The sequence below is a fragment of the Patiria miniata genome, unplaced genomic scaffold (assembly GCF_015706575.1).
Source record: "Patiria miniata isolate m_02_andy unplaced genomic scaffold, ASM1570657v1 HiC_scaffold_16, whole genome shotgun sequence".
NCBI lineage: Eukaryota > Metazoa > Echinodermata > Asteroidea > Valvatida > Asterinidae > Patiria > Patiria miniata.
Window position 1 is genome coordinate 1,800,600 of NW_024037054.1, and position 120,382 is coordinate 1,920,981.

At 40.5% G+C, this 120,382-nt stretch overlaps 2 protein-coding genes across 8 annotated transcripts; one reads left to right on the forward strand and one right to left on the reverse strand.

The window, feature by feature from the left end:
- The first annotated feature begins 6,041 nt into the window (after positions 1-6,041).
- LOC119722635 (paramyosin, long form-like) lies at positions 6,042-40,877 on the forward strand. 4 transcript variants are annotated; one of them, XM_038192849.1, is made up of 15 exons: positions 6,042-6,383; positions 12,649-12,745; positions 15,118-15,209; positions 16,865-17,054; positions 19,882-20,009; positions 20,167-20,187; positions 26,062-26,274; positions 26,896-26,989; positions 27,615-27,774; positions 28,252-28,404; positions 29,651-29,754; positions 29,916-30,077; positions 31,837-31,946; positions 37,036-37,135; positions 39,612-40,877. In XM_038192849.1, exons 2-15 carry the CDS (start codon positions 12,659-12,661, stop codon positions 39,930-39,932), a joined length of 1,935 nt encoding a protein of 644 aa, XP_038048777.1. In that variant the 5' UTR covers positions 6,042-6,383; positions 12,649-12,658; the 3' UTR covers positions 39,933-40,877. The 4 variants fall into 4 exon arrangements, with proteins under 4 accessions (XP_038048777.1, XP_038048778.1, XP_038048780.1 ...); XM_038192850.1 differs by having other exon boundaries at positions 6,042-6,371; XM_038192851.1 differs by lacking the exon at positions 6,042-6,383 and adding an exon at positions 6,605-6,625.
- A 3,102-nt stretch (positions 40,878-43,979) lies between these two features.
- Positions 43,980-116,728, reverse strand: LOC119722636 (von Willebrand factor D and EGF domain-containing protein-like). Of its 4 annotated transcripts, XM_038192853.1 has the most exons (31): positions 114,239-116,724; positions 91,845-92,008; positions 87,845-88,079; positions 84,798-84,857; positions 80,881-81,014; positions 80,303-80,401; positions 79,738-79,827; positions 79,204-79,339; positions 77,735-77,946; positions 76,927-77,000; positions 76,474-76,537; positions 75,895-76,104; positions 75,234-75,448; positions 73,737-74,656; positions 72,258-72,394; positions 70,383-70,514; positions 69,199-69,297; positions 68,074-68,188; positions 67,413-67,666; positions 65,648-65,891; positions 63,908-64,048; positions 63,538-63,645; positions 62,859-62,954; positions 58,762-58,857; positions 57,649-57,744; positions 51,638-51,733; positions 50,167-50,262; positions 49,132-49,227; positions 48,616-48,711; positions 46,809-46,920; positions 43,980-45,627 (listed from the first exon to the last, which is right to left on the reverse strand). In XM_038192853.1, the coding sequence occupies exons 1-31, from the start codon at positions 114,330-114,332 to the stop codon at positions 45,618-45,620; spliced, it is 4,731 nt and encodes a 1,576-aa protein (XP_038048781.1). In that variant the 5' UTR covers positions 114,333-116,724; the 3' UTR covers positions 43,980-45,617. The 4 variants fall into 4 exon arrangements, with proteins under 4 accessions (XP_038048781.1, XP_038048782.1, XP_038048783.1 ...); XM_038192854.1 differs by lacking the exon at positions 84,798-84,857 and having other exon boundaries at positions 114,239-116,725; XM_038192855.1 differs by lacking the exon at positions 58,762-58,857 and having other exon boundaries at positions 114,239-116,723.
- Positions 116,729-120,382: the final 3,654 nt, after the last annotated feature.

The window sequence follows — 120,382 nt, forward strand, 5'->3', positions numbered from 1 at the left end:
ACCGCTTCTGATGATGTTTGGCGGTCTCAAATGACCACTTTTCGGCTGCCAGTTTGCCATTCTGGTGCAGGGATGCTAATGGGTTTTTGCTCCAGGGCCTGAAAAATTTGACTTCGAAGAAGGCCCTGCATGCACAAAATGATCGCAATACAGCATAAACGCATTGCAATACCTCTAAACACATTGCAATATGACTACTTTCAACTTTTGTTTATGTCTACTTTTCAACTTTTCAAATTATTAATAAATTCACGTATCAAGCTAGCATGACAATTACCATGGAGCATCGCATGCACATTTTTTTCTACGAGCCATGGGTGTCGGGGGGGGGGGGGGGGGGGCACGGGGGGCGCTCCCCCCACCCCTGCCCCCCAAAAAAGGGAAAAGAGGTGTTAAGTCATATTTGCTATTAATTGAGTACACATTTAACAAAATGGGCGTCTGCAGGGGTGTCAATGGGGGTGGGGTGGGCAAATGTCCCGCCACCCACCCTAAAAAATATGATCAATTGACAGAGAATATGCTGGAGAAAGGATAAGGATTGGGGGGGGGGTGGCTTTGCCCCCCCCCCCTACAAACAAATCCTGGCGACGCCCATGCTCTGTGCATGCTACATAAGGAATAGGATTTATTTTTCAGGCCGCGATGGAAGGCCTGAGTATGTTTTTCCAAAACATGAAAAACCTGAATATAGGCTATAGCCTGATCACTGACATCCCTGCTGGTGGCTAAAATCCCGAAGAGTAGAAAACAGTTGCACGGTCAAAGCTTTTCTGCTTCTCTGAAAAGAAAACAGCAGATGGGCACTTTTCGGACGCGCTGTTCAGCATTTTATTATCTCATAAACATTAGACCGTTTAATAGGAAGTTTTTAACACGTGCTAGTACTGAAACACAATACATGTGTGCTCCCAAGAAAGTCTTTCCAAGATACTCTGTATTCTCCGCGCTCTCATTTGCGTGGTTAAGGTTATCTTGTATTTTCAAAAGCCGTGCTTCCAAAGATACTTCACTGGATAGAATTAGAATGGATTCATGATATTTATTTTGTATGATTATGCTGTCAAGTGGTTTGATATTATATTTGCTTTAATAAGTCTTTGAAAAACCTTGTTGTTTACCGACATATAATAGACATTTGTACAATTTGTTTATTATACGGCAGCCGTGCCTGCCTAGTCTGAGTATCAGCCGTTGTCCAACGGAGTCCTCTCTACTAATAAGCATGCGCATCATGCGACACCGCGCGTCAGCCTATCGGAGTAAACTTTTGAAGCTGTGGTGTCATTTCGATCAGAAATAATGGACTTAGCTGTTGATTGGTCAATTTGGCTGCCAAGTTTTTGTAATACAACAACGGGTCACGGAAGACCCGATAGAAGGTGCCCGCTGAATGGTCAAGGTCAATACGCGGTGGTCACCTGACCAATCACAGGGCACTTTAATTTGTCAGGTGACCAATTAAAGTGCCCTGTGATTGGTCTGTCTGATGCTTGCAGGAAACAGTTTAGCCAAAGTCATGCACAAGTCTACTTTTCCTGAATTCAAAATTGCAGCCTCAAACAAGGATGTTTCCCGAATTGAAGATGAAATGTCTCTTCTCTTCCCAAAGGTATGTAACCTAAACCTAAACCATTTGTAAATTCACTTCCCACTGAAGCCTACATGGGTCGCATAAGGCAGTTTAAAGACCGTTTTGGGGGTGAAATCTGACGATTTTGATTGGGGGTACGTGTGAAAAATGGTCAAATTTATTAGTAACCGCAATAGGGCCATCGATCTCGGACTCTACTATCGCCGACCATGTCCAAATGTTAAAAAAGCGATCGGTAGAGTCCTAGTTACTCGGACTAGTCTTCAGCGGGTTCAAAATGCATGTGCCAGGCTTGTGTGCACTGTGCAACATGTACAAGTACTGTCACAGGCTATTTTTAGTGATCTTTACTGGCTTCCAGTTAAGTCTATAATTGTTATTAAAACTTGTTGCTCGTTTTTAAAATTGTACATGGTGAGTGTCCTGAATAGTTGACTCGGCTTATTACCGTTCGAACTCTGTATATGGTCTTCGCAGTTTTAATCAGAACAACTGCATTCTTCATAAACATCCAACCACTCGTAGCAGACTTCCTTATAATTAGGTGACCAGGCCTTTCAATATGATGCCCCTTCTCTGTAGTTCATGTGAGAAATGCCACCAGCCTAAACCGTTTTAAGACGCTGCTGAAAACTCATCTTTTCAAAATGCTTTTGATTTGTACTGAGGATGTTATTGTAGGTATTTTAATGAATTTAACTCGTATGTAACACTAATTTTTAATGATGTCTTTTGATGTATTCCCTGATCCTGATTTGTTATTTTAATGTATCTGGTGATTTTAATGCATTTTTAAATCGACACTAGTTTAGGCCTATATGCCCAGTTTTATTTTTGTACAGCGCATTTAAATATGTTTACATAAAATGTGCGCTTAATAAATTCCTTTATTCCTACAAATGTACTAGTATTAGGGAGACACGTTAGCGTAGAAATATCGGTATCGGGACAACTCGTACCCGGGACAACTCGTACCCGGGACGACTCGTACCCCAAATTTGTGACCCGGGACAACTCGTACCCAGGACGACTCGTACCTTGTACTTTTCTTACCATTTACTTTTCTGTTCCTTTTTAGTTAAATGTAATTGACAAATCCGAAGATGTGGAAAACCAAAAGCCGTTGAGTTTTGGGGAATTGCCAGTGGTGACAAGCAAGAGATTGTTCTGGAGAGATTCTGGCAGCTGGCCGATGATCGCGGAGTCCGCCGAATTCGCGGAAGGAGCTATAGCAATCATGAGCTTCGTAACTTATTTGATCTTCATTTATTGCGAAAACTTATTTCTAAAATAAGTGGACCGATTCATTAAAATTATAAAAATGTTACATATGTCACCTTCTACACTTTTTATGACATTAATTTTGATAACCATCAACAATCCCAGTAGCGTGTCAGTCTTTTGCATAATTATGTGAAATAATTCAAAAGTCAAACCACCGGAGGAGGACCCACTTCCTGAGCCAACCATCCCAGACGACCTGCAGGGCATTGGAGATGAGGAGGAGGTCCATTTCAAGGTTCTTGATGGGGCATCGCAGAGAGGGAAGCTACTTCTTGTGGACAGCAAAGGGTACACGTACAACCGAAAGTGGAAGCCAGCCAGTTCCGACAAGTGCGCGGGTTGTGTGGCTTTGCAGTGTTCGGGACAGGCATCAGAGATGCCCTGTTTCAGTAGTCCAGAGCGGCGAGGAATTCTCATACGGACTGCATGACACACTTCTCATTCCGCTCGTCCAGGTGGAGATGTTGGTGTGGAAATCGCCGTCAGCGTGCGAGAAACCGCCAAGGCTGATGTCGTCCGCTCAGCCGGTGTCATCGTGGAGCACATCATGAGTGAGAATCCAACGGCACCGACCTTCACCTGTCCCAACCCGGTCAACCTAAAGCGTACCGCCAACAGAACCCGACAAAGCCAGCGACCTCCAGAGCCCGCCGACCTGGACTTCGAGGTCGCAACCCATTTCCTGCCCGCCGACTTCTTTCAGAAGGACGTCCGTGTGGGATCCGCTCGCCATCTCATCTTCTACACCCCCGATCAACCGGAGCTGCTGGACAGGGCCAAGACGTGGTACTTGGATGGTACCTTCAAGCTAGTCAAGCAGCCGTTCTGCCTGCTATTTTCTGTCCACGCTTTCATCAAGGGCAACGCTGGCGAATTGAAGCAAGTCCCCCTAGCTTTCGCCATGATGTCCAGGCGCACCAAGAAAGACTACAAGAAGGTTAGCTTGATGTATTTCTTTCAAATTTAATTTAATATTTTACTGACATCGAATTATCGTTTTTCATTGGAGTCTTGGCTCCCCTGGCATTGCATTTTCCTTTCTTGTTACTCTCGGACCGACTCTCAATTGCATTATCATTTATCAAACTTTATTTCAACGCCCAATCTCCCAACATTATCACTATCATTTAGCAAAACTTTATTGCGATGCTGCATTACATTAATATTTCAACGCCCACTCTCCCGACTCTCACTTGCATTATCATTTATCAAACTTTATTTCCACGCCCAATCTCCCAACATTATCACTATCGTTTAGCAAACTTTATTGCAATGATGCATGTAAATCTGATATTGCATTATCATAATTTAATAATTATAATTTTTTGTCTTCTTTTCTTTCTCCAACTGCAGGTACTGAAGGCTTTGAAGAAGAAACTGCCGTCTCGGGCTACCAACGTCCGTGAGATGGTGGTTGACTTCGAGTCGGGCCTTTGGTCAGCGATCCGTGCCGTCTTCGATGTGGACATCAAGGGGTGTCTATACCATTGGACCCAAGCCGTGTGGAGGAAGTGCCAGGAACTGGGCCTTCAGGTCCCTTACACAACGGACATCGCGGTCAACAGCTACATCCGTCGGCTGATGGCACTACCATTTCTTCCAAGCGAGCACATCCAGCCCGCCTTCGACAGAATGGCGGAGACAGCAGCCAACGCTACTCTCATCAACCTCTGCAACTACATCAGGGCGACATGGCTGGAACTTCTGGGGGCCTGACAACTGGTCCGTATTCATGCGGAGCATCCGTACTAACAACGATGTGGAGGGGTGGCATCGCAGAATCAACGGGAGGGCGGGGCGACACAACGTGCAACTCTACTGTGTCATCAAGCTGCTCCATCAAGAAGCATCGCTGGTGAAGGTCCAAATGAAGCTGGTCAAGAAAGCCAAGATCCAGCGTAACCAGCGACGACAAGTCCGGACGGTCCAGGGGCGCCTCTTCCAGCTGTGGGACCGGTACCAGGTTGGGGAGATCAAAATCAAAAACATCAAACCAAACGGCTCTTTTCAGAGCCACACCAACATCAAACCAAACGGCTCTTTTCAGAGCCACCACATATTCTGAAAAGAGATTGCGTCAATGTTTCTGAAACAGAACGAAAATAAAACAGTATTAAAAAAATAATAATAATTGCAATAATATATGAAAATGCTTTTCCCTTTTCAGGTACGCTATTCTTCTCCATCGCTGCAGAAGCCTGCAAAGTCTTCATCGGTTTATTCCAGTCTCTATCCACATAATTCCTAGGTGTCTCCCTATTGGCGCAGCCCCCCTTTAGAGGCAAATTTTGCTGTCGAAATTAGGTTATATTTGGTGCTCGTGGTCTAATTAGTAAAACTACCGAAATTCGTGGAAAAAGGACAAGAGAATATTGGGTTAGGGCACATTTAATTCGGAAAATTTGTGTGCACAAGTCTATGGGAAAGTCTCCCTATTACCCCATTGCCGGTAATTAATTATTATTATTATTATTAATATTATTATTAAATCAGCTTTTCAGCTAGCAGAAAAGCAGAATATACAAACGTCCAAAACGTTGGATCGATTTTTCTGCTCATCGAGCGAGAGAAAAACACTTTTTGTCCACTTTTCGTCCGCAAGCAATGGAGGAAAAGTAAAATCTACTTAGGAAGCAGAAAAGCAGAAAACTAATTCTGCTTTCCGAGCCAGAATAAGGTAGAAAAACAACCTGCAACCTTCGAAAACGTTTAAATCTGCTTTTCTGCTATTCTGACAGCTGTTGAATCTTCAGTCAGCAACCAACAAAATCAGTCATTACCAAACATTCATCTAAGTCGTCAAACAAAACAGATTTTCCGGTCCGGGCTCATTCCTCGGATATTGTGTCCCCCTGGTACCCCTGGGTAGCACTAGCTTGGGTCGAAAAATCCGGCCACACCCACCGACATATAAAATAAATCTAGGTCATATTACATACCCACAGACATAAATAACCAAGGTTATTTGCGTCCGGGGGTGATGTAAATCAATATTAGGTTTTGCCCTTCACCAGGGGTTATTGTCTGTGTGGTTTATGCCTAAACAAGATCCGAACGCGCCCTCTCTTGGCCGACCACAACGCAAACCAATCAATTAAATGAGACTGGTACCTGCACTCCTCGACTATTTACATGTACCAAAAAATGTATTCATTCAGGAACGTACCTGCGTGATGTTTGTTCGTTACCCAGCTACTAGTGGCGCAGGTTTTGACACAATGCAGAATTATTGATTGACGGATGTTTATCAAAGTTATTGATCTTTTTATAAACACATAATTCACTATTTAGGAGGTCATTTTTGGCAATGAAGTAGTTGAATTGATAACTCCGTGTATGCAGTAGAAATAGTTTAATTTGACGAACTCCCCGGTACGATTTAACAGAGAAAATGTAGCAAATTGCTCCGTCATCAATTGGATTGCCCGTCGTCGTGGTCTGCTCTGGTCATACCGGTCATGCTGTTTTGCTGGTGCCTTTCAGTTTCATGCAGGTTGGTCAATCAGTAAGTCGTACTCCATGCTGAGGAAAGATTCCCATATCTGGCCATCACTTTTCACCCTGTGCACAAACCCTGTGGGACTGGTCTGAAATAAGCCTGTTGCGGGTACCCGCCCGCGGAGGCCAAGAACCGGTTCCATTTTATCGGGTCGGGTACCCGTAACCGAATTTATAAATTTCGACGCAACGTCCGAGACAAAAAAAACACAAGTACATGGTACTAACAGAAGATTAACAAAGTTCAGAGTGAGTTTACCGACGATTCCAAAACTCCATTTTGCGGTTTATATTTTGTTTTCAGTTTTATTTAGACTATCTTTGATGCTAGCTCTACTGAGTGGAGCGTTGAATTACGGGTACCCTTCCATACCAACGCTCCACTGATTCGCCATACTTTGGTAGCACCATCACAGTAGCATGCATAGTCACAAACCCACGCGAGGACAAAAAGACCCCCAAAAACCGGTAAAGAGATTACAAATGAGAGAGACAGTTATCCTGGATTGATCTATAAGATACATTCTTGACATTCCATGAGACCTCTTATATTGTTCCCAAACAGCGAACATTTTGGAAAAAAACAGCAAAATAGTCTGAAAACTTACAGTTCAATGTGTTTGCATGGAAGCTCAGTTCTTGAATTAGCTTGTCAATGAGGGCGTCTGACGTGACGTCACCGTCGTTGCTCGATCGCGAAGAAAAACAAGTCGCGCTTTATCAACGACTGTTTCGTGTAATAATACGTGCTCCTTGGGTGTGTTCAAAGCCCATACTGTCGTACGGCGCGGCGCGGATCGGAGCACGTATTATTACACGAAACAGTCGTTGATAAAGCGCGACTTGTTTTTCTTCGCGATCGAGCAACGACGGTGACATCACGTCAGACGCCCTCATTGACAAGCTAATTCAAGAACTGAGCCTCCATGCAAACACATTGAACTGTAAGTTTTCAGACTATTTTGCTGTTTTTTTCCAAAATGTTCGCTGTTTGGGAACAATATAAGGGGTCTCATGGAATGTCAAGAATGTATAGATCAATCCAGGATAACTGTCTCTCTCATTTGTAATCTCTTTACCGTTTTTTGGGGGTCTTTTTGTCCTCGCGTGGGTTTGTGACTATGCTACTGTGATGGTGCTACCAAAGTATGGCGAATCGGTGGAGCGTTGGTATGGAGGGGTACCCGTAATTCAACGCTCCACTCAGTAGAGCTACTTTGATGCGTCTCCAGAAGCCCGAAAGTGGCGAAACACGATAGTATCAACCTATTGTTTGTGTTTGTAATAAAGCTTCTTGTAGTCGCTTTGTCATCGGTGTCTTTAAACTCTTTATTAATCACCTTGCGTTTCTTTTATTTCATAAACTCAGGTGCTGTATATAATAGACATTGAATTTGCAATTCCTATTTTTTACTGACAAATCGACCATTTGCAAATCGGTATACCTGCACAGAAAGCATTATAGAACACAATGGGGTGTTTAGAAACGAAAGCACTTTAATACTTCCGGGTTGGCGTTATAATAAATGAAAACACTTCCGGTTTTTTTTTTTTTTGGGGGGGGGGGCTTTTACGGGTACCCGGGTACCCGACCTTGACCGGTAAAGGGTACCCGGTTCCAGTCAAAACCTAGCTTGAGTAACTCCAGCTGACATGCTCCATATTCATTCTCATGTTACATGTGAATGAATATGGAGCATGTTACATGTGAATGAATATGGAGCATGTTACATGTGAATGAATATGGAGCATGTCAGCTGGAGTTACTCAAGCTAGTCAAAACCGTAAACAGACAGGCCTAGTCTGAAATGTTTTAAGTGTTTTCTCAGTAAAAATTCAAAATTTGTCACTGCTATTTGCTAATTATTTAGGATATCGTCCGGTGCCCCAATATTCGCACAACCAACTTTCTCGGCTCGTATCTTTTTTTCACACAACACGGACCGACGTCAAATCACCATCGATGATCCATCCTCTTATCGCCTTTCTTCTCAATGCAGTTATGCGGAAATCAAAAGCTTTTCCAAGAAGTAATTTGAAAGAAATCAAAGAGAGTGTAAATGATTGCCGTACCGACTAGATACAAAACATAACATTATTGAATGTCCAAGAAAACTAACAAAAACATCGCTACGAATCTCAAATCAGTGTCTCCGTCCAACCCCGAAACGTGAAAGACAACTTTAGTCGACTTTCACTAAACAACAGAGGGCGTAATCAGAATTAAGAAGCACGAAAAATGATGTGCGCTTTATATACAGAGTTGTAACGAGTCACTGATTTTTGTGACTCGAGTCGAGTCGAGTCATTAGGTCAAGAAGGTCGAGTCGAGTCGAGTCAAATATTTAGCTCGAGTCAATTCGAGTCACGAATATTTTAACACTATTTACCAAAATGTATGAAAGGAGGGCATAAATTTAGCCGGCGTTCGAATCCAAGAGGCTTTATAAGAAATCGCCCAAAGCTAATGATGAAACAACGAATTGGAAAATGTGTTTAAAATCCGGTTCCTGAATAGTATTTTGTGCGTTCAAGAACCATAAGGTGGGAGTCTGTGACACGTTGTATGTTTGTAAATGAGCATAAAATTCGCACCGTAGGTCATTGCAAATACTTTTCGCAAAATTGTGCTTTTATTTTTGGGACTCGAGTCTTATTTGCATTCGCTCGAGTCGAGTCTTTTGATGAGGGACTCGAGTCGAGTCGAGTCATTTGCTTGCAGTGACTCGAGTCGAGTCACTTAACCATAGGGACTCGAGTCGAGTTGAGTCACCAAAATAATAAGATCCATAATAAGATCATTACAGATCAAATACGTCTAAGCTGTTGCCGAATGGCAGCATTCAGAAATCGAATTCGTCGTATATAAATCAATTAAACGAATTTAATTTCTGATTAACAAGGTTTGGCGTAGACTAGATAATTGGCGTAGACTAGACGAAATCAATACCCCGGTACGAAAATGTATACTTCTTCTTGAATGTGCTTGAACTGAATTTTGAATTGTCACACAAAAGACGAAATTAAACGTTGGAAGTGCACTAAATCGATGCTGATGGACGAATATGAATATTAGAAACGGTGAATTTGAATGATAAACGTTATAAAATAGCCAGGAAAACCTATATGATCTAAATTAATTCATTTTTTTGGGGAGGGGGGGGGGGGGGTTTAAACCTGCACAGTTGTTACCCACACAAGAAGAATGGTTTTTAGATTACATAAGTTTGTTCAATCTGTACCGAATGAGCATAACTCGTTTATTTTCAACTAACCAAACGAGCTAAATGAGCACATGTATACATTACAGGCCAATTAGATAATTGTTGTATAACATCAAAAGTCTCATCAAATTGTTTGCAAACTTTTTAAGAAGAGAAAATAAATTTATATTCCTGTATTATTTGGAAGCTGTGAGTGGCAGCATTACAACTGCAATCTGTTTCAGCCGAAACCGTTTTACCGTTTTGATTATTCTGAATATAGTTAAGAACCGATTCATTATTTTGTTGTTGCTCCGTCCATTCCGTGAAACCACAAATAACCCAACGGCCCACCCTTTTTTGAGGCTGCATCAAATTTGTATTACTTTTTTTAATTTCAGGCATAACATTTTTAAAAGATGTTTCAGAAGTTCAGATGCTCCACCAGATGCCACGCACTTATGATTATTATTTTTGAAAACATGTTACCCTGAGATAAGAGTTCTGATCTGTGGTTTAACCATCAAATCGATGTTTAGCTAAATACATAACAATGTTAACATTCGATCTTAAATTTATAACGTGATCATTTCATGTTGGACAAAATTGTAACGGTGATATTTTTGCATTCAGATGAGAAATAACAAAAATCTAGAATACAATATGAACGAAGTGTCATCTAGACTATATATAGGAAGAAGAACTCATTGGCCGAGTTTGGGTGGGTCTTTATTGTTCTTGAACACGGCACCGGGGATATCGTTCTTGCAAACAACGTCGGAAAGGTGCATGGTGTGAGATCCTGTTCCGAGTGTAGTGTTCGTGGGTCGTGTTCCCGCCGTTCGAGTGCGAGAACAATAATAATTACTCATGTCAAACCGCCCGAACTCCGAGTCGGATGGCCATTGCGTGAGAAAAGGTTTTTGACTGTGTCAATAGGGGGCGCTATTTCTTAATTTTTTTCCCATGTAGAATTTTTGGCGTTTTTATCCCAGATTTTCTCATTCCCAAACAAACTGTGGATCGGGGAACAAAGTTTTTTCGATATGGTACACTATAATCTACATGGCTGTGAAGTTTTATAAAATTCGGCGAACCAGACCTCGTGGCGAGCGAAAAAAAGGCCTCGTCCCACGGACTAGGTATGGTTGGCCTTGTGCAGGCGCACGCGCCTGTAATATAATTGATTGATTGATGGCAGGTGTATTAGAATGAGCAATAAATGCCGGAGAACATTGTAACAGAAGGGTGGTTTTGTTATGTTTTTGATGGAGGGGTCATTTCAAATATATTTGTCCATGTACTTAAAAATATAGCCATGGCAAAGTGAAGTTATATTGCAAATATTTCTATTTTTGGAGAATCGGTACAAATTTGTAAAATGTTATGTAGTTGGCACATGGTTGATTTTCAGCAACACAAAACAAGTCAGAACTCTTTTTCCATGCATAGGATTTTACTAAGCTTCTTAGACTTTCGACAAAAATATATTATAAGATTTGTGGATTTAATTTATTTACCTCAAATTTTCAATTATGATATGATTTTAAATATTTTGCACGCAGTTGTTTTTACCAAAATCGCAAGAAATTCATTTATTTAATATTTAAACAAAAGTGTATTAAGTAACAATGTCGGATGGCAAAAAAAAAGTTAGTTTATCAAACTAGAGGCCAAAGTTGTGCACATAAACTTATCCTGTATTCAACAAACATCGATCCACATTGTTTTCAGAAGTAGGACACAATGGAGACTCCGTAGAATGACGTTTTCCGTTCGTGCGCAAATTATTGGCACGAAACTTTCGTGGCTGCCAATTTGACTCATCTGCAGACGACGACGTTCTTGGTTCTTCCTTGGCGTTCGATATTGTTCAAATTATTTTTCCATGTAGTTTATTAGTCATTCTTACAATATTAAAGTCCATAACTGTGTAGGGTTTAGTTTATGCAAGAAAAAAATCTGTCAAAGTACTAAGTGCGCGAAAAATGGTCACACGAGGATATATTATCACTTTCTGATGGCTGGTACTGAGTGATACTGATAGGGGTACAACTATACTAGAATACAGGGCCACTCCATTCTATATCCGCGCATCCATGGCTGCGTGGATGCGCAGTCGGTTTTCTATAGCGCCCTCTATTGATTAAAACTTACCGGTACTTCATGCCCACTCCGCATCCACGCATCCAGGCATCCAATAAAGCGCCCTTTATTGATTATAATTTACTTCATGCCCACCCCGCATCCACGCATCCAAGAAAGCGCCCTCTATTGATTAAAATTTAGGCCTACTTCATGCCCACTCTGCATCCGCGCATCCACGCATCCAAGACGGAATGAGTGTGTAGGTTGGGGTTGGTTTTAGATAGGGAAATAAAGTAGTGGGTCCTGCCTAGGGTAAATAAAGTAGAGGGTCCAGGGGTAAATAAAGCGCCCTCTATTGATGACTTTATGCCCATCCACCCGCATCCAAGGCATCCTAAGCTGTCTCACTCAGTATACATTCTAAGTACTATAATTCAACGTCAATAATTCGATGCTATTTGCAAGAAATTTGTGTTAAATGAAATATTGCAATTACTCGTTTTTGGAAACTTCAGTCAATCGTAGTAATTAGCATAGAACATGTGGAGATGACTAGTCTCATTTCAAGGCTTGGTCATATTATGGACTTATCACTCATTTAGAACTCGTACTCGAGTACGCCAACAGCCAGTGAATCATGGAACTTTGTTCGTACATAAATTGAATGTTCATTAACATGACTGTACATGGACAAACGAATGCTAAACATTTTTTAAAAATGTAACATGCGGAAAAGCTGTAGGCTTATGTTCTGTTCACCGAACAGACATAGACCTTTAGTTTTTTTGTTTGTTTCAGTGTTTTGTGTGTGTGTTTTGTGTGTGTGGTTTTTTTTCATGATAAAAAGGTCTGGACATGTCCTTGTGTGAATTAGTCTTATAGTAAATTTTCTTTCTAGTGCCTTAATGATGACTCTGTGACTTTCATCCAATCTTTCAATGTTTTAAACATGTGGTTTATATATTTTGTGTTTGTTACCAGGCAGTAAAACATGAGTAACTTCAATATTACAGCACCTAATGCCGGCAATTCTGCCATTTCACTTGGTGGAGAATGGAGGAACCATGACCGGATGGAGGTAGGTACAAATGACAAAATGTAATGCCTCTTATTGGCTCTAGTTACCTATCAGAATTTGTTTCATTGGGACTTGCTCTTTCCAAAAGCAGGTGCTTCTGGACAAAGATTGAAATTGAGGTTTTTTGGCAAATTTGTGATCCTAAATACTGTTAAAGTTCCACACCATAATTTGCCTTTAGAGGTCACTTTATTCATGATTCGTAGAGGTTATCAGTGCCAGAAATGCAAGACATCATCGCATATATTAGAAACCTCCTCTTCTCGTAGATTCAGGTTTTTTTTTACAAATCTTTTGTTAATAATGAATATCAATCAGTTTATTGTCATAGTTGCTTTCCTATGCTGCATTCTTCAGAAAATTGGGAGTTGTGAATACCTGGCTTGTGATTTGGTTTCACGTTAAGGGCATTTTTCTAAAATTTAGTTAAAAATGACGGGAAGTTTTTTGGCCTGGAAAAACAGCACAAGTGCCCTGACTTGACAGAACAAGTGCTTATTCCCCAGTCAAGGGCCACAGTGTGCATGGAGCCTGTGAAAGGAAGTTTGATGAAAGGACAGACTCTTACAATGGATGTTTCAAAAATCAATGAAGAACATTACAATACAATGAGTTGACAAAACCACAACACACTGGTAATTAATGGTCCTTTAACTCGAGGCTTACCCTCATCAAGCCTCATTCTGTCTTTCCAGCTTTTCTTTTTTTATAGAAAGCGTCTATTAAGCCAGGCTTTCAGGTATAACATGAATGACCCTATAGTGGAAAAGGAATTACACTACATGTAGGTCTTACTGAAGCTGTCAGTCAAGATACAGTAGATAAACAGCTTATGGCTGGAACTCTATTTAGACTTAATTAAATAGCATATTGTGTGCAAGTTGGCTGAGCTGCTCCTGAGCTTGTATTGTGAAGACATTGAGATGACCTTTCACACTCGAACAGTCCTAATCAGAATTACTTGTTCATTACATAAAAGTTACAGATTTGTACACAATTAACAGTAATGGAATAAGTACGAGATGTTTATATTGGAAAACCGTGTAGGAGTTGATTTGGGTACTACAGAATATTTTGGACTGATATGAAAATCTTTTATCACTCTACATACGTGTTCATGTATGTAGGTTCTTTTAGTGTCCAGACATTTTTGGGATGCATTTGTATTATCTTTTCAGTATTTTTACACAGTTTACTTTTGAGTTTACAACAATAAGTAGAGAGGGTAACACATAGCCAATACATTGCTGGAGTGCTGGGTGGTTGCAATGTTTTGAACTGTAAATGGTTCTTCATCACGTTGAAACAAAAACAAACAAACGGTCTTAATTGTCTTTTTAGGTCTCATAAAAAGAAACATGTATCGTGATTAGATACTTGTGTGAAAAGTGTGAATTAAACTTGATGCAGGGGGAGATGGAAGTATTGGTGTCCATAGTGTTAAGGGATTGAGAGCATCAGAGCGGTCAATGCTGCATGCTTCAATGAGAATGCTTCACTGAAAAGGGAACGGGAGGGTATACATGTACACTTCAAAAGTTGAAGGTTTGGGGTTTTGAGACATGGTTCAAAATCATTATTTTCGTCAATCAAAGTCCTTTTTGAGTACAGATACATTGCAGAGATGTAGAGTAGTCAAGTCTACCCTCATCAATCATGCACATGTGAGGTTATATTTCTTGAATCAACATCTGATGTGAGCAATGAATTGTCAGATTGTGGGACAGAATTTGGATTAGCAACCCCATGTGCTGCTGTAAGCGTGCTGTCTATCAGACTAGGACTGTGGGATGTGTTTATTTATCCCCCCAAAATGCACTGTTCATGAGAGTTTGCAAATGCATTTCATGAATGAAATGTCCATTTGGCTTATTATTCATCATACATGTACACATTCTTCTTTCATATCATATGATTGTTTCTTTCATTGATCAATGTTCTGACTCGCCAGGGAAATGTAATTTTGAGTATTTGTTGTGTTATAGTGTTTCAGTGATTTATCCAGACTTTGATGATTTTTCCTCGTATCCCCCGATAAGAAACACCCCTTTCAAGACTGTGACATTATTTGCAAAAAACACACAACCTTCCAACCTGATGTCCAAAGTGATGTAAACAACTCCTTGTGTTTCTGTCTGCAGGGGGCTGATTAGTTACACGTACATGTATGTGTAATTAAACAAATTACTGAAACCCTTCAATCTTACGTATTCCTCATTGTTTCAGATCCAGTTGTACTATGTAGAATCATGGAGGAAGAAAATGGTAGAATCCTCCTGTTTGTATTTGATCTGTGGTAATGGGGTTAATGAAGTGCATCTTAAACTTTGGTTAACTGAGACGTGTAATATATTGTATTTGTTTTTCCACAGGCCAATAAATATAAAATGAGTGGATTGGCTAGCAGGTCTAAGAAGAAACAAAAGAGTAAGAGCAGTGGAAAGGGAGACCAAGCACGACCTCAGTAAGGACCAAAGCTGTTTTTGTTACACAATTCTTCAGCCCTTAACTGTTGAATCATGTCAGCTTTCGTGACTGTCATCATAGTCAGTTGCCACTGTTTAGGTTGAGGGCTGTTACACCCCAACTATGGTAATGGTCCCAACAATACTTGGGCCGGTCCCTACTGGGACAGAATAGTTGGGAAATCCCAACTACAGTTGGGACAAACCCAGCAGGAGGTCTTGTGTTGAATTTACTGATGCATGCCTGAAGAGCTATTGACTATGGTGTGTCCAACGTTTCAAAATTCAATGTTTCACAAATTTGCGTGCGATGTTCAAAATGTGCATGTGCGTGATGTTTTACAACTATATGTGTGATGTTCAAATATGTGAATTGACCGATTTGATTATGGGCTGTTTTGAGAGATGAATTATTTCTGCTTAATATTTCAGAGCTCAATTTCCCTCACTGTTTACAATGCTATAGTTTGGGACTGGCCCAACTATAGATGGCACCATTGCCATAGTTCAGGCGTAAAAGGGCAATCAACCTTTTCCTGTAAACTTTCTGACGATGTTTTGGAATCAATTGGAATTGCATTAGTAGTAGCAGGGTGGGGCATATGATAGATATATTAAAAGGACTAACTGCATATGTACCTACATGTAGGTATCAGCTCAAAAAGCTGTGTTGGTGTATACATTAGATCGCTAGATTAATTGGGAGATCATCCAATGATTGCTTTCAGATTTAAGTTTTTCACACTTTGGCTTTAGCCGAAGTGATTGAAAACATACTACCCAGCCTGACCCAACTCAACGTAACTATGATGACAAATCCAAACTGAGCCAAATCCAAGTCAGTTTTTGGTTGAGTAGGTCTGTGGTTGGGGACAGGTTTATCTTGCTGACCTAGTGGATGCTGTCCTAGTGCAAGGGCGGATCCAGGGGGGGGGGGCCAAAGGGGGCCATGGCCCCCCCCCCCCAAACAAACCCAATTTTTGTTTTGTTTAAGTGACGTCGCAATAGAGGCAGGCGATGAGTACACCACCATCTTTTCCTCAAAAAACAATGGTTAAAGTGGTTAGAAATTGCCTCAGATTGCACCACAGAGCATCTAGAACCCAATTTTTTTTTTGGGTCCCACTTAAGGGCCCCGAACCCCACGCCATAAATATTTGTGGCCCACTTTTTGGGGAACCAAATTTTTTTGGCCCCACCCCAAAAATTGTGTTCTGGATCCGCCCTTGTCCTAGTGGATGGTGTTACTCTCGCTGCATAGTATGTACATGCTGGAGCATTGTGCTGTGATTCATTGAAACAGGAAAGCCATTCTGAACTTGCTGAGAATGTCTCATGCTATAGGCCTATCATCTTGGTTAGTTCACCTTGTCTTCGAGAAGAGAGCTGTTATTGGCAGATGTTTGTGTGTTATATTAAAAGAAATTGTGATTTTTACTGACCGTGGCTACCAGTGTATTTTCATATCCATAAACGAATTACTGCATGGCTATGCCAGAATTTAGCAGATGGATGTTAGCAATGTCTAATACTGTAGAGATTATTAAAGAATATAATGTGTGAAATTGTCCTTGTCATTTGAGGCATGGTAATAAAACAAATCACTACATGTCTATGACATCAACTTGTCTGGTTTCTGAACTTGATCCATTAGATCAGAGCCAAGCTCCCAGCAAAGAAGGAATTCCTCCCCAACAAGTCAAACCCCATCTAGCAGTGCCCCGCCTGGTGTAAAGCCCCGATGTGATAGGGTGTACGACGTTGAGCAAGAGCCTACAGCCAGGAAACAGCTGGAGAACCATCTGCCACTCAAGAAGACCAAGGCTGTCTCACGAGATGAACAGGTGGGTAAACATTGACTTATTGAGGCCATTTCAAGCCAAAGGTTTTAACAACATAATTGATTTAAAGTGTGTACATGTATACCAATTGGTAAATGTAAACGTGCTTGTTTCATGCACGCCAAAGCATTTGTGGTTTGAAAACATTGGAAGAAAAAACTTAAATGTGCAGCATTTGTGTGGATAACAAAATGTCTCTTGACAATGATGAAAAGTGCTTAATATGTGAGGTAATATTTGTAATTAAAATGTTTTATTTGAATTTTCACTATTTGCTTATCGTAACATGTACTGTACTTTATTTGCAATTTGACAATAGCACTATTACTCTGAGATCCTCTCTCTTGTGCTAGTTAAGGCCTTTTCACATTGTCCAAAATCTCCGGTTTGGAATCGGTTCCAATACCGAGATTTGTTCAACCCTTTTCCCATCCTTCTAAAATGTCAACCCGGTTCCGACCTGGGTAGCATGCTCTAACCGGAGGGTTGAAAATAGGATCGAAATTGCATTTTGAAATTCACGATGGTGTGTAAGTTTGTTTCTGCATTCAATAGGGACGTTGAACAATAGAGGACAATAGGGTTCCCAATTCCTGAGAGTTCCCCAATTTGGATTTGTGTACAAAAACATGTGGGAGGTCCTCCTAAAAAGTTTAAGTACAAACAAAAGAGGGACAATAGGGGGCCCTGATTGCAGGCAAATACACATGTGATCTGTTACACGGTACCCTCTGGAGACATGTGCACAATAGGGAACAAAAGATTGTATGTGTCTCCACAGAGCAATTTCTATAGGTGAATACGTCTCCACAAGGTTATCATGAAATAAATATATAGATGTATGGATACAAAAGACAATCCTCTAGTCTTCCAAGAAGCAGGAAAGATCAAAGACTGGCTCTAACAAAAGTAGGAAAAGATCAAAGGTTTACTGGAACACAAGTCACCAGTAGAACAAATGAAACATCATAAAAGATTAGAAAAAGGGAAGATAATGCAAATGCAAAACATAGTCATAAAATAAAAATGATACTATAGCCCAAGACTTCTTTTTGGGTCGTGGTTACATCCACCCCTTTCTTAACTTGCTTCCTCCGGGAGCAATGGAAAAGAAAATGAGGCAATATATCTAATAGTTAAAACTCTTCTTCTAATACTCGGCAAACATCCGAGGCGTTTGGAATTGCCGGCTAAACACAGGTTTTCCTCTCTCCTCAAACTTCATCCGCACGGGTGGTTTTGACACTCGAGTGGAGCGTCTGACAAAGCTTGACTCGGAATCAGAAGTTTCTGTCACAATGGCCATTAATAGGTTGGGTTGGCACTGGGTCATTTGCAGGCTCGTTTGATGGAGAATCCTCAGTGGATGGACATTGCGTCTTATCTCTAATGATGAGTTGATCCTGAGGAATTGATGGGGAAGTCACAAATACTGGTGAAATGAGAGGACTGTCCACTGTAGGTGGTTCACTCAAATCTGCGTCTGGCAGCGAAGATGGTGTTTGGGTTTTGGACAACTTTTCAATGCCGTCATGTATCAGTCTCACAAGGAGACTGAGGCTGTTCTGTGGACAACTTCTCAGCATCAACACGTACATGTACGTCACGAGAAGGTGGAGGCTGTTCCGCGATTGAGTTTGGTTCCTCCCCCGAACAGGTATCTACCGACAGGGTGGTGTCTGGTTGATGCCGAGGGACGAACTCTGGGGCCTCTGAGGATTTTGAAGGATTCAGGGCGGTTAGAGTTAATTTCCTAAGTAATGTGAGCGTGAAATTGAATAATTGGCTTTTCCGCAAAGTGCGGAAAAGCCTTTGTTTTTGTGCTGGTTTTTTTTTCTTTCTTTCTTCTTCTATTTGTTCCATTTCAAAGTCCAGTGACTTTGTGCACGTGTTTTCTGGCCTCCACTTTTGGCATTAATCTTTGTCATACATTATTCAAAGTCAGCATAGGCATAGTCCCTAAAGCAAAGATGTGTCCCGAAGATTGACGTCATGATGACGTCATCATGGGTCACGTGACGTCATCATTCGTGTGCAAAGTCCTATATCTACAGAACTGTCGGTCCGATTGGGTTGAAACTTGGTATGTAGGTAGACCGGGATGTGTTATAGATGAAAATTGAGGTGACATCATGATGACGTTATCATGGGTCACGTGACCTTATCCTAAAAGTGCATATTGTAAAGTCCTATATCTAGAGAACTGTAAGTCCGATTGGGTTGAAACTTGGTATGTGAGTAGACCGGGATGTGTTATAGGCAAAAATTTAGGTGACGTCATCATGACGTCATTGTGTGAGTTTATATGAATTTTTGGATTTTTGGACCTTTAAGCCATATCTCAGGAACGCAACATGCAAAATTCAAAATTCTTTTATGTATTATGTTTGTTAGGTAACAGGTATATGCACAAAATTCTGAAAAATGTGTGACGTCATCATGACGTCATCAAAAATGCGATTTTTGAAAACACATATAAGGGAACGTCCGATCGTCATGAAACTTGGTGGATAGCTAGATAATGGTACCAGTATGCAAATTCCGAAAAGACGTCACCATGACGTCATCAATTGATTTTTTATAATTTTTTTCATATTTACAATTTCATTGCGCTTCCAAAATTTAACACTTCCTTTCATTGGATTGATTTCAACCTTAGTACAAACCAAGACCACAATGCAAAAATGTGCATTGACAAGTGACATCATGATTATGTCATCATGTCATACAAAATAAAATTAGCGGAAAAGCCCTATGTTCTGTTTTCAAACAGACATAGATCTCTCGTTGTAATTTCACTTCTTCTGGGCTGGCTTGTGTGATGTTACAGAGTGCCAGGCAGTACCAGTTAGGCCGTGGCATGGTCCTGACCAAAGGAAGGAGTAAGGTGGCAGTAACCATCAACACAGGTGAAGACGAGGAGATTCCTAGGAGCATACCCAGAGTGGCACACCAAGGGTGAGCAGTCAATCCTTGCCTATTCAAATGTCAAATAAGAATCAACACACAAAACAGTTGAAAACAATGACATTTTTTTTTTCAGACATAATTACGTCATCCTGTATAAAAACAAGCAATTTAATATAAACGTTCGTTTTCATTTTTCTTTTAACAGGCCAACAGTTGATCCAGAAAGGTAGGATGATATATTCAATCCTTCTTAGAAACAATCTGAAGTCCAATCTTTTGTTTTTAGACCATTTATCATTTATTATTTAGACCAAATCGTTTGTAGCTATAGAGTAACGAAGTGGGACGTCATTTAAAACCGAAAAAGTGTAGTGCAAACGAATGGAGTAAGCGTGCGTGTTGGTTCACCGGCTGAATCACGCGCTAATGTCTTTCACACACATTTTGTGCGTGTGACGTATTCACTTCAGTACTAATTATGTCAAGTGGACTAGAGCTTAGTGGTGACAAGTTAATTTACAAATGGTAGGGGTCGTAGGCAGAAAATGTCTGATGATCATAAGGCTTTTAAATAATAGGCCTAACATTCGTTATTTGAATATTGGCATCAAAATGCAATTGTTGAAGCTCTGTGTGCCATGATATGTGGAGTTTCTCCAAAGTGTGGCACCAGATGGATGATATAAGATTTGAGGCTTTGCATGGTGGGGTATCGGTATCGTTTCGGTTTTGCGGTAACACCATGTGGTAATAACTACTGCTTAGAAGATATTAGTTCTGAGAAGAACTTGTCCTGCTTATTATCAACTTGCTAAGTAGTTTTTGTAAGTTCTAAAAGAACTTGTCTTTGGTCTCAACGTTTCGACTAGCCTGCTCTAGTCATCGTCAGGAGACTGAAGATAGTTGGAGATGCTACTCCTTAAGTAGGGTTTGTTAGGATTAGGAGTGCTTGCTGGGCATGCCCTGCTCGCTCGACTGTGTCAGTTGGCTGTGAGCCTTGGGCATTGAGTTGAGGGATGCCCGCTGAGCGTCCTGCTCGCTCAGGTGTGTCAGTTGGCTGTGAGCCACGGGTGTTGCAACTTGGAATAACTGAATGCCATATGTGGCTTATGAAGTAGCCGATATCTTGTGGGACAGTGTCATGTTTGTGGATCTCAATAGCCTCGCACAACACTTAACAAAGCTCCTACACCCACTCGTGGGAAAAACGCCTCACCATGTACCCAATTCAGCAGGGTTCATCAACACCATAAAGGGAATTAAATTACAATCCGCAGACATGCTAGTGAGTTTTGATGTCAAATCTTTATTCACTAATGTTCCGACTGAAGAAGCATGCCTCGTAACCAAGTCGATACTCGAACAAGATGGCACACTCACGGAAAGAACCAGCTTAACGCCAGATCAAATCTATGATCTTCTCCTGACTTGCGTAAAGTCTACGTACTTCCAATGGAGAGACAATTACTATCAACAGGCTTCAGGCACTCCTATGGGGTCTCCAATTTCCCCAGTCCTGGCTAACATCTTCATGGAAGATTTCGAGCAAAAAACTTTGGCAACAGCTCAATTCCAACCTAAGTTATGGCTTCGATACGTAGATGATACATTCATCATATGGCCACATGGCCCGGACAAGCTTGATGGTTTCCTCCGCCATCTCAACCAACAACACCCGAGTATACAATTCACCATGGAAACTGAGACATCCGATTCATTGCCTTTCCTTGATGTACTCATTTCCAAACGGGCCGATGGTTCACTTGGACACTCTGTGTACAGGAAACCTACACATACAGACCGATACCTCAATGCTCGTTCATTCCACCCACCATCAGTGAAAACCTCGGTGAACCGCACCCTACTTCGAAGGGCACATATCATCAGTGATGATGAACACCTACAATCTGAACTGAAGCACCTCAATAAAGTGCTAAGAGACAATGGGTACAAACCTAAGAATCACAGCCTCGCACCGGATTCGAGCATGTCTCAGACCCTGAACACACCCGATATGCCGGTTGCAGTCCTTCTGTATATTGGCCATGCATCACACAAGATCCAGCGAATCCTCCGTGAAGCCAATATTAAGGTCTACTACCGAACTCGCAATAAACTCGAAACGAAATTGTACACCCACAAAGACAAGCACAACCCGAGAAGTCAAGCAGGAGTTTACCGAATTCCTTGCTCATGTGGCAAAGTGTACATTGGCGAGACTGGCAGAGACCTCACTACCAGGCTTAAAGAACACATAGCTCACGGCCGCAGAGGGGAACTTGACAAATCGGCAATTGTCAAACACTCTGCTGATCTGGATCATGTTGTTGATTGGGAACAAGCGGAAATCATAGCCCCAGAGAAACACTGGTACACCCGTCGTATCAGAGAAGCTATTGAGATCCACAAACATGACACTGTCCCACAAGATATCGGCTACTTCATAAGCCACATATGGCATTCAGTTATTCCAAGTTGCAACACCCGTGGCTCACAGCCAACTGACACACCTGAGCGAGCAGGACGCTCAGCGGGCATCCCTCAACACAATGCCCAAGGCTCACAGCCAACTGACACAGTCGAGCGAGCAGGACGCTCAGCGGGCATCCCTCAACACAATGCCCATGGCTCACAACAAACTGACACACCCGAGCGAGCAGGGCATGCCCAGCAAGCACTCCTAATCCTAACAAACCCTACTTAAGGAGTAGCATCTCCAACTATCTTCAGTCTCCTGACGATGACTAGAGCAGGCTAGTCGAAACGTTGAGACCAAAGACAAGTTCTTTTAGAACTTACAGCAGGACTGTTCTAAACAGAACAAAAACTACTTAGCAAGTTGATAATAAGCAGGACAAGTTCTTCTCAGAACTAATATCTTCTAAGCAGTAGTTATTACCACATGGTGTTACCGCAAAACCGAAACGATACAGATGGATGATGTTTTGTAAACAGTTACAAGAATTGCCATTTTTTTTCATCTGTGTTTACACATTATACAGCATCACATCCACACCACGCCATTGCACATCATTATGTTTTGTGTCAAACCACAGTGTATATCACTTTACACATGATTACATCTACATGTATGTATGTCGCATCGTATTAGCATGCCATCTTTTGAAGTCCTATTACTGAACACCACAATGGCGACAATGGTTTTGCTTATTTGTTCTATTTTCTTATTGTGTTTATGTTTTTCTGTTTCTCTTCTTTTCACTCTTGTGCTAAGATCATGACAACAATCGCGCACTATTTATACATTTGTAAAATAGCTTGTAAAAAACACAAATATATATGTTTTGTAGCTTGAATTCTTATATTGCAAGGAAGGATTTATTCAACACAATTCACACTTAGTGTTTAAAATTTTAAAACCAGAAAAAAAGTTGTTGTTTTTTTCAAGAAATGTAAGCAAAATTGGTTTAAAGAGAAGTTGATCCTTGTAAAGAGTGTGTTAAGAAGATTTAGGATGAGCAGGTGCATGACAGCGTTTTGGTGAAATAGTTGGAAGCCCTGGGAAATTTTGAACATGAAGGTAAAATAGCAATTCAGAGTCCGTTCTAACACGCATGGTCTTTTCCCTAGAATTAATCTAGCAATTCTGCCAAAGTAAAATGGACTCTAAAAAAGTGCCAACCAAAAATTTTGTGAACATTTCCTGCTCACTTTCAATCTGTTTGCACATTTCTCAATTTCAACATACCGTATCACAAGTCTGTGGTAATTTATTAAATTGTCATTCAATTTGTCCATCTTGTGCCTGTTGAGCTCTCTTTCTGGCCCACAATGTAGCAAAAAACGAAATGGAGACAGTTCCCTTGTTGAATTGTAATATTTGAGTTTGTGCTGGTCACTAAAAAACCTCTACATGCAAATGTACGGCTTGGAGCAGTAAGTGGTTAATGGAATGCTGTTTTACCTTCAGTCAAAAATAAGAGCATCTAACCTTACCATTGATTATACCATCATCTTGTATCGTCATTTCACTTTTTTTCACATAATTTTTTTTTCTTCATTGGTTTGGTAATGAATCTTTGAAAATTCACTCTTCTGTTAAAGGGCACCAAAGTTTTATCAGTGACAGTTTGAGAAATGATTTGTTCCTTCAATTGAATTTCTCTTGATTCCATCATCTCAAACTGTCAGTATGACTTCAAATACATGAATCAATTGGTAGATTTAAGAGTCCATTTTATAACTGGAAGTGTCTGGAACTCACATTATTCTGCATTTCTCCACTATTAATCGAGCATTTCTTCACTATTAATTAACTTTTTAATGGGCAATTCTTGCCAAATCATGTTAACTGACATTTAAACTAATGAATACCCTGCACTCCTTATCCTAATTAGGGGTGTGCATTTACAGGTAGTACAGGAATCGGATACCGGATTGAAAAAAAAAATGGGTACTCGGGTACCTGTTAAAGAAAGGCAACCCCAAAATTTCCATCTCAGAAGTAGCTGTTCATAAAGGTCCGCACGATGCAAGTGTGTACAGTCTGGAACTCACATTTATTCTGCATTTCTCCAATACGAATTAAGCATTTCAATACGTGTAGCTTTACAGTATACATGTAATTGCATTTTCGCAAGCGTCATGAACATGACTCTGTTCATGACATCAGCTGTCGGGTACTCAGGTACCCGGTTTTCATGCACAGCCCTAATCCTCATTACAGTGTGCCTTTTTAATAGACAGTTGATCAAGATTCCATTTTTCATTTGTTGTAATAGATGTTATGATACCAGACCAAATTTCTTTCGCAGTCAGGAAATAATTTTTTTCCTTATAATTCAAACCCCCAAAATATTCAGTCTAGAATCATGGCTTGTGCACAGTAGATTTTCCCCTAGGTTTCACTTGTTTCATAAAGCATGAATCCAGTCTTTTTCTTTGTCATTGCTCATGCTTGCAAAGCATTACCAGCAAATATCTTCCATTATTCCCTTGGAATGCAGTGCCATCCAACATGTACATGTATCCAACACTGTCATGTATCAGTATTTTGGATGGGATCTACAATGCTGAAAGGCAAACAGTAGGAATCATTGGCCAGTGCTGATTGGTGGATTCAGGGTAGTTAAAGTGATATTCAACATTTGTTATGGCTAGATACTGGGGACAAGACATACATGTACATGTGTATGTATACTATACACATTTTCCCTTGGTATTAACATACATGTACATCTACTCAGCTATTTTCAATACAGCTAATGAATGACAAGGGCTGGGTGGTTAGTTTATAAAATTACAATTATTGCTATACCTTTGTACTTTTTAGATGAGAATCACTTGGGTGATTTTTACTGTTGTTTTTCTTTCGCTGTGTTCTGGCAAAACCAGAGTCTTCTGCGTAGAGCTTGAAATAGAGAGTCAACAAAAAAATGATGTTGGTGATTTTCAGTTTGGTTTTTGTTTATTGTTGGTTTGTTTTTGCTGGTTTTTTTTTTGGGGGGGGGGCTTACTATTTCTAAAATATATATACCATAAAATTGTTACACCATATTTCTGCCTCTAAATGCGATTTGTTATGATGTATACCACTCTCTCTGCTATGTTGATGAGAATTTTGCTAATGACTTAATTTACCAGCATCAATTTGCCAAGGAAAGTCTGTTCTCAGCAATTAAACACCATTGTAAACAGGAAGGTCCATTTTTTTTTAACCATATTTAAAAATAAAGCTATTTTTACTAGCTGCCCAGGAGAGCCAGTTTTGACAGAGCACATCACATTTTATACCTTATTACATACATGTACATACTTTCTTAGGTATTATGCATAACTTTTCAGTACTTACTTGTTACTAATCACGATGTATTTGTTGGTTACTTACAATTTTTTTCTTTTTTGTCTCTTGTGCATTGTGCTGTGTTTCTCCTTGGTGTTGGGACTACTGTACTGCAATTCTACTAATCCTGCAAACTATCGACATGGCAACGATGCATTCTTTTTTTGGGAACATTTGCCCAAACCCATTTCTTTCAATTGGCTGTTGATGTCCCATCCTTGGTTATTGTTCATCATATTTTTGGTTTGGGGGGGGGGGGTAATCTGTGCATATCAAATTTTGTATTTCGTACTGAAGTGCAAATTTCCATTCCTTGTTCCGGCAACAAAATCAAGAAAATCCTGGTGCTCAATCAAAACTTCAAAGGCTTCTCCATCAGAGTTTAATGTCTGGTGGTGTAGACCTATTCAATCTTTTCCCTGATGATGGCAATGAGGGTAATGTCCCAGGTTATAGGGCAAGAACCTCTAGACCAAACACAAGGGCATCGTCTGCTGCAGTCAGCTTACAGTAAGTCTGTATGTTTGTTGGTCACATTAACTCGTCTGCAAATATTCTGCTTTATCCAGATTTTCTCTGATTTTATCTTTTTGTGTGTGAGACTAATTGTGTATTGAACTAATAATTATTTCAGGGCAAGAAGGAAGGATATCCTTTTAGCACAAATTATATAGCCACCTGCTTAAACTTATTTTTGCATTTTTTTTTTAAATTATAGCTATATTTGGAGTAAATTCAGTGAAGACTTTTTAATATTCACAAAAATGATTAAACATGTTCAGTTATGTTTGTTTTTTTGACTTAATGCTTAAAAAACCCCAAATATTCACAAAATTGAAAAGTACACCCGGAGTCATGTTGAAGATTGGCATTTTTAACAATATTGACCTTAGACAACAATAACAACCCCCCCCTTGATCATCTTTAAGCCCAGACATGATGATCTCAGAAGTTGCTTTCTGTTCCTTGTCATCCGGTAGTTATATCATGAAAGCTTCAGATGTGATTTGACTATCTTTTGTTAAAACTTACTTCACTCAGACACTCCATTCTATCCCCTTGGACAGAAACCCACATTATGGGTTATCAGACTGAGTAATCATTGTCTTGGCATGATTTGTATGTTTACAGAGAGGCTTTGATAGTACAGTTACAGCAGCAGGTTTCAGACTTAACACTTTTTCTGGAGGAAGAGAGACTCAACCACAGGGCAACTAAAGATAAGGTAAAGGGGTTAGCATATTTGTCTTACAAGCCTTCTCAGTACCATATACAATATAGTGTCACTCTCACAACATGATGGTGTCCATAAAAATTTTTTTTTTTGGAATAGGTGTTATAGCAATTTTCGGCCACCGGGGTTGACCTTTAAGTTTCAAAGATGGCATCTGTATGTATAGTTTCCCTTCAAATAGAGAGAAAATAATGCCAGCTTGTCAGTCCTCAAAGCTCATGATGGGCTTTCATTAATTTTCATAAATGACTGAAATTAGAGGAAAATTCAATCCATGAACATGGATAGGCATGTTGAGAAATGTTGCGGTGGGTATTGAGTATTGCATTATGGAATATTGCATCCACAGTTTTCGGTAACAGCATTACCAACATCTGTCCTTTCGTGGTTCATTAATTTATAATTTGAGCAGGATGGCAAAGGTAACTAGTGTGCCACTAAGCTAGCATTAGTATGGTACTCTTTACCATGTTTACAGCAGGAATTTGTACAATCTCAAACAGGCGCACCTACAGGTACTGAAAACTTGCACCATTGTTCCTAGTGTATCATAATTGCATGAATGGATTGGGGCCCCCTAGATAAAGATCTTGTCATTTTGTCCATTTCAATTCAGCTGGCAGGGACATTGAAGGAGAAACTTCAAGACATTGAGAGGAAACACATGGAAGAATTGAGAGTCTTACAACAGGACCAAGATGAGCAGCTAGACATGATGAAACAGCTACACAGCAAGGAATTGGAACATCATAAGTCAGCCAGTAATGCTGTACTAGGTAGGCTCTCTTTCAAAACAAGTTTTATTCAAAACAGGTTTAGCCAAACAAAAAGGTGTTATTATAAATGAAATGACTATTTCAGGAATTCACTAGAGTGTTCACGCTGCAAGTTTTTTTTTTTTTGCAAAAAAGAAAATGCCTTTGAACAATAAAAAAAAAACGCCTCAAAACTTGAAATACAAGTTGGTCTAGTAGGAAAGACTGGCTGCTCCTCATTGGAGGTGTTCTATTATGCGATGAGTGTCCTTAGATCCTTTATTGCTGCCATCTTTGAGTTGCATGCTATTGTTTCATAGAGTTGCACATACTGGGTAAGTAGACCTCTTGTGCATTCATTGTTACTTAACAAAAAACAACAACAAAAACATGAAGCTCCAACATGAATCTCTGAATGAAGTTTTCAGACTGGAACCACATTGTTCATTGTGTTGAGACACACCCTAAACATTACATTTGTTGCCCTAATTTTGCTAGCACGGATGAAAGGTGAGCTAGAGTTTCTTCAGGGTGCCTTTGAGGCTTACAAAGGCACATTGGTCCAGGACATGGAGGAGAAATGGGCCAAGAAGGAAAGTGACATGAAGATACGATTCCAAGAAGATATGGAGAAGGCTTTATATGAGCAAAGTGAGTACTTGTTAGACTTCGTTGATACATCTGCAATTGTTGCCATTATGGGGATCTCAATCTCTGCAAATCAAAGTGGAGATGCAGGGCTAGGAATTAGCAGGACTAAGTGACCTTAATCTGTTAATATTCCTAATACCAATCCAGAAAAATCAACAAATCGTGTTCCATTTGTGTACCAATAAAAATGATAAAAACACACATGACAACAGGAACTCCTAGGTTGTTAATTTGAGAAAAGCTGGTTATGGTTTGAATGTCTAGACAGTATTTAGTCCTTGGCCCATGCAAGAAACAAATCAGAGATAAAGATTATGGAATTGGAGCCAGGATAAGAACCTTTCACAGTCTGGTCTGTGCCTCAGGGCACAGTGCCAGACCTGATGCAAACTATAGTGTTTTTAGAGAGCTACCTTATATGGGGTACTTGCACACAGTGAACAGTGGAAGTACCCCATAAACCCCATCCGTACAATGTGTGTACACATTTGTGTGTGGTGTACATGGAGGACAATTCTTTGTTCTTCTGGCAATTTCTTTTGTTTGAAGATTTTTTCAACTGCTTCCATTGGTTTTTGTCACAATGCCAGCCCCCAATTACCCTAATTAAACTCCACCTGTGTGTCCTCAATGCACATGCACAGCTAGACATGGCTCCACACACATGTACATGTAGATACACATTCTACATGTACATGTGGATACACATTCTACATGTACATGTAGATACACATTCTACATGTACATGTAGATACACATTCTACATGTACATGTAGATACACATTCTACATGTACATGTAGATACACATTCGAGCATGACAGTTTGTTTCCAGTCTCATTATTGAATCATATCAATGGAAAGGTAACAACACGTATGGCCCTTTTCTGTAGTAGAAGAAAGATATGTGTATTGCAGCGCGGCCCAGATTTCGGACACGTAGTCTGTTGGGCCTTTTTCCCAATTTGTTCTCCCCATGCCAGCTTCAGGTCTGGATTTCATACTAATGGGAATCAACTGTATTGTGTTTTATTTTAGAGCTTCAAAATTATTTCTAACAACTTGCCTCTGTAGACAAAATACAAGTACTGCAGGGAACAGGAATTAATCTTGTGGAATGAAGCACAATTTTGAGCCCTGAAATGTTGTCTGCTTCAAGAGTTTAATGTTTCGTCTGTGTCATAGCTTATTACAGAAAAAAAATCCTGTGAATGTGACAGAAATGATAACCAAATTTTACTTTCTCAGGAACTGAACTGTTAGAAGATGCAACTAGAGAGAAGAAAGCCATCAATCGTGAATTCCAACGACAAATCCAGATTCTTAACAAAGACCACAAAAAGGAAATAGAGGTAAGCAGATTATCAGACTCATTGGTAATAACAAAATATTTTTGTAAGTGCTGGATTCAGGCCAGGGTCCAGAGTATGAAGTAAGTTTACATTTCTATTAGTATTGTTCTGCTTTTTTTGTTGAGAACGTTGTTAATTTAATATCTTTTTCATCTGCTTAGGGGATGATGAACCGTTTCTCTAGTACATCAACGGATGTGGCCAACTTGAAGCGTGCTCTTGAACAACTGAAGAGAGTTCAAACACAGCTCGATGAGAAGACAGATCAGTTGGCTGTAGCACAGGATAGCCTGAAATCTAGCAAGCACGAGGTGCAACAACTGGTAAGGGTCTTGAATCATGACTGACTGTGTCATCAAATCATATGCATACTCAAGTACGTTTTTCAGTGCACATACTTCATGTTTGTAATGACTCGGACCTGCTTTAAATTCAAAGTGTGCATTAACATTTTGGACAATCCAAAATCATATAAGTATTTAATTTGGTGGAACAAAGTAAAATCACATTTAGTGGAAACAGTTTGCAATCATTGTGCTAGCTATTAGAGCGTGTAACTCTCGCCAGTCCACGTTAACTGCTATGTGAACGTCTTGGTACCAAACACTAACTAGTCTAGTCACAGACTCCCGTGTTCAAATTTACCAAATTGTTATCCGTGTGATCGATTGAACAGAAGTTGAGGTCAACAGCTTTAATTTTTACACAGTCATCTATTCGCAATACATAAAATCACGATAACTCAAATTCGGATTACTCAAAATTCCATTTATCTCGAAGTAATAGTGTATGTACATGAATACCCTGTAACTCCAAATGCCCGCACCGGTACCTCCGTTTATCTCAAACTTTTCTTCGGCCAGACCATAAGAGCCACTGCCAAAACAGTCACAAAGAAGTGTACAGAGCGTAAAACGTTTTTCATGAGTCATTACTGCCCAACGCACTTTGTCTTTTCACGTAGGGACATGGGGGATGCAGCGTGCACGCTGCCTTGTGATCGGACTCCAGCCCATAACCGCAACAAATCCTGGCTTTAGAGTTTAAATAGCCTGATTGCTACCGCTGGTCCAATTGTAGACCTCCGCACACTGGCAGTCCAATTGCTGGCTGTTTGAGGTGGCCATGTGACTGGTGGCGCGTTTATCCTGTGAGGATAAACGTGCCTGGCTTTCGAGTTTATTAAATAGCCTGATTAATACTGCTGGCCCAGTTGCAGCTGGTGCGCCCTCTGTTGATTGAATAGGACCTGTCATGTGAGCACACATCGAAAAAACCTTAGCATGGTGCGTCGTTGAACAAACGACGTGAATTAAAGATTTGCCACAGACATTATACAATTTGAGTGGTTTATTGTTATGTTTGTCTATTGAGCAAAACCGTTCAGATAAGAACGATATAAAATCTGAGTAAAATGATGATTTATGACTTTAAAAAGTACACCATTAGAATGGGAAAAATATTAAAGTGTGCCAAGTAACGTTCCATTTCATAGCTGGGTAAAGTGAGTTACTGTGAAGCCATTCATGTACGTACATGTAGATAACATGACTGTAGAAAACTCTGAAACCTTGCTGAACTCAAACTCCGGATACCTAAAATATTTTATCCATTCCCTTGAGATTTGACTTAACGAGTGTTGACTGTATTTTCAGTGTGTTGTAAATTGTAATGTTTTCTTTTCTTTCAAAACATCCTTTCATTGCCCTTGTGTGGATGGACCCAGTCACGACACAAACTAAATGCAAAAAATAGGATGTTACACACGTTGTAGTCTGTGTGATGTGAATGAGTAGATACATTGTAAATTCATTGCCAGAGAATTGAAATAACATAACTTACCTAAGAAGTAACCACCTGTGCAAGGGAGTCAAAACAGGGCAGGATTTCATCGTTCTGAAAAAAAGTATTTTTACTGACCTTTCGTAAATAGAGTATCTCTCTCAGTTCTTCAGTTTTTCTTGAATACAAAAGCAATTTGAACAAACTTTCCTCTGTTAGATTGCAGCTCCATTGTATTTTGTATGAATACTTTGTCCAGCCTGCAATATCATGATTGTCACTTCATGTTGCATTTGACAGAGAGCACACCTCGCTACCTATAAGGAATCCTTCCAGGACAAAGTGGATGAAGTTGATGATAAGTACAAAGAGCGAATACATCTGCTTATGACAGAGAATGGAGAACTGAGGTAGGTCATCACTACACAAGTTCAGATGGGTTGTCAGATGACAAGTTCAGATGAGTGTTCTATATGGCCCAATCACAAGGGCCATGCATGGGACCAACTGAACAGGTTTGCAATATGAGCAGTTCACATTACAGTGTGCTACTAAGAAGATTTCGATGTTTAAATCAAACGAGGTGTTTATTTGTAAAAGAATTGCACAGCAACATTATCATAAATAGGAAACAAAATGTTAATAATAGCCAGTTTTGGATGTTCCGATGGAAATAAACTGCACCGTGGGGGGTCGTATGGCGGCCAGCTTGAATTCCGGCTTTGCTATAATGGTTTAAACCAATGTTTACCATATCTTTCAACTAACAACCATAATGAGATATATAACCCACTTTTCCATATAATTTTGACACGAGGACATATTTGAAGCACCAGTTTTAAGATTTAAGCATGCCATCTGATCGAAAATATTTAAAAATTGAAAAAACTACACAAAAATAGACAATTTCCTGTATCTCTGGCAAGGAAGTTCTACTTTTTGACCCTTGTCTAATGATCATCGTAGTCATTGATATCGACGCTCAGCATTTTTGTCTTATCTCCTTCACACATGGGAGAATCAAGATGGTCCATGATGAACTATTTGTCCGAGTGACCATAGCGGCTTGAGGATGTCATCGGTCTTCATCCAGCCATGTCCATCCTCTCTTGCTTTGGGAGGACGTAAATCGGGATGTGGTACTACTTCCATTAGCACATCCAGTAATTTACTAGGTTGATGTGAGGGATGAGAGAGTCTTTGCAGGTTAGTAGATGGGAGAGCTGAACTTGTTGGACTTGCTGCTTAGCTTATCTCCTACCCGAACATCTTCTTGAGCAATGCTAATCAGCTTTCTGCATCATGTTGAGGTGTCTAAGATCCACAGCCTCATGCTTTCTGCATCATGTTGAGGTGTCTAAGATCCACAGCCTCATGTCCAAAGAGGAGGAGACAGATACTAGTGTCGTCCTTTTTACCTGATCAGAACTATGCAGTTGAGGTGTCTGAGATCCAAGTAGCAGGAGACGGATACTAGTGTTATCCTTTTTACCTGATCAGAACTACGCAGTTGAGGTGTCTGAGATCCAAGTAGCAGGAGACGGATACTAGTGTCATCCTTTACCTGATCAGAACTACGCAGTTGAGGTGTCTGAGATCCAAGTAGCAGGAGATGTATACTAGTGTCATCCTTTTTACCTAATCAGAACTACGCAGTTGAGGTGTCTGAGATCCAAGTAGGAGGAGAAGGATACTAGTGTCATCCTTTTTACCTGATCAGAACTACGCAGTTGAGGTGTCTGAGATCCAAGTAGCAGGAGACGGATACTAGTGTCATCCTTTTTACCTGATCAGAACTACGCAGTTGAGGTGTCTGAGATCCAAGTAGCAGGAGACGGATAATAGTGTCGTCCTTTTTACCTGATCAGAACTACGCAGTTGAGGTGTCTGAGATCCAAGTAGGAGGAGACGGATAAAAGTGTCATCCTTTTTACCTGATCAGAACTTTGCAGTGGAGGTGTCTGAGATCCAGGTAGCAGGAGACGGATACTAGTGTCATCCTTTTTACCTGATCAGAACTATGCAGTTGAGGTGTCTGAGATCCAAGTAGGAGGAGACGGATACTAGTGTCATCCTTTTTACCTGATCAGAACTACGCAGTTGAGGTGTCTGAGATCCAAGTAGCAGGAGACGGATACAAGGGTCATCCTTTTTACCTAATCAGAACTACGCAGTTGAGGTGTCTGAGATCCAAGTAGGAGGAGACGGATACTAGTGTCATCCTTTACCTGATCAGAACTTTGCAGTGGAGGTGTCTGAGATCCAGGTAGCAGGAGACGGATACGAGTGTCATCCTTTTTACCTAATCAGAACTACGCAGTTGAGGTGTCTGAGATCCAAGTAGGAGGAGACGGATACTAGTGTCATCCTTTACCTGATCAGAACTACGCAGTTGAGGTGTCTGAGATCCAAGTAGCAGGAGACGGATAATAGTGTCGTCCTTTTTACCTGATCAGAACTACGCAGTTGAGGTGTCTGAGATCCAAGTAGCAGGAGACGGATAAAAGTGTCGTCCTTTTTACCTGATCAGAACTTTGCAGTGGAGGTGTCTGAGATCCAGGTAGCAGGAGACGGATACTAGTGTCATCCTTTTTACCTGATCAGAACTATGCAGTTGAGGTGTCTGAGATCCAAGTAGGAGGAGACGGATACTAGTGTCATCCTTTACCTGATCAGAACTACGCAGTTGAGGTGTCTGAGATCCAGGTAGCAGGAGACGGATACTAGTGTCATCCTTTTTACCTGATCAGAACTATGCAGTTGAGGTGTCTGAGATCCAAGTAGGAGGAGATGGATACTTGTGTCATCCTTTACCTGAGCAGAACTATGCAGTTGAGGTGTCTGAGATCCAAGTAGGAGGAGATGGATACTAGTGTCATCCTTGACGTGATCAGAACTACGCAGTTGAGGTGTCTGAGATCCACAACCTCATGTCCAAGGCTAGATGCAAGGCTGATGTTGTTTGTACATTGGACACAGACATCTTCCTGCTGCACCATACTCGCGCTATCAGGCTAATTCATCTACATTGACACTGGGGATTTATACCATTCTGTTTACAGCTCAGTATGCAACACATCAACTCATACATGTAATATATCCAGAAAAATTCCCAGTTTGCTCTTAGAAACTGGTCCACTTGTACTATGTAAGCGTGCCATACAACAGCCGACCTCAGTCAAGCAGAGGAGGATGGTCGATTCCCTGGTGTAGCCTGATCCCTTAGCCAAGACTACTGTACTGCACTAATTGGCAGTTCTAATGTATCACCGGGAGGACTGCATCAGTGCCTTCAAAGGCATAAGTCGTCCAAGGTTGAACTCACCCGTCTGCAGAAAGCTGATGAGCCTTGCTCAAGAAGATGTTCGGGTAGGAGATCAGCTTGGCAGCAAGTCCAAGTTGAGCTCTCCCATCTACTAACCTGCAAAGACTCTCTCATCCCTCACATCAACCTAGTAAATTACTGGATGTGCCAATGGAAGTAGTACCACATCCAGATAAATTACGGCCTCACAAAGCCAGAGAGGGTGGACATGGCTGGGTGGAGACTGATGTTGCCCTTGAGCTGCTATGGTCACTCAGACAATACTTCTCCTTCACTCATAGACCTTCTGGATTCTCCAGAGTGTGAAGAAGATACGACAAAAATGATGAGCCGGTACTGTCTAACCCTAGCTATGATAATGTACTAGATGTGATAATGATTGAATTCCTGCATTTGACTAAATGAATAAGCTGCTCTCATGTAAAAGAGTGAAAAACCACTTAAAGTTCAACTCGTAAAAAGAGTGGAAGTTAATATACCATTTAGAGTGTTTTTTACTCAGACGCATAAGAATGAAAAAACGCACAAAAAGGTGCAAATCTCACTCTAATGGACTGAAGAAAAAAACAGTCAAAAAGAGTTGTCCTCATCATGGCTCTTTAAAAGAGTGGTTTTCACTCTTTTACATGTAGAGAGTGGCTTCATTATGCAAGGGTCAAAAGGTAGAAATTCCCTGCCGGAGATATAGGAAATTGGTCTATTTTTGCATATTTTCCCAATGTTTTAAATAATGTCACCTAGATGGCATACTCAAATCTATAAACTGGTGCTTCAAAACATGTCCTCATGTAAAATGTTTATGGAAAAGTAGGTTTATTTTGCTCTATACATGGTTTTTAGTTGAAAAGATATGGTAAACCTTGGTTTTAACCATTATAGCAAAGCCGAAATCCCAGATGGCCATCAGATGACCCCCTTAGTGCAGTTTATTTCCCTGGGAACACCCAAAATTGGTTATTAGTCACAAAAGGGTGTCGTTAAATTTGCAAGGGGTGCATGGGAGGCCTGTCTAGCTACTAGACTAAAAACAATTTTGTTTATAATGGCTGTCCCTAGAAGGAATCTGTTATATGCAATTACACCAAATTTCCAAACTCATGTCATCTAGCATACACTAGCCGATATATTTTCTAATTGCATTAACCCTAACTGCCTAGCGTCTTTTACTAGGAACTGGACCAAGTCCATCAAAATCCATCAATCACTGTGCGTCCAATACAAAACTGTACATGACATAATGGAATCCACCACTGACGCACTGGTTGACATTCATGGACTTGCTACACAGCTTTTATCACAATAGCAGTACAAGAAGCTAGGCAAAATCAATCGGATACCCCTAGCTCTGCTTCAGGCCATTAGGCCCAAGTCCATCATACTCCATCAATATTTGGTCAAGCTAGGCCTTCTGGACCAAGTCCCCCAAAATCCCCAAATCGGGGGAGGGATTTTGATGGAGTTGGGGTGGTTAGGGTTAAGACTAAAATTTTCAAAAGACATGTTAGGAATGGCCTGTAATGTTTTGACTTAATTACTTTGGGGAAACTGTTAAAAAATATTAAAATACTAACCAGATAAGGTAAAAATGGTGTGGCATCCATGTAACATTGTTAACCTGTTTTACTTTAAAATGTCATGCTGAAAAGCATCCCAATGCTCGGAGACTTTCTAAAATAATTAAGGGAGTCAAGAAAAAAATAAATTAATATTTTGGTTACTTTGAGCAACCCTTATACATCTGAAAGTCCAAAAAATGTTCCCAAACGTCATGGAAAAGACCCATATTTGACTTTGGGTCAGTGGCATTTTAAATGGAGCCTTTGACATAAAACAATAACTAATGAAAATATAGCAAAATACCATCAAGACACCTGTCTTGGTAAAAGAAGCACTAGATTAGCACTTTATGTGATGGATTCAGTCCAGCAGCTCAGTAGGCATTTCAAGGCATGTTTGAAAGTCATTTCAATACTTTCTATGACAAATTTTGTTACAATTTCATTCAAGAAAGATTCAGCTATGCCTTTCATAAATTTATTGCAAGAGCCATGTTGTCATAAGTAAAGTGAGTAAAAGTAGACATTGTAATGATGTCGTTAACCGTGTTAATTTGCACTTCCACTGATGTGCTTAACTGAAACATATTTGAAAACAAACTGGTTTTTTTCCTTCAGGAAACGCTACTTGCAGAAGTGTGATGAGCTGTTTACTGAAAAATCTGCAACTGAAGTTAAAAGAGTTGAGAAAGCGATGAATTCCAAGGAACTAATGCAGGTGTGTTAGCAAGAGGGTTGTATAAGCCATTGCTGAAAAGATGAATGGAACATTATGCAGAGATTGTGTGTGTATTCTCAGCTTTATATTTGTGGGAAACGAGATAAGTTTATCGGGGGGCATTATGGCTTTGTAAAGTTTCTGTTGTGGCTGTTCCTGAATTAATTTGCAAGTTAAAGAGGTTGTGCAATGCTCGAAGACATTTCCATCATTTTTCGGGTATATGTAGCCTAAGGTGTGATGAAATAAAAACGACTATTGTTTCTGTCATGAAATGAATACAAAAGGTACTTTTGAGAGCTGTTTTTCAGGTCCTGTTTCGACCCGAACGTGCAATTTGTGTAAAAGTCGTCATTGGGGGCAGCAAACAAATAGGGAGATATCTCCATTGACTTTTTTGTAGTTTCTATTGACTATTCAGTGCGATGATAGTTACACAGCATTTTATTTATAGATCGGGAATCATTCTTTTGTGTTTGCCCTAATGGCCAACCATAGTAAGAAACGTATGTTACATCAACATCGTTCGATCATTCACATCACACTCTATGTAAAGCTGGCTAATTCACGGGTGTACGCGAGCCACTGGCCCGGCCGCGGGGACCGTAGATTTTGACACCGGTAAACGGTGTTGGAATTTCAAAATAATCCGTTGTTATGTGTCCGGGTAGCGAACGCACTAGGCCAAGGCAAACCTATATGCCTATAATTGTGTCAGTCGCTGGCTGTAATCACACCACATTTTTTTGCAATAGATTTCCATTGATTTATAGGGAAGACTCTTTTTGAAAATAATGATACTGCTCGTTAAATTTCGGGACTAGTGAAAGGTTATCAACCGGGATCCCGAACATGTCGTAAGTACAGAGATTTCTGTTTTATGAACGGAGCGTGACTATGAATAATTGTAGCCACGTTTACGGGTCGAGGTGAAACGGTAGTCCCATAATGTGTTGTCTCCTGGCCTTGTTTACAGCTTTTTTTGGTAAACAATAAAGTTAACAATTTTGAAATTTGAGTAACTTCATAATTATCGATTCAGGATGTTAAAAAAAACCGGTTAAAATTCACAAGGAAAGAAAAGAGAAGAGGACCACTTTTTTTGTGGCGAACGTATACATAAAAAGCACCAGGCAACACGAGGGACTTGACCGGGGCCCGCGACGCTGCTAACCGTACAATGTTAGTTCTGGACACGGTCGACCACATCCACTGATGTGACGCATTATGCGTGCCGTACGCGTATAATTCGAAAACAACCTGACGATCTGTCGTCTCTTTCGACTGAATATTCACCAGAATAACCTGGGAATTGTCTGTAAATCACGAATAAAGTTGCGGTAGGACTTTTGATGCTCATCTAAAAATTGTACAATGAACATAATACTTTTAGTCCTTGTATAAAACACAGCTATTGTTTACGGAAACATTGCAGACCTACCACTCATCAGAGCCGCGTTGCCTGGTGTTTTCAGCTGGCCAGTTACAGTATCCGTGTTTTTGCTGGTCTCTTTTTCGGGCAGTCGGGGCTCAAATTTATACTGAAGAACAGCTTAGAGGTCACCATTTCCTTGTTCAATATACTCATCCAAAAAAAATCAGCGATGGAAAGGAATATTAATCTCTGCGAGTCTTTGAGAAATGTTGATTTTTCACTGCTTGACTGCAAGTCACATGTGCTGGCAGGGCTGGTTGGGCAGCAGTAAAGAGCCGTTGTATAAACGAGTCCTGTTTATTACGTCACGATTTTTCTGATTTTACGAAGAACCCGACGACTGTTGATTTCAATTATGTGCTCGCCGACCAACAAATTACTCGATGAATTTCAGTTTTATAAACATATAAACGCACATTACAAAAGAATGGGAGTTTGTCATTATGATATATATGGGTCCACTCTACAATAAAAAAATATAAAAAACAAAGCGACTTTCAGCATTCCACAACCTCTTTAAGCATGAGCTTTGGATTTAACAATAAAAGTTGTTGAAAAATATTCCTCTTTTAAAGCAATTTTAAAAAGGTCAAGTCTTAGGTGTGCACAGCTGTGTAGGTCGTGTGCAGTGGAAATTAATACTTCTGGGTTTGTTATGCTTTTAAAAGTAATAACGAGGCTTTGCCTTGCCTACTTTAAAGGGGAGGTGGCTTCGCGTTTAAGTTGCCTACTTTGCCACTGGGCCACCTGCTTCAAGGTCGATTCAACTCGCACCATTTTTTTTTAATGGGGTATGTGGGGTATTTGTATTCTCATGTTATCCCTCTTCTTTAGAATTTCCCTTGTAGGGCACGGTCAGACAGAGATTGACTTGTAGGGCACCATTGTTCCTCTTTGTGTCAGTACCCTCTTGAGAAAAAAAACCACCCACACACACTGTTTCCACTTTATAGTAAAGCGGTGATAATTGTGGTTCTAAAACTACCTGTAAATGCATACCCCTAACTTGTGAGAGTGAACATGAACATTTTATATTTCCAGATGCTGGTACATGTCAAGAATCGCTCTAACATCAATCTAGCATGTGCTGATCCAGCTACCGATGGAAAGCCTCGTATTCCCATCCTACGCCCTGTCAGTGCCCCCAGTACCAAGAGAGAGGCTATTAGGGCCTTTAGGAAGGCTGGCGAGACAAACCACCTGAAGACCGTCACTGACAATCATAGGACTGCTGTCAGGCGACCCCACACTACGGTTGGTGGCCAGAGACGCAGCTTGACACCAGACTCAAGCATCAATGGGGCTCAGGGATCGCTGTTTGTTCCTATAGTCAGGGAGTCTTTAGCAAATAGTTTGCTTTAACTGGAATGTCTGAAATAACTCAAAATAATGCATTTCCACTTGGGGGTTTAGGTACTAGACTAGTACCATTTCCCACAATCCACGACAGTATTCATCTGTAGTCTCATAAAGCCAGCACACCCCTGGATGCACCGAACACTAGGACACCGGCTGATATTCAGGCAGCTATCATTTATTGGCATTATTGGGGACAATGGCTGCAGTTGAGTGCCTTGCCCAGGACATAACATTTCACTTGGGCTTGTTTAGCCCGCAGATGGACTAATATATCGAGCCTATTCATCGACACCTCCAATGAGAGACGACTGTTGCCCATACATGTAGCTTATTTTTGTCTTGCCTGGACTTTGTTCAGAAAAGACTATGCAATCACTATGTCTATACGTACTTACGTATGTATGTACAGTAAACTCCGGTCAAGTCGACATCGTACAACTCGCCAAATCGCTCGAGTCGGCCGTCTGACTAAAGTCCCGATTGTCTGTAATGCATTTCTATTTAAATTTTTATTTCTAAGTCGGATTTTAGAAGTCACCATTTCGCTCAAGTTGTTGTGTTACTCTCGGTCCCCTTTCCATAAATAACACAACAAACTCCTTTGTGTATGTTGGCATTCAAAAAATCACGCATTGGCATCGACTTCCTGCACTGCAGTTAGCAAGAAGTGTCAAGTGAAAAGTCACACACTGCTTTAACTGACGTCTGTTTTTATTGGCACAGCCCGTGATCGCTGCATCAGTGTCTGTCGGTTACAGCCAAGCCAAGGGGTTTCGCCAATACTACATCGTGAGCATATCAATACCAGTACCCCCTCTAGTCCTGTACGCATGTGCTCTGTCCATTTTGTCCATCTTATTGAATGATGCGGTTAATACCACGCACGCATTTATTTCGTAACTGTACACGTACATGTATTACTATTATGCAGTGGCGTAGCCAGGAATTTTTCAGGGGGGGGGGGGGGGGCGCTGGGGGGGCTGGAACATTTCATGGGGGGGCGTCATGTAGATCAATGATAATTTTTTTAGAAACTCAAAATCTCGGGGGGGGGGGGGGCGACTGGGGGGGCGACAAGGTTTCATGGGGGGCTGTCGCCCCCCCCCACGCCCCCCCGGTGGCTACGCCACTGCTATTATGTACTGTGGTCTCCACTATCAATACCCCAGCCTGTGATAATAAAATTTGTGGATTAATTTGCTGGAATCAACTCAACCTTATGGAGATAAACCAGCGTAAATCGAAGCCAATTAGTGCAATGAACCATATGTACATATAGGCCATTCATGTAAGTCGGCAAAGTGACGACTTACAGCAGATGTCAGCATTCGCGTAAGTCGTCACAAATGTCCGGGTCCCGAGAGTGCCGATTTGGCCAGAGTTTACTGTATATGTAGTATCTTGTATTTATGCGTGTACTGGTATGTGGTATTTTGGTTAAAGTTTCAAGGTATTACTCTAATTTCTAAAGTTGAAGTCCAATTGGAACTAAACTTAAATCATAGATGCAACATGGGAACCTTCATGTGATTATGATGTCAAGGGTCACATACAAAGGTCAAAGGTCATCTAAGGTTAAGTTGTAAAATAGACTGAAAATGTATAATTGGTCTTATTTGAAAAGTTGAAGTCCAATTGGAACCAATCTTGGGTCATAGATGCAACATGGAAACCTTCACGTGATAATGATGTTAACGGTCACACACTGAGGTCAAAGGTCACTCTTTAAAGATAATTGTGAAAGGAGGCGAGACGCGTGGTTCGAAAACCACCTTGTTAAGTGAACATGTGCATCTCAGGAGGCCCTAGAAGCTACATTACACACCAAGCTTTTGCAGTTAACAATGAATTCAGCTAAATTGGATCAGCTACTTGTGTCTATCCAACATGCTGGAAATGTTAGTTGACCAGCCTTGGTCAAGATAAGAAACGAGTAAGGGCATTGTCCAGTGAAATGTTGGGGGTAATATGCACAGGAGTACATCATGGTACCTGTCCAGTAACATGTACTTCAGTGAGAAAGCATTTACATGTATTGTTTTGTACCTCAAAATTAGAAGAATGCATCACTTTTAGTTGGTCCAAACATTGGCTTGTTGAGGCCAAGTCTCATGTAAGACTGAAAAGAACTTTATAGAAATGTTTTATTCTTGAAAGTGTTTTACCTGTCAGTAATTGACTTTTGTACATTTATATATAATATTGCAAGTGTTATAAACACATGCAAAACATTATTTAGCATTAGACATACCCATTGCTAATCGTCAACCCTCAACTATGCAATGGCTTTTAAACCTTACATCATAAGCACTTACTTTATAAAAGCACAGTTTTCTCAAGATTTGTTTGATCTATGCATATATGTGTTTTTATGTGCAAATGTTGGAGTATGTGTGCTGTGGACAGTCTGAATATCATGGTGATTTGCATTATTCTGTGGAACACTGTTTTCAACATTGTTCTTAAATTTATACATTTTTGTTTATCCCTTTCCCAATTAAAGTCTTTTAAAAGACTTTACACTATCCCATTCTTTTAAAATGTTGACTGAATGTTCCCATGTAACAATGAAAGAATTATTTTGTCAAGTTGTATATAGTAATTGTAATGTAATTACTATCATGACAATCAGAATTTTAGAATAATTTCAATTTTTAGCTCTCACCATGTGAAATCAGGCTCAAGATTGCAACAATGAAATGTAATTAAACTGATATACATGCATGTCATCAAAAGTGGTATCTGTGTTTGTTTACTGTTACTTTTTCTTAAAAAAATTTGGAATTTGTTTACAAAGGTCTAAATTCTTTGAGATATTAAAACAACTTGCCTTGTGCTTAATTTAGATTCAATGGGTTGTTTTGCTGATCCACATCTTATCCATTTGGAGCCATTGTCTTACTTCAATCCAGCAACTGAAGATGAAGTTCTACGCGTCATGCGTAGTTCTTTTAATACTCATGTGGCCTCGATCCACTTCCAACCTGGCTCTTGAAGGAAAACATAGCACCCATTCTCCCAGTTCTGACCTCAATAGTATATGCATCTCTGACTGATGGCGTATTCCCAACAGGAGCTCGCTACGCCATAATCAAACCCCTCTTGAAAAAGCCAACCTTGGACAAAAACATCCTCAGTAACTACAGGCCAGTATCTAACCTGTCACTTCTTGGAAAGATCATCGAGAAAATGATTTGTTCAAGATTGACAGCTCACATGTCCACAAACAAACTGATGGACCCTCATCAATGTATGACTGATCTTGATTTAAATCGGGTTACCTTCCTGGTGCTTTTAGACCTTTCAGCAGCATTCGACACCATAGATAGAGATATCTAAATATCTCCTCTCTCATCCAGAGTTGGTGTTCGTGATGTTGCACTGGAGGGGTTTAAGTCATATCTTACAGACTGGTCAACAGAGTAGAACTTAGTGGTAAAAAGTCGCTTCCTACTCACGTCTGTGTGGGACTACCACAGGATTCTGTTTTTGGGCCACTTGGTTAATCCATCTACACACCTCCTGTTGGAAACATAGGAGTTGTGACATTAGGGAGACATTGAAATGTCTCCTTAATGTCTGGTGTCTCCCTAAGGTATAACTTACGACAACAAAATGTCTTAGTTAGTCTGTAAAGTGTTTTACCATTGCACAAAAGTTTAAGGGCAAATGGATGCATTTTGTTTTTGGTAAAGGTCGTAAATGGTTCTTGGAATTTTCTTCAGGCAGGAAATTCCAGTTTCAGTTGTTTACAATTGTTTACAAAGAGTGATTTTAAAGAGTGATTTTTTTAAAATCAATCTTTGTCAAATTTGGTTAAGTATTAAATTTCATCATCATCAATTTCAGTTTAAAAGGACCTATAAAGATATTAATTTTAGTCAACATTCCTTTGTTGTTTTGGAATTATCAAGACCAAATTCCAAATTGTTATGCATGTAGCCTTATGTGGCTAGATCCTTCCCTGTCTCCCATGTCGGAAGACCCAAGACTCAAACCACATCTCTGTCATGCATATGATGACTACAAACACACATGTGCGAACTCCAATTCAACTGTCACATTATGAAACAGATTTCAATGATGTTTTATTTTCATAAAAGCAAAACTGTGAAATACACATATTGAAAGACACTTATTTTTGTTAAAATAACATTACACAAACAGATAAAATAGAAGAATAAAAAAAATATATATTAATGTGTTAGCACCTCAAGAAAGAGCAGTAATCTTAACATAATCTATTGACTAAATATAATCTATATATATATACTGACCAATTGGACTACTTCAGTATAAAGTTGTGTATACTAATTGTAATTTAATTACACATTTAATACCATTTCAAATTTCAATGCACCAACTTAGTGTAATTGGCCATAGAGTGACAATGCTATGAGTATGCTATTCACACTAATACTCGCAAGTTAACTGTATATCCTTGTAGTACTTGTTCAGTTGTACCAAAGCTCAGTTTGTGTCATTCAAAGTACGTGTACATGTTACATGTACATGTGAAAAGCCGCTGTTGATGTTTTGTGTCTGCTGTTAATGTTGTGAACGTCCCATGTTTATATGTATGTTTACAAAACTGAACTTTTCAAAACTTACTTTGAACAGACTTTCAAGTTGAGAGTTGAATTACTATGGAAATGTCTGACTTTTGTGCTTTTACAAGATACATTTGTAATAGAGTTACTTTTTGGATGTCAAAATTATTACGATAAACCGAATTATCAGTCTTTAGTCATTTTCTTTTAATGTCTAACCACATAGCATTCACAGAATTAGCAAGGTTCTCTGGATATTTAAATCAGGCAAAATTTGATCCTCTTTGTCAGCTTCCCTTCTAACATCCAGGTTTCAGTACGCACACACAAACAACTTTAAAATGCACATGATTGCCTTACAGCTTGAACACAGAAATATCTAACATTTTGCAAATACTCCCCATAATTATATTAGTAGTAAAATATTAAACAAAGTAGCGTTAACATAATATATTTGCTGAATAATACAACCAAAATATTTCAATGTTTACACAATATGTACAAAGATTATGAGAGAATATGGACACCAGATAATACACTATCACCTACAAGAGAAATTTAGTAATTTTAAAGATTGAATGTCCAAGACAAAACCTTCCTTTGAGGTAAGAAGAGATTTTGAGTGAGCATTTTATAATCACTACACTGTACAAACACAAAAACAGTATTGTGAAATAGAGTCCTTGTCTGGCATAGGAAGCAATGTTTTTGTTTGTTTTGTTTTTTACATAATAGTTGGAACTGAAATTGTCATGCATTAATTTCAGCTCATACTTTGGTTAATAATGACTTCACCGTAACATGTAACACACTTGATGTACATGTAATTTTCTTAAACCTGTAAAAGTGTATACAGATTACTCAGCATGACTATTAAGTGATCTTTTTGCTGATATTGTTCAAGAAGACTATTAGTAGACTGTAACATTTACATGTGTTTTTAAAGCTACAAGTTTACCTTGCTGATCAGATATACATATAGCACACATAACACTAAACTGTACAGTGATATGGAATATTTACATACTTAATGATATAATAACACTCAAAAGTGTTTTATTACACTTTGGCGGGCTGCTAAAAAATTGCTCGGATCAGATAGAATTTCAATTCAAGATGCTGGCACCATAGCAATCCCTCATCCATATCTGTGGGGATACAAACCAATAAACAAATATAGTTATTAACTCAAATTAAACATAGAGATCAACTACATTAATACATTTAAGAAACTTTTCACTTCAGAATTTCTCTCACTAAAATCAGCTTAGCTTTTAACAAATTTTCCAGAGCTTTTGATCTCTTTGGAAAATATTTGAACCACATACACACGAAACTCAGAACTGCATCCGACAATACAAGTGAATACAATAAATGTGGAAGTTCTTCCTTTTTCCCCTATGTTATTCCAGTATTCTTTAGGATGTCTTGGATTTCTTGAAGACACCCGTTGAGCAAGAGAAAGTTGCTTTTCTCAACTGATCAGTGGATGACACAGTGAGACACACACACACACAGACGCGTGTGTACATGCCGGCAATCGTGGATGCCCCATTGTCCCTAATCCTCTTTCCTTTGTTTGTAACTTTTTAGCGACAGCTCTCATTGGTTTTGTACACGATTTGAGATCGTGGACGTTCGGTCAATCGTGGACGTATTGTTTGCGCCCACATTCTTTTGTCCTACGTCCACGATTGCCGGTGTTTACACATGCACCCACACACAGTCATGTTTTACTATATTCTTGAGGACAATACTTTGTGTTTCCCTTTGTCCCTGTAATATAATACTCTCCCTTGGTGGACCATGGGAGAGCACATAACCGTATGAGAGGACCGTTTTTAACAAAAGTAAAAAAAACTCCAACTCCCGAGGACTGAAAGGATCTGTTGTTCTCCCTTTGTGTGTCCTCGAGGGGTTATGTAGAACACGTACCCACATACGTGTAGCAGCGTAATTTGAACGGTCAACATACACAGAAACGCAGGCTATTTTACTAAATGTTTGAGGACACGGCATTGTCTTTCCCTTTGTCCCTATAATATAGCACTGTGTCATAAATTAAGCACGCAGAGTTATGTTTGAGAGAGCTTTATTGTCCCCTTCTTTGGTTCCTATTGTTTCGACTTCAGTTTCAGACTATTGTTTCTTGACATATGTCCCATAAGGTTTGCACACCTGAGGACTTAGACCCAGGTCCACATGCAGTTGTAAAGGGTAAGTTTTGTACACATATTAAAAAGCCACTTGATTACTATCAAGTGACTTTTTAATGTGTGTACTGAGCAGTGATATGGGTTCCACCTAAAGGCTTGGTTTTGGACATTACCTTGAATGGGATGTTGTCTCCTGGCAGTAAGTCCCAGTGTGGCCTGGCCTACACTGGCATAAATCTGCTCCTATACACCGACCACCATACATGCATGGTCTTCTACAAATGGCTAAAAAGTCAGGGAACACAAAAAAAATAAAATATCAACATTTTTCCTTTTTGCTTATGCTTTTGATCCAGCAATAACAAACAGTGGATTTGAATCATATACTTGGTGTCTTTAATTTTCAACATATATTACATGTTTCTATTATAAATAAATGTGTGCTTGGGAGGTGTTAAACACCATGTTTAAGACCGGTTGGAGTCTGGAATGCTGATCGCCGAGGGTAATTATCAGCATTCCAAACTCCAACCAGTCTTAAATATAGTGTTTAATAACGACCAATACCTTTTTGGTAAAAAAAAAAGAATCTTTTCGGTCCAAAAATCAAAACAAGTGAAAAACTAGATGTTGCCAACCATTTTGTTCACCACTTTTACTTCATGTTTTATGAAACACCCCTCTGATTATAATATGGAATGTCCCTCTACAACTCCTTACCTTATAAGGAGATTGCCACGCGCGTCGCGTGTGCTGCGCGATGTTGCAAAATGCAGCTGGGCTAGTGTAGTGTGAATTTCGGACTATGATATACTGATTCACTGGTAGTGTTGCGCATGCATACGTGAGGATTGTGAACGTTCAACCAATAAAACGGTAAAAGGCACTAGATTTCATAGGAGTCCAAATTTCATGTGACACTAGAAAAGTGTTTAAGACCAGCCAGCCGGTCTTTATCATCAATTTAATACTGGCCATGTGACGGGCTCTCGACCAATGGGAATGGGTAAACTGTCTTAGGTATTTATGAATGTGTATTATTATGTCCGAACCTCTTCAGACACAATTTTCCCTTTTCCATTTGCAAACTTTCATTTTTGTGTGTAAAAGTGCAGGTTAGATGGGCAGGTTAGTTGAGCAACTTTGAAAAGTCAATTGAGTTTTTATCTGACAAGACGACAAATTTCTTCAGTCTGTACCCTGTAAACCACATTCAAAAGCAAACACTGACCAACAGCATTGAAAGGCACCAGACTAGAATGTGTCCAGATTTGCAAAATGATCCAATATCAGGGCAAGAGAGCAGCTAATGGCAGCATAAACATGACTTATTTTCATGATGAAAATACATGACTTTTTTTCAATTCGGGCGTTTCACAATGCAGTGCGCCACAAAGAGTTTGCCACGGAGAGTTAATTTTTCCCAGTGCATTGTGGGAGATGGTCGACAAATTCGCAGCGCGGGTTATTTGAAATTGTTAGTTTGTCTGGTCAGTAGTTTCTTACGAAACTTATTTTCATGATTCGAGTATCTGTTTTCTTTTTAATTGTGTTTTTGGTGTGTTATTTTAAGGCAGCAGAACGCTATGCCCCAATCCTTTACGAATTAGCTCAAGTTATCTACTGATACTGGTTCAAATGGGCTGTGTTTTGTCGACCGTAAACTTGAAAAATGGACTCTCCGTGGCAAACTCTTGGTGATGCACTGCATTGTGAAACGCCCAAATTGACTGTGCACAGACCCAAAGAATATCAAGCTGAATAATGAGGTGCAGGCAGTAATGACACTCAAAGTGTCTATCAGTGCATTTAAACTGCTGAAGCTGCGGTATGTGCAAGGAGTTCATAGTCCTCTGACTACATGGTTCAAGGAGTCCAATCCCACCCTTTTTATCACTTTTAGTGAATGACTTGCAAGCATGTTTAAATTGAATGATATCCCAAACAAAATGTGATCCTGATGAACCTGTGCATACTCACGTGTTTGGCAGTTGGACCCTCTGTAGCCTGTCTTGCACATGCACACATTGGGCTTGATACATTCACCACCATTACGACACCCTGACACACAGATAGCTGAAACATAACACAACCAAATATTGAACAGATCTGCTCGGTGTACATGTAGTTACCACCACACTTTCCACAAAACTGTTTTGCAACAGATGTGGAAGACATTCAACAACTGTTTGTAGACACTGCCAGACAGGAATCAGTGGTTTTTAACTGTATTTTATATATATGTAATTCACATCACCAATTGCAGTTGATTTTTTTCCAAAGAATAGGCCGGTCATTATGGGTGAGGCTTTCAGTTTGTGAGTGTGTGATACCACATGCAAAAAATAGGGAAGTTAGGAAACAGATTGTTACACAAGTGATAAAGCTGCATACCTCTTTCATGCTCAATAGGAAAACAAAGTCCGAGCAAAACCATGTTTTCAGGACACCTTTTTGTCAAACACAAAAAGTGAGTGAAATTATAAGTGCTGTTACCTTTATGGCACTTTCTTCCCCTGTAACCAGATGGACAAGAACATTTGTTTGGTTTGAAGCACCGGCCACCATTTAGACATCGTGGTTCACAATTTGCTGGAACAAGAACAAACATGTCACATAAGACTGGTATTGCATACAGTATGTTTAATGATCTGTTCTTTGATTAAAAAATGAAACCTCGATCCCCAATGCTAAAAGTATGAAAAACAAATACAAAACTTCATAGAAAACTCCCATTGCCCAACATTTGCCAGACACTTTGCAATATCTCAGTTAATTGTAATCACAAACCAATAGTTGAATACATCTGAATTATATTGCTGGAACATTCAGTGAAGACTGTAAACAGTATTCCATTACTGTAAACAGCCCATTCCTACTTTTCATACAGGTTTACAACATAGGGATTAACCCCACCACCATGAATTTCCCTTTGCTGCTTGTCAGTGCGCTTTGCATCATTTGTAGACTAAGCTGAGATCTGAACCCCACTGTTTGTGAATGTGGTTATTGCCCACTCTAATAACAAAGAGTGGACAAACACCCCCCCCCCCCAAAAAAAAAAGTACAATCAAATGGATGGCAGATTTCTTTATAAATATCATCTGTGAAGGGAAGCTGTGCCTGCATATGATACTTGATAGCTCTAAAGTGTACACTATATGATTTTCATTAAACCATCTTATTTATATGTCCCACCTTCAAAATCTCACTGGTGTGGTACTCCTTACAAAAGGGTGAATCAGCATTGCATTGAGTGTTTGAGTAGTATACCCTTATCAAAGCTTAGCATATTGAATCTGATCCAGGCCCCTGGGGGTAGGCCTATGCAGCTTTGCTCCATATTCTATGCAGGTTGATTACTTCAAAGTTCTGTCTTCTGTCAGAGTCCTGAGCCTGAAAACTGTCATATGCTCACAGGAAATCAGCCAGGCAACAGCTAATCATTTTCCAAGGGGCACTCATTTGGTACCAATTTCCAGCACCGTCCATCCAAGTCAACCTCCCTACCCCAAAATTATGTGAACTTACCAATAGCGCAGTTGGCTCCTGTGTAACCAGTAGGACACGCACACATGTTGGGCCGTACGCATGTGCCCCCATTGCGACAAGAAGGATTACAAATAGCTTAAAAAAGACAAAAATCCATTGCTATATCAAAAACCTTTGAATTAAATTTTATTTAATTATTAATATAAAATGAAGGAAAGGAAAACATAAAGTGCTATATTAAAAATTATACAACACCTGAATAAATCCTAGTCATCTGATTGGTGGATCGTTGATCACACGTCATTGAATTATTCGTACCAACGCACGGCGCGCGCGTGGCGCACAGTGCAATGGAAGTTCTATTGCACTGTGAATAGAACTTCCATTGCACGGTGTCGCTGCTGCTGGTGGTGGCACTGTTTTAAATCGAGATAAATTGAATATGATTGTTCTTAACCTGTCGAACAGTTTGCATTAATATAGATATGATGAACTTGTCGCACTTTTAAACAGTTTTTAACTTGAATAAATTGGCTATTAAACGTCAACCAATCAGATGACAAGGATTTATTCAGGTGTTATATAAAACAAATAATGAATGTTTCACGTTCGTGCAATGGAAAGAATAATTTCATTCGATGACAGATGAAATGTTCCGTTCCACTCGGCTTCGCCTCGTGGAATGGAACATTTCATCAGTCACCTCATGAAATTATTCTTACCATTGCACTCACAAACATTCATTATTTGTATACCAACAAATTCACTTTAAAAACTATTAATATCAATAGCATGAATCTACAAGTTTTCTTTTGCCTTGGTGATTATACAGATTGGAATCTCTTATGTTACAAGAAATCTCACAAACATACTGTTGTGGGGTCTGAATATTACTACCCAAATATTTTTGAGGGTATCTCAATTGTTTCAAGGTAACATTTTCTAGTATTAAACGTTCATTTATAAACATTTGGCAAAACAACTTGATAAACAAAAGGAACATTCTGACAGGAAAATGTGAGTGCCAGAATCCATTCTCTTGTTGACTGATGTACCAATCTATGGAATGGGACATAACTGATTACTAGGTTTCTCAAAAAGTGCCAAACTCTACCCATGACACTGGAATAAATAAATGTGCATGTAAAGTAGAACACATTTTGGGTATAACAAACCACCCTTTTACTTCCAAATTTATGTACAACTACACAGGACAATGGTAGCTCTAACAAACAACAAATTACAAACTTTGTTGAACTTTGTTGAACCAACTGTGTTCATTCTAGCTACGTTCTACTGTAAAAAAAATCTGTAAAATGAATTAAAAACCTGGCTTAAAAAAAAAACTGAAGAAAGGAAAGAAACACAAGAAAACTTTTGACTGATCAGTTAACTAACTAATATGGAAAAAAACAATTTGAGAAACATTTGAAATTTAAATGTAATTCAAATTTCTAGTCCAAGAATTAGCTTTCTGAAACACAAAAACTGTCTCATGCCTCCTGCTCACCTGTTTGGCACTGTGAACCTTGGAAGCCTCGTAGGCACACACAGTTGTCAGGTCGGACGCAGGTGGCACCATTCCTACAGGCAGGCTTGCATACAGCTGTAGAGAGTCCAGTATCCCAATACAAACGTTCACTTCACTCAATTTACCAGTAGAGCCAATACATTTGCATATTCCCCAACATCAGTAGGTTTCATTTGCTAAGAGTTTACTCAGCAGCACCTATGCTACCCACACTACCAGTGGCGTAAACCAGTGGCGTAAATCTGTGCCGGCGAGTGGGGGAGATGAGGGGATGACCTAAACCCAAAAATTGCCTGGCCGCGGAAATTTGAGAAAGGGGGGGGGGGGCAACCACATTACACCAGGGGGTGCTGTACATCATACAGAATTACTTAACCTTACATTAGAAGGTTGCATTTCTAGCTTTTGTATTTTTTTCCTCAGTTGTTCAGTGCTATTGAATACATTTTGATTGCAAAATACCTCAAAATCTGCATTTTTTGTTGTGCTTTTTTGTTCTATACATGTGTGCCTCCTGAGGAAAGAGGTTGACAAGTTGGGCCAGTGCAGAGGACAAGTGTATTACTTCCAATTTGAAGGTTCAAATCTGCTATAAATGGATTTCGTGTGTTACTTTGTGAGCAATTTATTTGTGTGCCTAGTCATAACATGGTGGGGGTCATAACATGGATGGAAGAGCGAGTATTAAGCGAGGTTTAATATATGAGCCACTGCATTGCATATTCCACCTAACCAGCAGGTTCTATTTATAATTGTTTACACAAAAGCACTCCCGAAAGGCCTACGCATAAGCAACATTTGTATTCATCCCAAACATTTCTAATGTAAACTTTGGGAGTGATGCTGTATGCGTATTCAGGGAACTTTTGTGTAAACAAAGTAGGCTAAATAAATAGAATAAAGTCTCGAGTCCCAAAAATAAATGCAAAACTTTGCAAAAAATATTTGCAACGACTTTACGCCAGTGCCGGTTTATGTTCACATCACGTCAAAATGTTCGCGAATAATGTACACATATGTGGTTTGATCAGTGTGCCCATTAGTTGAATGGCGATCAGCTGGCAACCCCTTTTTATTTTCATTAAGAGTCAAATGTGGTGTCACCACATGTAGTAGCTGAGTAGTTGAAAGACAATGATGGCACAAATGATGGCACAACTAAACAACACAAATCCTTTACAGCTGCGGGACCCGGTACACATCCTAACGGGCATTATGACGCCGTTCCCTCAAACCCATCTGGGAGACGAGAGGCTGACACGTGTGGCGGTACCAAAGCGAACCTTTTGAGATGTGAGAAAGATGTAATTTTGTCTACAATCAGGGAAGTAAAAAATCAACAAGAATTGGCATACAACATGAAAATTCAGAATATTTCGATAATGGGCATTCAGGAGCATCGAATCATACACAAAGACCCAACCTAGACAGTGGAACATCACAAGATCGGCGACCAGTACCTGGTGACGTCATCAGCATGGCGCAATAGGGCGCAAGCAGCTTGTGGCGGAGTAGGAATAGTGATGAGTCCAAGAGCAAAGAAGGCGCTCACTGGAGTTAAATCTTTCTCCGAAAGATTTATCATGGCAACATTCCAGAGCAATCCAGGCACTACTATCATATCTGCTTACTCGCCCACCAGCAAAGCGACGGATGAGGTGACGAGTACCTTCTATGAGACACTCAGCGATGCGATCCAGTCAGTTCCTGCACACAAGTTTTTAGCTGTTCTCGGGGACTTCAACGGACGGTTGGGAGCAGACAATGTGCCCCACTCATTCCACCAGGAAACCAATGCAAGCGGAGAGCGTCTTATCGACCTAATGGAAGAGCATGTACTGGTAGCTGCAAACACTACCTTCCGAAAGCCCGAGAAGAAACTCTGGACATGGCTATCACCACCGGACAACAACCAGGAGAAACACAAGCAGCAGATCGACTTCATTCTCGTACGGAAGAAGTGGCGGAACAGCATCAGAGATGCCCAGGCTTTTAACTCCTTCGCTAGCGTGGGGTCAGATCACTGTGTAGTCTCAGCCAAGGTGAGACCCAGTCTGCGAGTAATAATAATATAGTGCTTACCGTAATTTCCTGCGGATAAGACGCGTCTTATCTGACTTTCTAGACCGCAAAAACATCGCTGCGCCTTATCTACAGGTGCGCCTTATCTGGTGTCGCTTGAGTTCAAAGTGATGGTCTTTGTGTGAAGAATTCTTTCAATGCCGCAATCAATAATGCGGTCAACCAAGGCTCAACTCTCCAGACATTGTGACCGTATTTTCATTCCAACAATGCCGCGATGTGTTGATCCCCCATGATCGTGCTTTCATTCCAACAATGCCGCAATGCGTTGATCCCCCTTAGTGATCGTGCGTTTTTGTATTAGTCACCGGTAGAGGGCGCAACATCTGGCTCGGAGGGACTGGGCAAGTCTACGAATCTGATCCAGCGTGCGTGTTGCAATATCTTCAGACAGCGCGTGGACCATCGTTTCTGGCCGCTGATTGGGCCGCACTGCATTAACAAAAGGCCAAGGAAGGCCAAGATCGGAAACCGCAAGCAAGCATGCACAGCGCGCGTTGGCTGAATGGATGAAGGTCGGTATCAATTTACATTGGTCTTTTCTTCATGGCTCTACATGTGACCAGCCAATAGTGTGATCGTTCTAAGGCAACACAATGGCCCCTTTGTGGCGATGTACCGACACCGGGTGACGCCTGGTGTTCTTCTGTGTGCGGTCAAACATGCGTCTTATGCGGCGGTGCGCCTTATCTGTTGGCGTTTGAATTTTTTTGGGGTGATTTTAGGGACCTGCGCCTTATCCGCCGCGCGCCTTATCCGCAGGAAATTACGGTATATAGCGCTTTATACCAAAGGTCTCAAAGCGCTTCACAATTATTACCCCTGTTCATCAGGCCATGAGACCATATTCTGCAGCAGCTCAAGATCAGCGCAATCTGGTTTCTACCTTCACAGGTACCCATTTATACTCCTGGGTGGAGAGAGGCAATTGTAGTAAAGTGTCTTGCCCAACAACACAAGCACCATGTTCCCCGTCCGGGTTCGAACCCACGTACCGCGGCAAGTGAGCCGAACACTGTAACCATTGGACCACAGCGCTCCACAAGTACCCAAGAAGCAGGTGAGGAGAAAGGTCAAGTACGTGTGGGAGGCTTTGGAGTGCGACCAAGTGTTGCAAGAGAAATATGCAGTGGAAGTGAGAAACAGATTTGAATCTCTGGAAGTGGATGAGGATGCAACTGATAGGTACGAGCGTTTCATCAAGGCTCATGAAGGGGCTGCTCAAGCAGTACTAACTCCTGTACCCAAACAGAAGGTCAAGTACTACTCCAATGACCCTAGAGTCCTTCAGGCCAGGCAAGAAATGGAGGCAGCATATGTCAACTTCGTTGCTTAGGGAAAACAAGAAGAAGGCGGATATGTTGGCAAGAAAGAGCAGCTCAACAAGGTCTATGATGAGGTGATGGCTGAAGATCTAGCCAAGAAAATCAAGAACATCGGAGACAGCCTTGCTAACAACCAAAGTTCCAAAGGCTTGGCCCTTGTCAAAGAAGTTACTGGGAAAGGTTCCTCTTCTCAACCAAACCAGATCGCTGGAGAAACTGTGGAAGATCGAGTCAACTCGTGGTACCGTCACTTCAAAAACCTCCTCGGTAGCCCCCCCAGTAGTGGAGAAAGAGGATGAGGAAATACAACCTGTCTTCCAGGACTTGCCGATCAACGATGGACCATTCACCATCAGAGAGTACCAATCTGTAAAAAGCTCACTCAAACCGGGGAAAAGTTGCTGGGAAGATGGGATAGTGCCTGAGGTGCTGAAATGGGTGCCCATAGACGACCTGGTGCTAAACATCTCCATCAAGGCCTTCATTATGCTCAGCATAATTCCAATCCCGAAGTCAGGCGATCTCACAAAGGCTGATAATTATAGAGGAATCAGCCTCAGCTCTGGGTTGCCAAGGCCTACAACCAGATGATTCTGAATAGAATCCACCCAGTTCTCGATCCCATGCTGCGCAAAAACCAGAACGGCTTCAGAGAGAAGAGGTCCACAGTCTCACAGATACTGGCTCTGAGAAGGATCATCGAAGGGGTTAACAGGAAGCATCTCCCAGCTGTGATGACCTTTATCGACTTCAGGAAGGCGTTCGACTCGATCCACCGAGGGAAGCTCATGGAAATTCTGCAAGCCTACGGAATCCCAGCACGCATAGTTCAGGCAATCAACGATGTGTATGCTAACACTTCTGCCAGGGTGCTGACCCCAGATGGCGAGTCAGAAGATCATTGCTGGTGTGCGCAAGGTGATACTCTTGCGCCCTATTTATTTGTCATCGTCCTAGACTATGCTCTGAGGTGAGCAATCATGGGGAGGGAGGAGCTGATGGGTTTCACTCTCTCACCAAGGCAAAGCAGACGGGTGAGTGCTGTTGTAGAGACTGACTTTGACTTTGCGGATGACATCACTCTGGTCTCGGATTCGGTGCAAAAGGCACAAGCTCTGCTTCTCAGCGTGGAAAGAGAGTGCAAAAAGATTGGCCTGCAGATCAATGCCAAGAAGACGGAAGTCATGTGCTTTAACATCGACACTGGGGATGTGAAAATCAACACCAAGGACAGCACTACCCTAGCTGTGAGAGAAGACTTCATATACCTGGGCTCTCACATCAGCTCAACAGACAAGGACATCCGAGTAAGGAAAGCACAGGCTTGGAAGGCTTGCCAAAACCTCAAGAAGATCTGGAGGTCTATGATGCCGGATAAACTCAAACGAGCTCTATTCCGTGCATCCGTGGAGTCCATCCTACTCTACGGCTCTGAGGCAAGGACCCTTACTACAAAGCAAGAGGCTCGACTTGATGGCTGCTACACTTGCATGCTGAGGATGGCTCTAGACGTGAGTTGGAGAGACAAAGTCAGGAATGAGGTGCTCTATGGCAACCTGCCAAGGATCTCTACAACTATCAGACTTACGCGTCTGCAATTGGCTGGTCACTGCATTCGACATCCAGAGATAGCTGCAAGCCAACTCATCCTCTGGGAACCCATACATGGAGTAGCCTCCCGAGGTGGGCAGACACTAACCTACGTAGACCAGCTGCGTCGTGATACTGGGCTAACCTCTGCAGCTGAGATCAGGACGGCCATGGGAGACCGTGATGTGTGGCGTTTTTTTGTTGCAGTCCGACGAGAGTCGACTTGATGATGATGTAGTAGCCCGAATGATAAAAATTTTTAAAAAGCCAAAAAATGACTTTCTCTCTTGCGTTTATTTATTGTATAGTGTTCAAATATTTGTGACTCAAATTGACTCGAGCTAAATACTTGACTTGACTACTTGACATGCGAAATCTTATTAACATATTGCAGCATTTTTGGCTGATGTTTTGATGGGTCAAATTATCAATGCAGGGTCTGTAAAGTGTTTACTCTTCCATCAATATGCATGGGACAAACTGCTCATTCATGGACTGATAACAGTTTTTACACAACATTTTGTCTGATAGGACTAACGATTCCGAGATGTACTCAAATGGATGCTTTACTTACATCACAATAAAATTGTATTTAAGTAAGATTTGAGGCTTTGCATGGTGGAGATACTAAATAATGAAAGGTTTGTGGAAACACCATGTGCGAATAATTTCTCAACTTCACACTTCATCGCTTTCGCTTCTGCTACATAAGTGTTTACTTTCTTAGAGTTTAGGCATTCTCCTGAAGACGGTCAGAGCATACTGACCGGAACGACGAGTTTATACCTCTGGTTCTTTTCAGAACCATTCTCTTAGTTGGGAAATTATTCGCACATGGTGTTTCCGCAAACCTTTCATTATTTAAAATTGTATTTGCAAAGCAAAGTTTACGTCATTTTCTCAAAATATAAACAACAATAAGCAGGAAATTAAAAATTTCCTTTAAATTTTTTTATCCCATTTAATTCTACCAATAATTGAGATACTTCTTACCAATTTCACATGTGGGTCCTGTGTATCCTTGTGGACATTTGCAGGTATTTGGGGTGATGCAGTATCCTCCATTGGCACAGTTCACAGTGCATGTCACTGAAAAAGACAACGAACAAAACTTGTACATAAGGAAAAACTACTAATGTAAGCAATGATGGGGCAAATGGTAGGGTTTTTATTAGGTAATGTTTACCAAGTTTTAGGGATAATTCATACATGTGACAGCATGATACTGATACTTTCTCAATCCTAATGTGCAGTGCGAAAAAAAGTGTAATAATGCATACATATAGTGACAACTGAAGTGTTGCAAATTATACATTTTTAGTCTCTTTAAATACTATGAAATAGTAAAATTGTTTGTGTGGTTTACAAAGGCTGGTGAGTTTTTCGTATTCATTGTCTACAATTGAGCACTTCCTTGAGACTGATGGTGCATTTGAAACTAGTTCACATGCAACAATGTCAAGCCCTCAGGCAGGTAACATTTTGTCGTGAGGTTCTGGTGAAAGGAGTATGTGTGGATGCAAAGAGGAAATTGGCACTAATGAGCCCATGCCTAACAGCAAGTTTGATATTTTCATCACTATAGGGTGTCATGAATCTAAGGCATTATTCTGTTAAGAAACCACCACCAACATCACATATATGAGTTTTGTGATTAGAAATGTTTCTAAAGTAGAAAGGGATAAATTTGTATCTGTCAAATTGACAACCAAACATATTGAGTACTTTACTTTATCAGTGATCGTACTATTAATTGGATGACACATGTTTTTCGTACAAATACATCCCTAAAGTTGCAGTTTGCATTCAAAGTTAGTATTGAGCACCTAGCATGCGGATTAGTGATGGACCTTAAAAATTATGGCACCTTGAAAGAAGAAAAGGAGGTTAGTAAAAGAAGGTTAATGATGACGCTGGCAAAATGTTCGCAGATTATAATAAAAAAAATTAAAAAGCATGAAAGTAAAGTTAGTAGATTATTTGCTTATTAATTATTGCATGTTACAGCTGAGCATGCATGGATCTGACTAACTACAATGGATTAAGCAGCAGGGAGGCTCGTGTGCTGGATAATTATTTGCCAAAAATCCTTCCGACCAAACTTACAAATCTGACAGCGTGGCCCAAAGTAGCCGTACTTGCATGTGCACACATTGGGCAGGACACAACGGCCTCCATTTTGGCACTCTGGTTCGCACTGTGCTGCAAGACAGGGGATCGCAGTTATCAGGATCACGCATTGATTATATTGGGCAGGGGAAAGATGAGATTCAAAATCCAGGTGAAAGAGGGGTAATGAAAACCAATAATAACCCCTTGAGATAATAAAGGTGATTGCTACGTTCCCTATGGGTTCCTTTTTATCTCAAAATGTATTTCAGTTGAAGCAGTAGATATCAAATGTCTTGTTATTGTTATTATTACAGAAACTTTGCAAAAAGTCATACCAAGCCAGCATTACTATGGCAACCCTGTTAATGCTTGCATCCACCATTTAAAAATAAAGTTTACATGTTATGTTATGAAGCTGTAGCTTACTGCATCTTGTTAAAATGGAACTATAATCAGTGGCATATTTATGCCACAACGCAGCCCCAGCATAAGCAGTTTTGTTTTTGTATATAATTGGCACTAATATTAAAAGAACTCGTAGTAATTAAATGCTGTGCTCATATGATACTAAGCTTAACAAAGTAAGCGCACCACATACACATAATCATATAGAACAACTAGCATGTTCAATAAAGTCTCCCTTTAAGGGACAAGAAGCTTTCTAGTAACTAGTTTTGACATTATTCATGTAGTTACTAGATTTGACATTTTTTGCCGTACTCACAGACCCAAGATTATGTATAGGTCTTTGCACACTATCATCCCCCATACCTGCGTTGAAATCAACAGGGTCCCACTGTAAGCAAAACCGGGTTTCATCGTACACGGGTAGGCAAGTCTTACCTTCACACTTACACCTATTTGTACACAGGTTGGCTGTAGATTGAGGGAATTTCTACAGGGCGAGTCAGAAAAGAGGAACCCAAACCTCAAAAATTATATTTCATTTAAAAAAAAATATGTAGCACCAAAGATGACAATGACTGGAAAGCCAATTTCATAACCTACTTTTAGATGATAAAATTACTGAAATTGCTCAATCCGTTCACAGAATATCACCATTAATACACAATGACTCTAAAACCTCTTTCGTCCAAAAATGCGATTTCAAGAATCGTCGTCACAATTGTCTTCAAACATCACCAGCGATGAAACCTCAGTTTAAAAGTTAAAAATATTCAACAAAGTCCTTTTGAAGGCCCGTCTTTAAAAAAACCCGTGGATTTTATAAATCATATTGTTTGCCTAACCAGGGTTGTTAATAAAGCTATTGTGTACTACAGTTGTTGACAGTTGTTAAAACAAGTATTCTGTGTCATTTTCTTTGTTGTTCCAAAGAGTCAGAATACACACTAAACTACTTTTACAGGTTTTAGGGTCATTGTGTTTAAATGGTGATATTCTTTGAACGGATTGAGCAATTTCAGTAATTTTTTCATCTAAAAGTAGCTTATGAAATTGGCTTTCCAGTCATAATTATGTTTGGTGCTACATATTTTTAAAATATGAAATATATCTTTGGGGGTTTGGGTTCTGCTTTTTTTTGACTCACCCTGTACCTGGGTAGTACTTCTCAACCCTGGTCCATACCAGGGTTGGATTTTACCCGTGTGTCGAATTTTTGCAAGTGTGAAACAGGTTCCAAAATATCTGCGTTGGACCCTGATCTAACACGGATATTTTGGATTGTGTGAAAGGCTTATGAAAAACTTGGCACATGGGTAGATTTCTCTAATCTTTGTGATGTGTTGAGGTGGTGATGACTTAACATGCAACTGACTACAGATATGCATTTAATTACACTCTGAAAATATCAGAGCAGAGAAATGTGATTCGTCTCAGTAAAGGATGCACTATATATCTACCAACAACAATACGTGATTCACTGTTCATGCAAAGGGAAGCAAACTTAAGGATGATGATGTCAGGCCATAATCAGCTCATTTCAGTTCGTATCAGACAATTCCTTTCTACAAGGTATGCAAGTTACTTCCCACAGTATTACTTCTTAAGTTGTCATTTCTAAAATCACATTCACTGAATCCAGTGGTAGCGATGTCACTTCTCTGCAGTCCATCGATCCGCAGCATTTTCAGTGTGGCCCCAATTAGGCCTGACACCATGTTAGGTATGTGAGTGATGCAATGTCTTTTCAGGTTTAACCTACTCATCAAATTTTTCACTTAAAACTACTTCAATGCAATATGGGTAGTTTGCAGAAATACAAGGGCAAATATCTGTGCTGACAAAATGAAATGGTACTTAGAAGGGGTACTAGGAGTGACCAGTGTCCTATAGGTTTGTGCATAATTTGCCTAGTTGAATTATCATTCATTTTGGGTCCCAATTGATGTAGTTTAATACCACAGATAAGCCCCCCCCCTCCAGTCTGCCTCATTCACCAATTAACACCTTTCTCTCCCTCTCCCCATCATTGACTTTGTCCTTTGTTCCCCACCTCTTGTGGTCAACCATCCCCTTCCCCCAATCCCCCTCCCTTTTGTTACCCTCCTTTATGTTCAGCCGCCTGCTTTGTCTGTGTATTTTCCTCTAGATCTGCATCATCTCCACTTGACTGCTTTTGTTACATCAGTAATGTATACATGTACCTGTTTATGTTTACAGTCTTGTCATTTAGCCTTCGAGAAAGACTCTGCTAGGGTCGAAACGTCAGGCCACTAACTATTTTTTTGCATTTATACCATAGGTCATTTTGGTTGGTAAGCAGTTTGCAACAGCTAATTCTATTTTTAGTTTAATACTTGTTAGAAACTTAACCTCATAGAGCTAGTAACACTGAAGTGAGACCTGACTGTACATGTCATGATCCAATAGGTGGTGGCAGACTTTGAACACCATTTCCTGTGTAATTGAGGGTACATGGTAATTTCAGTTGGAGTTCGTGTGCCCTACCGTGCGTTGCCCTGATACCCATTGATCTGTAGGACCAAGCAATTCCAATAAGGCAGGAAATGCCATTTATTAATACATTTTCTATTCTTTTGAATTATACACATAGCTCAAAGGCCAATTTTTTAATAACTGTAATTACAGATTTCTCAAGATCTGAGTTGGGTGGGTAGCAAAGGAAAAACCAGAAGAAAATCCCAACATGGGGAGAGGACCATTAAAGTGCACCCAGTATTGGAACACAGTACAAACTCACAGATTGCTCTGACCAAAAGAATGTCACGGTCACTCCATTTTGCTTATATTTTCAAAACTCATCCCGCAAAATTATCAAAATTTGCTTTATTTAAGCTGAAATTATCTCTGAAATATGAAAATTCAACACAGACAACACACTCTGTGTTGCATGCGGTATCAGCATGCGTGGAATGCCATGTTGACTGGCCACACCATGCATGTGCACACATAGACAATGCTGCTGTGCCATAAATACATAAAAACAGAAAAATACATCTACATTCTCTAGTAGCCAGCCTGGCAAGTCAAAACTTTTGAGGTAAGGTATGAAATTTTCCGCAATTTTTTAAAGCCGGTCTGAGAAAAACATAATCTGATACTGACGCCCATTCGGCTTTTTTAATGCCGTTGTGCTGCCAAATATTGTGCCGAAATCGCTAGGGTATAATGAATATAGAAAAGAAAACCCAAACATTGCAAAGAAAAACAAAAAATTCCATTGCGGACAAGTGAAAAGTCCTGGGTGCTAGTTAAGAGTCTGGTTCCATAGTCCGGCTGGCTAGTGAAGAAAAAAGTTCAGGGCGAACCCTGCACAATGCACATATGATCATTCTTTGCTCTATTCATGGTCAAATAGTGAATCAAAAACTTATGTTTACTGGCTTTTTTGGGGGGGGGGGGGTACTTATTATTATTTGGTCATCAAAACCTACAATTTCCGGTGGTGATTTTTAAATGTTTGCAGAATTAATTGTTTTTCCTGCGGCATATTCATTATCCCAGTAATAAATTAAAAAAGTGCCCCCCCCCCCATCACACCCAGTCTGGTTACACCTTACTTCTGAGGGCCTGTGCGGTTCAAACATTTTCAAGTGTTCATATTGCTTGTACTTTAACTTTTTCTTGACATGTCTCATGAGGTTTGTACATGGAAACTACCTCACCTGTTTCGCAAGTTGGTCCTGAGTAACCCATCAAGCACACACACTCATTGGGACGGACACAGTAGCCATTATTGCGACACGAGGGATTACACACAGCTGTCATACAATGATAAAATATATCAACCAATATGAATCTCTACATTTATAATAATAACTCGAAAGAGAAATGGTTTTTGTTACAAAAGTGATGATTTTAGTTTGTTCTTACTTTTAATTTAAAAAAACTGTTTATAAACTTTCATAAATGAAAGGGTGTTTGTTTAAAATGAAGGGCTTTATAAAGTACATTCATTGCACAGAAAAACAGTTCTTGGAGCCACTGAGGAAGCAGTCTGAGATTTGAAAACCAGCCAATTGAGCACTAAAAAAAATCTGAAAAACTGAAGCAAATCAAAGCACTGAAAGACTGGAATAATAATGACGAAATTTCAGTGAATTTAATACTTCTTCCGTCAAGAAAAGGTCTTTCAGAATTTGTTTTATCCCCTGCCCCCAAAATTGTAAATAATTAATATTTCAATGGAAGGTTTTAGGTAGAAATCCCTTTCTCAAGAATTGGTCTAATTTTCTAGAACTTTCAGCCATGTCTGATTTCATCCTACCAACAAATTCCCATGTAAAATTACACATCTCAACCAAACTGGGCATGATATAAGGAATCTCTTCAATGGGTACCAACCCTGATGACACCGGTATCCGGCATAACCCTCCTTGCAGACACATCCTCTAGATGGGTCACATATCATACGCCTTGGGCAACCCCACTGACAATGGGTTTCAGGTATTGCTGAAGAAAATAAAAACCAAACAACAAATAATGACCAATTTCTGAATGTGTGGTATCATCTATACAGTGATGGAGTGAGGCAAAGCCTTTTACCCCAAACCCGACCTGCCACCTTCACAAAAATTTACTTGCACTTTGACCTCCGACACCAATGCATGTACATGTATTAAAAACTGCAACACAGAGTCTGCTTCCAAACCTGCCACAGTTTCCAACATTTGGACAAGTTGTTAGAAATTATTGTAAATGTTTTTTTTTTTACCTTCACAATGAACACCATCACCAGTGTACCCACTTGGACATTGACCACAGGTGTAGGATTGATTATAGCCTGGTAGACACACTACTCCATGGTAACAGGGCTCAGCAGCACAGGGATCCATTGGGGTCAAGCAGGTTGAACCTTCACATTAATATACAATGAAGTATCATAAGTGATCATGTCAAGGGTTAACGTCTGTGTGGTTATCAGCAATCAAGAACATTCTTGGTTTATTCGTTACAGATACATGTATCTTATTTTGCAGATATACAATATTGGCTGGAAATGGTGCCCAATATCAGACTCTAAGTTGATATATCAGCTCAAACGCGATAACAAACTTGTTTAATTCTGTCTAATTAAGGCAATTAATTAGACGGAAATCTTATATCTTAATTTTGAATTCTGAACAGTATTAATGAAAACAACCATGATGAACTCATCATTCTCACGGTAAAAGTTAAAAAAAATCCCCCCCCCCAAAAAAGACATGATTAGTTGACATAGCTTGTCACATACACTGCCTAGTCTTCCCGTGTCAAACACAAAGTAGACGGCCCAAATATCCCAATCATTTATCAAAAACTACCGGCCAAATCATACATCATAACAATTTGATCTAAGAGCCACATCTACTTTTAAGATCACCGGAATTATTTCTCTGAACCGAAATCCTTGTCCAAAATGTGAGCTGTGACGCCTTCCTACGTATATTTGAACATACTTACTTGGTGCCCTATTTACAGACACCACCTTTTTGGAGTTTCTAACAAAATGTCACGATGTTAAAACTATGCACAATTTACGTATGTAGTTTTAATTAAGGTAAAAATAATGTGGTGCTTTTATCACGCTTAGAAGGTTTCAAAGTGCTTCACAATTATTTTCCCTGTTCATCAGAATGAGACCATTTTCTGCAGCAGCTCGAGATCAGCAAAATTTGGTCTCCACCTTCACAGGTACCCATTCATACTCATGAGTGAAGAGAGGCAATCACAGTTAAGTGCCTTGCCTGAGAACACTTACACCATGTTCCCCGTCAGGGTTTAAACCCACATACCACAGCACATGAGTCAAAGACCGTAACCATTGGACCAAGCACCCCACGCTAAGATAATAGCTTAAACTTATTTTCAGTCCTACAATACTCTAATCATAGCTTGCTTATTGTTTCTACCACAGAAACTGTCTACTGATGACTGATATAAGACATTGAAATGCACTCACAATACAGATATGCAGTTTTCAACAATTTTGTTGAAATTTAATACAAAATCAGATTTTGAGGAGAAAAATAATCATCAGAAAATAATCATAATTCGGGAGAAAATTTGGGGAAAAAATGATTTCCTTTTAAAATTGGAAAGGCTGGAACTCTGGCTCTTGCATCTACTTTTCAGGATTTTCCTTAAAATAACAAATCTGCAGGCAAATTTGAGAATGTAGAGATCGCTAAGATGTTCAAAGGAAAAAAAATCAAATTAAATTCACAAATTCCACATTAGACTTCTATTTTCAATTCATTTGATGTTTCACTAATGAAAATATGTTACTTTTACGTCACCAACATGTCGGATTTAGAGAAATTCTGAGAAACGCCTAGGATGACTTTGACATCAAAACAGAGATTGAACTTGCCACTATTAAAATGAACCCCCTTCAGTGGTTGAGGAAAAACCTAACAAACAAAAATAAAAAAACACACACATAACTATGTCCAAGAGACTATCCCTTACTTACCCATATACCCCTCATCACACTGGCAGGAAAAGACAGCATTTTCCTCCACACAGTGACCATGAATACATGGATTGGACATGCATCCGTGTGTGCTGACCTCACACAGTGTGCCAGAGTATTCAGGAGGGCAGCTACAGATATACCGAGGCAGTTCAGCCTGGTTGGTTGCATCAGTATCTGAGTTGCTGGCAGTTGGTAACACACACTGGCCACCATTACGACAACCACACAGTACCACTCGCACCTGTCAATTATAAATCATTTGCTGCATCAATATATCAATAGGCAATACCACCAGCCAGGGATTGGAATTAACTCAATCAATCTATCAATCACTTAACAAATGACTGATCCATTTAGTTATTGACAAGCAAGTAATTCATATTTTAATAAATTTGTCAATTAGTGCAAACATAAACAAATTTAATCAATTTTATATTAAAGTACTTTAAGTAGAAAAATTATTTTTTAACCAAAGATTCTAAACTCTTTACAATTTCTAGAATCTTTATCAATCATATTTTATCTTTTTTATATCATTTCAATCTTCTAGAAATAAAAGTCTCAGTCAACAACAAGTTGTTACAATTTGTCATTTTATAATGGAACGTATATACTATCTGCTCGAATAATGTTCATCTCATTTGTCAACTTTGGGAGAAGATGACCATGTTAATTTGAGGTCAGTTGGCAATGTGTCCTTATATGGCTGGTAAGGCCAATGTGAGCATGAAGTTGTATGCTGCGCCTAGTGCTGTACATTGGTGGACAAATTGTCAGCCTGGAGATTCTGCAAAGGCAATACTGGACTTGTGAAGCTCTCTCTTCTGGGCCTTGGTGATCTTGCAAGCTCTGCTCAAAGGTGGTAGTGCTTCTCCTGCTGAGGCTGTACGTAGGTTGGTAACAAAACTCTCCAAGAGTTGGGGTTAACACTGAAGAATGCTTACAGGGGATGCTTGCAGTGGCCTAGACCCGTGAACGTGGCGTTGTATACAACGCCACGCGCTTCCCTCGGGTAAATACAAGCGAAAGCATTCTATCTTTTGATCCGCTACATATAACCATGTATAATTTTGCCCATGGGTGAATCACTTACTTGTTGGGCTTCCTGTGAATATACGCGAGTGTTGGATCTGTCATTGCCAAGAAATTTGATGTAAAATACGGCACAACTTTGTCACAACGAATGTTTCAAAATGATCAGAAATCTAAGACAGGCATGACACTCTGGTACCCCGAGTTCCGCATGCGCAAAACGGTTGGAGTATCACGAGTGGGTACCAGACTAACCGTCTTACATGGCAGGCTGACCGTAATACCATATATGTTTTATGTCTGTAGAAAACCAAGATCATTGTCTGACCAAAAATCATCATACTAATGCAAGTAGCCATGGAGATAGAATGTATGAAACAGCAGACAATCCACAACAATGTCCTGAGCACTTTCATTTGAGAATTAGGCATTTGTTCTCAACCCTAAGTGCGAGGCAATTAACACCCCCAAAATGTTGACAGTGATGTTGGTATGACAACATGCCTCTGGGGAAACACAAGCTCTTCAACAAAATGACTGAAATATTGCTGCAGGCAAAATGTTCCAAACATTACACCAGGGTAAACTGTCAGTAACACTGTCTACTGATAAACTACATTTCACCAAAAAAACCCCAAGAAGCACCGGTCTATTTCAATTCAAACTGGCTTTCAACAATATTTTGCAGTCATACAATTTACATAGAACCAGGTATAAAACTAAAATGTACCTGTAATATTGACAATGCTGAGGCACCACATTCATCAGTAAGAATGACAGCGAAGGAATGGTCCCCTTGTCTTGCTGCTGGCCATGTCAAGGTTCCATCAGGAGATATGATGACATCACTGGTATTATCCTGTGCTGCAACAGTGTACATGATTGCTGATCCTTCAGGGTCTGTGGCTAGGATTTGATATTTCACAGTATCATCCACAAAGAACGTCAAGAGGGGACTGTCTTCTGGAACTGGTGGTAGATTTTCTAAATAATAAAAGAAAATGGGTATTCTTGTGTAATTATAATAGGAATTGACTAAATAATCAAGAAAGTGATGCATATGTGTATTAAAATACACTTTATCTGTACATATCTAGCTATGGAAAGTGCTGCCAATTGTATAGTGTTATAATGAGTGTTCCTTCTGCTATATTTTGCAATCTATATATTCATCAGGCAAAGGCTGTTTTAAATTTGCAACTTTAGGCCCAAGGACAATGTTGTTGAGGGGCTATCCTAGCTCTACAATCAGACAACTGCTTCACAATGTTGACAAGGTAAACATGTAATTCAATACTCCAAAGCTGTCTTTTCAGAAAAACCCACACATTTTACTGATTAACTGCAGGGTGATTGGCACTGCTGCAATGGAACTTGTTGAATACAGTTACCAGTATTTGGTGACCACTTGTCCACACTTTGTTCAGGAATGCACTGCAGACACTGGTCCTCTGGGTTGACTTGACCTTGCTGGTAGCACATGGAATCAATCAGACAGGCATCTTCCTGTTATAATAACAAAGAGTTGGCAAGGAAAACATGTAAGAAAATCCTAGAGGCAATCCACAGTCAGAGGGTGCATTGTTCCCCTCCCAAACAGTTGCTGCAAACCGATAAATTACATTACTTCTCTATGTAATCTTCCATTAACAAGGACTTCATACATTCTATATGTACTATTACATAAGTCCCATCATAGACTATTGAACCATGGAAGACTTTTGAGACACTTGTTGGCAGCAAACACACCAGTCCTTTTAAAATATTTGTGTCAATTGAAAAGGACCGGTGTATTTGCTGCAACCAGGCATCTCAAAAGTCTCCTACTGTCATTTTAGTTTGGAAGTTGATCAAGCTGAATTGATGAACAGATGGTTGAGAGATTCCTGAAACTATGAGGCCCGAAGACTTGAAAACATTTTGTTGGAATGAAAAACATGAAAAGCAGGCACCTTCTTTCACGTACTACAAAAATAAGTTTACTTTTCATGTATGTCAAAGCATCACATATTTTTTTTGGCCAGCATATTGCTAGGGTTTATCTTTTACATACAAAAGTGACAACTTAGAGGTTCGCTTTCTGAATTTAATGATTTATTTCTTCCTGTCTGTTCATCTTTGCCGTAGCCCAATAATATTTTGACCCGCCAGCCGGGCTACCTAAGGACTAGTTTGACTAGCCTGCCGCTGTTTTGACTAGCATTTGGCTAGCGGGCTACCGCTAATTTTGAACCCTGGGTATAGTAGTATAGCACAGCAAGTTCAATACCACGTATCCCGTACTGAAAATTTCTGTTGGCCTGATGACACTGTGACGATGCCAGTGTGGCCATCGCTAGGCGATAAGATCGTCATTACGGTATTATGATTTTTTGGGGGGGGGGGAACTGGTTTTATGTCTTGTTAAAAAACAAAATTATTGGCCAGCAACCAATAAACATTATCATCTAGTAAGTAGGCCTATGTGGATTGTTGACAATCTTGAGGGAATGAATTAAGTGATCAATTCTTTCTACCTTCAATACACATGAACTAGTCCAGTCGCACTGTTGGCAGTGGGAGTCATACACGGTGAAAACCAATCCAGAACTCATCTGTGAGCCCACATAGGACATCTAGAAATTCAATAAAATATAATACAAAAAAAAATCAAACTACTAGGGGAAATGTTTTTTTGATGTCTTCTGATTTGATCTTGTCCATTACAAGCTCAGAAAGAATCCTTAAACAATTAAAATAATCTTGATGCAAGGCTTTGCCTCGCCTGCTGCACTGGTAAGAGGTGGCTTTGCTGCCTGTCGCCCACTTCGCAGGCAGAAGTGGCTTCACTGGTACTGCCTATTGCCCACTATGCAGGCGATCAACTTGTGAATACACACAAAAACACATGACATAGACCTGTTCTGCTTTATAGTACAGTGTTGATACTTGTGAGTGGGTTTGAGAAAAACAAGTCAAAAGCTAAAAGAGGACTTTAAGCTGGATAACTGTGTATGGCATAGACGGGCGTAAGCTCAGTGCCGGTAGGGACACCAGACCCAAGCTAACCATGTGCGGTATGTCCCTTTGTCCTTGGGCTACCCAACATTGACCAATGACTGACGGCGGTTGAGCGCTCACTGCAGGCGGGGACACTGGAGCACGGCTAATAATCTCACTAGAACAATACACTATAGCTACAAACTCTAAGCCGGAAACTTCTCTTAAGCGATTACAGGCAGTCGAAGAATGATCAATAATACAAGCGTATTAATAAGCTAGTCCTATCCGACCTGCTGCTAAGAGAAAAGAGGCAAAGCGTGGGGCACTATGGGTAGGGCACCAGAGGGTGCTTTTGTGTAAACTCTTAGCGTAAATACCTGCCGGTCTAGGGAAATATGCACAAGTAGATTGCTCTACAGTAAGTTGAGTGACGTAGACATTAAAAACATACAGATGAAAATCCGTAAGAACAAAATAATCAAAATTGTTGAAGAGCACAGACAGTTCAACTATAATGTTGCTGAAATTTAAGACTCTTGTTTAATCTACTTATACAGTGTGTTTTATACTGTGTATGAGCTTTGAAGTAAATTCAAAGAGTCAAAATCTAGCAAATGTCAGCATTTGTGATCTTTAAAGGCTATTTCTTGATCATGTAGGTCCTATAATATACAGATCCTACGTAAGGTGAAACAGTCTATTCAGCTGTGTCGTTTACCTTTATTTTCCACCTCGTCAAGGACTTGTCTGCAGTGGCCCCTTCTGACAGTGAGGGTAGATGGCACAATGCAGACCGCTTGTTGATGTAGCTAGCCTGGCTCTGAAAAATGGCTGTTTCAGCACTGGAACTCTATATTAGATTAACACAAAATGAAGACATCAATCATGATCATTTTAAAAAGGAAAATGTGAACATTTTCTCTCTTAACAATGTGTATGAGGAAGCATTACAGTGGAATATACAGTTTCTGTTACGTCAGAGATTGCATGTCAGCCAGGACATGGAGGGAGGCTGTACTGGAATGAGAGCTGGTGAGCCAGAACAAGGAGGACCTTAAGGTGCCCAAGTTAGGTGGAGTGGTTCCCTCAGACTCAAGTCTCACATCAGGCACGCAGATGAGAAATGGCCAACACCGCAGCCAATGCAGCCTATTGCCTATAAGGAGAACAGATTGAAGCCACAAAGGAACTGGCATATGAACCCCCTGAAAGCAGCAGCACACGACATGACTAGTTTTAATGTAGGTTACAAAGCACGAAGAGGCAATCAGAGAGACTAGGGCAATAAAGGAGCTTGTGGGACAAAATATTACGCCATTCAGAGGTACCCTTGCAGATGTGCATACAAATAATGCCGTTATTTATTCAAGAAAACAAATGACAACCCTTTCAGTCATTCCCCTGAGGAACATTACAAATAGTTTGTACATGGCAAGTCTCAAAATGAACATCAGTACTCAACTTTACTAAGTCGCTCCTTGATGATGTGTTGTGCGCGTGCAATGTGACTTTTTCGTAGCATGCGCTTTTATTCTTTGCGTGTGTGCATGGATACCACGTGTGTGTCAGTGCAAGTCTACGATCGTGCTGGCGCGCGTGCTGTGTTGTTACATTTGTACTAGCTACCGCACAACCCTTTCCATTTCAATGGCGGTGTACATGCTGCGAAATGTTCGGAGGAACCAGGATTCTATTGTGAGTTTAACAGTATTGTTATAAAGAAAAGTTTTGAGAGATTAGTATTCTGTGGTGGCGGCCAACAGAAGGTTTTGTGAGAGAATCGTTTTTAATGCGTATTGCAGTGTGTATCCGTCCCTCTGAAACTTTACATTATATAACACCCCTCTCCGCACAGTAGGTTGGTTGGTGAGTAGCAAAATGCCGTTCGCCATTGCAGCTTCGCAACCGCACTTTCATTTGTCTTTAGCAGGTGCATTAGTTCAGTGAAAACAATAAAACTAACAGCCACCATCTTCGTTAAGACCTGAACTACTTCGTTTTCATGTGGCAAAATTAACAGGTTCCCGAGACAAATGTTGGGGAAGTTCTTTCACAGCACGTCGGTCGCAATGCTGGCACCGCGCTCGCTTGTATGCGTCTACAAGGCGGGTCACATAACTGACATGAACTTAAAGATTTCATTTCACTGGGTGTATTTTGTGGGAGTATGACCATTAAACTGGCATGAAATGTATCAGAAATAATTCTTTTAACAGAATCTGAAGTGGGCATTGTTTGATTTTCTTTAGTCACCGAGCCCGGAGCGTGAAAAGTTTGACCTTCATACACATTGTACGCAGCAGTTGTGCACATGCAGTCTCGTGGACGTATGGCGCGCTACGTGAAATGAGACTCCACTATTTGTAATGAGCATCTCAAAAACTTGGAAAGGTCACATTGTTCCTCAGTAGAAAGGCATGTTATGGACAGTCCCACTGTTCTTCTATATGAGAACACAGTCCATTTGAAAAAGGCATATTGCTGTTGAATAAAGTAATGTGTCCTCATGAGTGTGATATCTTAGTCATGAGTCCAAGTCCTGAGAGATACAACTCTGGTTCCTGCACAGTGTTCATTGTAACAGTATACCCACCTCTAGTCTTGTTAAGTGACATTCCATTGCTCGTCCTTCCTGGAATTCTCTGGCAGTTACTCGAACACGGCGACAGCTTTGTGACCGCCAGTCACACACGCCATTGTTCTCCAGTCGAAGTAACTCTGGGACATCAGCTTTACCAAAAATAAATTAGAAGTTTTCAAATCAATGGAAATAAAAGTGAGAAACCTTTGAAGTTTTAGCTTGTGTTAGCTGTTATGTGTTATGCCAAAAAAATCAATTGCTTTTTCCATGCATTTTCAATCACTGATTTTTCCATAAGCAGTTAATGATAAACTGACTTAGAATAGTGCTTCATTATCAATATCAGGTCAAATATAAAAACAAATGCTGCTACTTCCATGGGCAAATAGTTAAAGGGAAGATACAACATTTGCAAACATCACAAAACGAAACGATCAAATTATCACGAAATACCTTACTGGATTGTTTGGAATGACAGTCCTGTAAAATCGTGGCTCCTGGTGTGCTGACGTTTTCAAGAAAAATTGTATTTTTGCAACGCTGGTCGGCCGACCAGCGTTGGAGAAAACTGACTATTTTTCAAAAACTGCTCCGACTTTTTCATTATCAGTTATTTCGCATTTTTTTTGCAAGTGATTACACACCTGTGAAGGGGTACAAGTCTGCTAGACTGATTCTTTGACCTTACAAGTCCCCAAAGTCTATAAATTGCTCCGTTTCATCTTAAGTGGGGTCAGGGAACCAGACTGCAAGAACATGATTGGTTTTCTCGGTTTTTCCAGCATCTACAAGCCCAAAACGTGAAAAAAGGGTCATTTTAACAATATTTGCTATAACACACTTATCTTCCAAATCGATTTATTTCTGAAAATTGCAGCAAAAGCAAATGTTGTACATTCCCTTTAACATGTGGAGTATAATTAATTTGGTACAACTAATTAATAATTTGATAAACTTGAATTCTCATTATAGATAGAAAAAAAGTGTACCAATGCTTTGTTTGAGTTATTACCATGCTTTGCTTGATTGTTGAATTTTTTTTCCACAATTTTTTTTTTACACTATTCTGTAATATAGTGTTGATGATCGTTGGATCAATTTTTTTTGTTAATTTCGATATTTTTATTGTTTATCTTTACATTGTGCTTTTGCATTTGTGACTGATGCTTGGCTCCATGGATTACTAAATCATTAATTGGGCTGAAGAGAAAACCTGTGTGTACCTGGATTGTTTTGCAGCCAAATCCCCAACCTCAAACTTTTTATTGCCACATTTGACCAAATACTTGAAATAGAGTTATTTTGTTTTAAGCGTCCCCCAGGCAAGTGATATAGGTTAATTAAAACATTTTATTAAAAAGTTAAACAGATTAATAAAACAGAATACTTTTAAAAGGTACCCTAAAGTAAATAACACTAGTATAAAAGACAGACAGACAAACAAACAACAGTCCAACAGTCTTCAATCCAACCTTCAGCTGATAAACTCACCATCAGATTGGCTACAATCATGCGAGGAATACCCTGCAGTGCACACACAACCCAGCTTGGAGCACACCCCATTTCCGCTACAATTCTTGGGGCAGTTCAGGGCCCTCACTATATTTTCTGGTGGAACCATATCCATTTGTAGTTCTAGAACATTCACTTTCCATAGTGTTCTGTCTCGAACCACAGCTGCTTCACACTGGTTCTCAAGCAGCGGGATGGCATGGTCACTCCAGAATATATTGTCTGTCATTTGTATATCCCCAAGGCAGACTTCTATTGCATCTTGGATGAACATGTCTGTCTTCAGTGCATCCATGCCACAGGCTAAACCTAGGGAGGAGTTACGTATAGTTCTCTCACAAATATCAAGTGCTTGTTGTTCTGTGATACCAGTGGCAGTGGGCCACTCAGTCATGACTGGTTGGAGGTCAGTGGGGGCATGGTCTGGGTAAAAGAAGTAGGTATCGACCAGAGGTGAGCCAAAGTTACCATCATCAGTAAAGAAGAAAGGGGATTCTGGTCCATAGTCCCCAAACTGTGGGCCATTGCCAAGGTCCAGGAAATCAGTAAACCGCTTTGTCATCTTATGCTCCTTTTTAGCATCCTGATGCATATCTGTGGTGGCGGTTTCAGGGAATTCTTCGTAGTCTGCTCGCTTGACTCTCTGCTCCCAAGGAAAGGTGACAACGTTGTTATACATGGAGGTCATGTCTAGAGACTTGACAATTTCCATTCGTGATACACCCTCATTTCCGGTGCATCTTGCCATGCAGCTAATGCCATCTATGCAATCCAGGTCTTCAGAGGGAAAGAGGCTGTTTGGAACTCCAAGCATCGAGAGTGAACAAGAGCAAGATGGAAATTGAAGACGGAATGGAACAGTTGTAAGACCTGAATTGAACATCCCTCCATCACGCAACCTGGCAAAGAACACCAAATAATCATCATAAGAGAGAGAGAGCAAGAGAGAGAGAGAGAGAAGTCAGGACCAAACAGTTACTTAGTGGCCACTTGAGAATGACTATAACTTCATATTTACCTTATCAGGACCGGGGCCTTTCTGGTCTTAAGTCCATATGCGCAGGCCCATTTTCCTAAAAGGTGCCAGGAATGTTGGGTGGCTGGCAATCTCCAATATGACATCATTTGTAATCTCCAATATGACATCATTTGGCACTTTACAACATTTTTGCCCATTTTTGGTCAAAAACAGTATGTTTAGCATAATTTCTATATTTTCCATTCAAATACCTTCAAATTTGGTATAAACGGTTTTGAGTTCATTACCCATCAAACTAAACCAATTTCGATATCCAAAGTAACCGCTAGAGATGAGTGCATAAACCCTCTTTTGTTGGCAAAAATCGTTTCAACGGATACTATCTATAACAGCCGCCTTTTTATTTTTGCTCAGATAATGTATGCTTTTACAGATCTAAAGTGGGCCTTGGTTTACATTAAGTTTGCATTTGAACAAAAACTGAGCACAGCACTCACCTCCACTGTTCAACAAATTCATTAGCCTGTTTGTTCTTCATGATAATGTTCATAGGTTCTCCTTGAGCATCATGGAAGTCATTGTCAGGGTTGCCATCAAACATTCCACACAAGCCAAGTGTTTGATTGAAGTCAACAGAAGGAGCCTGTACGGTAATGCTCATCCCCCAATTTGCAATATCAGCACGAACAAAGCCCCCAGATGGAAACTCAATCTAAAAACAAATTGTATAAATGAACATTGTCAGAGGCTATACTTCATCAAATTAGGCTTTGGAAAACAATAGGTTATTTCCCTTATTAACGTTTTCATAATTTTTGTCATAATTGTATGAAATTGACTAAATTAGGAGCTGGTAATTTATGGCACATATCGTTCCATTGACCAGTTCAATGCTTTGTGTTCATAGGTGCTAGAAAACAAAAACAATGCTGTTCTTTTTCAAGCATCAGAGTGCAGCTCGCTAACTTTGTCTGGCATAAAACCCATAGGTCAAAGGCTATGTTTCAGTCAGGCATGCACAGAAACCCTTTGCTTTGAAGTGTTGTTTTGATAGACTGCCCCTCACCCATCTCTTTTTCCGAATCTTACTTTGGACGATTTATATGAGGTTTGCTTTTCGAATTGGTACCAATTATTCTTGAAGTGTTATATTCTTACTGTTATTTTAGTTCCATTCCTTGCCTCCTTGACCTTGACCCCATCAGACAGTGGTAAGGGGCTTCTAATCTTGACTTCAGCTGTTGTCTCAAACACATTACCATTGCACATGTCAACAGAGATTACATCATTATCCTCTCTAGCAACAAAGCCACAGCTACATGACACCTGGTCTATCAAGCCACCACAGTTCCAGATTCTGTTATGAACCTGCACATTTCCCCCCCCAAAAAAATTGGAAAAATTAAAAATGGTAAGAATAAATTCAACATACAATAAACATATAAATGACACACTTTTGATGGTCAAGAACTCTGTTCAGGTCTATTTACACATGTCGTGCGACTTGTCGTGCGTTTTTATAAATATGCATAAATGAATAAGCTAGTTTACATTTACACGACTAAGTCATGTGTCTTAAAGCGTCGCGTATTAGTAAATTGGCCTTTATAGACCAACATCTTTTGTCAATAGTTTAAATTTTAAGAAAAAAGTAATAATATATCACCAACATTTGCTAAAAAACATATTTTCTATTTGAACTTTTACTGAGTAACTTAATCAATTGAATATGCATACCTCAAATTCCCTGATGCGACTTTTGACCAAAACATATGTCCCTGTCTTGTAAAAGTCATATTTCCTGTTTAAAAAAATGAACAAAACTTATAGAATAGGTGGTAAAAATTATTCCTAAAAATTTCATGTAAACATAGAATTCACTCCCAAAAAAAATAAGTGCTTTTGGGATTTGTCAACCTGGACTTCCAATGTTGTTCACTCTATTCTTTTAGTGACGGCTTGGCCAATTGACAGAGAGCCATTAATAATATGAAGTTAATGTGTCTGACCTTCCATATAATAATTTTGCTTTATTATCATCACTTATTTCAAGATTTCAACAAGGTGAAATAAACATGGATTACATGAATTAAGTGTGAAACAATTCACTGAACAGTTTCAGACCCGGTACCACCCCAAGGTAAGCTTGCCATGGGAACTGATGCTCTTTAAACCAACATTATAACTTACTTTCTATCGAATGTGATGAAATGCGGTTCAGTGAAAGCATAGCACTGTGCAGTGCGAACATCCTGTACTGTAACCTACAGTTGGGAAATCATTTACAAAATTGAAGTTTTCTCAAATGTGAAGAACAGTGAAATTCAGTGTCAATGTTCTCAGCTTTTTGGTGTGGACATGCACCAAAAGTAACACAGTTAAGCTGTTACGCTTTCCTTAATTGGTTCACAGTCTCTGCTTGCTGAAAATGCTCACAATTTAAAAAAAAAAATAACAGATAACAACATATAAAATCCACATAAACTACTTACACCAAAAAAAACTTTTTTTTTGTAATAAACAAAAATCCTTAAGTTGCTTTGGGAAGATCCTCAAAACTTTCGAAGAGATGTGAGCAGGAACAATCCTAGTTTAATTTTTTTTCCAATTCCATCAAGGCTTCTGGCTTATCTTCCTTGTGGAAAAGTTTTGATGTTATAGGGAAAAAAACCAGTATTAAATTTGTGTTTGTCAAAAAAAGAGCAAGGACAAAAGCTGCAGCTCAGTGTAGTAACTGGCAGACCAACAGAAGGGGAAAAGGGAAATATAACACGACAAACCAATCTCAGCAATAAACAAACATGCAAGGATAATTTGTCATATTTTTTTAAGTGTAAAAAAATAACAAAAATAAATATCCTATGCCATGCTGATTGCTAGCTATAGTTCCAATTCAATTTGTGTGAATGCTATTAGTTGTTAAAAAGGAAAAACTTATCAATAATGTCAAAAGAGGTATATTCTTAAAAGTTACAAAATAATAAGTTATTGAAATAACCTGTACATCTGCTGGGTCAAACCCGTCCCAGAAGATGTCAGTGCTGGTGATAGCTCCTGTTACAATGAGACTTGTCCGCGTTCCATCATGTGTGAAATCTGTTACTGCAGTCACAAGCACTGAAGCTCTTCTGCATCTTGGTTCGAGGCAAACACGCGAACGAAAGTCAATGAAACACTCGGATAGGACCACATCCGACCCAAACTGAAATTCTGAGGGGTTCAAAGAGCAGTATAAAAGTTATATTCAAATCAATTAAACGTTAAAAGAATATTTTAAAAAGGATTTTGTAATGACACTTCATGCCAAAGCATTAGTATAAAACAGGGGCTAAAAAAGTTATTTAAATGGTCATTGCTGACAACATTCAACACCACAAATCAAATTGAAGTTAAAGGGCAACTCCAACAATCATAAAGATGGGAAAATAAGATTTACAATCTCAATAATGTTTTACAATTTAATTAAGTCATATCAAATGTTAAAATTCACTGACAAAATTGATATCGGTGTTGCGAAATGCAGAATTTTAGACCGCAATTTGTGACTCTAAACACTCGTTCCTTTACATGACTGTGCCATCATAGCTTTATTTACATATAATGAATGTTTGATTACTTTGACAAATTTGGCCAAATCTTTTTTTGAGGAGTGCAGTTCTGTTTCTATGACCAACTGTACAACAAAACTCTAAAATACTGCCAATGGCTAGTGCAGACAGTTTTGGAAAAACAGTGAAATTCAAATTATTCGTTTGTAATATTACCAGCTTTGAAAAAATTCAACTATTTGATTCCTATGATTTATTTCATTCCATTTTGGTTACCAGTAATAGGTGGCTGTGAAATTTTAAAGTCGATTAACACCCAACCATTTCGGAATCAAACTTGGTGGGTTTTGTGCAAGTTGGAAAATTGGTGACAATGTGCCTTATTATTCTGTAAATAGCCCATGTATGACTGATTATCTGTTGTAGTCCTGAAAGGGGTTTAGGAATCTTGCAAGAAGGAAATGATTAATTGTATACACCCATCAATAATTTGATCATACAGATATACTTAACAACTGATCTGCATGAAACTCTAATGAAGTGATTTTTCTCAAACCATTTGGCAATTAACACTTCAGTAAAAAAAAATTCCTCGTTTGATATACCTTACTAACTACTATAAAAAGGTCCTGTGACAGGCGCAGATATGGAAATAATATACACAGGTGAACAAAATACGGACAGAGCCAGCTGGGTTACAGGGGTATTTGTACACTATTTTGTAATATAGTGTTAATGATTATCGGATTTGAACAGCAACCCTTTTGATAGTATGGTACACCCCCCCCCCCCATTTGTTTTACAGAGGCCAAGTGATGGGAGAAAATACCTGTCTACATTTCATCATTGATTTACTGATGAAATGCCCCCCCCCCCCACAAAAATTCCTGGATCCGACCCTGTGTGATTAGCAACGCACCATTGTTGATGATTGTCAGTGCAACTCTGATGGAGCAGGGTGCATCCTTGTTTGCGCACATGATGGGCATGGTGCTCTCAAATATTAAGAAGTGTGGCTGGCCATCTTCCAATATCTCCAAACTGGTTGGAGAAACCTTCACAGCAAAGCCACAGAACAAGATTAAAACATCATATAAGCAAGGTGCAAGAAAAACACCAAAGGTGACACAGGAAGTGTGAATTGAAAGAACAGAGGGTCCAAATAAGATCTTGCTTTGCCCTAAGGCAACTATTTCAATGCCACAACAAGGGATACGCAGCACACCATGTTATATATTAAATGACAAACTGTCAACAAATATAAAAATAATTTGTAAGAGCCATCTTCCAAGTTCCATCTATTCTCCTGCTATATGCATTTCATGTAGCACCCCAGCATAGAGTGGATAAAAGGTTGATTACCGGTACTTTAAAACTAGATCATTATCAGCTCTATACTCAATCGTTCAAAATCTGTGCAGAAATATGTTTTAATGAAACACAGCTGGATCACCTTGATTGAAGCTTCAAATGGTTCACTCTCAACGGCTGGGCTTTTTAGTTCTCTTGTTTCATTGAAGAAAGCTTGTACAGAACAAATAATCTGTTGATGGCAAAATATACACATCAGCTGAACTCAGCTTACTGAAATTCAAGTAATACTTAATTTTAATGTCACCCTCATGAATTTTACTTTAATTTTTATAAAATGGCCGCACCCCCTTTACTGCAAACTTCCCAAGCGTTAGAGTGAGAAAGTAAAAACAAACACTTGTGCAAGGGCGCTCTACAACAATGCAACCATCGCTATTGATCACTGACGTCTTGGGCCAAGGCTAGGCGTATTTCTGCTGAAACTTACAACTAACATTCTTCATTTTTCTTTTCTCAGGACATTTTTGGCTACACAGTGCAAGAATGGAAGTGGTGAAATCTTCTCTCAAGTATTGAAAAAGTGAAATCTTGCTCAAAATTAAATTAACCTGAATTTGTTTCACACTGCAATGTGACTAGTCTGAATTAATAGTACAAAAGCGATGCCAAATAAAATGATTCATTGCAATTTATATATGGCATACCTTATCACCCATATGGAAATAATTCCTTGGGTTAATGAAGGCAAAGTTGGCAAATGTATCCTCTGACATAACTCTCTGGAATGAGTCCATGCTGTCTGCCTGATAAAATATGGAGAAAAGAATTATCACAGGGACAGTCTACCTCTATAACCACACACAACCAATTGGAAAAAAAAGTATGCCCCTCAAAATGTGAAGTATTTCTGTGAATGTCTGTGGCCATTATAATTATAAAAGACCACACAAGGTGAAAACTTGTTTCTTTGAACTAAAATAAAGATAATGAATCCTCAATTTCAGAAACACGATAAAGCAATAAACATTCTTATATTTCCAGACTCAAAAAGATAGGAATTCTACAGAGGTGGTCTTCATATATGAACAACAATATGGGGGGGGGGGGGGCGGGGCTGGACCTCATGTGATGCTAGGAGCGCTCTTTTTACACTTTTTTCTTATCTCTCTTTTTCTTAACATTTAACAAATATGTAGAGGGAGAGGGGATGGCTTTCTGATGAGAATCGACAATTTAAAAACTGTCATCTTCACTCCTCTTCTGAGTATAATCATAGGCCTACCTTATACCAAGACACAGTGTAGCCTTTGAGTGAGGTCTGGCCCGAGTTCAGCCCCTGGTAGGTGCATTTGAGTAGCACGTCCTCCAGGATTATGGGAGTAATGGTTGGAAGGCCCAAAATAGCCGGGAAGCTCTCTGGAATATTAGAGTGAAAAATAAGATCCGAGTGAAAAAAAAGCCAACAAAACTAACCAACAGCAACCCCCCCCCCCCCCTCACCAAAACACACACACCCACGTTTGTTTAGGGTGTAAATCGAGGATTTTTTATTGTAGTTTTAACGATTGTCGGATTCGAACAGCGCCCCGATTGAAAGTATGGTACGAAACCCCCCCCCCCCCCATTGTTTTACTGATTCCAAGTGTCCGGGGAAAAAATCTGTCTACATTTCAGCATTGATTTGCTGATGAAACATCCCCCCCCCCGCAAAAATTTCTGGATCCGCCCCCGACAGTGCAAGGGCGGATCCAGGGGGGGGGGGGGCCAAAGGGGGCCATGGCCCCCCCCCCCAAAACGAGACCAATTTTTTTTTTTTATGTGACATCGCAATAAAGGCAGGCAATGAGTACACCACCATCTTTTCCTCAAAAAAACATTGGTTAAAGTGGTCAGAAATTGCCTCAGATCGCACCACAGAGCATCTAGAATCCAATTTTTTGTTCGGGGCCATTAAGCGGGCCCCGAACCCCACGCCGTAATTTTTTTGACCCACTTTTTGGGGGGTCCAAAAATTGTTTTGGCCCCCCCAAAAATTGTGTTCTGGATCCGCCCTTGCGACAGTGACGTGAGTTTTCACATCCTGCATGAACTGTGAATGCCGATAGGTTTCGTGCTAACATATTCAGACTAGGAACAAAGGCAAATGAAGAAAACATACAGTGTTTTATTTTTGTGTGTGCTAAAAACAGATTGATTATGTACGAAAGCCCACTATTGTCATGAAGAATACATTTTCACAAAGTGAAGTACATTTTTTCCAAGTTCGTTTTCACGAGATCTATTTTTCCGAGTTCGTTTTATACGATATCTATTTTTAGAAACATTCGTTTTTACAAGATATATCTGAGGGGGGGGGGGGAGGAATCGTTTTTACGAAAGTATAATTTTTCAAGTTCGTTCTAACAACGATTTTTTTTTCTAGTTCGTTTTTAGGAGATCTATATTTTTTAAGTCCGTTTGTCGAGATACATTTTTTCAGAAGTTCGTTTTTACGAGATATAGGCCTACAGTCGCGTCTGTTAAGTTTGTACAGTCCAAGAAGAACTTGCACTTCGATTTAGGCCTTAGCAATCAAGGGCGGATCCAGAACACAATACGTTTTTTGGGGGACCCCACAAAAATTTGGTCCCCCAAAAAGTTGGTCCAAAAAATAACGGCGTGGGGTTCGGGGTCCGCTTAAGGGCCCCGACAAAAATTCTGGATTCTAGACGCTCTGTGGTGCGATCTGAGGTAATTTCTGATAACTTTAACCAAATCTTTTGGAGGAAAAGATGGTGGTGTACGCAGTACCTGCCTTAGTTGCGACGTCACTTAAACAAAAAATGGGTTCGTTTTGAGGGTTTTTTTTGGGGGGGGGGGCTGTTGGCAAATTATCACCAGTTTCGGGTACGGTGCACAACCTTGCGTCGTACCTGCGCTGCAGGTCTCAACGACCTGCCGGCCTGACACAGCGAACGCCCTCAATTTCCCCAAAGCATCTCGTAAACTTCACTTTATCAGAAAATATACTCATAAAAATATATTTGGAAATATAAACTTTTCTTTTTCAAAAAAAAGGTACTTTGGAAAAAAATATATCTCGTAAAAGGAACTTGGAAAAAAATTATCTCGTACAAACAAAAATGTAGAAAAAGATATACTTCATTTTTTGAAAATTGTACACTTCATGGCACTAGTGGGCTTTCGTAATTATGGGGAAAAAAGGAAAAATTGAAGAAGAAAAAACATGTCAGAGAACATGACATATTGGGAGGGGAACGGAATGCTAAAATTTCAAACCAGATAGCCAGAAACGAACTACCATGTTGATTCCATGATAACATTTTATGACAGGTTTTTTTCGTGTCAGATTAAGTTGCGATTCTTCTGACGATTAAAAAAATATGTATAATAAAAATATTAAAATGTATTCCAGACAATGTGCAAGTTTCTATGTACATTTATATATACAAACGCATGTTCTTTCGATATCAATACATAAGCTATCATTGAAGTCTCATAAATGTTCACTTTGTTAATGACTAAAGCCAAGGTTCAAGGTTTGCGTCGCATGACTCACCCCATGCTTTATTTTTAACTTGGCACTAGCAGGGCTAAAGGCCTGTCGTCCTCCAGGGTTTGACTGAGTTCAAGGCCACAGACGATGAGTGTCATCTCTGGAGCCAATGGGTTCCGCCCCTTGTGCTATAACCACTTATCCAGCTGCACTACCCTAAGATGAAGTAATTATCAACCCCGCTCACACTAACTTAGCACTAGCAAAGGGCGGATCCAGAACCACATTTTTTTTGGGGGGGGGGAGGGGGGTTCGAGTACTTTTTTTCCAAAAAGGGGTAGGGGATTAATACGAATATAGTATCGTGCAATATTTCCACATTGTAATATTAAAACTAAAAGGTCTGTGAAGCTGATGGCTTTCGAGGGAGATACGCCACGTTTTTAATTATTTCCTGAACTTCTAAGACAAAAAGGTGTCTTCACTTCTCCGATTAAAAAGGCATAATGCCCCCCCCCCCCCGATCAGCCATCAACAATTCAGTCATTTATATCAGTAGTACATGTGTATAACAAACCACATTGCGAGTAAGATGTTATGCCAAGCTTGCACATGATGTTTGCCCCCGAAAATGTGGCCTGGTTTTAAGAACTTTTCCCCTGAGAGCACCGGCGCCGAGTGATTCGCCCTGAACCAATTATGGCCAGCCGGCGTGCTAAACAAGGTCCGCAATGAAAATTGTTGCTCTTTCTGATGGCACGGCAGGATATGACACCGCGCATCGCCAGCAAAGAGACTGATGATTTATGAAATGTCTCCATAACTCTAGTAAGATAAGACTCCTTGGGGTAAACGGGTTCGTGGCATCAGGGTCCTCAAGCTTGGATGCAAGCAATGTAGTCAGGCTAATCATGGGTCGTTAGGATTATTCCACTATCGCCAGAATGCCAATGATTTTGACATGTCACTTGTCAAACCTATCATCTTAAAATCTCTGTTGCTGGGTTCTCATATTACAATACCAGTGAACAATAATAATTGGGCTTACGAAAGGACTGCTCCGTCATGCATGGTCTATAATCTCTTCAATAAAATTGTATTTCCAGCGAATCCCGAGTGCAAAGTAACGTTCAATTTGATGGCAGTTTTTATCATCGCCAACAAAATAAAGGCCCCCCCCCCCAAAAGAAACATACTGAATTATTATCACAAACCTAAGGTGGATTAAAGATCGTATTGGTACTAACACCCCGTGAAATTATGTCGTCTGGCTTGCTGTCATTTAAAAGAAATCAAGAAATGTAGGTGATTTCCAATCAATCGATTGACTGATTTTGGAAATAAAGAGTGCTATGGAGGAAATCGTGTTTTGTGATCAAAAGGTTGTGCATGGTTTTTCTCTGTTTTCTAGAAAAGTGTAATATCCACTAGCTGACCTGTAACTTCAAATGATTGGAAACGAACAAAGCATCAAAATCAAAAGAGACAATAATAGAAATCTCGAAACATTCATTTAAACGAATTGTATTGTGTGGTATCAGCACCATACACTTCACGCGAAATCGTATCCGTCCAGATCGTGCATTTTTTTGACAATCACTTTCTACCAGAAACCTTTTTTTGTACAAACAGGCACGTTATAGATCCATCTAGAAATTCTCCAGTGCATTTTCTCAGCAGAGTTACTGAGGGCGTCCTCTTACCTCTACATGGGGCGAACCCGTCTGGTGAAATTTGGCCTGGGGCACACCTCTTCCTTCCCTCTGTAAATAAAACATACCAACTTTTAAAGTGAATGATAACGTGGAAGTAATCGCGGATTTCGGATCTGAGTTTCACTTAAAAAAAACACCTTCCATTTAAATCGTAGAAAGGGGCCTAGAAATTATGCACAGAATTTGTGGGATGTCCAGAGGGAGCCTGATTTCAATAGTTCAATGCGTTCGGTTTATGCTTCGATTATATTTTGCTGTTATTACGTAAGGGCTATCCAGAAACCCATACGGTGAATTAGATTACAATGAACCGATAAGCAGGTGCATGCCAATAGCAGAGAAAATAAGTGGATAGGCCTATTAACTATTAGTGAGGGAAAGTTTTGAAAAGGTAAGGAAGGAATAACAATTAAAACAAAGGTATATAAAGTAGACACTTCCAATTCCAATATTGACAAGTACCGATACCTACTTTAAGAATAATGTTTTTTAAACTCAAATAACATATATTCCTCTAACAAACAAACAATCAAAACACAAGTGCGGCTGTGATTAATCTGACTATGATATTTAAGACTCAATTATGAGATAAAAGGGAGCCTGGAGACGGCAAAATTACAGGAACATAATTGAAACGGGACACGATTATGACCTTAGATATTAAGTAAGGAGGTGATGATCATTGAGAAGACGTTTGAAATTAGGAGAAGTGGCACAAATATTTGGAGAGAATTTGTCCTTTAATTAGTGAAATGCAAAAACAGGGGGAAAGACAAAAAGCTTTAAATGCGCCGTTTTGATGTAAGGTTAAGGCGCGAAAGTATACATAAAATGTACATCTGTATCATAAACAGCCCCCCCCCCCGTGTAATGTTGTGTCCAACAGCCCCCCCCCCCCCCCCCCCCCCCCCGCTTTTCGAATTTCCTAGGCCGGGCAATTTGTGGATTTTTGGTTATCCCCCATCCCCCCCCCCTCCTCCGGCGGCACAGATTTACACCACCGCCTTTGTATTAGCTTATTAGTACATGTACACGTATTGAAGACAATATCCAGATGAACCATTCACAATGGGAACTGCAGGTTGAAACTGATTTAATTTCCCAAACTTCCAAAATCCTAGCCTCGTCATGGAAAGCTCTGTGATGCAATGGCTTTTTATGTGGCCTGCATCAAGTCCCTCTCGTCTTGACCGTCAAAGGCCAGTTCGCCGGATCAGTCACTCGGGTGTTTTGTCTGGACTCAAAGGTTTGAGATCATCAATTTCCTTTTTACAGTCTCATTTATGAAGTAGCCTAACTATATTCTCGGAGCCAACGTCAAGCGCGGATCCAGGGGGGGGGGGGGGGTATTTTTCGGGCCCCTTAAGCGGGCCCCGTACCCCATGCCGTAATTTTTTTGGACACACTTTTTGGGGACCAAAATTTGTTTTTGGCCCCCCCCCCCCAAAAAAATATTGTGTACTTGATCCGCCCTTGGCCAACGTTACTGTATAGCGCGAGCGGTGCACATTCCAGCGAGTGCGAGGTAAGACTCCAGCAAGGGAAAACATTAATAGGCCTGCTGCAGGCCTAGTGCCATGCAGGCCTATAGACAAAAGTGGGGCGCTGCCCACCCCCTCCCACCTCCACCCCGAAACCAATGGTTAGCTTTCGTCAGTGATGTAATGTACACCCATTGGTGATTCGCACGTTAGAATCTGCTGATAATTAATTTGTTCATTAAAAACGAAACACCACTAAGTTATCAGTATAATGTGCCCTCACGTTAATAGTCCCCATCTGGGAAAGAATGTACGTACGCTCTCAGTTGTTGGCCACCGAATTAATGGTATATGTATTAAAATGCTTCCGATACGAATGATGAGCATGGCAGCTACACCATGATTAGAGAAAAATATGACTCATCGATTTAAACCTCTCTTCGTAATTGAAGTGACGAGGATTTAAGATGGCAACAGATACAGGAGTGATCATGACTTTGATGGATCCTTTGGTCAAAATCGCGGAATGATCACTATGTTACGAATGTGGTTCGGTCTGTGCACTGAGGATAATGGGCCTGACAAGGCAGTCACAGATGACGTATTCGAGGTATTAAACTTGTCACGAATATTAATCTTGAAAGATCAATGTCAATCTTGAAAGATCACTGTGTGCTCGCTTCTCGACGTGAGTCTTATTTAGAATTCCACAAATGCAGAGAGCCAAGGTAAAGTCCAGTTTCTATCCTCGATTGGCTTTTCTGCAAGTTGAAGGGTGGATAAACAAAATCACTATCTGGGAGGTTTCATAAGCTTCTCCATCTCCCGGTCGTCAATACATCACAATCCAGGAGCATTTATGCATGTGTAGGGCCTCGCATGAAGCGAGATGGGCATTTAAAAGCCCGAACTGGATTTAACTCGAAGTGGAACATCAACCATAAAAGGACGCGTGCCCCGTGCAGGGCACGCATCTTTGTTTCTTGTGTATAATAATTTTACGTCTGGGAGATAAAACAAATTCTGAACCGCAAACACCCTGGAATTAACTATCTTCGACATTATCATGTACTTACAATGTAACATCAATCCCTGAACCATCCCATTTGAGGAGTGGCAATGAAGTTAATGCCAAGTATGTCATATCTTCGGGAAGAATTTGAATACTGGATGGGTGGAATGCCATATTTCAAACTTGTATCGTAACTCGCTTACATTAAAGACAAGATAAAATTTCAGCGAAGTTACGTAGCCAAAGAGAAAGACGTATAAAATATTCTTACTGGACGTGCGGGGGAATAAGTTGACATTTAGGGAGCATTTTCAAATCCAGTTTTTCATTCTTTTAAGCTTGAATTTGAAAGGAACTGAGTGTGGGACGCAACCTATCTGTAGTCAGCAAGATACCATGCCAGGTTCAGAAATGACTACAAAGTTATCACCGTTTGGTTGAAGATTTACCATTATGATAATCAAACTGGATGTTTTTTTCACAACACTTTGGTTGAAGGCATGCTCATTCCTCCATGCATAGATGACTGTAAAATCACGTACCCGTGGCACAGTATGCCATATTGCATCCTCGTGCCGGCAATAAGTTATACACGAAGAAGTCCACGCAGTTAGTAACGGTGATCGGGAACGAGTACAGACAGCAGTCCTGCAAGGACAGTTGGGTTCCCAGACTCCATGCAGCACATGCTACGTGTTTGGCGCTCTCTCCTGGTGATGGATAGTTTCTGCCTCCCATGTCTAACCACATGGGTGCGTCGGTACCACACTGGCTCACCTGAATAAAGGAAAACACACAATCTGTGAATATTACCCCCTTCGATCACATACAACAAATTGATCAAATCACAGAACCATGACACCGCATTAGAATCATGACATTTTAAGATGTGGATAACACCTTTTCAACCGCATTTCAGGCAGGCTTCGATTAGTTCAAAATTAGTTCAAATAGTCAAAATGATAGTTTTTATCTTCTTTAGTCCTAGTGCTCCCCATCATTAAATCGGTATAATTTCATATTTTCATAAAGAAGTCTCCCGCCCGGCCATAAACCACAGACCCTTTAATTTGCCAATTCACTTATTAGTGACAGATGATACAAACACCCCAATATATTTATATCACATCCACTATAGTGTCGCTTTTTTGGCGCGCGTGTATATGCCAACGCTTGCACGACCGGTGATCAACTTTGCAATCGGTGATGGACTTTCGCGATCGGTGAAGGACTTTCGCGATCGGTGATGGACTTTATCACTTTGGTGTCGGTCCGTCGGTCGGTGGATCTGTCGGTCCCCAAAAAAAATTGACCAAAATACCCCTAACTCGCCTAGGCTGATGATTCTGATCCGGTCGCTTTTTTGGCGCGCGGTGTATATGCCAACGCGTTACCAGTCAATATAAAATGCCATTATATGCATACCAAGCAAGTAACTGCGCGTATGAAATCAGGTACCACAATAATGACAGCAAACATGATAGCACGTTTAGAAGCGAAGTTTTCGGGAAAAAAAGTACGACCTGAATCAAGATTAGTAATAAAACAGCTCGATTTTCGAGGACCAACAGAAACGCGGGGTTTTTTTAGCCGAAGACGAAATGCATGGTTTCTTTAACCAAAGGATATAAACTCTTCCTGTTTTCCGCATCGCATGCCCTGCCAAGATGATACTGCTCAGCATTCAGACTTAGATAAGTTCATTATGAGGAAAGAACAAAATTACTCGAGAACTCTTTTTCTTTTCTCGAACTGCTACGAGCACACGATTTTTCGTTAGCAACTAAACGAGCAATTGATTGCGTGTTTCAAGCACGATATATTTGGATATATACAAGACTGCACACAGCTAATGAAAATCCAGTCATATTTCCGTCATAACGAAAGGGATTATGTACACTCCGACATGGACAAAATAAGCTGCAAAGTTTCTAGGTATAAACAAGCCATAAACGGGAAAGCCATAAACGGGACTGAATCAATTTGTTCAGTCGTACAGGCCTACCTATAACACACGATCTGTGTGCATTTCAACCGGAAAGCACATAACACACAATTTCATTCTTCTATACATCAATTTAAATTCCATGTGTCGACAATATGTTCTCAAAATAATTAAGAGCACTTTCTTTTAATGAGGACTTAAATACGCCTTAAACGTTCAATACATTTACAGTTTTAACTAATGCTTTGGGTAAGATAAGGTTATGATGTGTTGGGTTGGAATGGAGAGTTGAGCAGCTCCATTCCAAATGAAGTTTCAACATTAGCCTCTCTTAACCAAATTCTAACTGTTTGGCTCTTCGTGCGACGACCTTGTGTTTACTGAAAGAGCGTGTCAGCTAGTCCTGGCCCTATAGCGCTATAACAAAGTTTAGGCTTTAATGTTTCCAATCCGCCTAGGAGATGGGTCACTCTGAACGTAAACCTATACAGGTAGAACTTACTTGGTATTTCACTTGTCACTATTGGTCAAATCTCAATCATCGGCTAACATGTTCCTGGCCATTCAAAGGCGACACTGGTGGATCCAGACCCACCACGTTTGAAAATAATAAACCACGACATTTAAAAAAAAAGAGGTAACCATGACGGACAAAAAGTGAATCACGACGTTTGAAATAGTGAACCACAACGTTTGAACAAGTTAACTGCGACGTTTGAACAAGTAAACACGGTGTTTGTACCTATAGGCCTAAACCACGACGTTTGAAAACAGAACCATGCCGTTTGAAAACAGAACCACTACGTTTAAAAACAGAACCACTGCAGAACATGTCCTTTTCGGAGCACCATAGATCAGGGTCAGCGGCAGAATCCGGATTGATATATATTTCGTACAAATCTTCTGATAACGAAAATCACGAAGAATCATCTGCAGAAAAGAAGACAGCTGGGCGGCACTCTGTAACTATGACGGGCTATAGCGCTAGTGGGAGCCCGATCAAATTGCATGGTCTTGGTAAATACCGCTTGTCTATCTGTCTTCGAACCTCTTGTTCGCATCTTGTATACCAAAACAAGGGAAATTCATCAACTGTTCAGGGACTGCGGTGATGGGATCCAAAAAGACAAGGTTCAGTACACTTAACCCTGTGGAGGAATTTTGTTCAGACGATAGAACCCGAGTTTTGGTCTACAAGTCAGCCACGGTCCAGAGGCAGGGGGTTGGGTATGTCCAATGTTTGCAAACTGTGGAAGCCGTAGCAGAGAGATTATTGACTGCTACATTTTTTTTTTACATGGGGTAGGCCTATCAGCTTTGCATCACCGCCAACAACTCTAGATAAAGAAGAGTCCGACCGTCTCTCTCAGAATGAGCTCATCATCTATAGACAAAGTAAGGCACAATGTCCAACTTGTCCTTGGTGATTGAATGCTAGATTTGTAATTACCAGTTACCTCTCCCACCCTACAGTGTTCTCGGCCACCACTGCCACTGTGACATCACAAAACGATAATCTTGGACGTCTATTGAGAGTTCCACAACCTAGAAGGCGTCTGCAATGGACCTTGTTTCACCCATCCGAATCGGTACATTGTTTGGACAACATAATAATAAACAGTAATTCACAGTTAACGTGCTTATAACTTGATTAAACTGGATTCTGATCATCGAATAGTCAGCATTCGAGTGTCACAAGTTTGAGAAATACTGGTATCACGAGAAACCTTGCAAGAGACCCGTAAGTTTATTTGCATGCTGGAAACTTTGGGATCCCACAACGAGACACTAGTTTCAGTTTTAAGGAAGTGGCAGCTATAGATTCAGGTTTGAGGAAGTGGCAAGTGCCAAGTTGGGTATATCAGACAAGACCATCAGATTGAAAGTTAAAAGGGGCAAGGCCAAGCAGCTTTACTCAATTTCTAAGTCTCGCAAATCTAGAGAGAATGGTGGAATCGGAACACAAGATCATAGTTCTAACTAAAATTCAAGCCGCTGCGTTCAACAATTAAGCAATTGGAAGAGCTAGTAAAGCAAGGTGATAAAAAAAGATAATTACACTGCCACTAGAAGAATCGTAAGCACGCTTTCTGGGAAGAACTCAAAGAAAAATGTCACGGATGGCCAAAGAGCCCAAGATTTGCTTAGTGAGTGGAAGCATTGCTTCAGTTGAGTTATAAACAATGTCAGTGGCATACAAGCATCACAATTAGCTCTCCCAGTTGTTGAGGACATGCCTTTCTTTGTTGTCCCTCTCTTACTCATGACCTATGACAGCTGAAGACAGAGCAGCTATAAACAGAAAAATCACCACGTGAAAGAATTTTACAATGAAGTAAATGTTTTCACAATGTTATGGGAAAAAATGCGTCTCTGACTCTGATGTCCCTCCAGATTAATCTATAGGCTTGTCCCTCCAGATGAATCTATAGGCTAGCAATCCACCACTTAATGACAATGAAGCGACAACTTCCAGCAAACCCCAACGCTGAAAAATCACTGTATATATGTCACCCAAAATATTGATGTCAAGAAAAATTATGTTGCCATTGTGGGTGCAGAAATAACGATCATCATTAAAGCTTTGTGTTACTTACTTGGACACATTCTGTGGGCATCTCCGCATACTTGCCGAAAATCTGAAAGCGATACCATCCCCTGTCCAACGTTCTGTCGCAAAGTTTACCAGACATCGCCGCGGCTGAGTAAGAAACACTGCGGTACGGATTACCTAGGACTCGATGCCCGCTTGGGGTGCATTCTGTGGAGAGAACGAAAATGGTCATGAAAAACATGCATTTCAAATCTTAGCAAGAGCTTATTTTCTGCATCTGTGTCAATTACTAAATATAAGAGGTAGACGCCGCACTATTCAAGTAAGGGTCAGACATGTTATGGATTGTGCGACTCAGCCAAAATGGCATGCATAACTTTCTTTCATTTTTGTGCTAATATATATTACAGGATTTTCACTTCAAGGGGGTACCTGCAGACCCATGCATGTCCTTTCAAACCTTAAAAGTTCACAAGGGATTGTCAACGTCAACCACACATTACTAATGTATGTTGAATCAAAGAAGCACCTAGACTCTATCTTATTTCAAGTTTTTACCACAGCTACAGATTTCAATTAAGAACGTTAGACTTCTAACAAGCTGCAACAAAGAAGACTCGCTTAAATAGTGAAATATTGTTATCGGTGGCGGAAAACTAAGGGCGGGGCCGGGGCCTGCCGGGCACTCCCCAATCACCTCTGGAGGCCTGTGCCCCCGTCGCGCGTCTCTCGGAATGTCAAGAGATAAAAGAGCCGAGAAATAAATGAAGACATTCAATCCGAAAGTACCCTACCCTACTGCACCCTCGTTACAGCAATTTCATTCTCATCGAATATTGAGAAAAGGGGATGCATGGGAATGAAGGTGGTTTTGAAACACTATAAGACGCAGATTATTTGGGTGGTCTCATCCGTAAATGATTTAAAATTTGATTTACAGACGCCCTTGTTGACAGGGACAGTATAGGCTGCGAACTATCTGAAATAAACTGCAACTAACCCTGGTTCAGGAGGTAATATGTCAACACCCGCCTGTACATGAATGCATAGCACATAGAAAGAAACATTCATCAATATTTACAGTATGAAGTGGCTTGGATTCAGGGTTGTCCAGTTTGCTTTGGATACGTATGCATTATATTTTGGGGGTCTAGCTCCGGCCTCTAACACGTAATACCCAACCGATAATACGGTCTCCGTTTATGTCTCTCGGTGAAGCAAAATAGCATATTTACGAATTTTTCTCCAGCATGCGCATATAGGCATGTTGGCCTGCGTTGTACACTACAATGTATAAGTTTTAGTGTTGCAAATTAGTATATACATAAACTTAAAAGGAACCAATAAAGCAACCCCAGAAAATAATAATAACCAAAACAACCCCCCCCCCCCGGCCCCAATTGTATTGAAGTTTGTATATATTCAAGGAGTGTACTTGAACGTTTTAAAGTACATACTGGGGTCGAGTGACATTCGACTACAGAAGACAACTTCTCAAACTAGTGCCCAAACCAGAAAGCCTATATAGCTACAGTAAAAAAGTATATGTTTAAGGCTATAGAATAAATAGCTCCATTTGCTGACCCGCTACCTTTTTGCGTCCAAAATTTACACCTGTGGGGGGGGGGGGGGGGGTCTATCCATCCGCATCGATGATACCCTGTAACTCATAAAATAGTGTCACCTGGCCCGAAAGTAGACAGTCTGGCCTACATCGAGATCTAGTCACAATGTTTCTATCCAAATGTGTACCACATTTTCATACCCAATTGACTCAACTACGCACGGATCTTGAATACCACCACATATGCAGCGGGGCTAGGGGGTGGGGAGCCCTTGAGGGACCCCATAAAAAAAATCGTCCCCCCCAGGCGCCCTCCACTGGAAATTTGGCAACCGTGAGAAAATAACAGTCCTGTGAGTTACCCTGATGAGCGGGTTAGGTGCCTTTTTCACGTTTTCTTTTTCTGTTTATTCTTAACGAAAACCCTGTTTTTCGCGATTCGTGGAAAGCGAATAGCGCCACCTATTGTCTGACATTGATGTCAGTTTTGAACAGCGCCCCCGTGGGAAGATGGTGTCCAGGCCCCCCCCCCCCCTTTTTATTTTACGGACGGGCAGCGTGTCCGGTGACCCCCCCCCCTCCCCGCCCTATAGGATGAGAACACTGGCTACGCCGCTGACCACATCGTTGAACCAAGGACCATTTTGGTTGAACCCCCTTTACGCCAAAATGCAGGAAATAAAGCCTTTGATTTGCGCTCTCCTCGGCCCTCGGCCTCTTACACCCTAGTCAAATTCAAGGTCAGCCTTATTATTAGCTTCATCCCATAACTCGGGTCATAGTGGTACAAACGTACATTATACGGGCACATGATGCATGTACATGTACATTGTATCACGCACTCTCGACCAACAGCAGTTGTTTGAGGCAGTGAATGCCTTATCAACTAGCAGGCGCATAAAAATCGGTCTTGCAGCAGCAGTCCATTATCGATCATAGGCCTAACGCCTTGGACCGAGACTAGTTCGACTCTGATATGGCAGCTGATACGACAATTTATGAAATCTCATCAAGTATCAATTGTATCAAATAGTGTCGTATTTATAAGGATGTATATATTTTTAAAAAGAAAAGGTCGCAGAGCGGGGGGGGGGGGGGGGGGGTATGGGGGTCAACCCCCAGCTGTGACTCAACATTTTTTTTTTTTTTATAGAAATATATTAAAAATAATGTGAAATACCCCCCCCCCCCCGCTCTGACACCCACATTAAGGTATTTGTACTCTATTCTGTAATAATGAAAGTACGGTACGAGCACCCTCCCCCCCCCCCCCAAAAAAAAAAAGATTTTACGGAGCCCAAATGCCCAGAGAAAAAAAAAATGTCCACATTTCAGCATTGATTTGCTGATAAACCCCTCCCCAACAAACAATCCTGGATCCGCCCTGGACGACATATATTGAACAAGTTCCGAATCGGCCTAAAGTTCACCCCATTTTTAGTTTCCTGCTCAGCTCAGAGTACTTCATCCGATGCTCACTTCGCCCCCATTCAACTACTACCATTTCCTTAGAAAAATGATAGGTTTTCATGATGAACTCAAGTTGAACTAAATATACCCCTCCCATTACAAAGTCATTGCAACGTCACGACAACACTTAGGTCTGCAAATGTCTCCCTAATTCCACGTCTCCCAAAGGTATAACTTGTGAAGCTAAAGTGCCCCCAAAGGTCCTATTATTTTGTAGTTGTAATAATAATAATAAAAAGAGGAGGCGGGGGTTGGGGTATAATCTGGCGTCCTTGCCCTTTGGATCAAGTAGACTGGGTATGGTTTTTCCCAAGACGAATAACCATTAGAAACAAGTCTGAGAACCTAAGTGCACATCCCACCCGGAGCTGTTGTGATTGCCGCATCACCTTCAAACCCAGATGTGAACCAGGGTATTGTTTATTATGTCTGCATTCGGAGCACCCACGAGTTTCTTGAGTTTTGTTGGACATCTCGTATTTTCCGTCACAAAAGTACGGCTCAAAATGTTTGGAAAAATACAATAAAACACTTTCCCCACTTGATTTCACGTTCACGGTTGAATAACCCAATCCTTTAGATTTTTGTCACGTTGGGAGATACGAATTGAATGACTTTTTGTCCTATATTGGATGTGAACAAAAGTTTGGTGGAAAAATATGAAAAAAAATACGTTGTCACTCTGAGTTAAGTACAAAAGTCCTACAGACCGTTTCGTTTAAGTAATTCATCATCAGACAGCACTTAAATCCTCCGATATATATTACTCTCACAACTAAATTATGATATGAGATTTTATATCCTAACCATACTCGGGCTACGGTTGACTTTAGGATTTCGTTACTTTCACTTCAGTTCTCAACATAATGTCGCACATATTTAGCTTCAATTCCGTACATCTATAATGCAGGGTGATAAATCTGAGTACATGCATGTATTTAACATGAATGCAGTTACTTTATGGGGGTCAGTCTAATAAGTACTACAAGTATAACATTCTTGAAGCAGCGAAACTCATCTGTCAGTGATGGATTTGTAAAAGTCCCCCTTAAGTAAATCACCGCATTTTGCGTAGCAGTGACGTGCAACGAAAGATGGGACTGTCCGATCTCGCATAGATGATGGGAGTGTTCCCCGTTTTACACTCGAGGATCCAAAGTATGGCGTCCCAACCTTGTCCCCATACTCAGAACGCCAGCACTGTAGTTGCTCTCTCAACCTCGTATTGTATCATAATCAAAAATAGGCCTGGCACAAACTGGTCTTAATTGCGGATTAAGGTTTGGTTTTGATTACGGTGTCTAGTATATTTACAACACAGAGGCAATTCCTCGTCGGAACAATGCAAATTCACTGCCGTGCGCGTGCAGCAGAACGCGCCACTTCAACTCGATAGGCCTATGGCTGATTTCAGTCAGAATGCAGGAAGTCAGTAAGCCTCCTAGGGACAACTGTTGACATCGATGCTGGAATAAAGGAGGCATGGAACGTGGTTGGTTGCATCCTGTTTTTTGGCCACAGTGCCTGGATATCAGTTCCTCCTGCCAGGGGTAGAGCCTCTCTCTGTTCAGGTTATGATTCAAGGCGTGAAATCTTTGGGGACTCTTGAAAATGCAGTCCAAACTTTTCCACCTCAAACAACATGAAATCGACCGATTTCCCCGCACATATTACATCAAATCAGTGGTTGCGTTTTTAATGTCACTATTCTTTCCATTTTATGCATTCATAATTTACAGCAGAGTAATGTCCTACAAAAACATTTTCCGTTCTGTCCAGCACGGTTTTCTATAAGCGGCAGGCATGAGCTGATGGTTTTCGATGAGGAACCAGACTTTTCCCTCATACAACGATGCCCATCTCAAAGAAGGATGAGGATGGTCTAGGACTCTAGGTTGGGTTAAGCATTTGGTGAAATTTGAAAAATTGTGCAACAAGGATCGAGTTGCATATTTTTAAATGGTCAAGTTCAACACCTTTCAATATGGTGCATTTGGACCCTTCTGAGCAACAGATGTGCAATTAAGTGGACTGCAGCTTGTTCTATATCCATGATTCATACTTGTAAGCCACCAAAAGTGACCGAGATCTCGCGTTCTCTTGGAATCGTTGGGCTGGCTGGAAACTCAACTGTCATATTATATATCGCTGAACTTGGGCAAAGAATCAAATCCTACAGATGCGTAACGTGTGCGAGTCGCAACTTCGAGCACGAGACCTCTTGCCAAAAAAATCTCTCCGCATCTGTCGGCCGTAATGATTGAGTGGACAGAACGTGGACTCCTGGCACGTCCGTCCGTCTAGGTTCATGACAGGCTGAGCTGGAGAAGGCAGATGACAGGAGGGGGGGGGAGGGACTTAGCAGTAAAGAGCAGCCCAACATGGCCAAGCCCTATCTCCCTTGATATGGTTTCAGGTTGACCCATCTACAAAATTTTATGTTGGGTCCAAAATCAGAACAGACGTAAAAATGATAGCTTGAGTTGAGAAAAATAACTGATTCATCCCAACAATGCTTAGTGTCGGGGTATTTAGAAAATCCTATTGGCTTTGCGCTGTGCCCAGACAACGTAAGTATATAATTATGTTACAGTAAAACTGCAAAGATTTTAAGTAACAAACCTTTCTTCAACATTGTATAATATAGTCATTATCAAAATGGTCTGGCATCTGCCTTTCTGAATCAGGCTATGCAACTAAATATCTACTCAGACTCACTAAAGAATGAAACTCAAGACATTTTTTGTGTGATTCTTCGCCACGGCTTCAAGTATTTATTGCAACCTTATTCGCCAGATACCGAATTGGTTTGTGCATAGAGCTAGGACTGGTTTGTGCAAGCTGGCATCAAGCACATCGGGCGAGCCCCCCCCCCCCCCAAAAAAAACCCACATAAACCACATAATCAATGGACAACCAGGTCCCGTACATGTACAGTGCATCAATTACCATTTAGCACTCAGGCCATTCATTAACGAATGGGCACCCAGGCCCACGAGTAATCATGCCAGAAACAAATTATCTGGTCAACATTTTGGGGGACAGCCATTGTTGTGCTATGGAAGATACAGCACACCAAACCCCTTTGGGTGCAAAAGAGGGAGTGGATGACCCCTTACCATCACAGTGTACATTGTAACACACATCAATATCAGTATCAATATCAGCAACAATAACCATAACACTAATGATACACGTAAAACCATGTGTGCATTAGGAGTAGGCTGTCTTCGAATCCTGTTAAAGACGCCACTTTAAAAACCTACCAGAGAACAAGGCAGGATCTGGGGTGGTGGTGGGTAAACTTATCCAGCTTGCTCAAAAGGCAGTGGCAGAATGAGACACTATCACCCACATGTTCATTTTCTCACCTGAATTAACACATGGTTCCAAAGCTGTGCCCTGATTGGTCCAAAGTTGCATAATGCATATAATTAGTGCTTCATTCCTGCACCTGATTGGTTAAAACTCTTGTCTGTGATTGGTCCAAACCATGAATAATATAGTTCTAGAATCCTGCTCAAAAATTCAAGTTTGCATGTGTTTTAATGGCAACAGAGGGCACAATTTTAGTGTTATCGGGACATCAGAACACTTTGCACCTCAAATTATGAAGCTTATATGAGTCAATATAAATGGCCACACAGGGCAGTGTAAATTGTAAAATCAACCAATTCAAACCATGAATACACTCTAAAAAGTCCCGGGTCAGAATTGACCCGGAAAAGGGTCATGTGGGGCTTGACCCTTTTCCGGGTCAAAAATGACACTTTTCTGGTTCAAATTTAAACTGTGTGACTCATCTTCCGGGTCATTTTGACCCGGAAATGTGTCATTTTTGACCCGGAAAAGGGTCAGGCCCCACATGACCCTATTCCGTGTCAATTCTGACCCGGGACTTTTTAGAGTGTAGAAGAAAACCAGTTTCCCCGAGTATAAAGGATTTTGTCAAAATACATGCACTGTGACAAAATCTTATAATAGTCTGTCGTTGAAAGACAGTTGTAAGACACACTTATAATGCCTTTGGTTTGGCGTAAGTGGATCCCAGTTAACACCATTGAAATATATCGGCGTGTTGGAGGGGCGTGACCATCCACAAATCGACTATTTTGCCTATACTTGTACTATTATTTATTTCTGGTGATGAAATCAACGATTACTCAAAAGCGCCCTGTAGGCACTGTAGCGCACAAGCCTGCATAACAATGAAGACATTACAGTTTAAGACGTGGGAGGAAAATCCTATATGCAGACGAATTTATTGGGGAAAGAATCAGGAAGGGACTGAAAGCCCAATCTACGTGGGCCAGGGCAGGAATCGAACCCAGGCCATAGAGGTGGAAGGGCGGAAACAACTACTGCGCTAATCTGATTCCTCGGTCTCCGTCAAGTCTGGGGCATGTCTTGACTCGGTCAAGTCTGGGGCATGTCTTGACTCGGTCAAGTCTCGGGCATGTCTTGACTCGGTCAAGTCTGTGCTTTGGAAGCCCTTTGGCTCCTTGACAGAAACTAATGAATACTTAGTTATAGCATGTATAGGAGTTAGCTTAAGCGTGGGCTGAGAACAATTTCCCTTTTACCCCTCTCCTGTTGCAGTTCTTCTTGCTATACTATAGCTACCTTTGATGGTGATGCTTTTCAGTTTCCCATCCGGCAAATACAAACAAGGACAAATTGCCACACAGCATTAACTTCCATTACATTACTCGTGGATTGGATGTTAACACATCGTTTGCTAACATGGCCCGACGTGATACAACAGAAAACCGACATTCTATGTATCCGAAAATTACCGGAGTTGTTCGCCCTGAGCCGTCAATGAATGAAGTGTGACGTATGGATGGAACGACGTGCTACTGGCAAATCACGAGCCAAGCCCTGAATGGAACGACGTGCTACTGGCCAATCACAAGCCGAGCCCGGGATGGCGCGATTCCATCCGTTTCACCTTCATTCACAAATTGGTTAATAATTGAATTGCTGATGCAATGCAATCAGCCAATCGCACATCAGCTCGACGGTGCTATACATTTCCTCAGACCATTCATAAATTACAAATCAAATTAAGCGGGTTAGTGGATTCACCCACTCAATGCGAGAGAATATTGCGCGTTGTCCCGCGTTTCGTTTCTTCACTAATAAAGTCGATGCGAATTGAATTTCGTATTGCAGGTGTGTGGCGGGACATATTCTGCTCCTGCCTCATCGACATGAACTCTTGCAGTTCAAGGTTGACCTTTGTTTACAATTTTACACACAACGATTTTGTACTGGGTCTTGAATTGATCTTTTAAAACTCTCTTTAATTTACATTATTTGCACAATGAAACAAAATATAACGATCAATCACTAAAAACGAGTTGTACCAAAACAAATGATATGTTCATTACTGAACTCGTTTTCAAGCTTGAAAATGGGCAACACGAATAACATAAGAACTTATCAGGTAAAAAGAGACAAGTTACTGTGTGTGTATTGTGTTTGTATATAGCGCAAAGGTCCGTAAGAGACGCTCAAGGCGCACTGTTCATGAATCAACGCAGCTTTTTGTTATACTATCTTGCAAAAAGTCCTGTTTTATTCGTTAAGACAGTCTTTGCATGTAGTGCGACGACGTCTGTTTTTGAAATGGCTCTGCGATGTGATGACAAAATGATTCATCATGCTGTCACTTAATATCGTGTACACTATAACACCAAGTACAACTGAATCGGACCTTGGCTCTCTAGATATAGGCCTCAGCAAAATGCTCCTTTAATGGGCGGTCACATGACAAGTGATGACATCATCATGACGTCTTTTAAATGTACATCCTAACACATTCCTGTCTATGCACTAACTGACGACTAAACACAATGACTTGTACTGTGGAATATAAGCCTTTACGAAATGCACCTCTGATGACGTCATCGTTACAAGAATCTTTGGGGACCATCTGCGGGTGTTGGTCTATGTGTGTACTAAGTCTGAAGTCGATCGGATTTACATAAGTGCTAAAGTGTATTAGTGGAAGAAAAACGTGTACAAATCCTGTGCAGAGAAAATGCACATTTATTGTGATGTAACTTGACACCACGTCTGTTTTGGACAACGTTCCATCTCACTCGTTCCTACGAAAGCCTATTAGCGCCACTGCAAGTATATGTTAGTAATTCGTTATTACGGATTATAAATTCGTTATTACGTATTACTAATTCGTTATTACGGATTGTTTAATTCGTTATTACGGATTATTTAATTCGTTGTTACGGATTATTAATTCGTTATTACGGATTATCTAATTCGTTATTACGGATTATTAATTTGTTATTACGGATTACTAATTCATTATTACGGATTAATTCGTTATTACGGATTATTTAATTCGTTATTACGGATTACTAATTCGTTATTACGGATTACTAATTCGTTATTACGGATTATTAATTCGTTATTACGGATTATTAATTCGTTATTACGGATTATTAATTCGTTACTACGGATTATTAATTCGTTATTACGAATTAAATCTGGTACTCACATGCGGAGAGCACGTGATCAGAATGCACTGAGAGCTGGATAGGGTTTAATCAAAATGCAAAATTTCGGGAACAAATCCCCAGATTGTCTTAAAGCATTGTATGATTTGTATCATCGACCCTGATCACAGAATGGCCGGTCTTAAGTTTCGCTAGATCAGACAAAGGCCCATTGGCGCCATGCTAGATGGGGCCAATTTTACATTTAATCAAATTTTGAGAACAAGATCAAAACAAGTATCATTAGCTTGGAACTTGTAGATCATGGGAAAAAAAACAACTTTAGAGTGATTTTAGATCAGACTATTTAACTTAAAAGCGGCGCAAAAAGCGCAGGGGGGGGGGGAGGCGTGGCCTGTCCCTCCACCTTTTATTTTTGCTCATTCCGTTGCAACACAACGGTAGAGGAGAAAATAAAACCAGCTTGTATTGATGCCTTGGCACTTGTGAAATATGAAAATATGACTAAAGAGTGATTTGAGGTCAGAATAATTAACTTAGGGGCGGCGCGAAGTACGGAGGGGGCTGGAGCGCAACCCCATCCACGTTCATTTTTTCCTGATATCGTCGCAATGCACTTTTTAAATCCCGCCAAGTTTCTCTGACGGATGTCCTGTGGTTATTTTGACACCAAGTTTACGTAACAACAGGGCATACCTTCATATACTATCTCATTACGTCGATCGGCTGTACAAAGTGCCAAAGTGAATGGGTAAAAGGAAAAGTGTCTCAAAAAAAGGGGACAAAAGGGGGGGGGGGGAAACAAAACTAAAAACTTTAAAGGGAACATACAACATTTGCAAACATCAAAAAACGAAATGATCAAATTATCACGAAATATCTCACTATATTGTTAGGGAATGACAGTCCAAAGCATCCATTAAAATTGTGGCTCCTGGTGAGCTGACATTTCCAAGAAAACTTGTATTTTTCCAACGCTGGTCGGCCGACCAGCGTTGGAGAAACTGGCTTTTTTTCAAAAACTGCTCCTAATTTTTCATATTTAGTTATTCCGCATTTACTTTGCAATTGTTTACACACCTGCGAAATGGTACAAGCCTGCTAGACTGATTCTCTGACCTTACAATTCCCCCAGTCTATAATATGCCCCGTTTAATCTTAAGTGGGGTCAGGGAATCAGACTACAAGAACATGATTGGTTTTCTTGGTTTTTCCATCATCTACAAGCCCAAAACGTGAAACAAGTCAGTTTAACCATTTTTGCTTTAACATGCTAATCCTCCAAATCCATTTATTTCTGAAAATTGCAGCAAAAGCAAATGTTGTACATTCCCTTTAATGTAAACAAGAGCTGTTTCGGTGTATGTACTCCGAAACAAATAACTAACTTCAATCAAGTGAATCATGCTCCACGAACGTATATAGTGGATGAAAACTGAATCAGAGAAGTATTTTCTCACACTGACCCTAGATCCCATGGGATAGCAGTTCCTCCTGGCTTCCGATTTCAATTCATTTCGGAACTTCTGGAAATCATCGACATCACGAGCTCCTATCCCTGCAGCCCCATGGCAACTGATCCTTGACATTGTATGCTGATACTTCTGATAATTATGTTTTAAGACAACTTTTTGTAAATAAAGTCATTTTAGAGAAGCCCCTGCAACCGCACTTTGGAGAGGCCCCTGATAGTGTTCTCCCTGCAACCGCAATTAACTCCACTGAAACAGAACTCCTTCATGTTACGTCATTAGTTTATTTGCTGCCATAGCGACAACTTAAAGACAATAATTGGAAGAATTTAGTTATAATATAGATGATTTTTTTTATTAGAATGCACCATAACGTTCTATAACCGTTACTCTTCAACATATTCGATTTTGTTTTTTCGCTAAACAAACTTTAAATCTGTATGTTTTATTTTAACGGAAAAGTCTATACTTTCTTTCGTCTTTAACGTGAAAACACTTTTGTTTGCGGTTACTTTTGCGCCCATAACGCACAGAAAGATACGGCGCCGCCTAAATTATCGTAGAGCCGCAAATAATTCGAAAGTGGTAAAGTAAAAATTCACGGTAATGAAATTTCAAATTGTAAGCGGTAAAAATGTCACTTTCAGAAAGCGGCAAAAAATAATGTTAGTTTCAAGGGATTTGTAGCAAGCACGTTTAAAGGAATCCTATTACTCGGATAAAGATCGGCAGTCTTTCTGGCGTTGCGCCCGGCGAGCTAGACCCTCGTTTCTTGGCGGTTGAATCACCTTCCGGTAAAACCCCTCGATGTCGCCGTAAACAAGTCTCTCAATCCGATGACTTCAAAAGACCCATTTTAGGGAGTAATTTTTTTGTCGATTAGCAAGTTTGTCCAGGTGCATGAGTCATTCGGTATATGAAGATTGAATTTAGGAGAAAACTCTCGATTTGATGAGCGGTCACGGGTGGACCGGTAAACACGTTCATTCATGGGCAGGTTTTAGTTTTATTTTACCTACTTATTTTCTTTTGAATTCCACTGTATTAACTAAACTATGCAATATCAACTGTACATCGTTTAGCGAATACACGACACTTGTACAGGGTGAGTAAAATAAAACAGAACCCAAACCCCCAAAATTATATTTCATATTTAAAAAAAAATGTGTATCACCAAAAAAAAATAATGACTGGAAAGCCAATTTCATAAGCTACTTTTAGATGAAAAAATATTGAAATTGCTCTATCCGTTCAAAGAATATCACCATTTAAACACAATGACCCTAAAACCCCTTTCGTCCAAAAAATGCGATTTCAAGAATCGTCGTCACAATTGTTTTCAAACAACACTAGCGAAAATACCTCAGTTTAGAAGTTAAAAATACTCAACAAAGTCCTTTTGAAGGCCTGTCTTAAAAAAGAAGAAGTGGATTTTATAAATCACATAGTTTGCCATGCAGGGTTGTTAATAAAGATATTGTGTACTATGGTTGTTGACAGTTGTTGAAGCAAGTATTCTGTGTCATTTTCTTTGTTGTTCCAAACAGTCAGAACACACAATAAATTGTTTTTTTTTTATGGACGAAACGGGTCATTGCCTTTAAATAGTGATAAACTTTAAACGGATTGAACAATTTCAGTAATTTTTTCACATAAAAGTAGTTTCTGAAATTGGCTTTCCAGTCATTATTATTTTTTGTGCTACATCTTTTTTTAATATGATTTTTTTTGGGGGGGGGGTGTGTTGTAATTTTCAATCGTTAGGCCAAATGTATGAGCCATGCGGACAAAATAAAAGAAACAATCAAATACAGTGTGGTCCGTTCTGTCCCTCGACTTTATTTTAAAAAAACTTAATTACCTTAACGTGGGCTCAATAAGACATGGCACAACTCATCCATGTGTCCTGGCATCTTAAATTAAGAGTGAATCTTAATTCCATTTCTAAATTCTTTTTAAAAGTACCGTCAACACTTAACACTTCTCTCATCATTATTTGTTAATGTTTTCAATCTAACCCGTCTCAGTTTGAGTTAAGTTGGAGTTGGAGGAGATTTAAACCGAAGTAAAAAGGTAGAAGATTTAAAAAATGCAAGACAAGAAAATACAGACTAAACGAATGCCAATTATTTTCCATCCAAATATTTCTTACATATACAATTACAAAGATGTACCTTAAGTATACAGGGTGGTTCAAAAAAAAAGGACACCCACTTTTGACAGCAATTTTTACCTACTTAATGAACTTATTTTAAATATTTTTTCACATAGTAGTAAAGTATAGGCCTTTAACTATGCATGGTGAAAAAAAGCTTAGTAAAAGTCTCAAAAATAGTGATATTATGCTAATTTGAATACAAGTCACCAAAATCAGACTTGTCCACGGGTTATTCCATGTAAATTTGACGTTTTCGTAGTTCATAAAAATTAAAAAACCTTCCCACCAAAATATATTTTGCCATGGTAACTTTTTTGAGGCTGTCCAATTATTCATGTCAGTGTTAAGATCATCTACTCAATGAGCTGTCGGCTTAAGTTCATTGTTGCATAACATTACATAACATACATGTAACAATCAAATGCCATGCCCTTTCAAAAGCTCCGAAAGCCGAGCTCAGTCAAGCGAAGGGAGAGTATACCTCCATGGACAAACAGGTGTCGCACAAGAAATGTTCAAATTAGCAAAGCTCAACGACAAAATGTGCAAATGCAACTATTTTTTCGTCACATTTGCTTAACGGCCAGTACTTTAATAGCTACTAATCGACAGTTAAAAATAATTTTTAAAAATAGGTGAAAATTGCTGTCAAATGTTGGTGTCCTTTTTTTTTTTAACCACCCTGTATAGGAACTCCACAGAGAAAAACACACTGGATCTTATTTTGTTCTGTGACGGTCTAGACCGTCACAAAATAAGGTCCAGGGTTACCGTTATCCATTGTCCCCATAAAGTTTGACCAAACCGCATCCAAGCGGCCAGATCTGCAGAGCAAACAACATCAGTCTCCAACACGCGGCCAAACAATAGCACAAGAATGCGGTCCGACCCGCAATAACTCCAAGTGCTTTTTCTCAAATTCTATTTCTAATGGTGTTTCTTGTTTGCAAAGCACTCGGGAGGAATTAGAATTCCTTCTTCAGCAAACTCCAACCCATCCCAAGAGGGCATGTCAGCAAATGTTTCGCTGCCCCAAATAGCATGCAAGGAGGTGGTTCACCTTTCTACTTTGAGAAACCGATCGGTCAATTGGGCTAAATTACTGCTTGTCTGCTTTTAAAAAGAGTCTCAATTTGAACGACAAAAAACGCCCTAAGTGATCTCCGTGTACATTGAAATGAGCAAAGATTCGGCCACTTCAAATCTGGCTCGCAGGGCCAATTAACTCTCCATATCACCACGAGATGAACAAACCCACGATGAATAACACCAACGTTCGCTTGGAAAGAAACTCTGGTGAAAAGGTAATGGGGTAGATTTAGAACGCCGGTAAGCGAGGATGAGTGATAATCAGCGAGTACAACGGACCTCAAATCCTTTTTATGCTTAATACAAAAAGACTTCATTTCTTAGCGAAACAATACCTTCTCTTTTCCTGACAAACTACGCAAAAAGCTACATCACAAGCTACCCGTCATGGTATAATGCTGATTGTAATTATCACGTGACTGGAAGTGCACACCTGCATCTCAACTATTCCGTAATTGTCACGCAGCCTCAGTTGGTCATTTTCCTTCTAGATTGACTACATGGGCAGAGACATTATACACTTGACTTCAGTCTCATTGGGAGTAGGGCAAATCCAGGTTTGAAAATGCAGACAAAACAGTTGTAAACTTGAACACTGAGTAGGAGAACGGCAATGTGTGACCAAGACTGTAATTCCTAATGTCTTGTCAGCGTTGGTTTGAATCTAGAAGCGGTTAGAGAATAATCATCAGTAACGGTTTCTTACATTCCGTTGAACTTGAATATAGTCTATTGGTTACTCATACGAATTCAATATCATTTTCAGGTTTTCTGACACCAACCCTCCCGTTTCTCCCATGGGGAAATAATAGCTACAATGGCGCACACTCGTGGAACTTTCTCAAACAGACTCACTGTTTCATTGATAATCCATTGGTAATAATTAATGCTTAACATTTCTAAGTTTGATCCGTTACCATCAGCAGCATGAATTTATAAATGTCGAGGGACTAGTTATCGATCATGGTATTCTCTGCATGCTATTTTAGATTCGAATCAGCCTGCCAACCACAGTGGTCGAGTGGTCATGACGTCTGCACTTGTAGACATGAGGGCGAGCTCTCGACAGCACATTATACGACGTGGGTTAAGACAGAGCATTAATCAGCCAAACCGTTTGTTCCTGGTGCAAAGATGATGGTATATACTGATAAATTGTTCAGACATTAAAGTCAATTTAATTTCATTCCAAACCACGAATTAAATTTCTTAACATCACAGACTTCGCCAGAGCGTATTGGCACAGAAAAGGGAAAATGTGCACGTCCGTGGTGCATTGTGAACATTTTGTAAGGCCTGGGTGCTTGGCTCATTTGGTGACCACCTACTGTTCACCATTAAACAATGTGATTTGCAGACCAATCATTTCGTCAAATTGCATTAAAAAAGGAATCCATGTCACACAAAAGTGATCCTCGGCCTTTTGGACATGCAAAACATCCCCGGAGTTAGTCCCCCCCCCCAAAAAAAAAAAAATTGGGATCCGCATGAAAATGACGTTAACCCCAGGGCTTCACTGGCATGTCGCTGACCTCGTTTTTTGGTCATCTTTTCTCGTATTGTCGTTCGCCATTTCGCTCGACTGATTGCGAATAATCCGTTTCCGGTGAGGTTTTTGCCAACCAATGGAAATAAATGGCGCACAAGAAAAAAACTTTCAGAGCGAACTCGCCTTAATCTCCCAATTGCAAGCGTGTTTATCTTGCCACTTTGGCGGTAACTGTTATGGGACAAGCAAGTCTTTTTCCTGTTCATTGAGCCCACGCCAACAATGGCATGACTTAAGACTGAGGCCTGAGGGGTACTCTTCTTCCATACAAGTCCGATGTAAGAGAGGACCTACCAATGTAAAGAAACATTTTTCTCTGCCTCTGCTGGTGATCTTCTAACAACAGCACACCCCGACAGCGAGTTACAAAACATGACAAGCTGGCCGGTGGGACACGCCATTATTTACAATTGGACACCTTGTAAGTTTGCCGTAAGTAAACGAGTGGCTCCATGGTTCCACCTAGGCTACCAATAATAAGAACACATGAGCCCATTGGAATGTTTGTCCATGCTACCACTGCCGCCATATTGACCATGGGTCCTGGACACCATGAGATGGGTTATAAAAGTACGACGAGTAGACGCCGCGAGTCCTCAAATATAAATCGCTATGGCGTGTGTTTAGAGTTTATTGACTTCGTATGCCCAGTGACAGAGTCTAATACATTAGAAACCAGCAACCACTGAGTAAAAAACAGCATATTCACTGATAATTGTATCTAACATTCGCTAATATCAAATATCGTAAAAGTGACAAGCACACACGAAATTTGTCACACAACCCATAACTATCCACACATGTCCATAACTTACATACGCTTATAACACACTGCAAGAGTGTCGTATACATGTACTTCAACTTCGTGCTTTATAGTTTCAACTCCCATAGAGCTAGGACCCAAGACCTATGTAGAATTTCATGGTTTAAAATGGAATTGTACACAACTTTTTATGTAATGGGAGTAAGTCTACATAGAAATTTATTTCCTTGCTCAGCCATTCATCTATTGAAACCAATTTTTTTTTTTTAAATAAAACCTTCAGTGCTGTCGGGCAGCTTGCGAACAAAATCATAAGCTTACTCAAATGGCACACGAACCGACGACCAGCTAACAAGTGCACGCGACCACCGAGTCATGTTGATGTCGGCCGACAAGCTCGAATCAGACAGCAGTCGGTAACGCGATCAATGTTTTGTATAACCAAATTGTTTAGAGGTTGAATATTGGTTTTAAGCAGACTTAATATTAAAACTTACATCTCTTTGACACAACAAAAATTCATAGTAAAATACGTAGTAACTCAATAAAACCATACATGATCTGGCAAAGTTAAAGTGGTTCGTTGTCCAGATCATTAACACATACAATAAATCATGGACAGTGAATGTTGATCTGCACAAATTTCATCGAGATTGTTCTTTCTTGTCCCTCATCTCAACTAGATTGGATCGGTTAACACAGAACAGCCCGTCTCTTGACGACTTAAGAAAACCGGTAGTTATATTTAATTTATTGCGATAAGCATTGGCATCAACATAAATTATTTGAATCAGGAATTCCACAGCCTCACTTCTTTCAGGAACTGTACCCACTATCCGCCACACAAAGCCTCATAGCCTGGGCCCACATTGAGATTAATTACGCCACGTTACACCAAACAACATAGAAGACGACAACCACCCCAGAACCCAAGCTGTAAAAGAAATCTAAAGCAAATTAGAAGAAGGTACCTGATGACTTTTGAAAGCTCAGAAGAAAAGACCTGTAGGTAACTAGTCTCTTCTAAATCATTCAGCCACAGTGAGCAGAGTTACTTACGGCGTTGATCGCACTCGGGCACCCTATTAGCAGATTAGCTGCTCCTTAAGAAAGGAACATGAAACTATTAACCGGTCTTGCCGTCACAGTCATTTTGGATCATTAACGGCTCTTGTGTCCAATTGAAAGTGACAATTCGGACGCAGGAGAAACTCGAACACAATGGGATAGCCAGTTTGGTCTGACGAAGTGGACAATTGGGGAGCAAATTATAAGGCATGTACATGTACATGTACATGTGCAAATGGAACGCAGGCATCTTTCACAAGCCGTGGCTCAATCAAAGGTCCGAATATGGGTTTACATGTACTCAGTCGACTGCGTGTCTGCAGGTTCACTGTATGTAACTAATATTCAGCAGGATATCTCAGAAAAAGACTAAAGTATCTCCCGTTAGATCTGCATTGCTTCTATGGCAATTTGGTTCAAACATTTTCTCAACGTTCCTTTGTAATTTGTTATACATTCGTTATACACCATTCTGCGGTTGGATACATTTCTCATTGATAAAAACGACCACACCTAGCTCCAAGTTGCTCTACTGGCTTATTTCTGGACCACTGACAATGTCTATTTATAAATCGGTGGACCACTTTAGAAAAATACTCTAAAATAATAAGTCAAACTTGAAAGTTGCATCATGATTCACCGATTTACGCCCATGTTAGAAAGTTAACAGAACAATTAGAAATACACTTATTAGAAATGCAGTTGTAAAATTCGTACAATTTTATCATTACTTTAGTATTGTACAGTCAAATTGATCAAACATAATTCATAAACAGAAATGAACAGTCCAGCCGACAATTGTTGAGACATAGCAATCATGCCGTCGTCTTTCCTAGAGACTGCAGTTTTATGTTTTGAAGTGTTTGAACGTCCAGACAGCAGCATAAGTAAATACACATTTGTTTCATTCTTTTCAGATAGCGGGGAGGAGAGGGCTTTGAGATGGACCGAGGGCTTTGAGATGGGCTTTGAGATGGCAAGATCGATCACAATTCACATTAGTACATTCATTCATCATAAGTACGCCCAACTCAACTTGATCATTGTTTTCAGAGTGATGTTTCCTCTTCAGAGGCGTAGCAAGGTCATTTGTATGGGGAGGGGGGGGGTAACACTTCGTGAAAAGGGCACTCGCACATCCGTGCTGAAACGTAGACAGGTGTAGACACTTGGCCTCCGTAAAATCAAACAGTTTGGGGGGGGGGGGGGGGGCAGGTACCATATAGCAGCTGATGCTATATGCCTTAAAATCTAATTTATAAAGGTGAACATTTGTTTTGGTCAACACTGCAAATAAGAGCTTCTTCCACTTTTCATGTGTCATTCTAACTACACGAGGTACAGGGGACAAATCCTCATGATTGAAGAACTGTAATGAAATTAGTTTTTCAAATCATAGTGATAGAATGTTATAGTATACAGACCGCAAAACAACATGTGCTACTCTTTTGAATCGTGTATTATCAGTCGAGTGCCAAGTGTTGTAGAACTTTGTATACTAGTACTCGAATCACGCCAAAATACCCCCACCACCCCTAAAATCATAAATCTCGAATGTAGCACAAAAAAAACTACACCGTACTGGTACTGCTGTGTGCTGTTCCGGTGCTGACATAGTCGGTTGTTTAATTGTAGGGTCCCCTCAAATGCCCTGGACCACCAGAACAGGAGCACGTTCACGGGATAAAATGCCTATGGTTTTATTATATTGTTACACGTTCTTGAAACACTGACCTGAACATTCCTGCCGTAATGTTCAGCCGCTCTGAGGTGGAATTGCCTCAAGGCCAAGGGGATGGCAAGAATTGGCAACACCGCACGGGGCAACTCAGACACATATCAACCCATCAAGTTCAGCGTGACGTTGAGCTGGGTCGTCGCTTGTTCACACTAGGTCATACCAGGTGCCTATTTGGTAACAACGTTTCAAATTCGATAAGCTTGTCCTTTAGGACCCAGAGATATACAATGGATCAGATCATTCTGTGCAGTCATCAAAGCGCAAGACCGCAAGTAAGACAATTTGTTGGAAAATGGTGATTTGTTAATACTTTCAAATCGATATTGCCGCACACTATGGCCCATGGGCGTCGCCAGGATTTTTCTAGAGGGGACAAAACATATTTTTACCCAAAACATCCTGTATTTCTCAACATTTTCTCGAATTATCAGTTTTAGAGGGGGGCAGGGACATTTTGCCCCCCCCCCCACCCATTAAATTTACACCACTATGACTTTTTTTCTCTTCCTTTTTCCCCGCTTTTCCGCCCCCCCCCCTCGCGACGCCCATGCTATGGCCTACATGGCCCACTTTGTTTAAGTTGACGGGGAGACACACACGAGCTGAAAAATAGGACATCAAACGAAAAACTAATTGAAGCCTGTCTATATATTCATTGCTTTACACATGAACCACCCCAACAGGGCGAGTCAAAGAAGCGGGCTGCACCGAGCCTGGCTGGGGTGATTGCCCTATCATTCTACACCGCCAGATAACTCCAACCTTGACCCGGAAATGCACCCTCTCCCTTGTCAGGTCATGACCTAATATTTGACCTCCTTGGTTACCCCCCAAACAACCCGTGATGTCCTCCCTCTAACACATCACTTCTCGGGTCGTCTTATTATCAAGGCCACAGTCATAACAGACCTACCACAGTTCTGGCCGTTCGTGAACTGCACATTGCTTCCACTTCTAATTACCGACTTCTCACATAGTACTGCGCAGGGAAAAACCGAAAAGGCCCTTGGACACTAAGCGGGTAATCGTGGGAATTTCCACCGTTCCGGAATGGAGCGACAATATGGGACTTGGAGAAGTCTGAAGTCTTGACCTACCATTACTTTTGTCATTCACTGTAGGCTAACCCCGAGACTGAATGTTTATTTTCCAAGGTCAAATATAATTAAAGAGACACTACGTACCGGAAAGCGTCAATTTGGACTACGAAACGCGTTTTTAACGAACTGACATTTAGAAAGAGCATTCAAAAGTACAATACTTACTCAACCATCCTTTAAAAAAATTGTCGTTTTTGTGTTTTTCTTGCGAGAACGAATTTCGGGGGTCAAAATGTTGACTCTCAAAAATGGAGCTGTTTGGGTGCAAGTCGTGATTCCAGTCGCACATATCTGGGTTTGGTAAGACAAACACACGTCTTATGAAGGTCACGTGGACTACTCATCAGCTTTTCCGATGATACTTTTATTTGCACGGAGAAAGCGGTATGTTTGTCAGTTACTTTTTATCTTCGTAGGTAATTGGATTATCCTCAAATGACCTACCAAGCTCCAAGGCAAATGGAAAATATCAATAGTCACCTTATAGACACGCATTCAACCACGGAGACTATATACAAGTTCAATGATGTTGTAAGTGCATCCACCATTGTCATTTTTCGTACAAAGAACACTTGACAAAGGGATTTCTTCTCAACCTAGTTCACGCAGGACAAGAGTAAGGTACTAAAACTCAAGTACTCCACAAGAAGACGTTTCCATCATTTCAAAAGGATTGAACCTCATTCCACCGGAATTTCCCTCGAAAATTCACCACCCGCCTCACTGCAAAACCTTTTAGCAATTAAACACTTTTCTAAACACTTTCTTGCTATCACTTTTTAAACACAACTGCCTTGAAACACTGGATAGTCTTTCCATTGTTACAAGTTCTCACTAACGACTGAGACCCCGACTAAGTGACTTTTTAGTTGGTAATTTCACAATCCCACTAATCACGTTTGATTGTGTACTGTGTAATGAATAATGTGTAGAGGATGAATACAATATATTTGGACAGACTCCGCTAAGTCGACCTTGTATACCAAGACAAAAAGTGATGTAATGCTGGAAAACTCTGAGGTATGAGCGAAAACAATTTCAAGTATTCTTTGTTACAAGCTATGAATAGCTTCATGAAATCATCATCAGACACTTTATTTTGTTTTATACAATCACATTATTAGGGAACGGTTAGACCTGAAATATATCCAAATCTCACTAACACTATAACAATGTGGTTAAAATTAATTGGATATGTCAATAGTCATGACTCAGATGATACATGTCTGCTAGATCTTTAAATCAAGATATTTTTGGACCGATCTTCGCATGGATGCGCCAAAACCCGACCAGTATTACTTTCTTCCCAACAGGGCAAACAATTTTCTCAATGAAAAGCAGCTGACATTGTGATGAGATCTATATTAAGTGTCCTCCAAATTGACATAAATTCAATTAAGATATCAGGTCTGGAATTCGGAAACAAGTCTGTCCATCAGTGCTAGGCTGTCACCATCTGTTTCCAACATTTAACGGCAGATACAAATATTTCCAAAGTTCAGGCGCATGATGGGCAGTCTCGTCTGGTCTAACTCTGATCAAAATCAGAAATCGGGCAAAGCCTAAGTCAACTTACAACCGGACCATGGCCTTGTAAATTAATGAATTTGATAAAATCACCCCGATCAATCTAGTTTCAAGCATGATTTCACGATTCACATCCATCTAATTAGATTATTGAAAATATGCAAGCCAGCTTCTACACTACTAGTACTACAATACTTGTGATGAACGAAAATGGTTTCTTTTCGATATACATGTATAGGCATACGATGTCCAAGATATGATTTAATTATAACAATGTTTTCTGTCGATAACTAATACCCATCGCAGAGCTGTATCTCCATATCATCACTCAGGACAGAATTCCTATCACAATTTCCAAGTACATGTACTGTTAGTGTTAAGTAAAATTGCAAAATAGGCCTACTTAATCTGAAAAGTACCTTATGCAAGACATAGAAAATGAACAGAAACTTACGGTATGGTAGTTCTGTTGCCAGCTCCCCCGTGCACCCACGCAGACACCCAAGAAGGGATGCAAGTAGAACTGCTCTACCAGCAACACTCGTCATGGCTTCAACTTCAGGGAGTCCCTTCCCTTACTGAGTGTCGTCTTCTGCCAATCAGTAAGACCGCTGTTGACGATGAGGAACGACGAACGAATGGAATTGAAACGCGAGCAAGCCCACCAGATATAGCTGGGACTTTTATAATGTATACACTGCAACCCCTCCTATAACGTTCCACCGCCACCGGCGAATGTTGTGCGCTGAAGCGAATAAGCAGCGCACGATCCGCCTCCCACGTGTGTAAGCAACTCTTGCTCTATTCTATTTTGTCTTGTCCTAATTCCTTTCTTATTATCAAACACTCCAAACTGCCAATTTTCTTTGCTCTTTCGGTCGGTTTCCAAGGCAGCTGTGATTTATTTTACGTCACTAATCAATAATGATAGTTTTCGCTCTCTAACCGAACTCCGTCAGTTGCAGAGTTAAAAAAGAAATTCTGCCTTGACGACTAATGAGTTTCGGCGAATTCTGACGGCTGGTTCCACTTCATCAAGCCCTGGCCTAGGTACACCGTGCACAGCGTAAATATTGCGGTTTATTTCAGCGATCGGAAGACCTGCATTTGACGGGTGAAACTCGGGACATATTCACATGCCACCGTAAACTGAATACACTTGTAGCATTTGCTAGATCACGCCAGGCATGTTAGGTAAATAATACTACGGGTCCAGGTTAACAAAACATACCAGTGGTTCTCACGCCTTCAACTTGAAGAAGTCACACTCAAGAGTTCGAGAAACTTTGATCTGATGTCAGTTTTAACACGTTTTTATCCACGTCAGAAAGTTTATTTCCACGGCGGATACATTGTTAAACCATGTAGGTAGGGTGGTTAAACATACACCTCATATCATTGCTACAACTGAAATCCAGTCACAGTAAAACATTCTTATTATTCCTCCATGCAGCAACGGAGACACGTTTTGCTCGGAATAATGTGGATTCGGGTCAAGTCTCAAATACGTAGATGTATAAAAACGCGACAGTAGTCAACTGGTAGACAGGAGAGGTCACTTGGTGTCCTTGTTACACGGCTATATCAAGCCGATACAGCTACGTAAACTCCAGCACAGCTTGTCAGCCGACTCGCCTTGAAGAAAATCCAAGTCAACAAACTCTAGCTACTTCTCGCCGCGTATAGCAGTACGGTCGCAGACAGCGTTTACGGGCTATGAGTCGATGACCTACTTCCTATACATCCACGCGGAAAAAATCTTACGCGGTAGTTATCGGGATATATTATACGGTGACACAGACACAGTCAGCAAGACACTGAACGATGACTGAAACCATCTCACACATGAATAAGCCCTAAGCCAGGTGTCGACTAAAATATTGTCCAGGTCTTGAGGGAAAAGTTTCTGAACAATCCGTCGATGAAGTTCGTGACTTCTCTTCGTGGTAAATTGAAGGTGTTTGTTCGATAGCTGGCCTGTAATCGTTGAGCATGGAAGCAACCACCCGCGATCAGTGTGATTGTTCATAAGGGGCCTCAACTGAAGCTCGGAGGATATAATCACATGATGATCTTCAGTGTTTTCTTGAAACACCACCCCCAATGTTGTCAGCGGCGAGTTAAGTAAGTAAACTCAGCGGTTCCCCTTGAGATTCCAGCCGTCTGATACCCTCAAGGAACTGACGCAGCCCACCTGGACTCAGAGTGTACGGTCAATCTTATAACCTACAGGGAAATGAAGGGGGGGGGGGTTAAGAAATACCTGCGTGTCCCTTTCAAGTTGCCTGCAGCAGATTCCGACGCTGCTGCTGATGACGCCTCGTACTCATACCCAACTAATGCCGTAATCATGCGTGACCGCTGTATTCAGGCGAACCACGGGAAAGAATAAAAAGTTCACTCATAATTTAACCCGGTTCTTAATTGAAACTTCCGACACGTAAACTTTATCGCGATGACCTAGGGTACGGGTACTACCGTGGTGTGGGGCTGGCGTGCTCTATGCTGTTCCTTAACTTTGTCAGTGAAAGCACGCTTCACAAAGCTCATGAACATGCACCGACTAAGCTACTGAAAGTTGGTAATATTTTGATGACGGGCCATCACCGCCCATAGGTGATCACCAATGTCAACAAGACGTTGAAAGACTTATATGCGGGTCTTCTTTTGCCTTCTCTCGATGCCGACCGACGCCCGCGGCCTCCGAATACAACACGGGTCTGGGTATCCTTGGCACAGATAGAAAAAGTCACAAGCCTGCATTTATACCGTCCCTTCGGAAATCTTTTCTTACGAGTGCAACAAGGAAAGCCGTAATGGGGGGTTTCTCTGGAGAAAGCGATCGCTCAAGCGGCGCCTAATGCGACCCGCTGTGGTATGAATACGGTCCAATCTCGTCTCTGTCTTATGGCTTTAGAAGTGAACAAGGGTATGAATAATACCATGTATACACAGAATACACATGGACGGTGTAGCATTTCGCATTATTGTGCAAACTGCTACAAATGGAATAATACGGGGATTAAGGGACTGGTGGCGTGTTTGCAACACACGATCGGACGCGAGTGACCACCAGGGGCTGTGATGACCACCGTGGATGTGCTGGACATCCCTCTATCTCGCTGGCCTTGCCATTGGCGCTATCGTAGAAGAAAATAGCACGGGGGACTGGTGAAGGGGGGGGGGGGGGGGGGGGGGGGTTCTTTGACCCCTACTCAACTCCATCAGCATTTAGAGAACTCGTAAAACTGCCAGCATATCCCTTGAGAGTGAGTTACGATTGTTAATCGAGGTTGTTGAACCATCTCCCAAAATTATTAATATCCAATAATTTAGTATTGATATGACCCAATAAATTAGCATTGATATGACCAGTGTTCATTTTTTCTAACATGCAAATGGTTTGTATGTATCCCCCTCAATTAACACCTGCCGAAACAGATTGAAACAACTAGTACTGCTGAAGCTCAACTACAAACACATTTTCAATAATACTCGTCATTTCTCTTGTAGGAGCGATACGACCCCCCCCCCTTGTTAAAGCAGCCGGTACCGGCTGCGCGCACATTAGTTTGACATAGAATTCCTCGGGACCGAGTGCCAAAGTTCCCAAGACTGAAGTTGATGCATCTTTTAGATAGCGCCCTCTACCGTGACTGCCATGACAGCTTGACCACGCTTGCCAATCTCAAAATATCTGACAAAGACTACGGAAAGAATGACTGTGGTATACCTACTTCTATAATAAAGGGCTTACAATTTGATTACAATTTGAAATGAATAAATAGAACCAATTCCATCTTAAAACAGTGAATTAAATACCGGTATTAAATTATGACTCAATTATTCCTAACACCAACAAGCAAACACGAAACAAACAACTGAATCGAAGCTGAGAACATTTTGCATCGATATTTTTTTGGGTACAGTCAATATAAACGCCACACCAATTGTGAAATACCGAAATTGAAATTTGTTTACCACACGTACACCTGTACCCCGACGACGGTTTGTACCGGATATCCTTGTTCACATACTGTCGGCTGTGGTCACTTCGTTCAGGCGGCCCAGGTGCACCTGCTAAAGTAATTTGCTACCTCCGCAAGCTAAATGTACATGGGTCACAACTGGCAACTATGCGAAGGATCTAAAGGGATGCTTGGTTTAGGCGAGTTATGTGAAGTATAATGTTCCTGTTATACCCCTCACTTGTCAAAGCCGCGTCTTGTGATTTTCACGGCTGAACTTTTTGGTGGAATTTCGCGTAACAATTAATTAATGTACGAGGACTGGTGGGAATTGAGTGAGATGAACCCCAATAGTCTATATAGCTTTAAGGGCTGAGGCATGCCGTGGGATGGAGGGCGCAAAAACAGGTCAAAAATACAAATATAATTGACGTGCAATCAGTCATCTACCGGTTCGTGAATTGAAAAAAAAAGCACTGCGTTACAAAATCGATGTACGGAAGCTTTTTTCCTTTGCCTTTTTATCATTTTGGACCCGTGTAATTGAAGCTGCAGTTGGGGATTAAAATCATTTGCCCTTGAGCATTGAACTGAGTTGCTATGATGACTGACAGCCAGTGTTGTAGTACTCGTACTCGGTACTCGTACGTTTTTGTAGTACTCGTACTCGTACTGGTACTCGAATGTCAAAGTACTCGTACTCGAAATGACGGTACTCGTACTCGGGTAGCCTTGTTCAATGCGGTCTCTCGGCTTTTTGTCGAAGGGAGATAATCGGGCCCTGCACCACAATCAACGCGGCTACGTGCGTGTACCGCCGACCCTTGTCCGTGCGTGTACCGTACCACCGACCCTTGTGCGTACGAACGGTTTGGTACTAACACAACCAGCAAGCACAAACACGTGAGTACGGACTGTACGCATGGTGTAATAAGGCAGTAAATGTAGGCCTACTATGTTCTGCGTGTGGGTACGTACGTACGTACGTGTGGGGGATATACGCGCCGCGTGGCCTGTCGAACGCGGACTAGCTCATGCATGTACATGTACTGTGTGTGCATGGCTGTTGTACGAGTGGGTGTGTGTACATGTACGTGCGTACGTACATGTACAAGCATAGCCTCTCGCTGTACAAGTTACTTTCTCACTAGCAGCGTACGGACATCATTATGTGCACGCAATTATGCCTTGCCAAGTTGATTAGGGATTTTCTTATAGGCGATTTTTTTTTTATCGGCGAATCGATAAGCCCAACGCCTTGGTCAAGGCTAGTACTCGGGTAGCAAAGTACTCGTACTCGACATGTCGAAATTGTACTCGACCATCAAGGTACTCGTACTCAAAAAGCAGTACTCGGGGGGGGGGGGGGGGGGGAATGGTACAGCTTGACTTACCACGGCCTTATTTTATCAGTTTGAAATGGTTGATTGGCTTGTGGAGAAATCAAAGTTTCATGATTTTTCTCTGTGCATGTCCGGACAACACATTTAACAGCTAGCCGTGAGTGAGTCTGTATATCGGTCTGACTGGGCCTGGGCCAATTATACACAATAAACCATTTGCCGTATGGCCGTATTCGGAAATACAAGTACTCTTACTCGTACTCGGAAGTACAAGTACTCGTACTTGTACTCGTACTCGGAAGTACCAGTACTCGTACTCGGAGACCTGTTCTTGTAATCGGAGGTACAAGTACTCGTACTCGTCAACCTAAGTACTCGGCAGTACTCGCCAGGTAAACGATTCCAATCATCATCGCGAGAGGGGGGGGGGGACAAGGGGGCGCTTGCCTCCCCCCCCCCCCCCCGGAAAAATAAAGAGGGGGGGATTGATAAATATAATGAAAAAGTTAAGACATTTTTGGGAAAAATTTGCTTTGCCCCCCCCCCCCCTGGAAAAATCCTGGCGACGCCCATGATTCCAATCCCCAATTGAAGCCCTTTTTCACAACATGAAGGATTTTACACAGTTTACATAAACAACTTCTTACATCTTTGGTGTGGAGCAGTGGAGTCCATCGCTTGACCTAGTCTATATAATATCATCAAGGGGTCGACACAATATCACCAACATTACCTGCAGCTGAAACCACCTTGTTCAAGAAAGGGACACGACATGCAATTTCAGATTCCGTCCATATACAAATCAGCACACATATTCATTCTTCATGAGAACAACCCTCGATAGGAACAGCTAACCATCTGAAACAACCACGCAAAGCTTCATTCAAGCCCCACCAGTAAAATCTCCCCTTAAGAAACTGCTCACCGACGCACCTCCTGTTAAAATTCCCACGAGGAAGTATCATGGAGGAAACCCCAACAAGATAACAAAGTAATTAAAAGGCAAGGGAAATTGAACAACACTCATTATAGGGGTTTGGGGTTTAGGCCAATGATAAGGAGTATCTGCACAACTAAAATTTTTCAAAATTTACTTCGTGGATTTATTTTAAAAAAAATTAGACGGACACTTTTTGTGTGACATAATACAATAGGAAGGAATTGTGATAATATTGTAACAAAAAAACGTACGGAGTGGAAAGATATACATGTATATACATGTATATAACAAAATCTAAGTTCCTCAATATACAGTAACTATATACACCTATGTGTATATTATTGACC

Excerpts from the sequence above, each read along its gene's own strand:
- LOC119722635 (XM_038192849.1), top strand. The coding sequence starts at position 12,659 with ATGAGTAACTTCAATATTACAGCACCTAATGCCGGCAATTCTGCCATT. Across the intron at positions 20,010-20,166 it reads CCCAGAGTGGCACACCAAGG|GCCAACAGTTGATCCAGAAA; the intron begins GTGAGCAGTCAA and ends TTCTTTTAACAG. Across the intron at positions 31,947-37,035 it reads ACAGAGAATGGAGAACTGAG|GAAACGCTACTTGCAGAAGT; the intron begins GTAGGTCATCAC and ends TTTTTCCTTCAG.
- LOC119722636 (XM_038192853.1), bottom strand. The coding sequence starts at position 114,332 with ATGACGAGTGTTGCTGGTAGAGCAGTTCTACTTGCATCCCTTCTTGGG. Across the intron at positions 76,538-76,926 it reads TTCATCACATTCGATAGAAA|GAAATATGACTTTTACAAGA; the intron begins GTAAGTTATAAT and ends TTTTTTAAACAG. Across the intron at positions 49,228-50,166 it reads AGGAGCCAACTGCGCTATTG|CAAATTGTGAACCACGATGT; the intron begins GTAAGTTCACAT and ends TTCTTGTTCCAG.